This window comes from Homo sapiens, chromosome 13 (assembly GCF_000001405.40).
Source record: "Homo sapiens chromosome 13, GRCh38.p14 Primary Assembly".
NCBI lineage: Eukaryota > Metazoa > Chordata > Mammalia > Primates > Hominidae > Homo > Homo sapiens.
Genome location: NC_000013.11, coordinates 44639006 through 44783184, shown reverse-complemented (window position 1 = coordinate 44783184; position 144179 = coordinate 44639006). Strand labels below are relative to the sequence as shown.

Genomic DNA, 144179 nt, shown 5'->3' with positions numbered 1-144179 from the left:
TGGCCAGGGGAAGATTATCTTCCTGCTCTGGACCCTTTTCAGCTCCCCTTCCCACTGAGAGTCACTTTCATCAGCAATAAAATCTCCCACGTTATCATCTCCAATTTGTTTGTGTGACCTTATTCCTCCTGGATGCCAGACAAGAACTTGGGTGCGAGTGCAAAAGGCTGCTACACTGACCCTCCACTGAGCTATTAACACTTCTGCCATCATGGATAGCAAAGTTAAAAGACCACTGACCGTAACATTCTTTCTGGGGCTTCAGGGGTCTCGGGCATCCTCCTAGATGCTGCCACAGGGCCACATGAAATTTTGCTCCTGCCAGTGCTTAAAAGTGCTTGCTGCAGCTCCTGCACCTGCTTACCTGTGCTCCCTATCCCGTGTCGGGTGGAACACAGTGGAATCTGCCCCTGCTGGCACCAAAGTGGCCGGCTAGTTCTAGTGCCCGTGCACTCCAGTTCCTGCCCACAAAGGGGTCAGGGAAAATTTCCTGCTTCATTACTATGAGAAAAAAATGAGTTAGGGATCTTACGTATTAAAAAAATAATAATAATGTGATGTAATTGCTATCTTCAAGAGGATTGTAGGTTTATTAGGGAGATAAAACAAATAAACACGAGTAAATAGATAATATGTCCATCTATGGTTAAGCATTCAATGAATAGAACAGAGAGGAATTCTCAGCCGGGCACGGTGGCTCACGCCTGTAATCCTAGCACTTTGGGAGGCCGAGGCGGGAGAATAACGTGAGGTCAGGAGTTCAAGACCAGCCTGGCCAACATGGTGAAACCCCATCTCTACAAAAATACAAAAATTGGCTGGGTATGGTGGCTCACGCCTGTAATACCAGCATTTTGGGAGGCCAAGGCAGGTGAATCACCTGAAGTCGGGAGTTTGAGACCACTCTGACCAACATGGAGAAACCCTGTCTCTACTAAAAGTACAAAATTAGCTGGGTGTGGTGGCACATGCCTGTAATCCCAGCTACTCAGAAGGCTGAGACAGGAGAATCGCTTGAACCTGGGAGGTGGAGGTTGTGGTGAGCCGAGATGGCGCCACTGCACTCCAGCCTGGGCAACAAGAGCAAAACTCCGTCTCAAAACAAACAAACAAACAAATAAACAAACAAAACAAAAATTAGCCAGGCATGATGGCAGGTGCCTGTAATCCCAGCTACTCAGAAGGCTGAGGCAGGAGAATCACTTGAACCCAGGAGGCGGAGGTTGCAGTGAGCCGAGATGGCACCATTCCACTCCAGCCTGGGTGACTGAGCAAGACTCTGTCTCAAAAAAAAAAAAAAAGAAAGAAAGAAAGAAAGAAATTCTCAAGTCCTGGGCATGGATTAGTGAAGCAGATTTTTACCACTCTTTCCTCCGTTTCCTTTCTTGATGATAACCATTGAAGGTTGGCCAATCTTTTATTTTGTCGTCTTCCTTCCTCTTCTTTTGAATTTTGAGGATACAAAATTAAAAGTTTAGACTGGTATTCACAAACTCAGGTGTCTTCATGGACCATGCAAGTAATGCAAATGTGTGATGCAGCAAGGGTGTTAGCTAATAAAGGACAAATCCCAGGTCTAAACTCATGAATCTAATATATGCATTTAGAAACACTGTTGGCTAAACACAATTTGACCTACAGGTCATTGTTTCAATCCTTGGTATAGGGGGTTTCTAGTTATAACATACTTTAAAACAGGCTGAAAAATATGACAGTAAATGCTACTAATGATAAATGACTGGCTGGGCGTGGTGGCTCACTCCTGTAATCCCAGCACTTTGGGTGGCCAAGGCCAATGGATCACCCGAGGTCAAGAGTTCCAGACCAGCCTGGCCAACATGGTGAAACCCCATCTCTACTAAAAATAAAAATTAATGTGCACCTGTAATACCAGCTACTCTGGAGGCTGAGGTAGGAGAATCGCTTGAACCTGGGAGACAGAGGTTGCAGTGAGCCGAGATGGTGCCATTGCACTCCAGCCTGGGTGACAGAGCGAGACTCCATGTAAAAAAAATTAATAATAAAATAATAATAAATGACTAATGTTTATTGAATGCTTACCACATGTCAGGTACTGTGTTAAGTACTTTACGTTTAATTCTGGAAGCAAGCCAGAAGCTGTTATTGTTCATTATTACAGATAAGGAAATTGAGGCTCAGAGAGATTTAATAACTTGCTCAAAGTGACAGAACTGTAAACGGTTAGAGTCAGGACTTGACTCAGACAGGTATTTTTGATGGTAAATTTCATATTATTTTTTGTTTTTTTTCTTGAGACAGCGTCTTGCTCTGTTGCCCAGGCTGGAGTTCAGTGGCACCATCTCGGCTCACTGCAGCTGTGACCTCCCAGGGCCGAGTGATCCTCCCACCTCAACCTTCTGAGTTGCTGGGACTACAGGCATGCACCACCACACTCTGCTAATTTTGTTTCTTTTTGTAGCGATGAGGGCTCACTGTTGCCCAGGCTGGTCTCCTGGACTCAAGTGATCCTCCCTGCATGCCTCCCAAAGAGCTGGGATTATAGGGGTGAACCACTGCGCCTAGTCAAATTCCACATTCTTGACTGTCACACAAGTCTTGGATTTTAGTCAGAGAATCTTTCAAGAAGATAGGAGAGTTTGAGGTCCATGTTGAAAGAAGGATAGAATTGGTAAAAAAAAAAAAAAAAAAAAAAAGACTTCACAAACATATTCAGGCTGAGGGCTGGGCTTGGTGGCTCATTCCTGTAATCCCAGCACTTTGGGAGGCTGAGGCGGGTGGATCACCCGAGGTCAGGAGTTTGAAAGCAGCCTGATCAACATGGTGAAACCCTTTTTCTACTAAAAATACAAAAATTAGCCAGGCGTGGTGGCACATGCCTTTAATCCCAGCTACTCAGGAGGCTGAGGCAGGAGAATCGCTTGAACATGGGAGGCAGAGGTTGCAGTGAGCCTAGATCACGCCATTGCACTCCAGCCTGGGCAACAAGAGTGAAACTCCGTCTCATAAACAAACAAACAAACGAACAAAAAAACATATTCAGGCTGAAAAAAATAAAGAAAGACTTAACTTATGCTAGATTGTCCTTATCTATTTAAGGATTTTTTATTGTTGGTAAAAAGTAAGCAATGTTCTTTAAAATTACAATCAATTTAATATCTAATATTCTGGTTTCTTTTTCTGGCTGACCTCAGTGAAATCAAAATATGTAATACAATAATAATGTTGCAAAAAAGAATACAAAGTAAGACAAACGTAGCCTTAGTCGAAGCCTGCCCTAGCATCCCAGGAGGATCCCAGATAGCTAACAAGCAATGGGTATTTTCTGATCCTTTGCTTCTTCACTGTGCACAACACATTTGCCAGAAGTCATGTAGGAAACTGCCACCATCTTGGATGGAATTTGGAACTAAGAGTGTAACTGTCTAGCTAACTATTCTCCAAGCTGTTTGATAAAACTTATCACTGCCCGGGCATGGTGGCTTGCACCTATAATCCCAGCACTTTGTGAGGCTGAGGTGGGCACATCACTTGAGGCAGGCAGGTCACACCAGCCTGGCCAACATGACGAAACTCTGTCTCTACTAAAAATACAAAAATTAGCTGGGTGTGGTGGTGCACATCTGTAATCCCAGCTACTCGGGAGGCTGAGGCATGGGAACTGCTTGAACCCGGTGGTGGAGGTTGCAGTGAGCAGAGATCACGCCACTGTACTCCCGCCTGGGCGACAGACCTTGTCTCAAAAAAACAAATAAAAAAACACAACAGGAGTTTAAGACCAGCCTGGCCAAGATGGTGAAACCCTGTGTTTACTAAAACTACAAAAATTAGCCAGGTGTGGTGGCAGGCGCCTGTAACCCCAACTACTCAGGTGGCTGAGGCAGGAGAATCACTTGAACCAGGGAGGTGGAGGTCGCAGTGAGCCAAGATTGCGTCACTGCACTCCAGCCTGGGCGACAGAGTGAGACTCAGTCTCAAACAAACAAACGACTGTCCCCCTCTCCCCCCCGCCAAAAAAACCCCCTCACCTTATCACTGTACTATCTGCGTGCTTTTATAATGTTCCCAAGAATATTTTGTTAAGGCTTATTAGACTGGGAGCAGTATAAGCAAATTTGTCTGTTTGTTTCAAGTTTTCCAGGAGCAGACTTCTGCATGGAGACATACAGCTTAGCTCACTCAGCTAGCACTGCTGCTCCTCTGAAGATACCATCACCCAGAGGTAGCTCTGGTAGAGTGAGATAACTCTGCTCCCAGACAGTCAACCAGCTTAACCACTAGCAGGCATTTATTGGGCACACACTAAGCATGCAGTAGGCATACATTGACATTGTGAGTTTTACAAACTTCTAAGACTAGAATTCTTTCTCTAAAGGGAGTTTTAATCTAGCGAGGACAGCTAATATTTAGCCATCCAACCATCCTCCTCTTTCTCTTTCTACATACATGCAGTCCTGTGTTACATATGATGTTTTGAGTAATGACAGTGGTCCCACGAGATTATAATGAAGCTGAAAAATTCCTATTTCTTAGCGACGTCGGAGGCAGTATAACTTCGTAGCACAACACATTACTGACACATTTGTGGTGATGCTAGTGTAAGCAAGCCTACTGCATTGTCCATCACATAAAAAGTACAGTACAGTACAGCAATGTCCTAGGTCTTCACATTCACCCACCACTCACTCACTGACTCATCCAGAGCAGCTTCCAGTCCTGCAAGCTCCAAGCTCTATTCGTGGTAGGTGCCCAATACAGGTGCACCATTTTAAAAATCTTTTATACTATATTTTGATTGTACCCTTTCTATACCTAGAGATGTTTAGATACACAAATACTTATCATAGTGTTACAATTGCCTACTGTATGCAGTATAGTAACATACTGTACAGGTTTGCAGCCTAGGCACGGCAGGCTATATTATATAGCTTAGGTGTGGAGTAGGCTATACCAGGGGTCCCCAACCCCCAGGCCATGGACTGGTACCAATCCGTGGACTGTTAGGAACCTGGCTTGCACAGCAGGAGGTGAGTCAAGGGCAAGCTAGCATCACCACCTGAGTTCTGCCTCCTATCAGATCAGTGGAGGCATCAGATTCTCATAGGAACATGAACCCCTATTGTGAACTGCACATTCGAGGGATCTAGGTTGCACGCTCCTTATGAGAATCCAACTCAAGCTTGTCCAACCTGTGGTCTGCGGGCTGCATGTGGCCCAGGGGGACTTTGAATATGGCCCAACACAAATTTGTAAACTTTGTTAAACATTATGAAATTTGTTTGCAACTTCTTTTTTTTTTTTTTAGCTCATTGGCTTCATTAGTGTCAGTGTATTTTATGTGTGGCCCAAGACAATTCTTCTTTTTCTTCCAATGTGGCCCAAAGAAGCCAAAAGATTGGACTCTCTTGACTAATGTCTGATGATCTGAGGCAGAACAGTGTCATCCAGAAATGATCCCCACCTCTTCCTTCCCCCTACCCTCTCCCATCCCTGGAAAAATTATCTTCCACAAAAACTGTCCCTGGTGCCAAAAAGGTTGGGGATATTGCTGGGCTATACCATTTGTGTTTGTGTAGTACATTCTATGATATTCCTACAACAATGAAATTACCTAACAATACATTTCTCAGAATGTCTTAAATCTTAATAATTACCTTAACTAATAGTTTTTTGTAAGAGAAATTTCCAAGGCCATTTTTAAAAAGCCACTTAAAAAATACATTCTTCAGGAATTTTTCCAAAAGATATACTGCCAGGAGTATATTTGAACAATAATACAAAGGTCTTAAAAATAAAGTAAGCCAGCTGGGTGTGGTGGCTCACACGTGTAATCCCAGCATTTTGGAAGGCCAAGGCAGACAGATCATCTGAGGTCAGGAGTTTGAGATCAGCCTGGCCAATGTGGCAAAACCCTATCTCTACTTAAAAAAAAAAAAAAAGAAAATTAGCCAGGCATGGTGATGCACACCTGTAGTTAAGAAAAAAAAAAAAAGAAAAGAAAATTAGCCAGGCGTGGTGATGCACACCTGTAGTCCCAGCTACTTGGTAGGATGGTGATGTACACCTGTAGTCCCACGTACTTGGGAGGCTGAGGCAGGAGAATTGCTTGAACCGAGGAGGTGGAGGTTGCAGTGAGCTGAGATCGCACCACTGCACTCCAGCCTGGGCAACAGAGCAAGACTCTGTCTCAAAAAAAAAAAAAAAAAAAAAAAAAGAAGTAAGATGGCTAGGCACAGAGGCTCATGCCTGTAATCCCAGTACTTTGGGAAGCCAAGGCAGGAGGATTGCTTGAGCTCAGGAGCTCAAGACCAGCCTGGGCAACATGGTGAGGCCCCATCTCTACAAAAAATACAAAAATCAGCTGGGCATGGTGGTGCACACTTACAGTCCCAGCTACTCGGGAGGCTGAAGTGGGAGGATGGCTTGAGCCTGGGAGGCAGAGGTTGAGGTCATGCCACTGCATGCCAGCCTGGACAACAATGTGAGACCTTATCTTCAAAACAAAAAAAAAAGTAAACTTACATAAAGCTATATATGCAATAAGGCATAGAACTATCTACAAACAAGACAAAAACCACAAAGATGGGGAGAAACCAGAGCAGAAAGGCTGAAAATTCCAAAAACCAGAATGTCTCTTCTCCAAAGGAACACAACTCCTCGCCAGCAAGGGAACAAAACTGGACAGAGAATGAGTTTGACGAGCTGACAGAAGTAGGCGTCAGAAGGTCGGTAATAACAAACTTCTCTGAGCTAAAGGAGCACGTTCTAACCCATTGCAAGGAAGCTAAAAACCTTAAAAAAAGGTTAGATGGATGGCTAACTAGAATAAAAAGTGTAGAGAAGACCTTAAATGATATGACAGAGCTGAAAACCACAGTATGAGAACTTTGTGAAGCATACACAAGCTTCAATAGCCGATTTGATCAAGTGGAAGAAAGGATATCACTGATTGAAGATCAAATTAATGAAATAAGGCAAGAAGACAAGATTAGAGAAAAAAGAGTGAAAAGAAATGAACAAAGCCTTCAAGAAATATGGGACTATGTGAAAAGACCAAATCTATGTTAATTGGTGTACCTGAAAGTGATGAGGAGAATGGAACCAAGTTAGAAAACACTCTTCAGGATATTATCCGGGAGAACTTCCCCAACCTAGCAAGGCAGGCCAACATTCAAATTCAGGAAATACAGAGAACACCACAAAGATACTCCTTGAGAAGAGCAACCCCAAGACACCTAATTGTCAGATTCACCAAGGTTGAAATGAAGGAAACAATGTTAAGGGTAGCCAGAGAGAAAGGTCAGGTTACCCACAAAGGGAAGCCAATCAGACTAACAGTGGATCTCTCAGCAGAAACCCTACATGCCAGAAGAGAGTGGGGGCCGATATTCAACGTTCCTAAAGAAAAGAATTTTCAAACCAGAATTTCATATCCAGCCAAACCAAGCTTCATAAGTGAAAGAGAAATAAAATCCTTTACAGACAAGCAAATGCTGAGAGATTTTATCACCACCAGGCCTGCCTTAAAGAGCTCCTGAAGGAAGCACTAAACATGGAAAGGAACAATGGGTACCAGCCACTGCAAAAACATGCCAAATTGTAAAGACCATTGATGCTATGAAGAAACTGCATCAATTAACAGGCGAAATAACCAGCTAGCATCATAATGACAGGATCATATTCACACACAACAATATTAACCTTAAATGTAAATGGGCTAAATACCCCAATTAAAAGACACAGACTGGCAAATTGGATAAAGAGTCAAGACCCATCAGTGTGCTGTATTCAGGAGACCCATCGCATGTGCAAAGACACACACAGGCTCAAAATAAAGGGATGGAGGAAGATCTACCAAGCAAACGGAAAGCAAAAAAAGCAGGGGTTGCAATCATGATCTCTGATAAAACAGACTTTAAACCAACAAAGATCAAAAGAGACAAAGAAGGCCATTACATAATGGTAAAGAGATCAATTCAACAAGAAGAGCTAACTATCCTAAATATATATGCACCCAATACAGGAGAACCCAGATTCATAAAACAAGTTCTTAGAGAACTACAAAGAGGCTTAGGCTCCCACACAGTAATAATGGGAGACTTTAACACCCCACTGTCAATACTAGACAGATCAATGAGACAGAAAATTAACAAAGATATCCAGGACTTGAACTCAGCTCTGCACCAAGTGGAACTAATAGACATCTACAGAGCTCTCCACCCCAAATCAACAGAATATACACTCTTCTCAGCACCACATCACACTTATTCTAAAATTGACCACATAATTGGAAGTCAACACTCCTCAGCAAATGTAAAAGAACAGAAATCATAACAAACTGTCTCTCAGACCACAATGCAATCAAATTAGAACTCAGGATTAAGAAACTCACTCAAAACTGCACAACTACATGGAAACTGAACAACGTGCTCCTGAATGACCACTGGGTAAATAACGAAATGAAGGCAGAAATGAAGATGTTCTTTGAAACCAATGAGAACAAAGATATAACATACCAGAATCTCTGGGACACACTTAAAACAGCATGTAAAGGGAAATTTATAGCACTAAATGCCCACAAGAGAAAGCAGAAAAGATCTAAAATTGACACCCTAACATCACAAAAGAACTAGAGAAGCAAGAGCAAACAAATTCAAAAGCTGGCAGAAGACAAGAAATAATTAAGATCAGAGCAGAACTGAAGGAGATAGAGACACAAAAAACTTCCAAAAAATCAATGAATCCAGGAGCTGGTTTTTTGAAAAGACCAACAAAATAGGTAGGCTGCTAGCAAGACTAATAAAGAAGAAAAGAGAGAAGAATCAAATAGATGCAATAAAAAATGATAAAGGGAATATCACCACCGATCCCACAGAAATACAAACTACCATCAGAGAATACTATAAACACCTCCATGCAAATAAACTAGAAAATCCAGAAGAAAGGGATAAATTCCTGGACACATACACCCTCCCAAGACTAAACCAAGAAGAAGATGAATCTCTGAATAGACCAATAACAGGTTCTGAAATTGAGGCAATAATTAATAGCCTACCAACCAAAAAAAGTCCAGGACCAGGTGGATTCACAGCCGAATTCTACCAGAGGTACAAACAGGAGCTGGTACCATTCCTTCTGAAACTATTCCAATCAATAGAAAAAGACGGAATTCTCCCTAACTCGTTTTATGAGGCCAGCATTATCCTGATACAAAAGCCTGGCAGAGACACAACAAAAAAAGAATTTTAGGCCAATATCCCTGATGAACATTGATGTGAAAATCCTCAATAAAATACTGGCAAACCAAATCCAGCAGCACATCAAAAAGCTTATCCACCATGATCAAGTGGACTTCATCCCTGGGATGCAAGGCTGGTTCAACATATGCAAATCAATAAATGTAATCCATCACATAAACAGAACCAATGATAAAAACCATGATTATCTCAATAGATGCAGAAAAGGCCTTCGACAAAATTCAACAGCCTTTCATGCTAAAAACTCTCAATAAACTCGGTATTGATGGAACGTATCTCAAAATAACAAACCTGCACATTGTGCACATGTACCCTGGAACTTAAAGAAGAAGAATAATAAAAAAGTACTATCTACAAACAAACACACTTTTACAAATAAGCTTATGTAAAACTGGTGAAATGTGAATATGTTCTGTGGATTGTAGCAATGTCAATTTCCTGTTTATGGTAGTGCACTATAGGTCAGATGTGACCGTTACATGGAGGCTGGGTGAAAGGTGCACTGACTGGACCTCTCTTTCCTTTTTTTGTTTTTTCAGGGGGAGGCAGTAATTTCTTGTGAATCTACAATTCTTTCAAAATAAAAAAAAATTAATGCAAAAAATCATGTAAGAGAAAAATTAAGTTAATCTCTACACACTAATAAAAAAATATCCAAGATATTTGATAAGTTAAAAAAATAAATTGTGTCCAGGTGCGGTGGCTCACATCTGTAATCCCAGCACTTTGGGAGGCCGAGGCGGGTGGATCTTGAGGTTAAGAGTTCAAGACCAGTCTGGCCAACTTGGTGAAACCCCATCTCTACTAAAAATACAAAAATTAGCTGGGCATGGTGGCACGTTCCTGTAATCCCAGCTACTCCAGAGGCTGAGGAAGGACAATTGCTTGAACAAAGACATTGAGTGAGCCGAGATCATGCCATTGCACTCCAGCCTGGGCAATAGAGTGAGACTCCATCTCAAATAAATAAATAAATAAATAGTGTTTTGTCACCTGTGATAGATAAAAAAATAAAATTATAGAAAAATATGTATAGTATAATAATATTTATATTAAAAAGCATAGGCCAAAGGCAGTGGTTTATGCCTGCAATCCTAGCACTTTGGGAGGCTGGGGTGGGCAGATCGCTTGAGTCCAGTGGTTTGAGACCAGCCTGGGCAACATGTCGAAACCTCATCTACAAAAATTACACAAATTAGACAGGCGTGGTGGCATGTATCTGTAGTCCCAGCTACTTGGGAGGATGAAATGGGAGGATCACTTGAGCCTGAGGAAGTCGAGGCTGCAGTAAGCCCTGATTGCACCACTGCACCCCAGCCTGGGTGATAGAGAGAGATCATGTCTCAAAGAGGGAAAAAAAGCATAAAGCAAAAATACATATTCATATGCTGTATATGCAAAAGTATATTATGCAAACATAGTAGAAAAAGATCTTGAATGATACACATCAAACTGGTAATAGTAGAAGGGTTTCTGTAATAGCTGGTGGGGGCTTGTTAAATGAGATAACTTCTGATTTATCTGATTATTAGAATTTAAAAAAATGAGAATGTATTCCTTGTGTAGTTAACAAATGCAAAAGGAAATACTTGGAGTTACACTCCACAAATTTTTGGTAATGTGAGATTGCAAAAGAAACAAAAATTGATTAAGAAATAATTTGGGGCCGGGCATGGTGCCTGGCCAATATGGTGAAACTAAAATTTCTGCCTGTATTAAAATTACAGATTAGCCAGGAGTGGTGGTGGGCACCTGTAATCCCAGCAACATGGGAGGCTGACACAGGACAATCGCTGGAACCTGGGAGGCGGAGGTTGCAGTGAGCTGAGATCGTGCCACCGCACTCCACACTCCAGCCTGGGTGACAGAGAGCAAAACTCCATCTAAAAAAAAAAAAAAAGAAAAAAAAGAATTTTGATGACTGATTTTTCATGTTTATAGATAAATAAAACATAGTTTCACCCATTTAACAGCACGTTCAAACTGTGTAATTAGGCAAAAGTCCTGAAAACATAGATTGTATTTGTGGTCAATTTTATGAATTTTCAGGGTTTTTTTTTCCTTTTTCTTTTTTTTTTTTTTGAGACAGAGTCTCACTCTGTTGCCCAGGCTGGAGCACAGTGACATGATCTCAGCTCACTGCAGCCTCCACCTCCCAGGTTCAAGCAATTTTCCTGCCTCAGCCTCCTGAGCAGCTGAGACTACAGGTGTGTGCCACCACACCCAGCTAATTCTTTTATTTTTATTTTTAGCAGGGAAGGGGTTTTGCCATGTTTCTCAGGCTGGTCTTGAACTCCTGGGCTCAAGCGATCCACCTGCCTCAGCCTCCCAAAGTGCTGGGATTACAGGCGTGAGCCACCATGCCCAGCTGAGTTTCAGTTTTAAAAACAATCCATCAGGCCGGATTCAGTGTCTCATACCTGTAATCCCAGCACTTTGAGAGGCTGAGGCAGGTGTATTACCTGAGGTCGGGAGTTCGAGACCAGCCTGACCAACATGGAGAAACCACATCTTTACTAAAAATACAAAATTAGCCAGGCTTGGTGGCATATGCCTGTAATCCCAGCTACTCAGGAAGGCTGAGGCAGGAGAATTGCTTGGACCCGGGAGGCAGAGGTTGCAGTGAGCCGAAATCGCACCATTGCACTCCAGCCTGCGCAACAAGAGTGAAACTCCATCTCAAAAAAAAAAAACCAAAACCAAAACAAGAAACAATCCGTCAGATGTTATTTATTTACCAAGAACCATGCCTGCAATTCAGGTAGCTGCCACCATTGAGTCATTAACTGCTAACCTTGTGTAAAAAGAATGCAACTTACAGCAAGATATAAATAAAAATAAATTCCTTGGCTATTTTTGGCACACTGCCTATGGGTAGCCCTGGTCCAAAAGGAGCAGTAAAAAACAACAACAACAAAAAAAACCTAAGTACAATTTGATACTGCTAGCATTTAACATAGATAGTTCATTACCATTGCTTAATCTAACTTTGGCTCTCCATGAGACCTAAACTGGTTAGCTTACCTAATTTTTCTCTTTTTCTTTTTCTTTTTTTTTTTTTTTTTTTAAGACTGAGTCTTGCTCTGTCACCCAGGCTGGAGTGCAGTGGTGTGATCTTGGCTCATTGCAACCTCCACCTCCCAGGTTCAGGCAATTCCCCTGCCTCAGCCTCCCAAGTAGCTGGGACTACAGGTGCCCGCCACCAAGCCAGGCTAATTTTTGTATTTTTAGTAGAGATGGGGTTTCATCATATTGACCAGGCTGGTCTCAAACTCCTGACCTCGTGATCCACCCACCTCGGCCTCCCAAAGTGCTGGGATTACAGCTGTGAGCCACCACGCCCGCCACTTACCTAAATTTTTAAGTCAAATGTCTCTGGGTATAAAACATTGATCTCTATCTCCAGCACTTTAGAACCCCAGAACAATTAAAGCTTTTGATCCCTCTTTCTGGTTAAAAATTTTGACTCATGATTTGTAACTTGTTGGAGATAACGAGTGTATTGATCTTTTGACCACTGCTAATGATTTTTAGGGTACTGATATTTACTCCCCTTTCTACTTCTTATGGGAAGAAACCTGTTTACTGCTCCATCCAACTTGGCTTAGCTCAGAAGAGACCATCTGGTCATCCACTTCTCCATGACAACTGTCCCAACAGAGGTCATTTCTCATTGGATTTGTCTGATGATCACCCTCATTAATTTGCTTCCCAGTTTCCTTCTCCAGCGTACTGTATATACTTTTGGTTAAGACTACTAATTTAGGATTGTTTAGTAATCCATGCCAGTTTCCAGATATTTTAGGAGAGATCCCAAATGGAATAGGATCTTTAATCATCTGAAAATTTTAAAGCATATTTAAACGAACAGTTTCAAAACAGAACTCTCTCCAAGTGGTTTTCCTGTTACCTTCCTAACATTGCAGTGTGTGTATACGTGTTTACGTGTGAAACTAACCATAGATATACATAACAGATATGTCATAGTCTGAAGTAACCAGACAGAAAACAAACAAAATGAGAAACTGGGAGAGACTTCCTTGATTTGGAAAATTTTGGCCTTTTCAGACTCATTTCTCATGGTTTTTCCATTGGCAGTGGTTAGAATGGAGATGGCATTAATAGTAGCCTGCAATGAATTTCTTAAGTTTTTTTTTTCTGTGCTCTACATTCACAGTATTTATCAGACCACAGTCTGCTTTTTATTGGGGGAAAAGCCCAATTTTTATATCCTGATGACAAAACCACTTCACTAGCCTTCTTGGGACTGCTAACATAGGATATGAACTTCACCTCATTACATCAGGATCACTTTTTTTCAAAAAGGAATAAGAATGAGGCAAAACCCAAAAGCAAAATAAGAGTTTTAAAAAAATCTCTGCACAAGTTCCCCAAATCGAGATGGAGTAATAACTACTTCTGTGATTTCTGCCAATTAATCCACCCCCACAACACAAACCAAAGTTTCCAAAATGAGTTAAAGAGCAGCATTAGTGACTCAGACCGAATGGCTTCACCCACATGGCCCCACTGCAAAGGTTTTTCAGTTGCCACTGCTATTTCCCTTTGCTGATAGTGACATTTACCTGGGGAGAGTGATAGGAGAAGTGACGTCATTGCTTTCCCAGCAACTTCTGCGGTCAGAGTCCCTGCCATTGGAAGTGTCTTGAATTTTTTTTTCTTTTTTTGAGACCAGGTCTCCCTCTGTCACCCAGGCTGGAGTGCAGAGTCACAATCATGGCTCACTGTAGCCTCAGTGTTCCTGGACTCAAGGACTCCTCCCACCTTAGCCTCCCCAATAGCTGGGACTACAGGTGTGTGCCACCATACACAGCTAATTTTGAAATTTTTTGTAGACAGAGTCTCCCTGTGTTGCCCAGGCTGGTCGTTTGGAAGTGAAGGAAGTAAACCATATCTCAGGGAACCCTAACCACATGCTCTTTCCTGTCAGAGCCCTTCACTGGCTTCCCACAGGTATGGAATCAGTTCCACAATAAAGCATAGTGGTCGAGTCATTTCCTGACCTGCCATAGTCTGCCCCTCCAGCCTTACCTATCACTATTGTTTACCCTAAGCCAACAAACTGAATTATTCTAGTTCCCCCTAAATGTCATTTTTTTCTTTTTTTGGCCTTTGTATCTGGCTCATGTTGTCCCTACCTACATTGCCTTCCTCCTTTCCCAGCTCCAAAAAGCCAAATCATACTCATCTTTTAAGACCCACGAACCTCTCAGTTACCCTCTCTTATTTTTTCCAGAGATATGCACCTCCCTTAAAGCATCAACCACCTCTGCCTTATAATCAGATTATTTGTTTATATTTGTTATATGCTGTTTGAAGGATAAATCTGTTGCTTATCTGTTTTTGTGTGCTGGACTCTGTTTAGCATGGTTTTTGCCAGGACTCAGTGACAACTTACTGGCTTCAACCTCAAACTCAACATGTCTGAGCTCATGATCTGTTTCCTCCACTCCCACCGCAACCTCTCCCTCTTGAATTTCCTGTCATGCTGATGGAAACCCCCTCCACTTCACTGCCCATGCCAGAAAATTTCGTGTTACTCTTTCTCCTCTGTACCTCAATCCCCAGCCCCCATGTGATCAATGACAGTCCTGTCAATTTTGCCTCTCTGATAACTCTTAAATTTATACCCCAATTTACACCCCTGTTGCTTCTAGCCACAGACCTATGACTTTAGTTCTGGCCATCATCAGCCCTGGCCTGTGTCACAGCACTTCCTAATTGATCAGTCTATTGCCCTTTTCCCCTCCCCTCCACTCTCACCCAAATCCATTGTCTCCCCAGGTAAATGTCACTATCAGCAAAGGGAAATAGCACTGGCTCCACACTGCAGCCAGTTTGATCTCTAAAATTCAGACCTGACTATGCCACTTTCTTGCTTACGATTCTCAAAATCTACTTCAAACTCTTTAATTTTATGGATAAGCTCCTTTACAACCTGACTCGTTCCTTTACCATTCATATAGCTCTCCTCTCATCTTCCCCCCTCCAGAATCCAAACTCTTCCCACACTGGATGCAGAGATTTCTCAGAAGTTTCTTTAGGATTTCTACCAATGTCTGATTCAAATTTATGGTTTAAATACATTTTAGTTATTTAACAAAATATACAAGAAAAAGCATTCATGTAAATGTATTACATAACACAGTTCTATGTATTAAGGACCATCATTAATTTTGGTATCGAGTTAATTCTTCAGTATGGAACTTCTACCTTCTCTGTGAGTATACGCTGCCATGGCTTAAATGTCCCCTTCAAAATACATGGTGAAACTTAATCACCAATGTGCAATTTTGAGAGGTGGTGCCTTTAAGAGGTGACTGAATCATGAGGGCTCTGCCCTGATTAATTAATTCATTTATTCATAGATTAATAGATGAATGGGTTATCATGGGAGGGGAACTGATAGCTTTATAGAGAGAAGAGAGACCTGAGCTAGCATGCCCAGCCCCCTTGTCATATGATACCCTGTGCAGCCTTGGGATTCTCCAGTGTCCCCAACAGCAGGAAGACTCTCACCAAATGCAGGCCCTTGACCTTGGACATCTTAGCTTCCATAACTGTAAGAAATAAAGTTCTTTTCTTAGAACTTACCCAGTTTCAACTATTCTGCTATAAGCAAGAGGAAAAAAAAGACTAAGACATACTTGAAGTTTTTGTAAATATGTCATTAATTAGAAAAAAAAAAGTGGGTAGTTTTGCATAGTTCAATGGTTCTCACTTTTTTTTTTTTTTGAAACTAGGCCAGTGCTGCTCTGCTCAAGTAAAAATTAAATAGCATTACTATAGAGCTCAATGAAACCTCAAACCAGGTGAAGGCCCATAGCCTTGACACATTTATCACTACATGTCAAAGTGTCGTATTTTATTAGAGATATTTTACCATTTACTCTGAAGTTAGGGTGTTTGATGCTGACTTTTATATTATGATAAGAAATGCAAGCCATTGTTAAATATTGTTGTGACTAAAATTTGAATCTAAAAATCTCTTCAACTTCTTGTCCAAGTTTTTGGATTAATTCATTTGAGGAGTATATTATACTTGATAGGAGATCTAAAACACACACACACACACACACACACACACACACACACACACATTCCGTTTGCATCTACTTATGTGAATAAGGGTTTTCTAGTTGCATAGATGTACATAAACAATTTTTTAAAAACCAAAACATAATCAAGGACAACTGAAATAGATAATTTGGATTGATGTGGAGCAAAGCATGATACCTAATTCCAAATATTTATGTTCTTCAAAGTTGTCTTGCTGTTATTACTTATTGATAAGCAAATATTAAAAACAAAAATGTTCAAAGTAAATGTATACTAGTAAAAAAATGTCATACTTATCTGTTCTATATATCTGAGCCCCAAGAAAAATTTCATTTAAAAAGACAGGTTTCAGTAATTTTTATTTTTTAATGTGAGAACCATTGACACCTCAGTACAGACTCTATCTTCCTCTTGATCCCAGTAAGGTGTTCATACTATGTCCTCCAAGTGCAGAGAAGAGAACCACCAGATGCCCACATCTATGTTTTCTGTTCCAGCCAGGATTACCTCTGATCCAAATGGAGACCTGTCCATTTCCTGTTGGCATTTCCTGTTGGCATTTCCCATATGTTCTCAGGGGAGCTAAGGTATGGCTGATTCTTGGCAGAATGTCCCCACTGTCTCTGCCCTACCCTTTCCCCTCCTCTCACCAGGTCGCACCTGTAAGATGCCTCTGGGTGTTAATAGCATGGCCACATAAATTCTTTCCTTTTGCTGCACTCCCTCTGCCCCATCTCATCTCACAATACACACACATTAGTCTATTAATTCCAAAGACTCCAAAGAACAGAACTTACTCAGCAGAACTAATAAGATTGCAACAATGTCAGACAGTACCTTGCTATGCATGATTTTTAAATAAAGAAGGCACCCTACTTCAACATGGGATTATATAATTTCTAGGATTTAGATCCTTCCTTGATCAGCAAGAAATATGTATGTATTTGCCAAATCTTGCCTCCTACAGAGTGCTAAATTAACAGCACATTTGGTGCCTGTGATCAGCAGAGTTCCATAGTACTTTGGCTGGTTATGTGCTTGATAGGGGTCTAGCTGAATCCATAAAGATATGGGTGATGAACTGGGCGTAGTGGCTCACGCCTGTAATCCCAGCACTTTGGGAGGCCAAGGCAGGTGGATCACCTGAGGTCAGGAGTTCCAGACCAGCCTGGCCAACATGGTGAACCCTGTCTCTACTAAAAATCCAAAAAATTAGCCGGGCATGGTGGCGGTGGGCACCTGTAATCCCAACTAGTCATGAGGCTGAGGCAGGAGAATCGCTTGAACCCAGGAGGCAGAGGTTGCAGTGAGCTGAGGTCGCACCATTGCACTCCATCCTGGGCAATAAGAGCGAAACTCCATCTCAAAAAAAAAAAAAAAAAAGATATGGGTGATAATAATGCTATTTCCACCAGGTTAAATTCCAACACAAGGTGCTCACAGCTGCCCAGAATGGCACTGGGAAATATGAGTTTGTCCTTGTCCTTTTGACCACCTTGCTGTTTAGATTCCTGAGAGCTTTAATTATTGCCCTGTGAACAGAGCTGGTCTTTGGCTTGTTTATCAGCTCCAGAGCTGAGGAAATTGGGCTTTATCTCTTTCAGATTAGATCACTACAAGCCTCATTGGGTAAGGATAGAGGAAGGAGGGGTGGGGAGGATAAAGCCCTGACTCCCTTTACTCAAAATGCTCAGCAAAGCCCAAACCCTTTCTAGAATAAAGCACCAAGACTTTTCCTCCCAACTCGGTGCAGGATAACTAACTGGGGATTTCTTTATTTACTCCTTTCAGGAGGCTTTTAATTGGAAAACCTTTTCCGTAACCAAAACGCCGATCTCTTTGAAGATAAGGCCCTTTTTGCCTCAGGTTTCTGCTTCTCCCATTTTCCATTTCCTTCAAGTTTTATTAACTCTGTAGCCATGCGGGAGGTGGGGGCATCTGGGCCACTCAGGAACTTGGTACCTTTCCTGCCTCCCAACAGATTCCACCCCCTCATAAAAAAGAAAAAAAAAAAAGGAAAGAAGAGAAACACACACACACACACACACACACACACACACACCCCAACACAACGAAACACCCCACTCTGCAGTTGTTCTTCATGGTTCTTATTTTAAAGGATCCCGGTTCTTATTTTAAAGGATCCCGGTTCTTTGGGTGTGGCCTGGCTGGCTGAGTGCCTTTGGTGGCTCTTGGGCGCCTGGGGAGGAGAGTGGGCCCCAGGGATGCGCTGGCAGGGGCAGGCCCTCCGTCCTTCACATCTCTCAGCTTCTTTCTGAAAGGCTCTGCTCCTGGCTCACCATTTATCATTCCTTCACGCTGCCTTCTGTTCTTTGACCTCCAGCCACAAAACAACTTCCTGATTACCAAAGCCGGGTGCCACCTCCCTTGGCCAGAAAGCCAACCTGGAACTGCACGAGGCTTCATTAAAATTCACCACCCCACTGTTGCTCCTTGGATTCCCATGAAGTTACCTCCCTGGTGTATTGATCTTGAGGGCGAGCTGGCTGCATTGGAGCGCCTGGTTAAATGTCTCCTTTGTTGTTGTTTTTTTTTTTTTTTTCTTTTCGTTTTTTTTTTTTAACCCGTGGAAGGGTTTAGAAAGGAAAATTTGATCCTTGACACTTTTGCAGACGCCAGTCAGCCGAGTGAATAATGTATCTGTCCACTGTACATCGGGGGAATTGAGGGCTCCTGAAGGGGAAGTGGCCAGTGGCCGGACAGAGAGGGGAAAACCAGATCACAGGATTTCTGAAACTCAAGTCAGCTGCATTCATGAGCAAATCAGCAGTCTCCTGGTTCTTGACCTCCTTTGGGCATTGTGAGGGCTGATGAGCTCATGCTTGTAAAGACTGCAAGCCTTTAATTGAAGTATAATTAATAACCATCTGATAAGTGAATAACAATAATAATGCTGATGTAATCCCCTTCCCCCATAGCCCCTCTCCTGTTTCCTCGGGTGGGTAACACCCTGGGATAATGTCCCAACACATTCAGCTAGGTGAATGGCTCTAGCTACAGACAAATCATCGCAGCCATGTGCTTGCCGGCACAGCCTAGGGTTGGCCCGCCACCAGGAGACCTCAGGGCACAGAACAATGCAGCAATGTTCTGCAAGTGTTGGGCTGTTCAGGAAATGGGAAAGTTCAAGCTGTTTCAAGACTCAGGTAGCAGGACATCCACTAGCTTCTTGCCAACCTGGTGGCCTCTCAGGCAGGACAGCTGCACCTGGAAGCCTTACTAACACTGACCGTTACTTATTTCTCCTGTGCTCTGCTTCCCATTCTTTCCATAGACCCCTCATCCAATAAGATGAGTTCATGTGTCTCCCTAGGAAGATACGAATGGATCAGGCTGCTGCCTCCACACTATTGATTATCAGAGGGATATGTGGACATCAGTCAACATGCATCAGGAGGCATCTTGAGTACCTGATGAGATTAATGAAGATGCCATAGGCTTTACAAAAAAGAATCCTTTTGGTTCTTAGGCTTCACAGAGTTTAATCCATAAAACAGAGTCCCCAAAGCAGACTCCAGGCTTAAGAAGTGGTTAGAATGGAAACAGGAAAACAATGATGAAAGAAGCAGTTTATCATCCACTTTTGCCCTAAAGACTTCTCGGGCCAAAAAGCTGAGATAGACAGAATGGAATCCACAGCTAGAAAAGATAATAATACTTTTTAGTTGCAAACAATTTACAGGTTACCAAGTGCTTCCATATAGCATGACCTCATTTGAGCCTCACAATATCTCTGTAAGGTTGGCTGAGTTTATGATTCCCAGCTTATAGATGAGGAAACTGAGGTCCAAAGAGGCTAAGTGACTCACTCACACAGAGTGGCAGAGTCAGAGCCAAAGCCAAACCCATGTTCCTAGTAAGACAAGAAGACTTGCTCCATAATGGGCAGATTCTATAATCTCCTCTCTACTGGGAAGATAAGTAGTCAATTTATCCAATAAATAGGTAATGAATGTCCATTCTATGTTCAGCACTGTGCTAGGTGTTAGGGAGAGGGCAGTGAACATAACACAGAAGGTTTTCATAACATTTTCATCTCTATATTAGTGTTGTCCTTGCTTGATGCTCTAGGCCATGGGTTCCTTCTAGAGAGATGTGTAGTTGTTAAAGTTCTTTTGGCCAAAGAGTAAAAGTCAGTTCTGGCTAGCTAATGCATAGAGAGGGAGTTTATCTGAAAGATCATAGAGTAGCTGATATACTTTGGATGGATATTTGCCCCTCCAAGTCTCATGTTGAAATTTGGTCACCAATGTTGGAGGTGAGGCCTGGTGGGAGGTGTTTGGGTCATGGGGGTGGATCCCTCATGAATGGCTTGGTGCTGTCCTTGCTGTAATGAATGAGTTCTAGCACCACTGGTTCCTGTAAGAGTGTGTTTAAGGCCAGGCATGGTAGCTCACACCTATAATCTCAGCACTTTGGGAGGCCGAGGCGGGTGGATCACCTGAGGTCAAGAGTCCAAGACCAGCCTCACTCACATGGCAAAACCCTGTCTCTACTAAAAATAAAAAAATTAGCCGGGCGTGGTGGCACATCCCTGCAGTCCCAGCTACTTGGGAGGCTGAGGCAGGAGAATCACTTGAACTCAGGAGACGGAGGTTGCAGTGAGCTGAGATTGTGCCACTGCACTCCATCCTGGGCAACAGAGTGAGACTCTGTCTCAAAAAAAAAGAGTTGGTTGTTTAAATGAGTATGGCACCCATTCCCTCTTTGTTTCTTTCCCGCCATGTGAAACGTCTGCTCCCTTTTCACCTACCTTCATGACTGTAAGCTTCCTGAGGTCACCAAAAGTGGATGCTGGCACCATGCTTCTTATAAGCCTGTAGAACTGTGAACCAAATAAACTTCCTTTCTTTATAAATTATCCAGGCTAAGGTATTATTTTGTAGCAACCCAAATGAACTAAGACAGTGTGTCATGGAATTTAAGCAAATGTCATTCCACCCCAAGCTTTGGGAAAGCCGATAACTTATATTCCCTGGGTTTGGGTAGAGCAGTTTCCAGGCTCTCAGCAGCAGAAGTAAGGAGACCTTCTCTTTCATCTAGAGTTTTTCCTGACATGTTCTGCTCTCACGTTCAAATCCCAGCAGAGAGAAAGAATGCCATTGGCCCATCTTGACCCAAAGTCTCTACCTTTGGAAGAACTCCCTCAAGGCCACAGGGCAGGATCACAGCGAGGAGACGTTACTACTAATCAGTTTCCAAGGAACAGAAATCACTGGGCTCTGGGGAAGCCACACAAAAAAGTGTTTAGTACAATATGCGTACCCGCGACTTTGGGTGATGCTGCAGCATAGAGCAGGTAGGCAGGAAGGAAAGCCAAAAATTCTCAGTTATTGCTTCCCTGAGACCATTATCCCCTTGTAACATTCCCTTTAAGTTCTCTATCTTCCAGATGGAAATTTCTGTCAAAAATACAAATGAAGCAAACTTTCGTAAATACATTCTGAAATATTTATGAGTGAAATGGTAAAATGTCTGGGATTTTTCTTTGAAATATTCCAGGGAAAAAGAGGGGTAGGACCAGATAAAATAAGAAGGGCAAATGTTGATGTTTGTTGGAGTGGGGTGACGGGTACCTGGGGGCTCATTCTACTCTTCTCTCTACTTTTCTCTATTTTTGAAAATGTTAGCTAGACTCAGTGGCTCATGCCTGTAATCTTAGCACTTTGGGAGGCTGAGGCAGGCAGATCACTTGAGGTCAGGAGTTCAAGACCAGCCTGGCCAACATGGTGAAACCTGGTCTCTACTAAAAATACAGAAATTAGTCGAGTGTGGTGGCACACCCCTGTAGTCCCAACTACTTGGGAGGCCAAGGCAGGAGAATTGCTTGAACCCGGGAGGCGGAGGTTGCAGTGAGCCGAGACTGGGCCACTGCATTCCAGCCTGGGTGACAGAGTGAGACTGTCTCACAAAAAAAAAAAATAAATAAATAAAGAAAAGAAAAGAAAAAAAAAGAAAGAAAGAAAATGTTTATTGAAAAGGAAAATGTTTATTGAAAATTGAAAACTACAAAGGAATTATTCTGTTTAACTAAGCTCCTTCATTAGGTCCTTTTAAAATGAATGTATTTTTCTGTATGGGTTTTTTTGGGCCATTTCCTACTCTCCTTGTCACCTCCATTATTTGATGTTTCCTGAAGGCCAGAATGACTCCATCAGTCTTACAAGTATGCACTGTGGTACTCTTATGGGTTAGGCAATGTCTCTTGCTTCCAGGTGAGCTCATAGCCCTGGTCGTTTTGGGTACTTGCCTGTGTATTACTTTCACCACTGGTTCTTTGCACAGGGTTCCACAAAGTGTTTCAGCAACTCTTGTTTCTGTGGTTGCTCTGTTGACCCTCCAAGGCTGACCCTTCTGTTGGGGGATGACACCACCCCAAGGAACAACTGGAGTGAGAACTCTGGAAGCTCTTGGGGCATTTATACCTGGAAGTGGCACATTTTCCCCAGCATCTGATGCCCAGCATTCCCTCAGACATTGGTTGATTGCCCTGCAATCAGGCCAGGTTCTAAAAAATACTGAGAACAACCTTTATTTTTGACCCAACGGGAAAGAAGAAACAAGAAAGACAGCTTGCTGTGGGCCCCAGATCAGGTGGGGTTGGCCAGGTCAGGCGGCTGGTGGCAGGTGCCCAGTAGTCTTTCTTTCCAGCAGTTCCATTAACACTTGGCAAGTTTCACTCCCCTTCAGCATTTGTAACATGCAACTGTTGACATAACTAATATTACCTCATTCTCTTAGGCCCCTGTGTGTTCCTTCGCCACTGTAGTCAGAACTCAGGATCTACACGGCTTATTTTCTGTATGTGCAGTGTTTGTATTTGGAAGGGAGACAGTTTAGCCTTCCCCCTCTGCCCCCCACCAAATCCTCTCACCAAAACCATGGTGCCCTCATTTTTTCCTTTCTGGATTGATGTTAAGCACTTAATGTAATTGCCTTAGGGAAAAAAAAAACAAAACAGCCAAAGATATATAATCAGCCACACCATGGCCTCATATTTCAAAACCTGCCTGGCTTCTTTTTAAATGCTCCTTTACAGGGTGTGAAATCACTCATGTCATGGCTGGGCCTCCTACAGCATGGGAGAGACAGACATCTCATCTTACTCCAGTAAGACAGCCAATGACTTGATTCCTCCTTCCTCCCTATCCCTCTTCCACTTCCCCGATCCCACTCCCAGCCTTTTACCCCATAGTTTCCCAGTCAGCCCTTCTCCAGTGGGCTTTTACTTTTAATTTGGCAGCTTGCTCTCTGATTCTCCTTTGCCTTCCATAAAGAAACCATGACTAAACCATTAGCACTCCATTCTCCTCCCAGTGTCAACCTGCACCTGGGCCTTGTCTTTCACTTCTGCTAGTGCCAGTGGTATTCACTCCAGTTAATTTCTCAGGGTGACTCCATTCCCGAGCCCTGGCTATTTTACCTACCCTCCCTGTCACCTGTCCACCCTTGAAATTCATTCTTCTGATGTAGCACGAACTGGGCTTAATGCAGATCCCTGCTTGTCTTCCCTAAGCGGCACGCCCCTTCTCCCTTACAGGGCCCTGAACAGCAGCGAGAAACACAGAAAGCTTTGGGCAGTTTGTTCTTGCTGATCTATTGTATTAGAGGGTGGGACCAGGAGTAAAGCAGAAATAGCTGGGAACAGTGAAACCTGTATCTAAATAAATAAGCCAACGGCTAAGCTAACGATATTCCATCTCTCATGCGGAGTCACAGTTGGCCAGTGAATATTAGTTTACTTTTACTTGCTGCGTACTCACTGGTGGAGAATGAGCAAGGCTTGGGTTGAGGAGATGTAGGCAGAGGGGAACATAAAGGCAAAGGGGGTGGAGAATCTATAAACCAGACAGACAGGCCTTAACTATGCTGTGTTGTGCTCATTTCCTGGCCCTGCTGAATCATCCCACCGCCACACAGGGTGAGCCAGAAAATCTGAAATCTGAAAATCGTTCTCTGCCTCTGCCTCTGCTCTGTTCTGTGTTTGGCTTTCTTGTCTGTATCACTTCTGTGATGTATATGTTGTGATATCCTAGGAGGTAATGATATGGCTATTATTGTTCCCTAGCAACCCTGCTTTCTAGAGAAAAATCAAAACACACACGTTTTGCTCCTCAATCTGACCTATTCCAATCAGTGTTAACTTTGCCCTGAGCCCTCTCCTTTGTGTGCACACACCCACTCACACATCCAATGTGCTGACCTCCCATCTCTGTGCTACGTTCTGGTTAATAACTTAAAATCTGAATATTATGATCTCTTTTCTCCATAGGCTATGAGTTAAGAGTTTGTGATAGTGAGTCTCATCAAGATGCTTATGGCTAGTTCAGAATGATTACAAATAAGAATACACTAAGGAGATCTAAACACCAGGCTATGCAAATGAGACATCTATTACCCCTTAGGAGATTTTTTTTTTCTGTTTCTCTAAAATAGAAAGCCTGGTTCTTTACTCTGGCCAGTTAGTTCTTTACTCTGTTCTTTACTCAGTTCTTTACTCTGGCCATACAAAGAATGTATGCCTTATAGATTAACTTTGATCTTTACCTACAGTTAAAATGATGAGAATTTCAAAATATGTTGAAAGGAAATACAAGAAAAGGTATAGAACACAGATGCCTAAGAGCTATGCGCCCTGCCAACTCCATTTGCCTAATCATAGCACAGTTGAGTGGAGACCTCTAACTACTCATTCATCCATTTCCTATGCCAGATATGGGAGAAACAGCAGTGTAGAAAGAAACAAGACAGGGACCCTCCCTACCCTCATGGAAAGTAGGGTCTAGTGAGGAGACAGACTTCAATAAACAAGAATAAATAATATATAAGACTGCAATTCCATGGGCGATAAATGCTTTGTTGCTAGGAAGAAAAACTATAAGGCTCTGTGATGGTGTACGATACATCCACAGGCTGGAGTATCAGGGAAGATGCTATTTATGCAAGAGATGTCAAGGATATGGTGCCGGGGGAAGATGGGGAACAGAGTGGGAAGCAGAGAGAGCACAGCCTACAGGTTTGCCAGAGCAAATAGTGATGGTGGAGGCTGTATTGCATAGTGATTATAAATTATAATCACCCTGGCAGAAATTTAAAACACTTTAATTCCTTTTGGGAGTTTATGATAAACAAATTTGGTAGGTATGGGTCTAATTAATAACAGTTATAATGACAACACTAACACTTATTAAATGCTTACTTATACATCAGAGGTATCAACTGTCACCCTCATGGTTATAGTCCCTGAGTACGCTAGACAGCAGTCCCCAGCTCCTAGCTCCTTTATTTATTTATTTATTTATTTATTTTTGATAGGGTTTCACTCTGTCACCTAGGCTGGAGTGCAGTGGTGCAACCTCAGCTCACTGCAACCTTCACCTCTTGGGTTCAAGCGATTCTTGTGCCTCAGCCTCCTGAGTAGCTGGGATTACAGGCACCTGCCACCACGCCCAGCTAATTTTTGTATTTTTAGTAGAGAGGGGGTTTCACCATGTTGGCCAGGCTGGTCTCCAACTCCTGACCTCAAGTGATCTGCCCTCCTTGGCCTCCCAAAGTGCTGGGATTACAGGCGTGAGCCACTGTGCCCGGCCCCACCTCCTTTACTCTGCTTTTCTTTTCTCTATAGTACTTACCACTATTTGACATTTTATATGTCCTTGTTTGCTTGTTTATTGTCTATCTCTCTGATTAGAATGTAGCCTCCCTGAAGGCAGGTACTTCAGCCTGTTTTGTTTACTACTGTTTTCCCCAGAGCTGAAAACAGTGCCTGGCACAAACTTGGCGCTCAAGAAATAAAGATTTGTTAAATGAATGCACAGCTATTATTCAGTTAGTCTGCACAGCATCCTTATGAAATAGGTACTATTTTCCCTATTTTACAGATGAGCAAATTGGCAACAAGAAGTTAGGTAACTTTCCCAAAGTCACGCTGGCAGTGGAGTGGTAGAATCAGGATCCAAACCCAGGCAGTGTGACTCTGGAGACTTGCATGGCAGGGATATCTGCAAGATGGAAATAGCTGTGAAGAGAGTGCACCAGTTTGATTTACAGCTTTTATTTTATTCAAAAGTATTCTGTTTAAAGACTTCAGAAAAGTAATCCAGTTTGGTATTGCAGTTGGAAATATTACTGATTTTATAAAACAGAGATCACCGAGCAACTGATATGTAAGGACTATCTCGGTGATAAGAAGCATTGTGCCAACCCAGGGAAGTTGCAATCCAAATAAGATAAGGAAATCCTGAGTCATAAAACACTTTCAGATCCTGTAATATAATTTATAGCCAGTGTTCCTGGAATATTCCTTTACAAGTGACATTTTAGAAACTCAGTCTGGTTACTAGGGATATGAAATAAGGAGTATGGAAACATGGTTTACTCTTTTGACTTTTTCAGCGGAATTAAAAACTTAACAAGCCTCCACTGGATGAGTCCATGCATCATGCATTAGACAAATTCAATCTTGATGTGCTGCTTCTTGCCATATCTCCTATGAATCTGTGCAGAAATTATTTCAGCCACTGAGATATGACTCTCTTCTGAGGCCATTCTGACGGTTCTCTCCTTTTTACTGATGACTTTTCAGCAATGTAACTGTCTATAGTTTGCTTTTTCCTTGATAAGAATGGCTTTATCCTTGTGTATGTATGTATGGAGTTGCCAAAGAAAGGAATTTGCTTTTGATCTCAGAAACTTCAGCTTTTCCTTTCTGCCCACATATCCCTGAGTCACTCAGCAATCTTTAACCTCTTTTTCTAATGAGTCTATTTAGGTGGTTTGGCATTTGTTTTGTTCTTTTTTGACCACATACCATGTCAGAATTGGTGAGCAATACCCGGTCCTTTCACACGTCTGTCTTTATGCTGTCTTTCTGGGTCTATCTCGGTGTCTTTCGCCTGTCCCCATCCTTTCTCCGTCTCAGATATACTACACGTTCTCTTGCACACATGCACACATTTAGATTTACAAGAAGTTATGTATTTAGAAAGGGTATGTACAACTGTCAAAACTCATCAAACTGAACTCTGAAAATCTGTACAATTTATTAATATAAATTTTACCTCAAAAAAAAAAAAAAAGAATAGCTGGGCATGGTGATGTGTGACGGTAGTCCCAGCTACTCAGGAGGCTGAGGCAGAAGGATCACTTGATCTTTGGGGTTCCAGACTGCAGTGAACTCTGATCATGCCACAGCATTACAGCCTGGACAACAGAGCAAGATCCAGTCTCCTAAAAATAAATAAATAAATAATAAAAAATAATAAAAAAGAAGTTTTTTTTGTGTACAAATTTGAGTTAAATTTAAGGAGAGGTCAAGCATCTCTTGAGTGGATTTGTGTATTGATTACTGCTTCTGTACTATTGTTGGGCAAAAGAAGCAAAACAAGACAATGCTTGTTGTTTTGAGAAACATCGTAAGCAACCATTTTCATAGATAAGTGTTCGAGTTTTAATTTTCATAATTTCTCCATATATAATTAGAGACATTGGAAGCCTATTACCACCAGGAAATTAAAAACTTCAGCGTGTTTTCATTGCAATGAGGAGTCAAAGACTGCACAAGGATTCTAGCCAACACCTTCTCATGGGATGCCCAAGACAAGTAATTCTGTTGCTCTCATCCTCAGCCTTCTTATCTAAAAAAGAGGGTAACATCTGTCCTGCTTACTTCACAAGGTTGTTATTATGAGGATAATTAAACTGAACTCAAGTAAACAAATATTTAGTGGGCACCTACTACCCTTCATGGAATTTATGGACCAGCATAGGAGGAAAGTAGATACAGTTCACAATAGAAAGTATCACATTGGCCAAGTGCGGTGGCTCACACCTGTAATCCCAACACTTTGGGAGGCTGAGGTGGATGCATCACTTGAAGTCAGGAGTCCAAGACCAGCCTGGCCAACATGGTGAAACCCTGTTTCTACTAAAAATACAAAAATTAGCCAGGCATGGTGGTGTGCACCTGTATTCCCAGCTACTCAGGAGGCTGAGGCAACAGAATCCCTTGAACGTGGGAGGCGGAGTTGCAGTGACCCGAGATCACGCCATTGCACTGCAGCCTGGGTGACAGAGTGAGACTCTGTCTCAAAAAATAGAAAGTTTCACATCATCTAGGTGACAGGGAAGCAGAGTGATCCAGACACAAGTAAAGGGAACGTGAATTCTGGCTGGTGCCATCGGGGAAGGGATCATGGAAGTGGAAGCATCTGAGTAAGACCTTGAAGGAGGATTCTTTAGAAGGGGAGCTTTCCAAACAGAGGGACAACAAGAGCCAAGCGCAGAGACAGGACACCATGAGAACTCAGTGGAAGTCTATGAACTGTAAAGCACTCTTCACTTACAAAATACTGCTTGTTACCTCTACTGGAGCCACCACTCACTCTTCCCAACAGCCATGGCCCTACTAGGTAATAAGATAACAGTGATTCAGAGCTAAGGCCGGCCTACCTGCATACAGAATTTGGGAGTAGGCAAGACTGACTTCATGGCATCTCCTGTCTCAAAGGAGGTGATGGAACATCGCAAGTCCAGCTCGGAGGAATGAACATCAACCAAAGATTAGCAGTTCAATACTCTTTCCATCTCCCAACTTCTTTTCCAACTCCCCCTCAGTTAGCTCCTTTCTGTGCATTACCACCGCAACTCTCTTCCCTTTAAAGAATCAAGGATAGCCCTTGATTTTTATTACAGCCAACCAGGGATCAAAATCCTGGTTATGTAGATTTCTAGCTATTTGATAAGAAGCAGCTTTGTTTAATCTATATAAGACTTAAACTTTACATATGTAACCTGGGAATGAAAATAAGAGCAGTCACTTCATAGAATTGCTGAGAAGATTAAGTAAGATAGTGTACCTGGTATATAGCACTCAAAATGTTATTTATGATTATCATCTAGAGCAGGGGTTGCCAAACTATGGCTCATGGGCCAAATCCAGCCACGTCCATTCATTTCTGTATTGCCTAAGTAGTTTTCTGCTGCAATGGTAGAATCAAAGACTTGTGACATAGGTGGTGTGACCCGCAAAGCTGAAATACTTAATATCAGGCCCTCTTGTAGAAAAAGTTTGCTAACCTCTGATCTAAAGAGAGAAGAAGAGAAACCTGCTTATGTTACATTTACAACCAGTTACAGGGTTTTGTCCTCAGGCTTACCCGTGACTTTATCTCCTTTCTGTTGGTTATTGGTATCTTATGATACATGGTATGTACCCTTCAGTAATGGAGAAGTCCTCACATAGATCTTCACATCTGAGTACCATGGAGAACACTGAAGTCTCCTTCTATATTCCCAGAGTCTAGTATTAATAGATAAGGACACATAGCAAATGACGGATGACAAATTCTGGCTCTGATTAGCGAGACCATAGTCTCAAATGGCAACTGCAGAGTACTCCTAAGATGAAAGGGAATTTAACATGTTATGAGGCGGTGAAACAACTGTGACTCAGTCACTGAGCAGAAGGAAGCAACAATATGGAAAAGTAGGCAAACCATGGTGAACTGTTTGAAATTCCTGCTAACCTCCCACTGTGCCCCTTAAATTAAGGGCCCAGTAGAGCCTACTTCAATTCCATTTAAATATCTTTCTTTTCTGCCAGGTACTGTGGCCCACACCTGTAATCCCAACAATGTGGGAGGCTGAGGTGGGAGGATTGATTGAGGCCAGGAATATTGAGACCCCATCTCCACAAAAAAATAAAAAATAAAATAAAACTTTCACTTCAAGATTTCTAGCATTATTGCTATTATGAGATGTACAGAAACCTAGGTAGATTGGGACTGTGCATCCAGACAGTATTTCTAGAATTTTATTATTTGTACATTGGGGAAAACACTGGGCTTGTGTTTAAGAAATATTGTCATATTCTAGATGGGACTGTAGAGGCATTTCACCTCACCTCTCTGGGCCTCCATTTCCTGGCATACACAATCTCTTTGTTAGCTGTAAAATATTATTAAAGGGAGACATCCACGGACCTGTGTATGCGTGTGTATGTCGTTGTGTGATGGGGGTGTTCTGTAAGGGAAGTGACTGTGAGCTTTCTTTTGAACGTTAAATGCAATGAGAAAATACTCTAAAACAAGCTCTGGTTGCTACTATTTTCACCTACTATCCCCCAGGCCATCTGGATTGGTTCAGCTTGTTCAATCAAGGGAAGCATGTTTGGAACCTAGGCTCTCATGAAGGGAAAGCAAAAAACGTGTTCATTTCTTCACACCTTTGATTCAAATGTCTCTGTTCCTAAAATTATTGGCCCAGAGAATTATATCTTGTCAGTGTAAAGAGGTTTTTCTTAATTGCTAAAAAAAAAACACACACACACACACAACAAATAGTTATTCATTAAAAATGCCAACATTTGCTGAGCTGTCACTATGTTCCAAGTGCTGCAATAAGTGCTGGGGCCAGGAAGAATGGGCAGTCATTGTCCTGCGATGATCTCAGTTCCAACCTTGGAATACTCTTGGACAATTCCGTTCTGGTAACATGTTGTTTTATTTTCATCGCTAGCCACAACAGTGAAGGTCTTTGACCTCCCCTTACCGCATAACTCTTCCTCACAGGGTGCGCGTGTCCTGTTGATTCTCTCTCCTCTCCTGCTTTCCCTCTGCTTTTGGAGTTTCATTCTCAGGAAGGTACAAATGACTGTCAACAGTTCAGATTTTTCTTCCTGGTGTAATTGCATTATAGCAGAGTTCAACGCCTTCCCTATAGCACCTTTTCCTGCATAACCTGAATTTGGTCTTAGAACTCATCTGTCATTACCAGTCAATGGAGGTTTTATGAATTTTTTTTAGAGCCCTGAAAAATTAGATGATATAAGTAAGAGCCTACCCCTATTACATATAAGGTCTGAACTTAGCAAAAAGCATAGCCCAAAGGTGGCAATTTTCATGTGGAAATGTTCTTTATGAGAAAGAAAACCAGAGATGACATTTACTATGCTGAAAAGCTAGCCATTGTGAGGAGTGTGGCATTTATATCATTATAAAGGCACAGCTGCTTAAAATACCCACATGAAATTCAGAACTCAGAGCACAAGAATTTTGGGCATTGAGAGTCCCAGAGATGCTTTAAGGTGATCAGGTGACCAGTTTGCCTCAGGAAGAATCTAATTTAAATGTTGTAGAACAACCCTATGAGGAGCTCTATTCTAGAAAGTTCTACCATCTTAAGCCCATTGTTCAAAAGGCACTAATGTCTTAAGACAAGCTTGTCCAACCTGTGGCCTGTGGGCCACGTGCAGCCCAGGATGGCTTTGAACGCAGCCCAACACAAGTTCATAAACTTTCTTAAAACATTATGAGATTTTTTTTTTTTTAGCTCATCAGCTATAGTTAGTATTTAGTGTATTTTATGTGTGGGTGAAGACAATTCTTCTTCCAATGTGGTCCAGGGAATCCAAAAGATTGGATGCCCCTGGTGTTTTGTTTGTTTGTTTTTTGTTTTTTTGACAGAGTCTCACTCTGAAGCCCAGGCTGGAGTGCATTGTCACTATATCGGCTCCCTGCAACTTCCGCCTCCCGGGTTCAAGTGATTTTCCTGCCTTAGCCTCCCAAGTAGCTGGGATTACAGGCTCCCGCCATCATGCCTGGCTAAGCTTTTGTATTTTTAGTAGAGATAGGGTTTCCCCATGTTGACCAGGCTGGTCTCAAACTCCTGACCTCAGGTGATCCACCTGCCTCGGCCTCCCAAAGTGCTGGGATTGCAGGCATGAGCCACCGCGCCTGGCCTGGACACCCCTGTTTAAGAAGAAAAATGAACACATAAATTAATGAGGCTTTAACTTGCAATTATATTGTCAAAAAGACTCATTTGATAATTTAAGTAATATTTTATACCTTTAACAGTATTTAATGTGAAACTGTCTGTTAAACTTGGGTACCTGCTGGGTTATACTAGATTGTAAAAATTGCAATATAGTTGTGGAATTTCAAAAGCAACATTATGCACTTATGACTATAATAAAGACAGGAGAGCAGAGTCCAAGTAGATGCATTGTTGGAGTTGACAATAGAAGCATGAAGACCTCCCTGATTAATAGGTGTGCACAGTGCTCCTTCCTGGAGTACTAGGAATGTGTCAGGAGATAGAACCATCTGTGATACTATCTTTGCCCTTGGCAGAGGTGCCAACTGGGCCTAGACCGGGCTCCTTTAATAAGCTCTCTTCTCCATGTATTAATTGTGAAACTCTGAAACCCTTCACCAGCTGTGGAAAGTATTTGAGACACCTGTCTATAGGTACATGAGTATAGTAGCATAGCCCATTTAGAAATCCACAGAAACCAGTAGTATGTTCAAAGTTATTTTTTTGCCTGACATCTCATTCCCAATATAAAAGCATCATCTACTGTTTTGATTATAAGCATTAATTATTGACTAGATGACTTTTTAAAATTCCTAATTCCTTCAAAGCTACATTTTTGTAAATACTCAATTTTTTCTCCCTCAATAATTTTGTGATGGAGTTTTTGGTGTTTTTACCAAGTAAGTATTCTTTGTAACTAATAAATGCACATAGATGTAAAAAGTATTAACAGTTAAGAGCTCATAAAATATCCCCATTATTTTTATCTGATTGTAAACACTGGCTTAACATTATACATACACATATCCACGTGGTTGTCTGGATCAGCAAGGTTATCCTTGAACCATTTCTTCAAAGGCATTGTCCCATTAGATGACTGTGCCCATTACTTCACATAGAAGGAGCCAAAATATCTGCAACATTCTGAAACATATTTCCCCCGGAAATATGCTATTGTGCTGGAGTAAAATAGACAATGGGTTTGGAGTCTGGGTCTTCAGAGTCCAGCTTCTCTGTCCACACTGCAGCCTACCTAAACCTCAGCTGCCCTCTTGTCAGGTCAACACCAGCTTTTAACCCTAGTGCAGGGATAAGCTTTTAGAAAATCCTTATAAAATCTTTTCTGATGTCTCAGCTCCTCTCTGACCCATTCGAGTTCTCTTATTGCCTGTGGAAACTTTAGATATTGCCCAGAACCAGCCCCATACCCCAGTGACTCCCTCAGACTCTGGTCATTGCCTGAACTGGATTTGAGCTTGCCCCATGCTCTGAATTTCTCCTGAAGATAACACTGAATATAAAGTCCTGCTAACCATCCTCCTCCACCCTTGACAGGGCCAGCCTTTCCTTCTCAGTTTTCTCTGACTTCTACTTGGGCAATTCTTGCTTCCCCTCTACGATACTTCGGGTGGGTGAAAGCAGTTTCATTAATTGACCCCTACACTTACATTCAGGCATATGGAGTCTATATCAGGACCTTGAATGTACCTTGTGAAACTCAATAATGTTCTCAACTCCCCATACATACCCAGTGTCTATCACCAACCCGCAATTCTGAGATCAGAACTCACCCTGGAGTTCTCTGGTGAGACACTACTTTGGAAACCCACCAAAGGGAATTTCTGCAGTGGATTGGTCCCGAACCATTTATGGCAGGGCAGTTGGGGAACGTGTGACTCCAACAAGACAAGGCCTGCCCAGTCATTTGGCACAGCCTCATCGGGATCCTTCCAAAGCAAGAAAAGTGGAGAATGTCCACTGAAGGCAGGCGTGACTGGAGGCTCCATCCCTGGAATTGCCCTTGAACTTGCCTTCGAAGTCGATGTTGGGTGCTGACCAAGAGGACTTTGGAATTGTTGGTGAAGCTGGGACATATGGGTCCCTTGGTTGGACCATTCCTCTTGTTCTCAAGTTGGTGCCTGAGCCTCCTGTCACCTGAAGGAATGAGGGCTGGGTTCCCTGCTTGGATGTGGGAGCTGAAGACAGAGCTCCCAGACCTAGGCTGCCTTATCCCCAAGGAACCCTGGCAAAACCACCTACCCCAGATCACTGAACCAGCCAAGATTTTCTTGTCTCCTGATGGCCTGAGATCATCTCCTGTTCTGAACATGACCGGCCTGTGGAACTCTTGCACCTCTGTGGGCCAGTGGAGAGGAAGTGGATCCACCAGAAGAATCCAGAATCCTCCCCACGCAACTTTGATCAGGAGAGGCTGATTCTCAAACCAAGAGTCTCATGAGGATCCAGCTCACAGGAGGCCAATGCTCTCCTTAGGAACTGATTGAGTGCCTGAGGAACTGAGGCAAAGTTAGAGGTCATGGAAGAGAGCCAGAGGCCAAGGTGGAGACTTTGCACCTGCCACCTCAGTCCTGCCATTCTTCCTGTGATGGGGAGAGGGAGCAGGTGGTGAGTCCTAGAGAGAGGTATGAAACCTGTATAACACTTTCCATATAAACAATAAATGCTGGCCACGCCCTAGGCTACCCACAAAACTTGATTTAACATATCATATAGGAAACAAAGATTTATGCCTACCAGAAATTTGCTCTGAGAAAAAAAAAAATACAAATGAACTTGGGCCCACACCTTCTGTGTAAAACTGGAGACAGCCTGTTCCATTCTTGGGTAAACTCAGAGTGGTTTTTGTTTTGTTTTGTTTTGTTTTTTTGAGACGGAGTCCCGCCCTGTCGCCCAGGCTGGAGTGCAATGGTGCGATCTCAGCTCACTGCAACCTCTGCCTTCCAGGTTCAATCAATTCTCCTGTCTCAGCCTCCTGAGTAGCTGGAACTACAGGTGCACACTACCACGCCCAGCTAATTTTTTGTATTTTTAGTAGAGACGGGGTTTCACTGTGTTGCCCAGGCTGGTCTCAAACTCCTGACCTCAGGCAATCCGCCCACCTTGGCCTCCCAAAGTGCTGGGATAACAGGCGTGAGCCACCGCGCCCGGCCAGAATGGTTTTGAACATATGGCAAGTGCTTGATGACCACTTTAATCCTGGTAGATTAGTGAATCTATAAAAGTGTACTCATGTTCCTTTCTTTTGTTTTCTTTGTAACTCATCTTCAATTAACTTCAGCATATGACACTCAGGATCCTAACAGCAGAGACGTCTTTAAAGGTACACGATCCGTATGTCCATGTGTCTCAAGTCTTCCTTTTCTTGAGATATATTTGCTGCTCTATCTATCTATCTTCTATCCATCTATCTATCTATCTATCTATCATCTATCTATCTATCTAACTATCTATGTATTCTATCTATCATCTATCTATCGAATCTCTTACAAGGCAAAAAAATTGTTTCTTTTGAGAGTTAAATAAGCACAGTACTTTTACTATTTATATAATAAAGTGCAGATTTTCCTTAATGGTAAATTATCCATTTCAAAAAGGCTGGTGAGGAGGGCAGCATGGGATAAAGAATTTCAACAATGTAAATTTGAGGCCCTGGGAAAAGTCCAGATGGAGAACATTTTCTAGTTTTGGGAACACAGCATTTTTATTTGACTGTTTGTTACAGAGTCAGAAAAGCTCTGTAAAACTCGATAAAGAGTATGTGAAAGTCTGAGGGCAGGCAGGGAGCTGAGAGGCGACAGGCCGTCCTCTGTTTGTTCCTGGTGAAGGGGGACAGGACACTGTCTGAAGGTGGCAGGGCCTCACATGATTGGCCTGGCTCACTGCTTGGAGGTGGCTCAGCTCTGGCGAGTGACACAGTCATTCATGCCCAGTTCTTGAATTTCAGCATATTTTGCTTCTGAAAAGACAAAAACCACTTATTGATAGCTATGCTGTGCTCAGATATGCAATCTGTCTTAATTAAATGATCTTTTCCAGCCATATTATTTAGCTAGCTAAAGGTAACACTGAACTTGTTGACATAATTTCAGCAAAAAAAAGAAAAAGACAAAACAGACCAAAACCAAGAAATAGATATTTTCCCTGAATTTCGTGTTTTTGGTTACCAACATGGTTTTGACCTCCCTTTATCTTTTCTCCAGCCTTGCTCTCTCTTCCCGAGGAGTCCTTCCTATGATCACCCCCGCTCTGCTGGGTATCACTATTGGAGCAAGCATGTTATCACACGATTTATGTTAGCTGTGACCTACCTCTCTGTCTTCCCCAAGAAAATGTGTTTCCTATGGGTCCTGAACCACATGTGTGTGACTCAACTCTCTGTCCTTCACTGGAGCCAGCAAGTGCTTCAAATATAGTAAATGCTCAGTAGATATGGCCTGGAGTTTTGAAGTTGAACTAAACTAGACCTTGCCAGTGTCAATTTATAATTAAAACAAGATTTGGCCCCAGCACGGTGGCTCATGTCTGTAATCCCAGAACTTTGAGAGGCCGAGGTGGGAGGATCACCTTAGGTCAGGAGCTCAAGACCAGCCTGGTCAACATGGTGAAACCCATCTCCACTAAAAATACAAAAATCAGCCAGGCATGGTGGCATGCACCTGTAATCCCAGCTACTCAGGAAGCTGAGGCATGAGAATCCCTTGAACCCGGGAGGCAGAGTTTGCAGTGAGCCAGGATAACACCACTGCACTCCAGCCTGGGCGACAGAGTGAGACTCCGTCTCAAAACAAAACAAAACAAAAAACCCCACAAGATTTGGATTAGGATTTTTTTTCCTTCCCAATCTCAGTCCCCACAACTCAAGTCCCAGCTTCTTATAGAAGTCCCAGGAGCCCTCTGCCTAAAGGAAACCCTGCTCTGTACCTTCTCGAGCTGCCCAGCTCCACTCCCCCATTAACTCTTTCTGGGCAAGCAGCAGCTGCCACCACGTGCCTTCCTTCTCTCCTTCCCTCTACCTGTCTTGTCTGCTCAGCCTCTACTGCCCTGGGCTCTGGATGTTGAATTCAGGGCTTCTGATATTTCAAGACATCTATAAATAATAGCCATTATATATCTACCTTTTATTGAGGATTTGCTATGTACCAGATAATATGCTAGCCATATTTAGAACATGTTATTGATTTACCTAGCCTCAAGCCAGATGAATAATTCCCTTTGCTAATTCATTTGTTTAAAAAATATCTACCGAAGGCTGGGCGCGGTGGCTCGTGCCTTGTAATCCCAGCACTTTGGGAGGCTGAGGCAGGTGGATCACCTGAGGTCAGAAGTTCGAGACAAGCCTGGCCAACATGGTGAAACCTCGTCTCTACTAAAATACAAAAATTAGCCAGGTGTGGTGGCGTGCACATGTAATCCCAGCTACCGGGGAGGCTGAGGCAGGAGAACTGCTTGAACCCGGGAGGTAGAGGTTGCAGTGAGCCAAGATTGCATGACTACACTCCAGCCTGGGTGACAGAGAGAGACTCCATCTCAAAACAAAACAAAATAAAACAACAACAAAAAAATGTCTACTGAATAGTACAATGAGAATCCCTGCCCTCGTGGAGCTTGTCTCTCTCCTCATGGAGGAGAGAGACACTCAACAAGGAAACAGAGCAATTTCAGACAGTGACCGAAACTATGAAACTACAACTGGGTAATGATGTGGTGAGCCCCGCTTTAAATAGCAAGATCCGGGACAAGCTCTCCAAGGGAGTGACGTGAGTGCTGAAACCTGACGGATATAAAGGAGACTGATGGTGTAGGAGCATTCACACACAAAGGACAGCACGGGCAAAGCCCTGAGGTGGGAATGAGCTCATCATCTTCTCATGTACAGACCTGTCTTCTCTGCTAGAATTTGAGCAGCACCGAGGTGCCCCTGCATACTTGGCTCCAGGGAGGTCAGCCTTTTCCTTATCGGTAACTGTGCTTTCCATACCCAGCATCCACCTGGCTCAGCTGGGACACTCTAGTATACCCATTAGTATCTTCTTTATCCTTCAAAATTCAGCAAAAACCCTACCTCTGCTTGTCCCATCTTGGTGACTTCTGTGGATTCCTATTGCATTCGGTTTCTCCTGGTGCTTTGCCACATGAAACATGGGTCATCACACCTGCCCTGGCACATCCTAGCACTTGTGAGACTCAGAAAAGGTAATTCATCCCACAGATTTCCTAAGCATCAATCTTGGGCCAAGCACTGATTGATGCTGGGGAACTCTGTGGAATGAATCTTGTGCTAGGGCTTAGGACCTCAAGATGAACAAGAGTTGGTCACTCCTGTGAGCTTTCATATCATGATAACTAGCTTGCATTTCAGACAGCTCTTTTCAGCAACAACATGGAGAACTATCTGAAGAACAACCAGACAGGCTACGGGGAAGCCATTATTATGCATACATGTGCACGAATGCTATTTCTGCAGGACTAGCATCCATCTGTACTTCTTTTTCCTGGAAAGAACACCCCAGTCTTCATTGCTTACCCCCACCCCCTCCTTTCACTCTTGTCCCATGTGGTTGCATGAGATTAATCCCCATCTTTAGGTCTAAGGGCCATGTGATAGGTCCTGGCCAATCAACATCAAGTAATCCTGAGCTTTTTGTAAGGAAAAAAATAAGGGAAAGTGCTCAGTTTCCTCTGAGGCTCTCAAGAGGATAGAATGCAAAACTGGTGCTCTGGCAACAATATTGCTACCATGATGGAAGAGCCTGTGTGAAAGTGGAGCGTCAGTACAGAGGAAACCAGCCCTAACAGAGAGAGGAAGTGCATGTGCCACGATGGGCTCCTAGAGCTAGCTGGACACCCTGATACCACTAGATGAACAAAAAAATTCCTTTTTGTTGTTGTTGTTGTTGTTGAAGGCAGTTTGGGTTTGGTTTGTAATAAAAAAATTCCTAAATAATATAAATGTGCCTGAGGCACACTTAAATGACTTGCCCAACACACCATAGCTAGTAAGTAGCAGTGTTTAAACCCAGGAAATCTATCTCCAGGGTCTGCTCTAGATCACCGCTTAGGTTAGGGTAGGAATGGAGAGGGGCAAGTGGATTTCAGAGGCTTTTAAGCAGTTGAAGCTATGGAAATTGGGGACAGGCTGAATAGAGTGAATAAGGGAAAAAATGACTTAAGTGATAGAGAGATGCTGGTGCCATTCAAGGAGAAAGAGGAAATACCAAACAGAGATCATGTTCATAGGTAGAGAAGAGTTGGAGGCAATGAGTTGTGGTCTGGAGGTTTTGAGTATGAGGTGCCTGTGGGGCAGGCAAATAGAGAGGGTGAGACTGCAGGTGAGAAGGGAGTTCTGGGCTAGGTTCATTCAGTCTTTCAATAAATATTTATTGAAGTCCTGGGCTAGATAATGGGGATATATGGGAGAACCCAACAGTCATGGAAAGTTGGTGGACTCATGGAGCTTGCATTTAAGCCTGAGTCATCTGTGGATGGTGATCTTTGAGGCCATGTGAATGAATGAGGGTACCCAGGGCTTGTTTATAGGGTAAGAATAAAAGAGGACTTAACTTCTGTATCTTGGTTCCCTCAGCTGTAATTACCCCATAGGGTTGTAGTGAAAAGTAAGAGAATTAATAAACATAAAGCATTCAGAACAATCCCTGGTACATAATGAGCTAAATGTACGTCTTCACTATGATGAGTGTGAGGATGCTGATGATGTTGATAATGAGGACATTGTGAAGAGCAAAGAAACTGGGACAGGTGACAGACATCAGGGTTAATGCATAACCTGGAGGTAAGATTGTGCTTATCCCAGAGATAATGATTCTCAACATATGGGATGAAATAAAAAAGAATACACGATTGAACTTTTAGTGCTTACTATTGCAACACTTGACACTATATAGGCAAGTGTTAACAAAAGCAAACTTGCCAGGCATGGTGGCTCATGCCTGTAATCCCAGCACTTTGGGAGGCTGAAGTGGGAGGCTCACTTGTGCTTAGGAGTTCGAGACCAGCCTGGGCAACATAGTGAGACCCTGTCTTTATTAATTAATAAAAAGAAAAGAAAACTTATTTGGCTTACAAATACTCCAGCCCCTGTTAAATTAAGTGTAAATGGATGCACCACTTAGCTAAATGCCAAGAATACAAATAGAAATGTGACATGGCCTTTTTCCTCACTGAGGTTTATGTCCTGATGATTACCATTAGCTCCAAGTTCCTGCCTCCATGGTGCTCCTTTTCTTTGCACTCGTAGCTCTTCCTTCATTGATAGACCAGCATTAACCCACATGTGAAGCTCAGTCCCTTTTCTTGATTGACAAATACACACTCACACACAATATCAAGTCAAGGCCTTGCATGGTGGCTTGACTGAAAGTTTAGGGAAGCAAATGAAATCTACTTCAGTCATCCCTTCTCTACCCACTCAGAACAGCCTAAAAAATCTACCATTTTTCTTACGCACAGCAATACCACTCTCTTGAAGCTCAAACCCAGAGTTATTTCTAGGCCCCTGTTTACACATCCAAGGATTTAGCAGATGCTTTGAGGTTTCACTTTAAAGAGTTGTTAGGGCTGGGTGCCGTGGCTCACACCTGTAATTCCAACACTTTGGGAGGATGAGACGGGCAGATCATGAGGTCAAGAGTTTGAGACCAGCCTGGCCAACATGGTGAAACCCCATCTCTACTAAAGATACAAAAAATTAGCTGAGCGTGGTGACACGTGCCTGTAATCCCAGATACTCAGGAGGCTGGGGCAAGAGAATCACGGAGCTTGCAGTGAGCCAAGATCGTGCTACTGCACTCCAGCCTGGATGACAGGGTGAGACTCCGTCTCAAAAAAAAGAAAGTTCTTAGACAAGGGCCATCTTCTTCCCCAGCCTCTATGTAGAGTGAGAGGTGGTTTTACGCTAAAATAGAATACGGGTATGAATATAAAAATATTTACACACAAATTCAAACACACATACATTGTTAGTGAAAAATGGCACTGTGGCCTATATTTTGTTGTCTGCTCTTGTTCATTATAACAAATAATTTTAAAGATCTCTAGTGTCAACAAGTGTGGTCCAAGACATGATTTTTAAAAAATGGGTACATATTATTCCATGCTATGACTATATCATAATTCTCTTTTGTTTTGTTTTTTTTTTGAGATGGAGTCTCACTCTGTCACCCAGGCTGGAGGGCAGTGGTGTGATCTCGGCTCACTGCAAGCTCCACCTCCTGGGTTCACACCATTCTCCTGCCTCAGCCTCCCAAGTAGCTGGGACTACAGGTGCCTGCCACCACGCCCAGCTAATTTTTTTTTTATATTTTTAGCACAGACCAGGTTTCACCGTGTTAGCCAGGATGGTCTCGATCTCCTGACCTTGTGATCTGCCCGCCTTGGCCTCCCAAAGTGCTGGGATTACAGGCGTGAGCCACCGCGCCCAGCCCTATCATAATTTTCTTAATGTAGTTTTGACATTTAGGTAGTTTTCAGTGTTTCACTATCATAAATAATTCTCTAGAGGACATCCTTGGGCCTATATACTGGCTCCCTGTGTCCCTGGCACCCATAACAGTGGCTGGCATAGTAAATGGTCAATAAAATATTTGTTGAGTGAATGAGTGAATAGTGAATACATCAATTCAATTTCCATTCCCTTTGCTAGTGTTTATTTTCACATTCTGTATTAAGTCCAAAGATTTAAAAATTTTTTTTTTAATTTTTTCTTTTAACAGACCTAGAGCTCCCAACAAAGATTTTTTAAAAGAAAACATAAGGCAGGGCACGGTGGCTCACACCTGTAATCCCAGCACTTTGGCAGGCAGAGGCAGGCTGGTCACTTGAGCCCAGGAGTTTTGAGACCAGCCTGGGCAACATGGTGAGACCCCGTTTCTACAAAAAATACGAAAATTAGCCTGGCGTGATGGCGTGTGCCTGTAATCCCAGCTAGTGGGGATGCTGAGGCTGGAGAATCGCTTGAGCCCAGGAAGCAGAGATTGCAGGGAGCTAAGATGGCACCACTGCACTCCAGCCTGGTGGATAGAGTGAGACCTTGTCTCAAAAATAAATAAATAAATAATTTAAGAAAATATAAATAACTATACCTATCACAGAACAGTGTAAATTGAGGTCACAGTTTCAATATGCAGAGTTTCAGTTAACACAATATTGTGTAAAGCAAGCACTGCCTGTATTACTTTGCTTCCTTAGTTCAAAAGTAATGCATGTTAAGTGTACAGAATTTGGAAAATGCATTTAAAGAAAAGGAAGAAAGGTAAAATCACCTGTAATTACCGCATTATTCAGAATTAATCACTATGACATACTGATACTTGTTCTTTTAATCTTTTTTGTGCCAATACTTTTAATTTTATTTTTACAAAAAGGAAGGAATAAATATTGTACGTAGTGTTTTGTAATCTGCTGTTTTTCATTGAATAGATATATTGTGAACACTTTCTCATATAATTAAATGTCTTTATTTTATATACTTTTTACCAGGTTCTTAGAGTTAGAGATTAGATTAGAACTGATCTCCGATTCTTGATAAAGGACATTTTTTTCTCATTTTCCCCATTACAAACAGTGCAAAAAATTCTGAAATCTTATTGATGTATACTTTTTAATCATTTTCAAATGTTGTACTATAAAGATGCATTCGTTTATAAATTGTTAAAAACCCTAAGTACACCCTAAATGATAGTTTAGTTTTGGAAAGTAGATTGCAGAAAAAGCAGATGGGTCTTTTTCTTTTTTTTTGAGGCAGAATCTCGCTCTGTCACCCACGCTGGAGTGCAGTGGCTCCATCTCGGCTCACTGCAACCTCTGCCTCCCGGATTCAAGCAATTCTTCTGCCTCAGACTCCTGAGTAGCTGGGACTACAGGAGCGTGCCACCATGCCTGGCTAATTTTTGTTATTTTTAGTAGAGACAGGGTTTCACCATATTGGCCAGGCTGCTCTCAAACTCCTCACCTCATGATCCACCTGCCTCGGCCTCCCAAAGTGCTGGGATTACAGGCGTGAGCCACCACACCCTGCCAGGGACTTTTTCATGTCTAACTTGGTACATTTCTATGTTGTTCAGAAATTTTGACCTGGAGTGGTGGCTCATGCCTACAATCCTAGCACTTTGGGAGGCCAACATGGGAAAACTGCTTGAGACCAGTAGTTTGAGATCAGCCTGGGCAGCAAAGTGAGACCTGTCTCTACAAAAACAAACAAACAAACAGAAAGAAGGAAAATTTTTCCAAGAGTGTATATTAATTTTATAATTAAAAATAAATGCTAAGAAGTGTTTTAAAAATCTAACTGACACAGTTTGGATGTCTGTCTCCACCAAATCATGTTGAAATGTGATCCCTAATGTTGGAGGTGGGGCCTGGTGGGAGGTGTTTGGGTCATGAGGGCGGATTCCTCATGAATGGCTTGGTACTGTCCTCTGGATAGTGAGTTCTTGTGAGATCTGGTTGTTTAAAAGTATATAGCACCTCCTCCTCTCTCTCGCTCACGCTCTCTCCGTGTGACATGCTGGCTGCCCGTCGCCTTCGTCATGATTAAAAGCTTCCTGAAGCCCTCACCAGAAACAGATGCCAGCACCAAGTTTCCTGTACAGGCTGCAGAACTGTGAGCCAAAATAATATCTCTTTTCTTTATAAATTACCCAGTCTCAAGTATTCCTTTTAAGCAACATAAACACAGCCTAATACGCTAATTTATGCCCAGCACCCAGGTCTTCGTTTCTAACACCATTCTCCAATAAAAGGAACCAGGGCTCCTTGGAAAAGTGGCCAACTCTAGGATTGGGGCAGGAAAAATGCAAGATGAGCCTGGAGCGTCTCATGGTGCTAGAAGTAAGGAAGGGCTCAAAGAGCAAAAGTAAGGAAGGGACACCTTCAAAGGGGCACAGGAGATAGCCTGGAAGAGCTCCTGGTGGCCAAAGCTGGAACAATACAAGCAGGAAAATATAGGCACTTCCCTACTTATGATGGTGCCACTTCCGATTTCAACTTTACGATTGATTTATTGGGGGTATTAAATGCATTTTTGACTTAAGATTTTCAATTTACAATGGGTTTGTTGGGACATAACCCTATTGTAATTTGAGGATCATCTGTAAATAGTATTGGATTACAAACCCAAAGTATAAAATAAATATCCAGGGGTCCATCTTAATATAAATAAGCTATTGAAGAAATAAATACATGGGGCAGGGGGAGGAGGGGAAAGAGACAACTCTTCTGTGCAGAAGAATTCCAAATAATTTCCATAGATATTCCCCCTCCAGGGGGCAAAGCTCAGCCCCCCTCCCACACTTGCCACCATACACACATTTTGAGTGTGGGAGCTTGGCTTAGGGACTTGCAAGCACTACCTGGATCAAGGTCAGCATCCACAGTGATGAATCATGTTAACAGTAGTTACCCTTGATATAAGGTGATGAAAATGGCACTTCGCCTCTGTGGTCTTTCTTCTTCCCCAAAACACTGTCATCCAGCCAAGTCATGAGAAAACACCAGACAAATCCCAGTGGAGGGACTTTCAACAAAATGCCTGTCCAGCACTCCTCAAAACTGTCAAGCTCATCAAAAACAAGGAAAATATGAGAAACTGTCACAGCCCTAAGGAGAGACTAGGAGAGAGGACCACCAAATGCAAGGTGGGATCCTGAATTAGATCCTGAACAGAAAAGGGCGTTAGTGGAAGAACTGGTGAAATCTGAGTAAAGGCACTCAGCTGTGGCTGCCTTGCCTTGGCTGGAGTTTAGCTAGCAGTACTTTACCACCATTGGCTTCTTACTTTTGAGAAATGTACTATAGTAATGCAATATGTTAACCTCAGGGAAAACTAGCTGATGGATGGGTAGGAACCCTTGTACTATTATTTGCAACTTTTCTGTAAATATAAAACTGTTTTAAAATAAAAAGTTTATTTTAAAAAAGGAAAAATACTTCCATCAGTAAAAATGCCATCAGCAAGTATCTTTGTATATTAAAAATAAATTAAATGTAGTTTTAGCCTTTTAAATTATATTTAATCATGTTATTATAAACACTACAAATTAGAATAATTTATTTAGGCCCACACAGTCCAAAGTCTAAATTTTTAATATTGTATCTTTCTCCTTCTTCAATAGGGCTGCCCACAGCTGTGCCTGAGAAATCTTGGCTTTACCTATAAACCTGTCCCATTTCCCTGGGGCTTCTGGTGTTGCCAGAGGCTCCATCCAGTGTGCTGTGTCTTGGCTATCTGGGGCTCCCAAAAGCTGTAATAAAGCCTAGGTATATTTTGCCAGGAAGCCAATGATACTCTGAATCCTTTGCATTTCAATTCTACCTTCTCTCATTCAATCAGGTCTAGTCAGAGCTAGTCTTAAGGATTTTAGACTATATCCTAAGGGCAATGAAAAGCATTTGAAGGGCTTAGTAAGGGAGATGTATAAAGAGAGGAGTAGGAAATAGAAGGGAAAGGGAGGGAAAATGACTTTAGGGAGTCATTATAGTAGTCTAGACCAGAGATGATGGTGGCTTAGACCAGGATGCTGACACTATGGGTAGGAACTTCTGATACCAATTGTTATTAATGATGATAATAATAAACATTTATATGATCCTTTAGAGTTTTCAGTGCAAACACTTTCACATTCTTCGCCAATTAATGTTTACAACTCTGGGGAGAATTTCCATGTTGCAAATGAGAAAAACTGGAGCCATAGAAAATTAAGTGAATTGCTCAAGGCTTAAGGTAGCATAATTTTAACCCAAGCGTTTTGATTCCAAATTCAATGCGTTTTCCAGTGACCTGGCTGCCAGATTAACGGTGAGATATATGTTAACAGTTTGATCTTTTGTTCTTCGGGTTAATGGTTTTCAAAAGAACTATACTTACAAGCTTAAAAATACAGATTCCTGAGCACCACTCTCAGAGATTCTGACTGAGTAGTTCTGGGGGTAGGAAGCATCTGGAACTCTGCAGCCAGCTGGGGGATGCAAGGAAGGGGCCCATGGACCACAGTCCCAAAACCAGCACTGCTAAGGTTCTTTGCTTGCTTTCCCAATTTCCATGCATGAGTAAATACTAAACCTGGGGAATCGTTCTCCAGGTGCATATCACAATGATTTAAAAATGAATATAGGTTTTTAAAAACTATTATTTTAGTGGTCATCTTTTCTAATCTGGATAGCATTAGTGCAATGGACATAATGCTTATGTTCTCTCCCGACCAATTCTATATGTTGAAATCCTAACCCATAAGGTGATGGTATAAGGAGCTGGGGGCTTTGGGCAATGATTAGGTCATGAGAGTGGAACTCTCATGAATGAGATTAGTGCCCCAGAGAGCTAGCCTCTCCCTTCCACCATGTGAGGGCACAACAAGAAGGTGCCATCTGTGAACCATGAACCAGGAAGCAAGCCCTCATCAGACATCAAATCTGCTGATGTCTTGATCTTGGACTTCCCAGTCTCCAGAATTGTAAGCAGTAAATTTCTGTTGTTTAGAAGCCACCCAGTCTAAGGCATTTTGTTACAGTAGCCTAAACAGACTAAAACAATTAGCATAATTGCTTTGAAACTATTTTTGCTGTTTAATAACTACCTTGTTCCTTTTACTCCTGTCCTGCCAGAAGCTTCTCCTGTGACCACTGTCCACATGCCTGGGCCCCTCTCCTTGTGGCTCCCCAGCAGCTGGCCTCTGAGCCATGGTGAAGGCAGTGGCCTCCAGTCCTCCACAGCCCTCGACCCAGAATTGCTTGCCACACAGCTGCCTCTTCTCAATAGAAACCTCAGCTGATACACAGAGTCAGTGCTGGAGTTTTTGTAGCTCTAGAGAAAAGGGGCCAGGAGAGTCTGGTTTTTGTATTTCCCCATCTTAAAGCACCCCAGCCAAAAAACTGCAGGTGGGGGCTTCAGTGCATCTGTCATTCTTCCTTTAAGAAAATAACTAAGTTGTCCATAATCACTCCTTGTCTTGTTTGGCCTGAATAATGAATTTTCTTTCTATTTTGGTTATCTTTCTGGCACATTTAAAATGAGATGTATATCTTTATATAACTATTTTTTGTTACTACTCTATTTGAAGGTCATTTAAGACATGTGGTTCACTATTTATTCATTTTATCTACTTTTTAATCACAAACTGAAAATAAATATCCAGGCACTTGCAACTTAAGTTAGAAAAGAGAGGCCCTGGCTAAAGCGGTTTCAGTGCTTTGAAGAGCAAAACCGCAGTGACCCAACAAGGCTTTTTTTCTCACAGTTGGCCTCGGCCTCCACGGGCAAACCCTAAAGTTCCTGTCTCTTCAGTTTCCATAGGAATATTTTACTGGAAGGTAGAGTCAAGAACCTAGAGAAAACTGGTGATGGCTTCTCAAAGTCCCTCCCAGAGACATGGCCTCAGCAGGAGGTATGGGGGAGGGGGCAAATTTCCACTTCACCCAAAGGAGCCCTGGGCTGCCCCCGCGTGGTATCTGCCAACCCCAGGAGGGGCATCCTCCTCTCTTCGTGTCAGCTTCATGGGTCTCCGGAGGGTGGAAGCTGTGGATGTATACTGAGTGCCCACTATAAGCCAGACACTGCAGAACTGCTTCAGACAGCCTGATGTTGCTCAGTCACAGACATCTCTTTCTTTCAAGCAGATGGGGCTACATATGGCAGTCACCAGCTGTGGTTACCTTGGTGGTTGGTACTATCTAGGACCCCTCAGCTTCAGGGATCTTATACCCCACAAGCTGGACTAGGCAGGGTTTCCTGATGACGCCCCAAAGATCACAACTCCTTTTGGCCAGCAGTGCCCATTGCTGGGGGCACCAGGAAACTCTGCTTCCATGGGACATGATTGGCTGTTACAGCCCACCGTTCCCTGCCCCCAACCTTGGGTTTATCTGAGAACTGATCCCAAAGTGTTCTCCTCTTATAGCATGCCCCTGAGAGTCAGGAAATATTTCAGCTCTTTCTCAGGCACTCCCCACCTTAAAGGATAGGACCAGAGGGGGCCTTTACCTGTCCTTCCCAAGGTGGGAGTGATGGTGCAACATTCCATTACTCTACAGCAGCATGGCCAGGCGGGGCAGCAAACCTTGTTCACTCCAATGCAATGTGCTCACTTTTGACCCTTTTGAAAACCCTCCTGATTCAACTTGTGGGAGAGAGGAGCAGGCCCCTCTATAGTCATCATCGTACAAACAACACGCTCCTGATATTAGGGGACCTGGCTGCACCCTCCACATGGACCATCTTCTGGGAAGGTGAGACATCCATCTGCTTTCATGACCTTTTTAGACAGTGGGTCAGTGGGAAGAGGGGAGGACCCAGGATTGGCCTGAGCTGCTTCTAAGGACAGCCTGGAATCAACATCATGACTCCTCAGGGGTTTGGTGTACTTGGGTCTAACCTTCTAGGGGGTTTAATCAGAGAGATGGAACATGCAGGAGGCATGGGATAGTTAGGATTTCCGAACAGAGGAACATTCACCACAGGCAGGTGGCTTCATGGGGGTGGGGCCTGTCTAGGCCATCAGGGTGGAAGCAGGACCCCTCTCAGCAGCCGAGGGAAGGGTATGGTGACCAGTTCCTGCCCTCCAGAGAGAGAGAGAGAGAGAGAGAGAGAGAGAGGTTATTCCAGCAAGGAGGAGGCAGATTGTCAGGCCCCAAGCCAGGCAGCTGTGGTTTGGGGCAGGGTTCCAGGGCCAGCAGGGAGCTGGAGTGCCAAATGGGAGCTGAGCAGGCACCCAGTCATATGCCAGGCTTGGCCCACAGGTAAGTTTAGACAGCAACACTCTGGGGCAGGACATCTGGGTGCCAAAGAGCTTTCCACAAGCACCTGGATCCTGGCCTTGGAGCAGCAAGACTGAGTCCCCATTCACCCCACTAGCAGACAAGGGCCCTAGATTTTGAAACAGCCAGGCTTGTGTAGCATCAGCTCAGCTACCTAGCAAGACAGAGTGAGTGTGCAGATGCCCTGGGGGATATGAGATTACCATACCCCAACCTCCTGCCAGATTCTTTCCTGTTATAGGCAGCCATTCCCATAACCTGAAACAGATGAGGTCTTGCAAAGGTTCCTAGCGGTTTTGTTTTGTTTTAAATCTCTGAAATATATATACAAAAAGAGACTATAGACAATAGATATGTACTTCTATGCATACACAGAGATACACTCACATATACAGATAGGTCTCCTATACATAGTAGATTAATCCCTAAAAAGTTATATTTAAATTTAAATTCTTTTTTTTTTTTTTTGAGACAGAGTCTCACTCTGTTGCCAGACTGAAGTGCAGTGGCACGATCTTGGCTCACTGCAACCTCCGCCTTCCGGGTTCAGGCAATTCTCCTGCCTCAGCCTCCCGAGTAGCTGGGACTAAAGGCACATGCCACCACGCCCAGCTAATTTTTGTATTTTTAGTAGAAGCAGGCTTTCATCATATTGGCCAGGTTGGTCTCAATCTCTTGACCTCTGATCCGCCCACCTCGGCTTCCCAAAGTGTTGGGATTACAGGCGTGAGCCACCGCACCCAGCCCTCTAAATTCTATTTTTATAAACAATCCTTACTTGAAATGTATCAAGGCAACTTCTCCAGATGAATTTGTATGCTCTCTTGCATTAAATAATGGCACATATGTCGCTTTTATTCCCTTTTATATTTTATTTATTTATTTATTATTATTATTTTGAGACAGAGTCTCACTCTGTTGCCCAGGCTGGAGTGCAGTGGCAAGATCTCCGCTCACTGCAACCTCTGCCTCCTGGGTTCAAGGGATTCTCACGTCTCAGCCTCCCAACTAGCTGGGATTACAAGCATGCAACAGTACGTCCTGCTAATTTTTGTGTTTTTAGTAGAAACAGAGTTTCACCATGTTGCCCAGGCTGGTCTCGAACTCCTGACCTCAAGTGATCCGCCTGCCTCTTTTCTATTTTACTGCAGAAGCTCAGAGCTAAATTTCATACTTCCTTAGGTTAAGTCTTCTAATATAATTGTTTTCTTCTTTCCACCTATTTTGTGACTTAACTTTTGTCCATAAGTGCTTGATGTAATAATTTTATGGTTATAACATATCACATGCAGTTTTCACTGATTTGGGAAGTGAATAATGTATAATAATGAGTTGAATTTTTCTAGAATCTTAAAAGTATGTATCAGGGAAGTTTGTCAATTGATGGATTACTAAATTCTGGAAAAGCAGATTAATTCTATTGTAATAAACAACATCCTGTTGTAGAAGCCACCGGGAGAGAGTTGGGAGTGCAGGATTCACCATCTATGGTCGTGTGTGGCAGCGTGTGTGCTAGTGGGTTGGAAGGGATTTATTCCGAAGTCCCCTGTGACAGCAGGGAACCACTGGTCTCCAAATGTAGGCTTACTTTGCCAGCGTCTCTCACTTGGCACCTACTGTCTCAGCCATATTTCCAAACACACCTAGGAATGTTGGCCACATCCTCCCTGGGCAATTCGGACAATGGCTTTGTAGTCCTTTATCTGACCCACTTGGTCAACACGGCGCCTTGACTCAAAGATATCAGAGGAGAGAAAGCCCTGCAGTGTCCATGAGTCCATTCCTCAGGGTGGGGCCGGAGTGAGAGGCAACTTGATCTGCCCCTGCCAGCCCTGGGGAGAAGCAGTGATGAAATCTCACCTTTCCACCCAGCGCAAGCCGTCGGCACTGGCTGTCTCAGGAAGACCGAGTTTAGTTTCTCATTTAGACATCTCTCCTTTAACTTATCTTCTTCCTCACTGTGTTCTTGGAGTTAATTTGCTAAGATGGGAATGTGTGTTTGGGAAATCTCTCAGCAACATGTCAAGTGGCCAGTGGCTGATGTTATTAGCCCTGGTCCAGGGGTGCAGGCTGAAGCTTTGCCTGGGAGGGGTGGCATCTAGGAGGCTCTGCCAGTCCCTCCTGCTACGGGGTGAGACTACGAAGATGAACGACCCTCTCACCCAGTTCTCCAGGCAGGCGCCATTGTGTGGAGTGAGTGGCATTAAGGCTTCAGTCAGCATGAGATGAAGAATGAATGGACAAAAGGTATCTCCCGTCTCAAGCAGCCCGTAGGCACTCGGCACGTGTCCTCAGGCCTCATTTCATAGCACAGAAAGGGAAAGTCCTAGAGACAACCTGGAAATTGTCCTAAAATAAGTGGAGCACTGACATGGGCGAAGGGATTCAATTTTCTTTGTGTATCTTTTGAAGGGCAAAACTAGGACCTGTGAACACAAGTTAGAAGGAAACAAAACTGAGTTCAAAATAAGGAAGGCTTTTCTGTCCCTTAGAGTTCAAAAGTAGATTGGTCCCACAGATACCTAACTAGATAAACAAAATGTGACATACACACACAGTGGAATATTATTCTGCCTTAAAAAGAAAGGAAATTCTGACACATGCCACAACATGGATGAATGTTGAAGACATTATGCTAAGTGAAGTAAACCAGTCACAAAAAGACAAATATTGTGCAATTCCATTAACATACAGATAATATATGAAGTGTCTGGAGTAGTCAAATTCATAGACACAGAAAGCAGAATGGTAGTTGCCAAGGGCTGGAGGAAGATGGAATGGAGTGCTAGTGTTTAATGGGCAGAGAGTTTCTGGGAAGATGAGAAATTTGGGGAGACCAACAGTCATGACGGTTGCACAACAATGTGAATGTACTAATGCCACTGAACTGTACATTTTTAAATGGTCTGGGGCCAGGCACGGTGGCTCCAGTCTGTAATCCCAGCATTTTGGGAGATGTAGGAGGGAGGATTGTTAAGCTCGGGAGTTTGAAACCAGCCTGGGCAACATAGTGAGACCTCCATCTCTACAAAAAAATTTAAAAACTTAAAAACAAGCCAGGTGTGGTGGTGCACACCTGTAGTCCCAACTACTTGGGAGGCTAAGACAGGAGGATTGCTTGAGCCAGAAGTTTGAGGTTGCAGTAAGCTATGATTACACCACTGTACTCTAGCTAAATAAATGGTTAAACGGTTTGGCTGCTGCTGAGCTGTAAGCTAAAATAATATAGAAAAAAAATTTTTAATGAAAAAAGGAAAACGAAAAAAATGGTTGCAAGGGTAAATTTATGTGTGTGTGTGTGTGTGTGTGTGTGTGTGTGTATCCACAATTAAAAAAACAAAAAACCATGTGATTGAACATTCAAGGTCCATGGGGCAGTGAAAGAGAAGTGGCAATTAGCCAGCTGATCACCTTAGCATGAATGTGACTCTCTGGTAGTTGCTGTTGGTTTCATTTTGGAGAAACAGTGCCAGCTACCACAATCCAATGTGGAGAGGAAGAGGCTCCTTACTCAGAGTTTTAAGGACAGTTAGAAAATAGAGGCAGAAGGGCAAGCTCCCATAGGAAGGGAGAGTCACCACATGCTGAGAGATGCAATCTCATTTGCTTTCTGCTTGGAGTCTCATTTTCCACATTGGTAAAATGGGAATAATATCTACTTTGCAGAAAGGAGGAGTCATCAATGAAAGCACCAGCCACATAGTGGTCACCCATGAAAAAGCTCACTGTCATTGTTCTCTCATAATATTAATTTTTTTTGTTTTACTATTTTTTTTTTTTTGAGACGGAGTTTTGCTCTGTTGCCCAGGCTGGAGTGCAATGGTGCAATCTTGGCTCACTGCAACCTCTGCCTCCCAGGTTCAAGCGATTCTCCTGTCTCAGCCTTCCGAGTAGCTGGGATTACAGGCATGCACCACCATACCCGGCTAATTTTTGTATTTTTAGTAGAGACAGGGGTTTCACCGTGTTGGTCAGGCTGGTCTCGAACTCCTGACCTCGGATGATGCGCCCACCTCGGTCTCCCAAAGTGCTGGAATTACAGGCGTGAGCCACCGCTCCCAGCCTGTTTTACTTTAAAAACATATTTTACCATGATTTGTTTGTCCATGATGTGGTTCCTGCCAAACCCGTCGTAGGAACCAGGAAATGGAGTGGATGCTGCAAAGTACATTTTCCTCATTGTGCGCTGACACATCACTAAAACACCGCACTCTTTTAGACATCCTGGAGTGTATTACAAAAGGAAGGGTGATTTCTTGTTTTAGTTTCGTTGAGACCACCCCCTCAGAAGCACATCAGTAGCAGAGCTGAGACTTGCCTCTTGATCCGGGAGACCCTTGGCATCGCTGCGTGCTCGCTAAATTGTCGTCAGCTCTCACCTAATTGCCTCAATGGGAGACTCTTCTGGAAGGAGTCCAAGGGGTATCTCATCAGCGTTCTGCACCTCTGCCAAAGGACAATTGGGAGAAAGAGGCCAAAGCCCACAAGGGGAGATGAAGGCAGCAACTCTTTTTCCTGACTAATCTATCAGCACTTCGATGCTGGCGGGGGGCTCCCCTCCCAACCACCCCCTGCACACCTGCCTGCTGCTGCTCAAGGCAGAATCGATAAGCTGGAAGAACACAGTGAAAGTTCCCCAAGAACTTGAGGAACAGAAACACCTTGGGGACACCTCGAGTCCCCAAGGATTTGAGGAACAGAACAGAAATGTCGACCTGCCACTCTGCCTCTGCAACTGCAGTTTGGGGCCGTGGAGGTTCATGCCCCCCAGGCACAGAAAGGGCGATTTGGGTCTGTTTTCGGGTCAGCATGAAGTGCCTCCGCCCACTTCCTCACCCCCACTGAGGTGCATTTGGCAGTACCTGGAAGTGACAAGAGTCCATAGGTGAGGGCTGTCCAGCCTTGGCCCACAGTGCTCCTGGCTTGGATTTAGCCAGGTCCTCACCGCCAGAGGCTCAGCTCGGCTTGTTCTCACTGCCTGCCTCTTCTCAGACGGAGGTAGTAGCAATGTTTGGGGAGATGGTGCTCCACTGTAAATCTCCGATAGTCCGGACATGCGCCTCACCAGATTCCTCATACCTTGCCCACAGCTTGGTGTTTCATGTTAAAGGTCTACCTAAATCCACTGACAACGGAAACCCAATTCAAACGTATTTAAGCAAAAACGGGTAATTATAGGCTCTTGGGAAATCTAAGGATGAATTTTGGGAGCTGGATCCAGGAGCCCAAATCATGTTATTATAATAGTTGTGGTGTTATGATATATATTTGTTTTCCTCCACAGTTCCTGGTTCATTGCTTCCATAGTCCCCTTTACAGTCTTTTGTTATAATCTTGAATGTATTAGGCCTCAGGGGCAGGCCCCAGGAAATCTCAACTTTCTCCTGTCCTCATTTCACCTACCCCAAAGCAAGACTAATCTTTCCCCACCTTTCTGATGGTGGGGCTTAGGACCCTTCCCAGACAAAACATTGCAGGAAGAATGTTGACATCACTCAGCTTCCACAAAAACTCAAGACGGGCTGGGCACAGTGGTTCATGCCTATAATCCCAGCACTTTTGGAGAGTGAGGAGGGAGGATCTCTTGAATCCAGGAGATAAGCCTGCAGCAAGCCGTGATTGCACCTCTGCACTCTAGCCTGGGTGACCACAGAGCAAGACCCTGTCTCAAAACAACAAAACACCAACCAAACAAGAGGACTGGGTTCAGGGAGCTTCTGGATAGCTGAACATGTGAGGTTCCTGGAGGGTGGTGCACCCAGGAAGGGCATGGAATCTCCATGCCCCTTTCCGCATACCTCACCCTATCTGTATCCTTTGTAATATCCTTTATAAGAAACCAGTAACCAGCCGGGCATGGTGGCTCACACCTGTAATCCTAGCACTTTGGGAGGCCGAGGCAGGTGAATCACCTGAGGTTGGGAGTTTGAGACCAGCTTGACAAACATGGAGAAACTCTGTCTCTACTAAAAATACAAAATTAGCTGGGCATGGTGGCACATGCCTGTAATCCCAACTACTCGGGAGGCTGAGGCGGAGGCTGAGGTGAGCCGAGATCATGCCATTGCACTCCAGCCTGGGCAACAAGAGCGAAACTCCGTCTCAAAAAAAAAAAGAAACTAGTAACCAAAAGTGTTTCCCTGAGTTCTGTGAGCCAGTCCAGCAAATTATTAGAAGGCAAAGAGGGAGTCGTGGGAACCCCAATTTGAAACTAGTTGTCAGGAGTTCCTGAGGCCCAGACTTGCAACTGGTGCCTGGGGGTATAGGGAGCAGTCTTGGGGACTAGGCCCCCAATTTGTGGGATGTGATATTATCTCCAGGTCGATAGTGTTGGAATTCAGTTGGAGAACACCTAGCTGGTGTCTGCTACTTGGTGTGTGGAGACAAAAAAAAACAATATTTAGTCACAGAAATCCTTTTCTGTGTTGATGTGTAATCGCCCAAGGGGTTCACCTATCCCACTGCCCAGATCAGTATAGGGGAGTTGCAATAGAGAAAGAGAAATTCACGCAAAGCCGGCTGTGCGGGAGACCGGGGTTTTATTATTACTTAAATCAGTGTCCCTGAGCACTGGGGGAGCAGAATTTTTAAGGATAACTTGGTGGGTGGGGGAAGCCAGTGAGCCAGGAGTGCCGATTGGTCAGAGATAAAATCATAGGGAGTCGAAGCTGTCTTCTTGCGCTGAGTCAGTTCCTGAGTGGGAGCCAAAAGATCAGATGAGCCAGTTTATTGATCTGGGTGGGGCCAGCTGATCCATCAAGTGCAGGGTCTGCAAAATACCTCAAGCACTGATCTTAGGAGGAGTTTAGGGAGGGTCAGAATCTTGTGGCCTCCAGCTGCATGACTCCTAAGCCATAATTTCTAATCTTATGGCTAATGTTAGTCCTACAAAGGCAATCTAGTCCCCAGGCAAGAAGGAGGTCTGCTTTGGGAAAGGGCTGTTACCATCTTTGTTTAAACTGTAAACTAAGATTCTCCCAAAGTTAGTTCAGCCTATGCCCAGGAATGAACAAGGACAGCTTGGAGGTTAGCAGAAAGATGGAGTCAGTTAAGTTAGATCTCTTTCACTGTCTCAGTCATAATTTTGCAAAGGCGGTTTCAGATGGTTGTTGTGGTGTGAGAACATATCAAAAACACAGTATTTTCCTACATAATAGTTTACCTTAAATTTGTAACCATCCAATGGGTCCTCCTTGCCCACTGCCTAGACAACTGATTTATCAAGACAGAACTGCAACAGAGAAAGTTTTTAATTCATGCAGAGCTGGCTGTACAGGAGATGGAAGTTTTATTATTACTCAAATCAGTCTCCCCGAGCATTAGGGGATCAGAGTTTTTAAGGGTAATTTGGTGGGTAGGGGGCCAGTGAGTTGGGAGTGCTGATTGGGCAGGTCAGAGATGAAACCATAGGGAGTAAAAGCTGCCTTCTTGTGCTGAGTCAGTTCCCGGGTGGGGGCCACAAGACTAGATGAGCCAGTTTATCAATCTGGGTGGTGCCAGCTGGTGCAGCGAGTGCAGGGCTTTACAATGGTGACGTTATCCCCAGGAGCAATTTGGGGAGGGTCAGAATTTTGTAGCCTCCAGCTCCATGACTCCCAAACCGTAATTTCTAATCTTGTAGCTAATTTGTTAGTCCTACAAGGGTAGTCTTGTCCCCATACAGGAGGGGGATTCGTTTCAGGAAAGGGCTGTTATCATTTCTGTTTCAAAGTTAAACTATAAACTAAGTTCCTCCCAAAGTTAGATCGGCCTGTGCCCAGGAATGAAGGAGGACAGCTTGGAGGTCAGAAGCAAGATGGGGTTGGTTAGGTCAGATCTCTTTCACTGTAATAATTTTCTCAGTTATAATTTTGCAATGGCGGTTTCATTGTGTTTCCACATTTCCTGTGTTGCCTTCATTCTTTCCCTTCTAACTCAGTAGCAAATATGGCCACCAAGATTCCAGTGTTACATTATCTTTACAGCTGGCAAACAAAACATAGAGGCTGTTTTTTAATCATTCCAGAAAAATCCTGGGGAGAGCTCTGCCCATCCTTGAAACAATCTCTCTGATTGCCCAACCTAAACTGTGTGTCCAGTTTTTAAGTCAAAGCACGTGTTGAATCATGCCTGAACCATATGGTGTAGGAAAGGGAGAAGTGTTTGTTATTCCCTAAGGAGATTGTGAGCAGACAAAAACCATCTACTGACAATCTGGTAGAGATGTCCATGTTTATTCTTTTTTTTTTTCTTTGAAACGGAGTCTCACCCTGTCGCCCAGGCTGGAGTGCGATGGCACAATCTCAGCTCACTGTAACCTCCACCTCCCAGGTTCCAGGGATTCTCCTGCCTCAGCCTCTCGAGTAGCTGTAATTACAGGCATGTGCCACCACACCCAGCTAATTTTTTTGTATTTTAGTAGAAATGGGGTTTCACCATGTTGGCCAGGCTGGTCTCGAACTCCTGACCTTGTGATCTACTCGCCTCGGCCTCCCAAAGTGCTGGGATTACAGGCGTGAGCCACCACACCTGGCTATTCTTACTATGACTTGTACAATATGTAAACTTAGCTTTTGGCTGGGCGCGGTGGCTCACCCTGTAATCCCAACACTGCGGGAGGTCGAGGTGGGAGGATCACTTGAGTTCAGAAGTTCAGGACCAGCTTGGCCAACACAGGAAAACCTCATCTCTACTAAAAATACAAAAATTAGCTTGCAATGGTGTGCACCTGTAATCCCAGCTGCTCGGGAGGCTGAGGCAGGAAAATCGCTTGAACCTGGGAGGCAGAAGTTGCAGTGAGCCGAGATCCTGCCACTGCACTCCAGCCTGGGCGACAGAGGGAGACTCTGTCTTTAAAAAAAAAAAAAAAAAAAGCCGGGCCCGGTGGCTCACGCCTGTAATCCCAGCACTTTGGGAGGCCGAGGCGGGCGGATCACGAGGTCAGGAGATTGAGACCATCCTGGCTAACACGGTGAAACCCCGACTCACTAAAAATACAAAAAATTAGCCGGGCACGGTGGCGGGTGCCTGTAGTCCCAGCTACTCGGGAGGTTGAGGCAGGAGAATGGCGTGAACCCGGGAGGCGGAGCTTACAGTCAGCCGAGATCGCGCCACTGCACGCCAGCCTGGGCGACAGAGCAAGACTCCGTCTCAAAAAAAAAAAAAAAAAAAAAAGAGAGAGAGGGGTACAAGGAGGAAAACAAAGAGGAACCTAAAGTGTCCAGAGGTGAATGGAATAGCCACATTTCATTGGTGGTGAAAAGCAGGGTGATGAACAAGTGAAAATGGTTTTGAAGGTATTGAAATGCTATTCAAATCTGAAAACAAGCCTGCTCATGCCCATCCACCTGAGTTTTCCTTAGCTTGGCCTGGTCATCAACCCCACATTCTGTCTACCACAGGGCAACATGAGAGAAAAGACTCATTTGATTCTAGTGTTCTGGTTCAAGGGCCTTTCACCTATCTCACGGTCTCAAGTTGTGACTGTCTCAACCTGTGTGAGGTCCAGACTCACCAAGCCAAAGTGCCTTCATTTTGCAAATCCATTTTTCCAGAAAATATTTCTTCCTTTTACAGATGCAAGTCCTCAATAGTGCAAGTGAATTTCTAATTACTTCAAGCTGATAGAGCCAAGTCACAAATTGCTTGTGGGATATATTGAAAAATGATGAAACTTGAAATGATTACCCGAAAGCATAAAGTCTGTAAAAAATTGAGGAATACAGACTTGGGATAAAGATCCTACAAATGTAGTTCATTAACTTGATATTAAATATAAACTAATGGTAGGGAAGTGAAAACCCTATTAAAATGTCTATGAAAAAATTAGAGATACAACTTCAGAAGGTGGGAGAGTGTTCATGGATTTGGGTTATTGGGCAGAAGCCAAAATCAACCTTCCCAAGAGGTTAGTCTTTTCTTCTCTTTTAAAGACCAGATAAGAGGTAGAGCCTCCACTAGAAAAATGCAACTATGAGAAAACAGGGTCCCTTCTTATTTTATCTTGGACACCCTAAAAGCCAGAGGAGGTGGTAGAAAGCACTGTGACAGTAGCTCCAAATTTCCTGCCCTCAATCACTCAAGGTATACTCAGAAAGTGAACAATTATGAAGTCCAGTGTCAGATGACATTCTAGAATCTGATGAAACACCAAAAAGAAGATTTAGTTCCTACCTTCAAGCTTCTTATGGTGAACGGGTTAAGCCTTTCAGGTCATTGGAGTTTGACTATCTTGTAAAAAGAAAAAGAGCATAATTTTGAAATAGGATGTGTCTATGTGCGAAGCTTCCAGAAGGGATTTTGGAGAGTCGGGGAACTGCCTGAATGTTACTGAAGGCCTGAAGTCAAGGAGAGGGCTCCAGTATGTGAAGTAGAAATAAAAAAGGTGAGCACTCAAGAGAATGCTTGCCTTCTTACGACTTTTATTAGGGCTCTTTTTTATATATAATTTTCAACAACTATAGTCAGTATCAGATAATCACGAGTTATGGGAATCTAAACATGAAAACACTGATCATCACATAAAGTATATGTGAATGAATCAGGTAGACCCAAACTTGGGAAACCAAGGGTTTGACTCTCTCTTGCTTTAGAGATCCAGCAGGTGCCAGGAAACAAAATAGGAAAAGAAGCCTGCTGCTAATGTGACCAAAGTGAAGTTCCAGCATGATTAATTTTTTTTTTTTTTTTGAGATGGAGTCTTGCTCTTGTTGCCCAGGCTGGAGTGCAATGGTGCAATCTCAGCTCACCTCAACCTCCACCCTTGGGTTCAAGCCATTCTCCTGCCTCAGCCTCCCAATTAGCTGGGAATACAGGCATGTACCACCACACCTGGCTAGTTTTGTATTTTTAGTAGAGATGGGTTTCTCCATGTTGGCCAGGCTGGTCTTGAACTCCCGACCTCAGGTGATCTGCCCACCTTGGACTTCCAAAGTGCTGGGATTACAGGTGTGAGCCACCATGCTCGGCCTCTAGCATGATTAATTTTTATTTTACCATCAAACTTGGTAAGGAACTGTAGAATCACTAGGGAAAGTTATAGAAAATAAACAAACATTTTTCCAGCCACAAACATTCATTATAGGGGATCGGAAGACTTCTGCTTCTGGCCATGATAGAGTAATGGGGGATGGATTTACCCTCCTGTCTTAAAATACTAAAAAACTAGACAAAATATATGAAACAGTAGTTTTCAGATGTTAGACAACAGGCAGCACAGAAATATGATCCAAGAGGAAGGGAAAATAAAGAGGTGAACCCTATGATTGCCCCAGCTTGCTACCTGGAGGCAATTTCCAGATTGCAGTATAGGGAGGAAGAAATAGCACAGCAGTCTCATTGAGATGAGGAGCAAGAGATCCAGGCCAAGGGAGGTCAAAGTCACTAGAACGTATGGGTCTATGCACTAGAAAGGAGGGAGATGCAGGGGAAGACAGGGAGAAAAAGAGAGCACTCCAGAGATCTATAAAGGAGCCACTTTGAAGCTTTGGCTGATGGCTGATTCATGTATACACAAGAGGAAACTATCTAAGGGGAAACCATCACCCAAAAGCAGCAAGCTGAACAATTCCTGGGGCTTACACAGGGCTAGGAATAGTTTGTGTTCCCACCAGTCAGAGTAGAAAGACCTCCTAGAGTCCTCAGAGGGGGACTCTTCTTATGTAGTCCCACCTTACTAGTGGGACTAAATAAGCCCTAGACTAAAAGCCACTCTGAACTCACCATTAAAATGCTTGAAAAGGAAAGGATCCAATAGATTCCAAGTAACTTAATTTTGTACCAGCATAAAGCTCAACACTATTTAAAAGAAAATAACAAAATCCAGCAACCAACAATGTAGAATCACAATGCCAGGTATCCTGTCAAAAATTACCAGGCATACAAAAAAACAGGAAAACATTGCTTATAACCAAAAGAAAAAGTAATCAATAGAAACAGTCCCAGAAATTATGGAAATAATGAATTAGCAGACAAGAACATGAAAATATCTATTTTAAATACACTCCTATCTATAAGAAAGTAAATAAAAACATGAACATGGTGAAAAGATAAATTAATGATACTTTTTTTTTTTGAGACGGAGTTTCGCTCTTGTTGCCCAGGCTGGAGTGCAATGGCATGATCTTGGCTCACCGCAACCTCCGCCTCCCAGGTTCAAGCGATTCTTCTGCCTCAGCCTCCCTAGTAGCTGGGATTACAGGCATGTGCCACCCCAGGCCCAGCTAATTTTGTATTTTTAGTAGAGACAGGGTTTCTCCCTGTTTGTCAGGCTGGTCTTGAACTCCCGACCTCAGGTGATCCGCCTGCCTTGGCCTCCCAAAGTGCTGGGATTACAGGTGTGAGCCACCATGCCCAGCCAAATTGATGATACTTTTAAAAGACTCAGATAAAACACATAAAGATGAAAAATGCAGTATCTTAATTGAAAAATACTGCATGGGATTAATAGTTAATCAGATATTGCAGAAGAAAAGGTAAGTGAAGTTGAAGAAATAATGAAGCACAGAAAAAAGACTAAAAAAAATGAATAGAGCATTAGTGACTTGTGGACTTTACATATATAACCTAGATGAACACATGTGTATAATTAAAGTGCCAAGAAAATGATGTGAGGGGGGAGATAAAATATTTGAAAAAATAATAAATAAAAGTGTTCCAATTTTGAAGAAAACTATAAATTGAAGATTCAAGGGGCTCAACAAATGCCAAGCAGAATAAACATTAAGAAAATCATGCCAAGGCACACCATAGCCCAATTGTTGAAAACCAGTGTCAAAAAAATTTTTTAAAACAGCCAGTGAAAAGGGGACATCTTATTTACATAAGAACAACAGCCAAAACCAATGGCAGCAGATTTCTTGACAGCAACTACATAACCCAGAAGACAATGAGACAATATCTTTAAAGTAATGAAACAGAAGCTGTAAATCTAGGATTTTATACCCAGCAAAAAATGTTTCAAAAATAAAAGTGAACTGCTAGGCGCAGTGGCTCATGCCTGTAATCCCAGCACTTTGGGAGGTTGAGGTGAGTGAATCATAAGGTCAGAAGTTCAAGACAAACCTGGCCAAGATGGTGAAACCCTGTCTCTACTAAAAATACAAAAATTAGCTGGACGCAGTGGTGGGTGCCTGTAATCCCAGTTACTTGGGATGCTGAGGCAGGAGAATCCCTTGAACCTGGGAGGCAGAGATTGCAGTGAACCGAGATCATGCCACCGCACTCTAGCCTGGGCCACAGAGCAAGAGTCCATCTGAAAATAATAATAATAATAATAATAATAATAATAATAAAAGTTAAATTAAAACTTTTCAAACAAAAGCTGAAAGAACTCATCACTAGCCATCTGCACAACAAGAAAGAAAACAGAAGTTTTCAGGCAGGATACAGCACAAGAAAAGGATCTATACAAATGACTGAAGAGTGCCAGAAATGATAAATATATAAATGACTTCTTTAAGACATCATCAACTAATTAAAGTGAAAATAATCACAGTATATTGCAGGATTCATAACATATATTGAAGCAAAATGTATCACAATAGCATAAAGACAAGAAGGAAGAAATAGAAGTATACTTCTATTTAAATACTGCACTGTACTTAAAGTAGAAAAATATTTGAAGTTAAACTGTTATAAATTAAAGTGCAATTATGTACAAATACAAATAGACATTACAAAATATGTTACACAGATCAAATCCTGTTAAAACAAACTCCAAAGTCTTATTTCAATAATTTTATCTTTCTCAAATTTGTGTCTTTTATTCTGGCTTTAATTAGTTATAATGGCACTGTAATTTCAAAATTTAACCTGTCCCTATAGTTCAACATCTGCTCTTCTTTTATTAAATGTTGCCAAATAACAGCAGAGGATGTATTTTCAGCATCATGCTTGTCTCACCAAGCTAAATTTGGTACTGTGGAATTTGTTGGTGAGGACAAATGATATGAGAATTCCTATGCTTGAAGCAATGCTGGCTTTGGGCCATTTCTATTTAAATGATGGGTTTGGAACAAATTGTGTTTACAGACTGATTCTGCCACTTACAAACTGTACTATTTTCTATTTGGGGAAATATCTAAGGTCTGTGACGTGGAGGTCCTATATGTTGATATAGCAAAGAAAAGAATGGAGCACCTCCTTATTCATTTTGGAATGAGTAAGATTTTTGGAAACCACATTGGAAAATTTGCTTCCTTAATAAAGTGCCATTCTTGTCAGATGAGTAGAAAAGAATACTGACCTCATTTATTTTTCCATCAATGCATCTCTCTATTCAGGGCTAAAAGTGGGGCATATTTGGAATTGTTAGCTTCAAACAAGCTCTGTAACTTAGGGGGTAAATAATTTCATGGTGGTATAACATGCCAAGTGGTAGTGAATAGCTTAGAGAAGTAAGGCATATAGTTAATGAGTACCTCTACATAGAGGCCCAGGCCTGGCTTGCGGTAAAAACTGGCTGCTTTGCAGTAAGAAAAGCCAGCTTTGCGCAAAGCTGGCTGACTTTGTGGTAAAAACAAGTAGGGAATTCAGGAGATCCAAGGAATGTCCCAGTTCTGCCATTTGCCAGACCTCAAGCAAGACCATTTAACCTCCCTGGACCTTAATGTCTGCAGTGGGCCAAGGCAGTGTTTCCCTAAGTAGAGTGCATGCCACTGGTGGTACATCAATATTTTTTTCTTTTTAATATATATTAATGTATTTTAGAAAATATAACTATATAAGAAAATCTAACTATATTCCACCCATAATTTTATTAATGTTATTGATTAGGATGAGTTTAAAATATAAAAATCAAGTCAATATAAAGACTACTACAGTTTGAATATCCCTAGTCCCAAATCCAGAATCTGAAATGCTGGAAAATCCAAAACCTTTTTTTTTAGATGGAGTCTTGCTATGTTGCCCAGGCTGATCTGGAACTCCTGGCCTCAAGCAATCCTCCCACCTCTGCCTCCAAAGTAGCTGGATGCATCACCGTGTCCAGCTCAAAATCCAAAACTTTTTAGGACTGACATGATATTCAAAGGAAAGGCTCACTGGAGCATTTCACATTTCAGATTTTTAAATTAGGGATACTTAATTGGTGAGTATATAAGTAAATATTCCAAAATTCGAAAAACTCCAAAATCTAAAACACTTTTGATCCCAAGCATTTTATTTTTTAATAAAAAAAAATTTTTTGGGGACTGAGTTTTGCTCTTGTTGCCCAGGCTGGAGCGCAATGGCGTGATCTCAGCTCACTGCAACCTCTGCCTCCCGGGTTCAAGCAATTCTTCTGCCTCAGCCTCCCTAGTAGCTGGGACTACAGGCATGCGCCACTACATCTGGTTAATTTTGTGTTTTTAGTAGAGATGGGGTTTCACCATGTTAGTCAGGCTGGTCTCGAACTCCTGACCTCAGGTGATCCACCTGCCTCAGCCTCCCAAAGTGCTGGGATTACAGGTGTGAGCCACCATGCCTGGCCCCAAGCATTTTATATAAGGGATATTCAACCTGTATTAGGTAAAGGCCAGAAAATAATAGGATAGGAGGAAAAAAACTGAAAGGATTTTCAGTTTAAAACCACTAAAATGTGGGTTCAGAAGGATGTTTTTAAAAGCATACACAACAGTACATAATTTTCACATAATAGTACAAATAAAATGAGAAATACCATGGCAACAATTTTAGAAACATTGAACGGACATGGGATAACTTACCTGGAAGATGCAGGAAATCTCAACCATCAGCCAGCAGTGGGGGAAGCTGAGAAGCAACTTAATTTGCATCCAGAACCTCTGGAAGGCCCAGGAATTTGTTGCACCCATTGTCTGTGGAATCAGATGCGGAGGAGGTAAAGTCGAAAACAATTCCAGTTGAAAGTCATCGTAAGAAGCAGTGGGACATCCTCTGTCATTCCACACAGCCAGAAACCTGCCTCTCCTCAGAAGATCCCAGAAGAGAATTCTTCTAAAAGATCAAACTATAAGGCTACCAATGGCATGAAGATTGAGAGATTTATGCAACTAGGGGAAAGTTTGTACATACATTAGTGATAAGTGTACTTAAAAATCTTAAACGAAGGCTGAGAGTGGTGGCTCAAGCCTGTAATCCCAGCATTTTGGGAGACCGAGGCGAGAGGATCACCTGAGGTTGAGAGTTCGAGACCAGCCTGACTAACATGGAGAAACCACATCTCTACTAAAAATACAAAATTAGCCGGGCATGGTGGCGCATGCCTGTAATCCCAACTACTTGGGAGACTGAGGCAGGAGAATCACTTGAACTCAAGAGGTGGAAGTTGCGGTGAGCCAAGATTGCGCCATTGCACTCCAGCCTGGGCAACAAGAGCGAAACTCCGTCTCAAAAAAATAAAAAATAAAAATAAATAAATAAATAAATAAATAAGCTTAAACAAACTATTATTTATATTATTATTTATTCTATAAAGGGTTTTCCAAGAAAAATAAATAGCTGTGTAGAAAAAGAAATCAGTTCACTATGCTGTTCAGCTGTCAATAGTATCTTTAAAGTACAGAATACTAACAAAAGACTGATTTTACCAAAATATCTATATTGGAAGAATGGGGAAGGATAGGAAATAATAGAGGGGGAAAAGGGATTTAGGTCAGAAATATTGAAATAAAGCTTAATCTGAATCTTCCACAGCAGGAAGTCAATAGATAATGCTAAAACTTGAAAAATCAAGTACAAATATCAAGACTTCTGTTTAAAGGGAAGAATTGGAGGTAAATATGAAGATAATAATTTAGTGGCCAGGCATGGTGGCTCACGCCTGTAATCCCAGTACTTTCGGAAGCAGGGCAGACGGATGACCTGAGGTCAGGAGTTCGAGACCAGCCTGCCAATATGGTAAAACTGGTATCTACTAAAAATACAAAAATTAACTGGGCATGGTGGTGCACATCTATAATTCCAGCTACTCGGGAGGCTGAGGTAGGAAAATCGCTTGAACCTGGGAGGCAGCGGTTGCAGTGAGCCGGGATCCTGCCACTGCACTCCAGCCTGGGCAATAGGGCAAGACTCTGTCTCAGGAAAAAAAAAAAAAAAAAAACAAGGAGCAAGAAAAGAAAATAATAATGTAGCAGCATTGAAAGCCGTAACTTCAAGGAATGGAGGACAGGCTTTCTTTTTTTGTAACAAATATTGTAAAACTATTTCATCATTAATTATATGAAATTGATACTTTAAAAAAATTCCATTAAAAAAGTTATGAAGATGGTATGCAAATAAGTGAACTTGGGAAAATACTAACCAGGAAGTCTTTTAAGTTCTGACAGCCAGTGAATTGATTTAAAGAAACACTGAGTTACCACTCTCCATTGCCATTTGTTTGTTGTCATGATACCCAGACAGCTTAAGTCACATGCATGTTACACGCATTTATTATTTATTTTATTTTTTCTTATTTTTATTTTTAATCTAGTTAGTTTTTGTTGCTGTTGTTGTTGTTTTGAGACAGGGTCTCAGTTTGTCCTGCAAGCTGGAGTGCAGTGGCATGATCTCAACTCACCGCAGCCTCCACCTCCCAGGTTCAAGCGATTCTCCTGCCTCAGCCTCCGGGGTAGCTGGAACTACAGGCATGTGCCACGGCACCTGGCCAATTTTTGTATTTTTAGTAGAGACGGGGCAGGGTGTGTTACCATGTTGGCCAGACTGGCCTTGAACTCCTAGTCTCAAGTGATCAATTCACCTGGGCCTCCCAAAGTGCTGGGATTACAGGCATGAGCCACAGAGCATGGCACATTTATTATTTAAATCACAGTGGATTATTTGGGGGAAGGTGGTGTAGAGAATTATAAAATGGAGACATTACAGGGTTTCATAAACCAAGGCTAGAAGCTACCTGGGACACTTAAAAAATTTTAAACTCAGGCTGGGCACAGTGGTTAATGCCTGTAATCCCAGCACTTTGGGAGGCCGAGGCAGGCAGAACAAGAGGTCAGGAGTTCGAGACCAGTCTGGCCAACGTAGTGAAACACCGTGTCTACTAAAAATACAAAAATTAGCCGAGTGTGGTGGCACACACCTGTAGTCCCACCTACTCAGGAGGCTGAGGCAGGAGAATCGTTTGAACCCAGCAGACGGAGATTGCAGTGAGCTGAGACCGCACCATTGCACTCCAGCCTGGATGAGAGAGCAAGACTCCGTCTCAAAAAAATTTAAGAACTCATTTATAAAGGTATATTTATACATTTTTGCCTAGTAAAATATTACCTCCCTCCTCCTTTTTTAAAGTTAAAGATAATCTCTGGAATGGCTGGGACTAGGATATAAGATTTTAATAGTTTCATTTCCTGCTATTTGTTAAGTTAATTGAAAATATAACAGGCATAGATATGATCTACTATTCAATGGAATAAAGAGTGTAAAATACCAGGTACTAAACGAACAACTGCTATCTTGTCCCTTGCCCAACCCTGTGGGAAAGGAGATTAGCTGGCAGTCGCCCAAATTATAACTGATCGTTTCTTGGGTTCCAGGAACATGGTTGGGATGTGAAGAGCTCCTTTAACATGGCACAGAGTCTGGTGACTGGAAGGTCTAGAAGTATATCAGAGGAAAGGAAAAATTAATGGATAATGACCAGATTTTACATCCACCTAATGGCTTGGAATGTTCCAGTGCCAAGAGAAGGCCTTCTTGTCGCATGTGATTTCATAATAATTAGGGCCAGCTGTGTCTGTGCGAATCAGGTCAAGCCAGATGCCAAACCCTAACTCAAACACTTACAGGAAGATCCTCATTGCCAGGAGCCTCAAACGTCCTGCAGAAAATCAAAAAAAGGTAAGTTATTCGATCTGTTCCCAGTCTGCCAAAATATTTTTTCTCCTGGGTACTGCTAACCTCTATGGTCTTCGCTTGTGCTTCATATCCGAAGATAATTCTACCGATATTACATTGTGTGTACATGGAAGAATGTTTTTTAAAAGCTTCATTAACAACTTTTCCATTCTGCTGGGATTTGTTCTTGGATCACTGCCCTTACCATGGGCCAAACCAACTCACCCATAATTCAGATATTTGTTGGCTAATAAAGATGAACTGTGCCAGCCTGTCTCTGAATTGGAGAGGAAACGGGGAACTGGGTGATGGGGAAGGAGGGAGATTTTTACTATATGCTCTGTTATAACTTTTAAATTTCAGTGAAACCATGTGCAAGAGTTTCCTATTGCAAAAAGTAAGTACTGTTTACTTTTTTTTTGTTTGTTTGTTTTTGCCTTTGCTGCAGAAATTGTAGTTGACGTGAATTACACTCCAGAGAATTGGAGGCTTCTTTTTCTCCAGGTCATTTCAATCATGTTTTTTGTTGTTGTTGAATTGTAAACTTCATGGAGCATTTTAAATGGCAGGTCCTGTCCAGGCACGGTGGCTCATGCTTGTAATCCCAGCACTTTGGGAGGCCGAGGCGGGTGGATCACCTGAGGTCATAAGTTCTAGAGCAGCCTGGCCAACTTGGTGAAATCCTGTCTACTAAAAATACAAAACTTAGCTGGGCGTGGTGGCACATGCCTATAGTTCCAGCCACTCGGGAGGATGAGGCAGGAGAATAGCTTGAACAAGGGAGGCAGAGGCTGCAGTGAGCAAGATCACTCTACTACACTCCAGCCTGGGTGACAGAGGGAGACTATCTCAAAAATAAATAAATAAATAAATAAATAAATAAATAAATAAATGGCAGCTCCTTTCATCTCTTGTTGCTTTGAATTCTACTTCAGGACTGCTTTTTTTTTCTTTTTTTTCTTTTTTTTCTTTTTTTTTTTTTGAGATGTAGTCTCGCACTCTCCCCCAGGCTGGAGTGCAGTGGCGCGATCTCGGCTCACTGCAACCTCTGCCTCCCAAGTTCACGCCATTCTCCTGCCTCAGCCTCCCGAGTAGCTGGGACTACAGGCACCCACCACCATGCCCGGCTAATTCAGAACTGCTTTTTTAAAGCTACAGCTTGAAGAGACTCCCATTAAAGCCATACAGCCTTCAGCTTCAGTAGCATTAAAGTAACCCAGATCTAGAGTGGTGCTGGCGGTGTACATGGGCCCAGGGCTCCCTGTTTCACTTAGGCTGGCCTGCTCTTTCCCCTGGCCTCTGTTTCCAGTAGTCACTTTGTTGCAGCTGAAAAGGAGATGGAACAAGAGCCACAGCCCTCACTGCTATTTGCGATGGTGACTAACTTGGGGCTAAATGTTGAATTCACTGCATTCCAGAAGTTGACTCACTTCCATCCAAAACCCTCGGGCTGGGGTTGGAATTCAGCTCAGGCTCTCCAAGGGGCTGCTCTGTGAGCTGTGGTCTAGGATAACCTTGTCTGGGTCAGCCCAGGCTTGTTCTTCATCTTGGGGTCCAGGTTCCAGCTTGCTCTGGAGCAAATTGATAGAAATGGTTTAGATGTCCTGAGATATGAAAGAGAATCCAGAGAGGAAGGTTCTGAGTGGATCTGAGACTCATCTGGGTTACTTGATCAGTAATAGCTCCAACAAAGTTGCCTCCTCCATCTGTCCTGGGACTGACCTTGTCAAAGCTACAGCAGAAAACAGGCTGTCTTCAGAAGTTCAGGGAGCTCACATTTAATTTGAATCCCTGCTTTGGTTATCATCAACCACACTTCTGGATTCTCTCAATTCTTGTAGCAAAAATATTTTTCTTAAAGGCATTTTAGCCCTTTTACTGAATAATTCAACAAAGTGCAATGGAACTCATACCGTCAACTCCTACGTTTCTCCTGTTTGGGGGAAACTTACATAGTTGACCTTTGAACAACACAGGGGTTAGGGGCCCCAACCCCATGTGAAGTTGAAAATAACTTTTGAGTCCCCCAAAACCTTACTAACAGCCTACTGTTGCCTGGAAGCCTTATGTGTAACAAAAAGTCAATTAACACATATTTTATATGTTATATGTATTATATACTGTTTTTTTTTTTTTTTTTTGAGACAGAGTTTTGCTCTGTTGCCCAGGCTGGAGTGCAATGGTGTGATCTTGGGTCACCGCAACCTCTGCTTCCCAGATTCAAGCGATTCTCCTACCTCAGCCTCCCAAGTAGCTGGGATTACAGGCATGTGCCACCAAGCCCGGCTAATCTTGTATTTTTAGTAGAGATGGGCTTTCTCCATGTTGGTCAGGCTGGTCTCGAACTCCCGACCTCAGGTGATCCGCCTGCCTTGGCCTCCCAAAGTGCTGGGATTATAGGTGTGAGCCACCGTGCCCAGCCTGTGTACCGTATTCTTACAACAAAGCAAGCTAGGGAAAAGAAAATGCTTTTAAGAAAATTATAAGGAAAAGAAAATATATTTACTCTTCTTCTTCTTTTTTTTTTTGAGACAGGGCCTTTTTCTGTCACCCAGGCTGGAGTGCAGTGGCGCAATCTCAGCTCACTGCAACCTTTCCCTCCCAGATTCAAGCTATTCTCGTGCCTCAGCCTCCTATGTAGCTGGGATTACAGGCGACAGCCACCAACGCCTAATTTTTGTATTTTTTAGTAGAGACAGGGTTTCTCCATGTTGCCCAGGCTGGTCTCGAACTCCTGGGTTCAAAGCAATCCACTTGCCTTGGCCTCCCAAAGTGCTGGGATTACAGGCGTGAGCCACTATACCCAGCCTATTTACTCTTCATTAAGTGGTAGTGGATCATCATAAAGGTCTTCATCCTCATCGTCTTCACATTAAGGAGGTAGAGGAGGAGGAAGAAGAGGGATTAGTCTTGCTGTCTCAGGGATGGCAGAGGTGAAAGAAAATCTGGGTATAAGTAGACTCACAAAGTTCACACCCATGTTGTTCAAGGGTCAACTGTCTCTAAAATAAAGTGTCTGTACCTAGTGGATACGCAAGACAATCTTTTGGAGCACAGTAAGAAAACATTTAAACTTAGATTTATTTTGATTTAAAATATGACAGAAGTTGGCCAGGCACAGTGGCTCATGCCTGTGTGCATGAGCACTTTGGGAAGCCAAGGTGGGTGATCACCTGAGGTTGGGAGTTCGAGACCAGCCTGGGCAACATGGTGAAACCCATGTCTACTAAAAATACAAAAAATTAGCTGGGCGTGGTGGCAGGCACCTGTAATCTCAGCTACTTGGGAGGCTGAGGCAGGAGAATTGCTTGAACCCGGGAAGCAGGGGTTGCAGTGAGCCGAGATCATGCCATTGCACTCCAGCCTGGGCCAAAAAGCAAAACTCTGTCTCAAAAAAATAAATAAATAAATGAAATAAATACGACAGAAGTTAAGCTTTACTAATAGTTAATCAATGGATTGGCACTGGTCTCCTCTCTCAGCCCACATGTCAGAAGGTTGAGTGTTCTGGATGATGGAGAAAGAAGCCTGAGGGCATCCCATGATTTGGCTGGAATAATAGCATCACTCTAATTTGATTGTTTTTAGTGTATTGGGACACAGTGCATTTGTGTATGGCAGGTTACATAGATTTATAGCTTTCATAATTTAGTTTTAATAAAGCTAAACTTGAAAAAATAGGTCAGTGACATGAAAATATTTTTTTCTAATGGAATCAGAGAGTAAAGCTAAGAACAAAGTTCTTACTTAGCCAGCATAAGTAAAACCACAAGAATATGGCACAGCAGACACCGCCTTTATTTGTCACATGAGGTAAAAATAAGGACAATCTAGTTCAGTCACATGGTCTCAACTAAAAATATTAGTGAGGGCAGAGTTATGGCTATTTTATTTTTATCTTATCCTTTTGAAAGTTCTATTTTTGTAAATATTTTTAACATACATAATATGTTAAAATGGCTTTATATGTACATAACTTTATAAAGAGATAAACATTTCATGAACTAGTGTTCTCAAACTTTTTTATTACTGGTGGCATGTGCAATCAAAACAGTACAGAGACCACTGCGAAAGAGAAGCAAACTAAAGCAAAAGAATATTCAACTGGCTGGGTGCAGTGGCTCACATCTGTGATCCCAGCACTTTGGGAGACCAAGGTGGGAGGATTGCTTGAGCCCAGGAGTTCAAGACCAGCCTGGGCAACATAGGGAGACCCCGTCTCTACAAAAAACTTAAAAATTAGCTGGGCATGATGGTATGTGCCTGTAGTCCAAGCTAGTTGGGAGGTGGAGGTAGGAGGATCACTTGAGCCTGGGAGGTCAGAGGCTGCAGTGAGCTGTGATCATGCCACTGCACTCTAGCCTAGGCAACCGAGCAAGACCCTATCTCAAAAAAAAAAAAAATTATTATTATTTCTCCAAATTCACAAAGCAAAAGAGTGAGAGCCAGATATAAGTTCTGGCTTGCTAGAGTCCCAACCACAGCCAGCTCCCACCTCTCAGGGGCTCTTTGATCTCCAAACTCCCACCTTCTTAAAATTTTTTTTCTAATATTACACAGTATGTGAATTAAACCCAAGATGTAGTAAAATAATGCTGTGGAAAGAATGAGAGTTCTGGGGTCAGCTGTAGGAATGTTGTCCAGGCCCTGCAATTTATCAGCCCTCTAACTCCCAGGGGTTTCGTTTACTCCTCTATCAAATGCAGGTGAATGACCTCATAGAGTTGCTGTGAGGATTACATGAATTAATAAATACGAAGTTTCCATCCTTCCCAGCCCTTGTGGCTATTATATTTTAATTCTAATTCATGAAATTTAACTCTAGAAAGTGAGTTTGGCCCAAATACTTCCATGAGTCAGGAGTCCTGTGGAAATGAATCATTTCCTCCATCCCCAACATACTCACATAGACAGCACCACCTCCACATCAACCTGAAACCTGAGACACTTTCACTTCAATTCTCCCCAGCCTATGACATCTGCACTGCAGTGCTCCCAGGACTCAACACTGAGCCCCTCTAGGATGCCTCACTCTGCCAAAGAGAATGTTCAGTTTCTTTTTTTTTTCTGGATGTAGTCTCACTCTGTCGCCTAGGCTGGAGCACAGTGGTGGGATCTACAGTGGTGGGATCTCGGCTCACTGCAACCTCTGCCTCCCAGGTTCAAGTGATTCTCCTGCCTCAGCCTCCCGAGTAACTGGGATTACAGACGCCCGCCACCACACCTAGCTAATTTTTGTATTTTTAGTAGAGAAGGAGTTTCACCATGTTGGCCAGGCTGGTCTTGAACTCCTGACCTCGTGATCTGCCTGCCTCGCTCCCCCAAAGTGCTGGGATTACAGGCGTGGGCCACCATGCCCCGCCTCAAGAATGTCCAGTTTCTATAACTCTCTTGGCAATACTAATGTACCATGTCACTAGGAGGCTAGATATGGAAGCCATGTTCCCTAGGGAGTCATATCAGAGTCTTGGAGTGGTGGTTTGGCAAAGTAGATCAATATAAAGGTGTAATTTTATTTTTATTTTTATTTATTTTTTTCATTTGTTTCTTTTTCTCTCTTTCTTTTTTTTGAGACAGAGTCTTGCTCTGTTGCCAGGCTGGAGTGCAGTGGCGTGATCTGGGCTCACTGCAACCTCTGACTCCCTGGTTCAAGCGAGTCTTCTGCCGAGTAGCTAGGATTACAGGCACGCACCACCACGCCCAGTTAATTTTTATATTTTTAGTAGAGATGGGGTTTCACCATGTTGGCCAGAATGGTCTCGATCTCTTGACCTCGTGATCTGCCCACCTTGGCCTCCCAAGTGTGCTGGGATTACAGGCATGAGCCACCGTGCCCAGCCTCATTTGTTGTATTTTTTTTAACTCAGCATCTAAAAGGGTATAATTTTATACTTAGAAAAAAGCTTGCATAATACAAACTACAAAAGGTAAAACTCAACAGGCCATGTTAACTGGTGAGGATATCCAGAAGAACCTGTGACTGTAATGGTGGGAGGTGGGAGGGAGTAGAGTTAGGGGAGCTCCTAAAGGAGGGAATTTCAGAAAAGGGTGAGTGTGAGAGTTTTATGTCTATAAAATGGGGACAAGGCTTAAAAACTAATGAGCAAGAGGACAGACAAAAGATTTGAAGAGACACTTCACCAAAGAAGACATTCAGGTGGAAAAAAAAGCATATAAATGGATGCTCAGCATCATTGGTCATTAGGGACATACACATTAAAATCATGAGGAGGTATCATGACACACCTTTTACAATGGCTTAAGAAAGAAGAACAAACTGAAAATACCAAGGATGATACCTCATACCTCGTTGGTGGGGATTCAAAATGGTCCAGTCATTTTGGAAAACAGTATGCCTACCATACAACACAGCAACCCCACTCCAAGGTATATACCATGTGAACTGGAAACTTATGTTTTCACAAAACCTATACATGGATGTTTATATTAGCTTAACTCATAATCAACCTAAACTGGAAACAGCCTAGATGTCCTTCAACTGGTGAATGGATAAACCATATCTATGCAATGAAATACTGCTCAGCAACAAAAAAGAATAAACGATTGATCTATACAACAACATAGATGAATCCAGAACCAAAGGGCTACATATTGTATGATTCCATTTATATTACATTATCAAAAATGCAAAAACTATAAGGACAGTTGCTGGGGGGTGAGGAGAGAAATTGACTACAAAGGACATAAAGGAATTTTGGGGGTGATGGAACTCTCCTGTATGTTACTATGATGGTGGATATACAACTTAATGCATTTGTCAAAAATCCATAGAACGATACAGGCCAAATAATGAATTTTACTCTATGGAAATTAAAAAAATATATAAACCAGGTTGTCGGAGGCCTAAGATGGAATGCATGCTGTGGCAAATGAATCCAGTGGTATCACAGACGAATGACACACCATGCTGAAGGGAGTGGGAGAAGAAAGGAGCCAACCTGAGGAACTCTGGAAAACAGCAGGTTTTTTTGGTTTTGTTTTGTTTTTTTGAGACAGAGCCTCACTCTGTCTCCCAAGCTGGAGTGCAGTGGTGTGATCTTGGCTCACTGCAACCACTGCATCCCAGGTTCAAGCGATTCTCCTGCCTCACCCTCCCAAATAGCTGGGATTACAGGTGCTCAACACCATGCCTGGCTAATTTTTTGTATTTTTAGTAGAGACAGGGTTTCACCATGTTGGCCAGGCTAGTCTTGAACTCCTGACCTCAGGTAATCTGCCTGCCTTGGCCTCCCAAAGTGCTGGGATTACAGGCGTGAGCCACTGTGCCTGGCCTCAAAACAGTGTTTTGAGTGGATACTGTAAGGCTAAAGACAAAAAAGAACTGGACACAAACACTATATTCTAGTAAGTAAATTTGTCTCTCACAGAGTATGAAGCAGCAATTTTGAAACGATCTGTATACTAGAGTTGAACAAATAAGGAACTGTATTGTAGATATTGTTAGCCAGGTTTCTTACTGGAGAAAGAAGTTACAAAAAAGCAAAGGAAGAATGCTAGAATAAAGCACCCTGTTCAGCTGGGTTGAGTGCGAGTTATCAGTATGAATTCATATGTGTTTTGTGTGTTTTTAATAAATATACAGATAGATCAGGGCTTTTCAACTTTGGCACTATGGACATTTGGGCTGGATTCTTCTTTGCTGGTGGGACCCCTCCTCTGCATTGTAGGATGGTTAACAGCATCCCTGGCCTCTACACAGTAGATACTAGTAATATCTTCCCTTTGAGTTGTGATGCCCCAAAATGTCTCCATAGATTGCCAAATATCCCCTGGGGGTGGGCAAAATTGCTCCAGGTTAGGATCTACTGAGGTAGAGATATACAGAAGTAAATACAGATGTGCATGTCTGCCTGGGTTAGTATACAAACAATATTTCCTAGCTCTGTTCCCTGAAAGGACCTAGAAATGGTGACACTCCAGTACTAATGAGTCACCTCCCACCCAGATCTTGGTTTCTAAATACCATTCTCCAATAAAAGGAAATAGGGCTCCTTAAAAAAGTGGTTGATTCCAGGACAGGAAAAATACAAAATAAGCCTGAAGCATCTTGTGGTACAATAAAAATAAGGAAGCTCAAAAAAAACAGGATGAGGGCTTGTTGAAACCTAAAAGAACTTGGACTAACCAAAGCTGGAACAATTTGAGCAACAATATCCATGAGTCTATAGTGATGTAAATGAATAAATGGAAGAGAAGGACAATTGTTCCTTCCAGAATTCAAATTACTCAATGTAGAAGAAACAAAGGAGGCTGGGCGCAGTAGCTCACGCCTGTAATCCCAGCACTTTGGGAGGTCGAGGCAGGCGGATCACGAGGTCAGGAGATGGAGACTATCCTCGCTAACACGGTGAAACCCGTCTCTACTAAAAATACAAAAAATTAGCCGGACGTGGTGTGGGCGCCTGTAGTCCCAGCTACTCAGGAGGCTGAGGCGGGAGAATGGCGTGAACCCGGGAGGCGGAGCTTGCAGTGAGCCGAGATTGCGCCACTGCACTCCATCCAGCCTGGGCGACAGAGCGAGACTCTGCCTCAAAAAAAAAAAAAAAAAAAAAAAGGAAATCATTAAAACTATTAGAACACCACGGTAATCATTGCAACAGACAAGAACCACTTATGAATGTTAAACAGGTGGGTGAGAGTTTAAGAAGAAACAGGATGTTAGGGAAACCCGGCAGATGTCACCTTAATCAAATAATCACTGTTAACATCACTGGTAATAAGACATACTGATATTATGTATCCCCTGGTACAATCCCCTGACAAGAGACCCCACCTGTGGTATTCTTCCCCCAAGTCTATAGCCCCAAACTAATCAGGAGAATATATCAAACAAACCCAAATTGAGGGACATTCTCCAACATCCCTGATTTGTAGTCTTCAAAACTGTCAAGGTCACAAAATACAAGGAAAGACCAAGAAACTGTAACAGACTAAAAGAGACTAAGGAGACATGCCAGCTAGTTACAATGTGGGTGCTGGAACAGAAAAAGGAGATTAGCAGGCGGGACGTGGTGACTCAGCCTATAATCCCAGCACTTTGGGAGGCCAAGGCGGGTGGATCACCTGAGGTCAGGAGTTCAAGACCAGCCTGGCCAACATGGTGAAACTCCATTTCTACTAAAAATAAAAAAATTAGCTGGGTATGGTGGCGTGTGCCTGTAGTTCCAGCTACTTGGGAGGCTGAGGCAGGAGAATCACTTGAATGGGAGGCAGAGGTTGCAGTGAGCTGAGATTGTGCCATTGCACTCCAGCCTGGACAACAGAGTGAGATACTGCCTCAAAAAAAAAAAAAAAAAAAGAAAAGAAAAAGGAAATTAGCAAAAAAAATTGGGAAAACCTAATTAGAATCCATAGTTTAGTTAACAATATTGAAGCAATGTTAATTTTTAAATTTTGCTAATTGCATCATGGTTATACAGGACAGTAACATTTGGGGAAACTGGGTGAAGACTATATGGGAACTCTCTGGACTATTTTTGCAACTTTTTGTAAGTCTAAAATTATACAAAAGTAAATAGTTTTAAAAAAGATAAGAAACATGGAAGTGTTTCTCTGCATAACAGCCTCAGTCCAATCACAACATAAAGTACATTCCAAATGCTAGACACTAACCCAAAAAATTCGTAAATTTTCTAGAAATTGCCACCAAAGGTCCATGGAGGTAATTAAGCAACACAAAGAATTCCTGTCTACCGTATATTCTTTAGTGTATTTTTAGTAGTGATGGGGTTTCATCATGTTGGCCAGGCTGGTCTTGAACTCCTGACCTCAGGTGATCCACCTGCCTCGGCCCCCCAAAGTGCTGGGATTACAGGCCTGAGCCACCGTGCCTGGCTTGTCATTTTCAAAATCATTGCATCTCCAGTGCCTGCCTGTTAGTAGGGACTCAAATATTTGATGACTGAATGAATGAATGGTACCTTCCTTGTAACTGTCGTGGAGATTAAAATTAGACAATGCATATGAAATGCTGGTTAGCACTCAATATTGAAGGGTAAGAGAACTGAGACTGCAGATATAGTTTGATTCTGGCTGAATTTGGGATAAGACAACTAGAAATTATAGGGAGATTCTTACCTATTGGCATGTAACTGTAAAAAACAGATAACAATTTCAAAGATCATTATTATGAAATTCTAGAAAAATAACTATGGCACATAAAGAGGAATGGTGACACTGCAAAGACTAGGCATTTAACAATATGAAAACAGATCAAAAATGTCTTTTTTTCCCCAGTTCACACACCTTCTATAAGCACTCTCCAAATTATGCCATGTTTTCATTTTCTTGGTGGCAGCGCCAGACATTCCTTATGTCTTGTGTGTTTGGAAGGTGCTGCACGAGACCAATTTTGTTTTTAAGAGGTGAGGACTAAACTCTGATTTTTTTTTTCTTGCCCAAATTCCTATCTAAGCGGTCTGGGGAGTCATGCCCTACAAATCATAAGTTCTCATCAGATGGGTTTTATTTAACTCACCCTGACTCTGGCAAAACATTACGAGACGATGAAGAAAATAAAAATATTTTACCCCAAAACATGTTTCTTTGCCATATTTTGAAATGGTCCTGCAAAGCCGTCCATTGTGGAGGAATACTTGCATCTGTAAAGAATCTCTATTAACATAGCCAGATCTTTTACTTCCAGGCCCTCCCAATCCTTAAGAGATTAAGATCTGAATAGGAAACATTTGTCATCTATTGTCTCTAAAGGCAGCCACTATAAGACTTCAAAAGAACTTTGGTCTCCACAATCTGCTATCTTAACCTGAACATTCCCTTTCTATCAATCCCAGGTCTTTAGACAAACTCAACCAATTGTCAACCAGAAAATGTTTAAATGTACCTGTAGCCTGGAAGCTCCCCAACCACCTCCCTTTTGAGTTGTCCCGTCTCTCTGGACCAAACCAATGTATTTCTTTCTTTTTTTTTTTTTTGAGACAGTCTCACTCTGTCGCCCAGGCTGGAGTGCAATGGCACCATCTCGGCTCACTGCAAGCTCCGCTTCCCAGGTTCAAGCAATTCTCCTGCCTCAGCCTCCCAAGTAGCTGATGCCCGCTATTATGCCCACCTAACTTTTGTATTTTTAGTAGAGATGGGGTTTCACCATGTTGGTCAGGCTGGTCTCGAACTCCCGAACTCAGGTGTTCGGGACATCAACCCTGACATCAACAGAGGACCAAAGCTAGCACATCATTGCTCTCCTACCCCCAGTCTTTTGATTAAAAAAATCTTCAATCTTTTATGTTCCTTAATAATCCATCCTCACGTATGTAATCACAACACTTTGGGAGGCCAAGGCAGGCGGATCACTTGAGCTCAGCAGTTTAAGACCAGCCTGGGCAACGTGGTGAAACCCCCGTCTCTATAAAAAATACAAAAATTAGCCAGGCATAGTGCCTGTAATCTCAGCTACTCAGGAGGCTGAGGCGGGAGGATTGCTTGAGCCTGGGAGGCAGAGGTTGCTGAGAGCCAAGATTGTGCCACTGCTCTCCAGCTCAGGTGACAGAGTGAGACTCTGTCTCTAATAATAATGATAATAATAATAATAATAATCCATCTTAGATTATCTTCCCAAACCATGGAACAGACCACATTCCTAAACCTGCAAGGAACACCACTGCCTATCTAGTGACCCAGAAACTCCTTGGACTTCCATTCCAGGCCACAATCTGGCTCCAAGTGTCTTTCTGATCTCAAACAAGGTCCCTCTGGTTTCTAGATATAGTGTATCATTCACAGTTTGCCACTCCCTAAACATTTATCCATATTCGGCAACCGTGTACTTATTCCTTAACCTGAAATTCCTCTCTCCACCATTCACACCACCATCAAAATTCTGCTCAATGCTTGGTTCAAACACATATTCTTGTGACTTCCCTTTTCAATGCAAAGCTTTCCTGTCCCCTACCCCTGCCCTTCGCTGTTTCTTCCATTGCACCCACTTCATCTTGCCATATTTTAGGTGGTGTTTTGTGTTTATCTCTTCTCCTACAACCACGGTTCTAGAGGGCAGAGACTGTCTGATTCCTTTTGGGAAATCTTCAGGGCTTTGCACAAAGCAGGTGACTCATGGAGGTCTGACAGACACATGTTCTCTTTGCAGCTCAGCTCAGCCTCTGTGGTTTAATATTTATGGAGAGTCCACTGTGAGGCAGGCCCTGGACAGAGCTCAGCAGCATCTTCTCTGCCACTCACATCTTCACTGAGATGTGTAACCAGGCAAATCCTGTGGACTTGGTTTTTCTTTCTTATCATCAAAAATCTTAATTTTTAAATGAAAATATAATGCTGGGTTCGGTGGTTTACACCTGTAATCCTAGCACTTTGGGAGGCCAAGGTGGGAGGATGGCTTGAACCCAGGAGTTCAAGACCAGCCTGGGCAGCATAGTGAAACCCTGTCTCCACCAAACACACACACACACACACACACACACACACACACACACACACACACACACACACACACACAATTTAGCCAAGTACAGTAGCATGTTCCTGTAGTCTCAGCTACTTGGGAGGCTGAGGTGGGAGGATTACCTGACCTTGGGGAGGCTGAGGCTGCAGCAAGCCATGATTGTGCCACTGCATTCTAGCCTAGCCTGGATGACAGAGTGGGGACCCCCATCTCAAAGAGAGAAAGAGAGAAAGAAAGAGAGAGGGAGAGAGAGAGAGAGGAAGGAAGGAAGGGAGGAAGGAAGGAAGGGAAAGGGAAGGGAAGGAAGGAAGGAAAGAAGGAAGGAAGCAAGCAAGCAAGAAAGAAAGAGAAAGAAAGAAAGAAAGAAAGAAAGAAGGAAAGAAAGAAAGAAAAAGAAAGAAAGAGAAAGAGAGAGAGAGAGAAAGAGAGAAAAGGGAGGGAAGGAAGGAAAGAAAGCAAGAAAAGGGCGGGAAGGAAGGAAGGAAGTTAGGAAGTTAGGAAGTTAGGAAGGAAGGAAGGAAGGCAGGCAGGCAATATAGGTAAAGTGTAGCAGCTAGGCTGGGAAAGAAAATAGACCAAAACATTAGACAAACCCACAGGTAACAAATGGTGTGTAAACCTTTAATATCTTTTGATTTTGTGACATTTTAAACCTCATATTCATCCCCTCATTTGGTACAGTAGTTACTTAACTGGTACAGAATCAAGTGTTATGTTCATAATAGGATTGAGATATGGTGGCACATTTATATAACTGAGCTTAAAGCGGGGGATGGAGAGAATGTTAAGCAAGTTACCTAATAGTAATAGAAGGTTATTTACAAAAATAAAGAAAACAACCTAAATGCTCATGAGTTGGGCACTCATTAAATAAATTGGTGCATATCCATACCTGTAACACATTGTACCATCATGGGAAAATAAGCATAATATGTAGTTTATTTGGTAAGAAAAGCAAGTTATGAAACAACGCATTTGGTATATAATTTGTGTTGATAAAAACTTTCTGTATAAGTGCACATACATGTAAATTAAAAATATAAATTGTCTATATATACATATATAGTATATATGTGTAAAAAATATAATATATATTAATATAGCTATATAATTATATATATTATGATATAAAATATATAATATACATAAATATTTGCTATATAAATATTTATATAAAAATACACTACATATTTTCTTTTGGAAGAATTCGTACATTATATTTATTTTATTATTATTATTTTTTTGAGACAGAGTTTCACTCTTGTTGCCCAGGCTGGAGTGCAATGGTGCTGTCTCGGCTCACTGCAACCTCCACCTCCTGGGTTCAAGTGATTCTCCTGCCTCAGCCTCCTTAGTAGCTGGGATTACAGGTGCCTGCCACCGCACCCAGCTAATTTTTTTGTATTTTTAGTAGAGACAGGGTTTCACTATATTGGCAAGGCTGGTCTCGAGCTCCTAACCTGAAGCAATCCACCTGCCTCAATCTCCCAAAGTGCTGGGATTACAGGTTTGAACCACTGCGCCTGGCTTGAATTTGTACATTATAGTTACCCACAAAGAAAGGAATTGGAGGGGAAGCACAAAGTGTGGGAAAGGGAGAAATAATGTTCAGTTTTTACTTATATTTCTGTGTTATTTGAATTTGTTTTAATAACTGCATATTATTTTTGCAATTAAAAACAACAATAACAGCAAAATCACTAAAAGAAAGAGGAAGTTCCCTGGGCAGAAGTCTGTCAGGATTGCAGTAAACATACAGGGGGCCTCCAAAACCCAAAGAGGAGCTGTCAGTGGGCCACAGAGAGCTGGAGCCACTGTCCTCTTTGGGGACCTGCCCTCTATTGATGTGAATATGAGTTTGTCAAAACGGACCCCACATTAACAGAGCCTCAGGAAGGACCAGCCACCTGCCTGGTCATCATTGCTCTTTGATAGGGGACAAATGGATTTCCCTCCTGTTAGAAACATCTTCAGGGAAGGATTCAAGAGTCACCTGGCAGTGTAGGCTGGAATTGGTGGCCACCTATAATCCAGGCCTCCCTGGCCGTGCATGTGTCCTACTCACATTTGAACCTCTATAAGGACACCTAGTCGGGACTTTTTCTAAATAAGTATTGATAATAAGTTTTGCAGGATATCCTTAAGTTGTTCCTTGGCATTCTGTCTTTTAGGTAGAGTCATCTCAGTTCATCTTTCCTCCCAGTACATATGTATTGACTCGCAAATCGTTTCTGCTCAAAGCAAGATTTCCTTGGTTGTTTTTCATGCAAGGTTGGTACAGGAGACAGAGCTGGCTTTGTCCTGAATCTTCTGTTTCCTTCTCGGTGCTTCAGTGTCCTCATCTGTAAAACCAAAGGGTTGCACCAGATGATCTCCAGGGTCTTTATACACACTTAACATTCATGTTCCTGTTCATGAATCTTTGAATGGATACAGGCTCTCTACCAAGAGCTGTGTGGGGCATTGTGAGGCCCCCAAATTTATAGTTTAAGTGAATATGAAATCCTTTCTCTTTTTATTGGTCCTTTGTCCTTTTTCCAAGGCAAAAAACTAACCCTTGTTCATGTTATAACCTGATACAGAATCTGACAAAGGGGCAAGCACAGAAAACAGCAGAAACTACATTAAGGGTGCCCATTCTGCCACGTTCAAAGATGGAGGCCCATTGGCAGGCACTGCATCCGACACTAAAAGGTGCTCAATATAAGTTCTTTGAAGAGGTAAATGATTGAATAAACAATGCTACCAGCTGAGAGGAAGGCTAACTTGTTCAGAGAAAAGCTTGAGTTGCCTGAAATGGACCTTGAGGGCCAGTTTGAAGGTTCCCGAAGGCCCACAGCAACTTCTGTTGGCCATGAATTGCCTTCTCTTCTGTGGAGATCTCCTTGATGGCTAAGAGTTTCTCAAGGTGCAGTGAATGAGGAGAACAACATGGCAGCATGAGACTGGCCATCCCCACCCACAGAATGTTCTTAAACAGAAGTAGTTTTAATCTGTCAACAAATAGAGCCCTTTATTTTTCAATTAAGTTGGAAGGTAAACTAACCATTAGTGAAAAGATACAAATAAAGGTTTTTTTCTGGGTCTGTTTTAGCAAGTAGATGCTACCCATTTAAAGGAAGCATTTTTTTAAAAAGCCTGAATAATGCTTGAAAGTTATTTTGTTGTCTTAAGTAGGTTAATTTGTCTATATTTTTGTTTATTTTATTTTATTTTATTTTTGAGACAGTCTCACTCTGTTGCCCAGGCTGGAGTGCAGAGGCATGATTTCGGCTCACTGCAACCTCTGCCTCCCAGGTTAAAGCGATTCTCCTGCCTCAGCCTCCTGAGTAGCTGGGATTACAGGCGTGTGCCACCACTACCAGCTAATTTTTGTATTTTTAGTAGATATGGGGTTTCACCATGTTGGCCAGGCTGGTCTGGAACTCCTGACCTCAGGAGATCTGCCTGCCTTGGCCTCCCAAAGTGCTGGGATTACAGGGGTGAGTCACCGCACCCAGCCTTGTTTATTCTTTTTTTTTTTTTTTTTGAGATGGAGTCTTGCTCTGTTGTCCAGGCTGGAGTGCAGTGGTGCGATCTCGGCTCACTGGAGCCTCTGCTTCCTGGGTTTATGCAATTCTTTTGCCTCAGCCTCCCGAGTAGCTGGGACTACAGGCGCACACCACCGTGCCTGGCTATTTTTAGTAGAGACGAGGTTTCAACATGTTAGCCAGGATGGTCTCGATCTCCTGACCTCGTGATCCGTCTGCCTCGGCCTCCCAAAGTGCTGGGATTACAGGCGTGAGCCACCACACCCGGACTGCCTTGTTTATTCTTTAATGGTTTAACAAGTTCTTCGAAGATAACACAAAGAGAAACGTTAGCCAACTTTAATTATTCGCAGATGCCCAAATTCAATTATTCATATTAATTTATAATAGGAAAATTATATGTTAAAGTACACATTAGACACTTCCAAAGGCTTCTACCTACTTATTGTGGTGCCAGTCTTCTTTGTCAACTTATATTTTGCTGTATCTTTCTGATCTCTATTAATAATTCTTTTATTTTTCTGCTGGTCCTTTGTTCCTGCTAGATTTTCTAGTTTTAACTTCTCATGACATCATACAACCAAATGGCACCAAGCTGCACTGTTTCCAGTATCTTTAAAAGGTTGGATTTAAAATGCTTAAAATGTTGTGTGTGCTATCAGCAAATCAACATACATGAAGAAGATCCAAATGTGGTGTGGTCTCTTTTTAGTGTCTCTTTTTTTTTCTCAGCAAAGTAGTATGGAATTGGTCATTGTCAAAGTAAGAAAGAAGCAGTCAATGCAACAGTGTGGCCTAGGATGGGAGAAGGCTTAACAATGGTCAGCAGACCAGGTCTATGATTTAGGGACCATAAGTTCGCCTTTCGGGGCCTCAGTTTCCCATTGGCAAAAAGAAGCCATTGAAGCCGACTGAGCTCGGTGTTTGCAGTCCTGATTTTCAACTGTATTGTGAGAGGCAGTATTTGGGAGTAGCTGGTATGATTTCTAACCCATTTTAGATCAACCAGAAAGGAATAATGTAGATCTTGAGAAATATGACTATTGGGATGCCCCTGAGAAACAGGTAGTCACCTCTCTTCCTGGCGAGATGAGGAAATTGTGGTTTAAAAATAAAAAGCCCTGAGTTGCATCCTTCACTCACTGATTAGGAAAAAAAAGCTAAATCAGTATTTTTCTTAACAAAACAAAACTATAAACAGAAGGTTTTGAGGTAAAAGGAAAGTAAGTGAGAATAAAAATAAGTTTATTAAGTATTTTAAATTGTAAGCCACCCAATTGTTCCAAAACACAAAAGCCTTCCCTGTTTTTGTTACTCAGTGGCCCTGTGATTTAAAGCTGCTGACAACACCAGTCGCTCACAATGACACTGTCCCCCTTTCTTCCGCGCACAGTGCACAGTCCTAGCAGACACTCATTTGTATGTATGGTTTCAGCCTGTCTGCCGTGTCTGGCCAAAGGGACAGATACTAATGGCATATGTTAATTACTATCCAACAACTTCCTTTCATTAGAGTGTTTATTAACATTCTCACTTCTGCCCATTGAACCAGCTGGCACGAGGGTCTGCTGGCAGCCCTGAGTTCACGTGCTGTTTTCACTCTGGGCTCACAAGATGTAATAGATTTTTCCTTTTGAATAATGAAACTCTGTTTCTAGCTCAGCCGAGAGCTTTCTGAGATGTCCAAAAGATGACACCAAAATAATAACTTTGAAACAAATGCTTTGCCATCGCAGCCATCATCAGAATTGGTCTAGATATATTTTGCTACTATAACAGGATAGGCATCCATCTATCTGTTTAGACATCTCTTTATCACTAGCTGGTACCAAATAACCCTTATTCTAACTGTACATACTCAGAAGCTATGAGATAATATATGTATTAGTGAGAATATAAACGATTTTAGAAGGAACAACAGCCTTCTCTAAATACATCTCCAGGCCAGGTGCGGTGGCTCATGCCTGTAATCCCAGCACTTTGGAAGGCTGAGGCAGGTGGATTACTTGAGATCAGGAGTTCAAGGCCAGCCTGACCAATATGGTGAAACCCCCATCTCTACTAAAAATACAAAATCAGCCGGGTATGGTGGTAGGAGCCTGTAATCCCAGCTACTCAGGAGACTGAGGCAGGAGAATTGCTTGAACCTGGGAGGCAGAGGTTGCAGTGAGCTGAGATCGGGCCACTGCACTCCAGCCTGGATGACAGCGAAACTCCAGCTAAAAAAATCCCAAACGATTTCCAGACTAGATTTCTCAATAGCATGACAATATACAGTTTACTAAAATTTAAGAGGGTGGGGATTGGGAAACAGGGGGAAAGTAAAATATTGGGGGAAAGGTCTAAAATGCCAAAACTGTGGACAGCATGATAAACTATCAACTGACATCTACAGCATTCATATTTCACAATAACAGCACCATTAACCATAAAAGACTCTTTAGATCTGTCTATTTCACTGACTGCACATGTGCCTTTAAAGTGCTGTGAGGAGGGTGATGGACAAGCCACCACCAGAATGACAAAGCAGGAATGACATGGTAAACAAGTGTTCTTCAGCAACCTCCCCCAGTGACGATGTCCCTCAGCCATCACTTGTGGCAGAATATCAAATGCAGTAAAGAGTTAGTGCAGAATGCTAAAGAAGGCAATTCTTAGACAGTTGCTTTGTTGGCATCATAGTAGATGCCACTTTAAAGGGGACCAGAAGTTTTGTTCTCATCTAATCAAGCTCCCTTGCCACAAATATTATTAGACGAATGGCTTTGTTTTGTTTTGTTTTGTTTTTGCTTTCAAATTAGAACACAACAAAGAAAACTAATTTTGTCAAAGGATTCCATAGCTGCAAAAGACATGGGGCTTTAGTACCTTCTTTTTAAATTAAAGCGAAAGCAGGTCTATGCATTATATTCTTAGTCCTGTGAGGAGGCCACACTCCTTTTCTTTTTCTTTCTTTCTTTCTTTCTTTCTTTCTTTCTTTCTTTCTTTCTTTCTTTCTTTCTTTCTTTCTTTCTTTTTTTTTTTGAGATGCAGTTTCGCCTTGTTGTCCATGCTGGAGTGCCGTGGCATGATCTCAGCTCACTGCAACCTCCACCTCCGGGGTTCAAGCGATTCTCCTGCCTCAGCCTCCTAAGTAGCTGGGATTATAGGTGTCCAGCACCACGCCTGGCTAATTTTTTGTATTTTTAGTAGAGACTGGGTTTCACCATGTTGGCCAGGCTGATCTTGAACTCCTGGCCTCAGATGATCCACCTGCCTCAGCCTCACAAAGTGCTGGGATTACAGGTGTGAGCCACCGCCCCCGGCCCAGCCCACACTCCTTTTCTTCTCGCTCCTCAGGTCCCAGCCACCAGAACCACCAGCTCCCCAGGATATGTGATGTGAAGCTAAGACCATACTTAGTCACATTCTCTCATGGGTCAAGGAGCCCTGGGCAGGAAAGTCTTTGGCATTTTGTGGGAAGGCAGATGGAGGAGTGCCACCAGCCATAAGAAGGATGCTTTAGTGGGGGGTACTCATCGAATCAACAAATACGTGTTACCTACAAACAGCTGATATTCAGCTGTCATGCACCAGTATGGCTGTATCTACTAATTTCTAAAATATCAAAATACTTCTGTGCTGATTGGCAAAACGTCTCTACCTTGAACCTCGCCAGTGCCTTCCTCTGCTGCAGACATAGCAATCTCTTCCCCAGGACCCCCTGAATTCCGTAAGACCAGCATTAGCACCTGGCTCTATGGTGGCCTCCAGGACTCTGCTCCAGCACTGGGGCTGGCATTGTACAGAAACAGCCGTGCTGCTGACATGGATGTATATATTCAGACTATCATCCTTGCCTATGGTGTCTTGGAATTAAGGTGGTATTGGTGATACACAGAAGAATCAAACACTGACCAGCGTCTTCCAGGAGCTCCCAATTTGGTGGATCATGAAAAACACTCTGTGCTAAGCCCCAGGAATTTTGAAATGGTGCCACTTTGGTGAAACTAATCTGCAGGTTTGGAAACTAGACTGTTTCAACCTGCTAGAGTGAGTCAGGTTCTCAGGGACAGATCCACATCACTCAAGCTCTCAGGAAGCGGCTATCTAAACCAAAATGACAATTTATTAATTTGCAACAAGAAATAAGAACTTCTAAGCTGAGTGGACATTTGTGTCACCTTGACTAACATGTTCTTTCCCAGTAGAAAACTAAAAGGAAGACAAATGGTAATGAGAATGCCGCTTGAGCACAGGCTGAGCAGGGGATATTAGAAGGAAGGTTTAATGTCAAAGGGTGTCTTTTTTTTCTTTTTCTTTTTAGACAGAGTCTCACTCTGGCACTCAGGCTGGATCTGGAGTGCAATGGCACGGTCTTGGCTTACTGCAACCTCCACCTCTTGGGTTCATGCAATTCTTCTGCCTCAGTCTCCTGAGTAGCTGGGATTACAGGTGCCTGTAGCCACACCTGGCTTATTTTTTGTATCTTTAGTACTAATAGGGTTTCATCATGTTGGCCAGGCTGGTCTTGAACTCCTGACCTCAAAAATGATCCACCCGCCTCAGCCTCCCTAAGTGCTGGGATTACAGGCGTGAGCCACCGTACCCAGCCAGGTGCCAAATTTTCTTAAGCTTGTCCCTTCATCTCTTCTTTGGGGACAGACCTGCCAAACAGATAGGACTGGATGTTCCCATGAGGTCACCCATGCACTGCCCCCTTGGCTAGACCTTCCTCTCTGACTCCCACTTTCCCTGTTCCATGCAGACATCCCGCTTTGGTTGACATGTTCTATCTTTAGATTTGCTAATACAACCAACCAGCCTCCTGCCAAACTCTGTTGATTTCTTATTCCTAGCTTGGAAGGTAGGTCCCCTTTCCCAACCTCCTCAACCGCCACACACCGAGATCCTACTGTTTGAACTAGACTGTTATCATTTAACTCATTGGTTCCCAATTTGGCTGAACTTTTGAAGTATCTGAGAAATTTTTTAAAATACTGATGCCTGGTTCCCATCTCCAGAAATTCTGATTTAATCGATATGGGGTACAATCTGAACACTGGGCTTTTTTAAAGCTCCCCCAAAATATGTGACCAGAATGTTGGGGTCCTAAAGAGTTAAAATTCAAAGGAAAGAGTTTTTTATATTTGAGCAAAGTTTAAGAATCACTGATTTAGCTCTCAGAGTTGGCAGATGCTTCCACCTGCACCAGCTCTTAGCAAATGCCAGTATTCCAGCCTGACATGCTGAATTATTTGGTCTGGGGTAGGAGCCAGGCATTAGGCATTTTTGCAGAGCTCCCCAGATGAGTTCAATGTGTAGCCAAGGCTGAAGTGCACTGGTCTAAATATCAGTTTATCTGACTGTTCTGTGTCAGTTCCTTCTTGGACATGCATTGCACAGAGCAGAACACAGAAGAGCCACCTGGAGAAAGGTCTGTAAAGGTGAGCAGCAGGGGCCTGTGTGTGTGACCCCATGGCAAACACAGGAAGAGCATGTGGGCACAATGTGGCAGATGAGCTCAAAGCATGTTTGATTCTCTGCTTCCATACCAAATTTATGATATTTCCCTGGCATGGACATGGGCTGGGCCATAGAATCCTGGGGCCATTTTCTACCATAGCTTTGGGCAACTTTTTTTTTTTTTTTTTTTTTTTTTTTTTTGAGACTGAGTCTTGCTCTATCGCCCAGGCTGGAGCACAGTGGCACCATCTTGGCTCACTGCAACCTCCACCTCCCGAGTTCAAGCGATTCTCCTGCCTCAGCCTCCTGAGTAGCTGGGATTACAGGCACTTGCCATCATGTCCGGCTAATTTTTGTATTTTAGTAGAGACAGGGTTTCACCATGTTGGCCAGGCTAGTCTCGAACTCCTAACCTAAGGTGATCCACCCACCTCAGCCTCCCAAAGTGCTGAGATTACAGGCATAAGCCACCGCACAGCTTTGGGCAACTTTAATAGAAGTCGATGAGTCTGGGTGTGCTTGAGAAAGTGTGCTCTGCTGCATGCTTTTCCACGAGGACTCTGACTTCCTTGTCTTCTGTGGGTGCTCTTTGGCTGCTCCCTTGCCTCTCCAGCAGCGACTCTGGCTTTCTGGAGGCCGCCATCTTGAAAGAGGCCATCCTGCATTTTTGTGCTACTCTCTTTAGCAGTAGCTATGCTTGGCAGAGAAGCAAGAGACTGGAGAATTCCAATCTGTCATCTTCATAAATTGCCTAAGGATTTTCCATTTTCCTCACAATTCTCTAACTTCCTGTTGTCATTTTGAACCTTTCCAGCGTGCATGAGAATTCATTTGTGTTTTCCCAGTGTGCGCAGTCTTGTCTGGTGGCAGGGCATCTGGGAAAGCCATCAGCTCTGCTCTGTAAGTAACTTTTTAAAATAAAATGCATTCCTAGGAGAGGAAAAGGCAGTGGGCAGGGCAGAGGACTGCTCCAGCACCTCCACCCTTCCTTTTCCTGGGACTTCCAGTCATGGGACTTGGAACTAAATTTTGAGAGTAGGGACAAGGGGGACAGAGGAGGGCCACCATATACGGTTGGGCAGGTGACACACAGCACAGTTCTAGGGACATCATTGACAGCATTCTATGGTCACAGAGCCCTACAGCCACTGCCCCCACTGCCATATCCCGCAGTCCTGGCAGAAGCACTGTTTTTTTGAATTCCAGCTCTTCAGCGGCCTCAGATTCTGGTTACATTGTGCTTCTGAGAATAGTAGCACCAGAGAAGTCGCTTGTTTGCTCTGAGATTCACTTTGTTCATCTAGAAATTAGTAGGTGCATAATTTCTAAAAGTCACTTACTGCAGGCCTGCGGGAGCCCAGCTGTTGGCATGACTGAAACCATTTGCATCTAATCTCTGATAAAATAGAGAGAACATTAATTTGAATCTGCTAGCAGATATCTTAGAGATCATTTGTCTGACACCTGCACCAAATTTCTCCACATGAGGAAAGCAGAGGTATAAAGTCACACAGTAAGCTTGTGGCAGATAACACCCAGGTCCTCTTGATTATGTTATCCCTGAGCATCCCCACTCCCTGCCCTGTCATTACTAGAGCAATAAACCAAATTTCACTAGTTTGTGCCCACACCAGCTCAGCCAGGACCTCTTCAGTCCTCTGCAATATGTCTTCCCGTGTTATTTCTACAAGTCTCTGTATACTCATGGACAAATTAACTCCTGCTACGCACTCATCATTCCACTGATCACCAACAGGGATCACTGTGCTCACTAGGCCTCTTTTTCCCCCCAGATACCTTCTGGTGCTGCTGTCTCATACCACAGCAGTGGAAAGCAGCAGGGCCCTCAGGATACTAAAGTTACCCTGTCTCCCCCCTCTCTTTGTTTTAGTGTATAAACCCTAAGTTAAGCTATATTTTTGCAAGCTCTGATGTTCTCTTTGTAGAACTTGCAAAGATGACAGGGGCAAGCTGTTCATGTGAAGCTCCTGCTTCCCTTAGGGTGAGTTCTTTCCCAGAAGGCTTCTCTGTTCTTCATGCAAATAATGTCTTATAGGCCAACCCCAGCAGTTTATGATTTATGTCCAGAGTGGAATCCCAGCTTAGATGCAAGGTGGGGTTCCCTTTATACTCAACATTTCCTTCTTTTATGTCCATGATGATAATTGGATATTGAAGGATCTAGTTGGCTTGAGGGGAGGAGGTGCGATTTGACGTTTGTTATGAATGTGGTCTAAAATAAGACTGACTTTGTGTCTCTCGATTTTTTCATCTATGAAAGCCCCCATTCCATCCCCATCAGTCTGCACATTCAATTACTGCAAACTCTAGCAGAATAGGACAGTGCCCAAGAAGCAATTGTCGTCTGCCCACTGCACCTCCAAGGTAAACAGATGCAGATCCAGGCTTTGCAAGGCCTGAGGCTTGTATAATTTTTGGCACCATCTTTGTTTGTTTGTTTGTTTATTTTGAGATGCAGTCTATCCCTATTGCCCAGGCTGGAGTGCAGTGACATGATCTTGGCTCACTGCAAACTTCACCTCCTGGGTTTGAGCAATTCTCCTGCCTCAGCCTCCCAAGTAGCTGGGACTGCAGGTGCCCGTCACCACACTCGGCTAATGTTTGTATATTTAGCAGAGACAGGGTTTTACCATGTTGGCCAGGAGGTCTCGAACTCCTGACCTCAAGTGATCTGCCTGCCTTGGCCTCCCAAAGTGCTGGGATTACAGGCATGAGCCACTGTACCTGGCTTTTGGCACCATCTTAAATAAAAAAGACTACACGAAGAAGAAAAAAAAAGAGTACAAAATGCCTAATACAAAGTCAGGTACAAAAGTGATTTCTTTAGAATTAGAAAAGAAATCACAACAGATTTAAAAATATAAAAAGCTGATCAATAACAGAAACACTACAAAACCTAGAAAAATATTATCATAATTTTTTTTTTTTTTTTTTTTTTGAGACAGAGTCTTGCCCTGTTGCCCAGGCTGGAGTGCAGTGGTGCAATCTCGGTTCACTGCAACCTCCGACTCCTGAGTTCAAGCAATTCTCCTGCCTCAGCCTCCTGAGTAGCTGGGATTACAGGCATGCGCCACCATGCCCAGCTAATTTTTGTATTTTTAGTAGAAACGGGGTTTCACCATGTTGGTCAGGCTGGTCTCGAAGTCCTAACCTCAGGTGATCCGCCTGTCTCAACCTCCCAAAGTGCTGAGATTACAGGCATGAGCCACCATGCCCAGCTATTGTCATAATTTTTATTGCTAAACTGCCAGGCACATCTTCCTAAATGCCTTTTCATTACATTTTTGGGGGCTGCACACTTATTTACATTACCATGATTTTGTACTATCAATGCCTATAGCGATCATAAATAATTCAGTCTTCCCTCTAGCATGATTGAGGGGAAATTGTCTTTTATTACTATTGATAATTAGAAAAGTTTTCTTGGCTTCACAACATGTTATTGGTCATATGTAAACTTTTAGGATCGGGAGAACCTCTACCAAATTTCTTTCATATATAAGCCATAAGATTCCAGGGCATTCAAGTGTTTGCACAGTAGCTAATCTTCAATGCTTTTTGGATTGGTGATACGCATTAACTGAGTTTGTGGGAGGGATTCTAAAACTTAAGCTGCAGTAACCTCCTGGAAACCTGCCTCCTTGACTTCCCACCCATCTTCTCTGGAAAATGAGTAGGAAACGCCCAACAAACCTCTTTCTCATCCCCACTGCTACCTGCCAGTGTGCTGGGGTGGCTACAACCATTGCCATTGCTCAGATCTAGCTTAGAATGAACGTGTGCATAGATGGCAGCTGCGGCCGAGATACTGAAACTAGAATCAGGGTCCCAAGCTGACTTCCTTCTGGTGCTTAAAGCACTTCCACTTAGTAAGTGGATACATTTAAGTTGGATCAAGTCACTAAGAAAACGTTGGGCATGAATTCTTGTTCTTGTGTATTACACGCACTGTGTCTTCTTTCTTTGATTGAGTGGTTTTCAAATGTGCTGCACAGACCCCTGGGTTTCCTTGGAGGTTTCTCAGGGACCACTTAGATGAGTGTGAGAGAAGGTGGTGCCTTGATCAGGGGATGGGGAGCACAGTGGTCGGGGCTCTTGGTCCACTGTCAATCATACTTCATCAGATTCAACGGAATTAAATGCAAGTGTTTTGCTTGAAAATGTTTGAAAAATTTTCCAATCAGCTCATTTTGATCAGGAACAAGCATTATGCTTCCTAGATCTGTCCTCTCTGCCATTTAAAAATCTTATCAATTTATTTGCCAACAATGAAGAGTCAAAGCACTTGCATAAATGCAATTAAATGATTATCCTGCTTCTGTGTTTTGCTACTACACATTCATAGAATATGTATGTCGGTTTGTTTCAGGATTACAATCTTTTTGCTTTACTTTGTTTTCAGTCTTCTGTTCAAAATGCAGTTGTTTGAATGAAAAACATTTTGTTTCAGTTACTTAACACAGATGCCCTGGGAACACCAACATTTCTTGGTACAGCAGGGACACATCTACCGTTTGGCATTTAATAAGTTGTTTTTTTAAAAAAAAAAAAACTTTCCTTTTTAGCTCTCAGTGCTATTCCTGTATTCACTTGAGGTTTGCCCTAGTATTTCTTCTCTGGCTTTCTTTACCAAGCTCTACATTTTGCCAACTCTTCCATTTAGGTGTCTGCTTTTGTAAGATAATTTGCGAATGAGGCATGATTCGCATTTTTTCATATGTTGTTTGTCAGTTTTATGTTCTATCCAATTCTCTCTCTCTCTTTTAAAGGTCATGGTACATGTATTACTTTTCTCTCTTCTTTCTTATCTTCAGGAGCTGGTCAGGAATTACATACCTTAGGCGACTAGTAAGTCAACTTATACTTGGTTAGGTAGCTACTTGAATGACTTGGTACTTCTGATTCCAAGTCTTCCTTCCTGTTTTTTTTCCTCTTCTGTGGGCTGTTTAGGAGATGACTTTGGCTCCGTCTCTGATTCCACATGTTCCACCTGAGAAATCCTACCTACCACTATTGCTCCAGTACCACATGTGCAACAATGACACCCATTTGTCTCTGAAGCTGAGTCTGCTTTCCTGAGTTCCAGACCCACATTTTTAATGACTAGCAAGCTCTCACTAGGAAGTCCCCCAGTGCCTCAAACACAATGTGTCCAATATTAAATTATACCTTGCAATAAAGGATTAATTTGCCTCTACGTCATGTGATAAACCACTGTGTTTGCTCTTTAATGCTATTTACTTTTGAGAGAAGTATAATGTGAATTCAATAAATCCCTTTTCAGGATTGGCCATATTCAAAATGGAAAGAACAAGTTCAAAATAAAATAGCTATTTTTAGAAGTAATCTGTTATGCTTTCATGTGAGGTAGTCAAAACAAGACACTGCTCATTGTGATAAAGGTTCACCAACCTTCTGGGACTCTAACACTCAGTCCTCTGGTGGGGGAGGCACATGCCCAAGCTGGTTCATGACCCATAGCTATAAGACTATAAAATATGGAACATTTTCCATTAAAAATATTAATTTTGAAAAATTTTAACAACCTGTGAAAACATACCTTTTTTGACTGAAATTTGGAACAAAACATCTTTTCCCAGGAGAGATACTTACAAGTATCTAAAAGTCTAAATCATTTAATCCTTTTACAGCCATTCATCATCCCACCAAATATTTGCTAAGTGCTTTCTTGTACCAGGCACAGTTCTAGATGCTGGGGGGCTGTGGAGAACAAGGCAGACAGTGCAGTTCACCTTCAGGAATCCAGTAAACAAGTAAACAAACACAAAACACCAAAACAGCCTGACTTGAAAGAGTGGTAAGTAAGGTGGGGAGAGGAAGCAGATGGAGGGAAGGAGCGTGACAGATGAATGGGGGTGCTTCTTTGGACAGGTAGTGAGGGAAGGCACCCTTTGGATAGAAGCTTGAGCAAGATAAGAATAAGCTATGCAGAGATCTAGACGGAGAGCATTCCAAGTGAGGGAATAGCAAGTCTAAACGTCCAGAGGTGGGAATGAGCTTGGTATGTTAAGCAGAGGGTCTTAACTTGGGGTCCATGGATAAAATCAGGAGGTCCCTGAACTTAAATGGGGAAGAAAATTACTTCTCTATTCTCACTAACTGCTAACTGAAGTTTAGTTTTTACTTCAGTAAATTACTGCAGTCAAACATGCTGCAGTAATATTAGCAGCATCTGTGACTCTGACACCAATGAAAATCACAGATACTCTCCCATCACATTACAGTTGTTACAGGTATCTGGAAGTATCTTTCGTGCTTATCACAACTTCCAAATTATGATAGTTATTAGAGCTGCTGCTAGATCTTGTTCTTTCACACGATGATAAAGAAGGACATTCATTACTGTAACACAAATGTGTTTTTAATATTTAAATATTTACAATTTCATTGTAACTTTTTCATTGTATACATCATATGTATACATATTTCATTGTAAATTTAATATACTGTAACTATATTTCATCCTTTGTCATCTTATGAATTTTATTTTATGCATTTAAAAACCTTCTGATGGCAGGTGCAGTGGCTCATGCCTGTAATCCCAGAACTTTGGGAGGCCAAGGCAAATGGATCACTTGAGGCCAGGAGTTCAAGACCAGCCTGGCCAACATGGTGAAACCCCATCTCTACTAAAAATACAAAAATTAGCCAGGTGTAATGGTGTGTGCCTGTAATCCCAGCTACTCAGGAGGATGAGGCAGGAGAAGTCCTTGAGCCTGGGAGGCAGGGGCTGCAGTGAGCCAAGGTTGTGCCACTGCACTCCAACATGGGTGACAGAGGGAGATTCCGTCTCAAAAAACAAACAAACAAACAAACAAACAAACAAACAAACCTTCTGAGAGGGGCCTGGGTGTGGTGGCCTACGCCTGTAATCCCAGCACTTTGGGTGGCCGAGACGGGTGGATCTCTTGAGGTCAGGAGTTTGAGACCAGCCTGGCCAACACTGCGAAACCCCATCTCTACTAAAAATGCAAAAATGAGCCGGGCGTGGTGGCACACGACTGCAGCCCCAACTACTGGAGAGGCTGAGGCAGGAGAATCACTAGAACCCAGGAGGCAGAGGTTGCAGTGAGTCAAGATCGTGCCACTGCACTCCATCCTGGGTGACAGAGTGAGACTCTGGCTCAAAAAATAATAAAATAATAAAATAAAAAATAAAAACTTTCTGAGAGATCTATAGGGCTTACCAGACTGCTGAAGGGGTCCATGGCACAGAAGAGGCTAAGAACCCCCACGGGAGAGGCAAGCAAGAAGGCAAGTGTGACTGGAGGGAAGTGGAGATGTCACAGTTGAGCTACCCACTAGGGGAAAGGAGATCACTAGGGCTGGAGACACCATAATACTGAGGTTTTATGCTGAGGGCTATGGGAAGTTATTGGAGGCTTTTGAGTAGGGAAGTAACATGATCTAAGTATTTGGCCACCCTGGATATGGTATGGGGTAATGATTGCTAAGGTCATGAGTGCTCTCCTGGAGACCATAAAAAGGTCAGCCCAGTTGGAAGATGACAGGAACTTGGGCTAGGGTGGTAGAGGTGGAGGCGGTGAAAGAGGTCACGATGATGAATGTATTTTGAAGGTAGAACTGACAGAATTTCATGACAGACTGAATGTGGGTGTGTGAGGAAAAAGAACACTCAGGCAAGACTTTTAGGTTTGTAGCAAGTGGGTGAGTCGTGGTGCCGCTTATCAAGAGGGAGAAGATTGGGGAGGAGTAGGTTTGAGAGTGGGGAATGAAGTAGCTATGGAACCAAGAGTTCTTTTTGGAACATGTTAACTTTGAAGGGCCTATGAGCCATGCACATGGAGCTATGGAGTAGAAAGTTGGGTGTAAGTCTGGAGTTTGGAAAGGAAATAAGGACTGGAGAGCTAAATTTGGGGATCCTGGATATACAATAGGCATAAGCTATGGTTTGGATGTTTGTCCCCTCTGAACCTCATGTTGAAGTTTGATCACCAAGGTTGAAGGCGGGGCCTAGTGAGAGGTGTTTGGGTCATGGGAGCAGATCCCTCATGAATAGATTAACGCCCTCTCCCAGAGGTCAGTGAGTTTTCACTCCATTAGTTCCCACAAGAGTTGTTAAGAAGAGCCTGGCACTGCCCTACTCTCTCTTTCCTCCTCTCTCCCCAAGTGATTGCTACACACACCAGCTCCCCTTCACCTTCCTCCATGAGTAGACAAAGCCTGAGGTTCTCACCAGATGCAGATGCCAATTCTCGAACTCTCCAGCCCCCAGAATCATAGGCCAAATGAACCTTTTTCTATATACACATTACCCAGCCTTAGGTGTTCCTTCCTAGCAACACAAAATGGACCAAGAGAATTTATAAAGTCATGAGACAGGATGAGATCACCTAGGGAGAGAATATAGCTAGTGCTCTGAATGGCCAACACTTAGAGGCTTGAAGAGAAGGAGGAGTTGGCAAAGCTGACTGAAAGTGGCAGCCAGTGAGACAGGAAGATAGGTTGGACGTTTAACCCATTTCCTGTTTAGAAAAACAAAGTGCAGCTTGCTGCCAGTATTGTATTCTCAGGGCAATCGGGACATAGGTTAAAGAAAGAAAAAAAGAATCTGAATTATAAGACATGCCTTAGCTCAGATGCTACAAAATACTTTAAAATCCTAATTTTGTAACACAAACAATAACAGTGGAACAGAGTATGTTACAATTTTTGGATTACACTGGAAACCATGGCTTATTCATGGATAGGATCCTAGATTGAAGAACTTGATATCTGTGAATCCTAGACCATGATTGGCTTTTAGCATTTTCTGTTCTTGGGCAAGTTGTTTTGCCACTTTGATCTTTTTATTTTTTTCCTTTTTTTCTGTCTATAAATTGAGATCCATACAGCTAAACTATTTTGTAGGAAGATAGTGAAAATTTTCACATATCCACAAGAGAAGATGGACCACAATGTGTGTTACAATATCAAGGTGTTAAACATCCAGGAAGAATTCTGTGTTCAGCATGGCTCTTATTTGGACCCTGAGATCACCAGTCTGAGTCTCCATTATATGATTCTAATAGGGCCTGCACTAGACCAAAATGTGAGAGGAAAATTTGTCATTGGCTGCTCCGAGTCTTATTCAGGCACTTCCAGCCTTACTTTGTCAGGCCTCAAATGGAGCCCCTGAGTCTGGCTTCTTCAAGGGTCTTCCATGCTGACAATCTTTCCCTGGTCTCTCCCCCACCATGCAGCATGGATTCCATTTCCCAGCCCCTCGGGGCTGTACCTTAGGGATGCATGCTGCTGACTCCCTTCCCCACCTTCCTCAGTAGTAGGTGCAGAGACTTGCTGGAGGTGTGGGAAAAATCTGGTCCTCAATAGGTGAAAGTGCGGGTTCTAACTTTGTTTCCCATTCTTCCAATTGTCTGTAACTCAGCATCTGCCTCCTGTGTCCCCTCTTTCCCTGTTGTACGGCTAACACCAGATCCCAGTCTCTTCAGTGGCACTCAACTTTTTCAAGTCACAAGATGGAAGCGCTTTGGAAGAGGAGTAAAGGACCTGGACTCTGATTCCATGCCACCGCAAACTCGGGCAGGCACTTCAAAGCAGAGAGTCTCATTTTCCACTTCTGAAAAACACATGGTCTAGATGAGCTCTAAGTCCTTTGCACTCAATAATTTCACAGTCTTTTTTATTATTAATATTATTTTCAATTGAAAAATCATAATTGTATATTTATGGGGTACAATGTGATGTTTTGATATATGTATTCAATAAGGAATTATTAAATCAAGATAATTAACATATCCATCATCTCACTTGCCTATCATTTAAAAAAATTTGCCTATCATTTTTTATGGTGAGACATTTGAAATTTATTCTTAGTTATTTTGAAATATACATACGTTAATATTGACTATAGTCACCCTGCTAGGCAATAGATCTCAAAACCTATTTTTCCTGTCTACAAAGAAACTTTGTACTCTTAAATCAACAACTCTCCATTCACGGCCTCCCCACACACCATCCCCAGCCTCTGGTAACCACCATTCTACTCTCTACTTCTGTGAGTTCAACCTTGTTATATTCTGCATATAAGTGAGATTATGTGGTATTTGTCTTTCTGTGCTTGGCTTATTTCACTAAGCACAATGTCCTTCAGATTCCTCCGTGTTGTTCCAAACGACAGGATTTCCCCCATTTGGGGGCTGAATAATATTCCATTGTGTTTATGTATCACAATTTCTTTATCCATTCATCCACTGATAGACATTTAGGTTGACTCCATATTTTGACTAACAATGCCACAATCTTTTTCTTTTTTTTGAGATGGAGTCTCACTCTGTCACCCAGGCTGGAGTGCAATGACATCATCTTGGCTCACTGCAACCTCCGCATGCTGGGTTCAAGTGATTCTCCCGCCTCATCCTCCTGAGTAGCTGGGATTACAGGTGCCCACCACCATGCACAGCTAATTTTTGTATTTTTAGTAGAGACAGGGTTTCACCATGTTGGCTGGTCTTGAACTCCTGACCTTAAGTGATCCACCCACCTTGGTTTCCCAAAGTGCTGGGATTAGAGGCATGAGTCACCATGCCCAGCCACCACAATCTTATATAAGGGACTAAGATAATAGGAAGTCATCACCAGATAGCATAACGGTCCTCCTGGAGAGCAGGAAGAATTCTCAGGGTGCTGCTAAATTCAGAAGGACAGACTAACTTTTTGGATTCAGCCTGCCTCAGTGTCATGATGGTAAGGGTGGAAACATCAAAAGCAAGGATTTGAAAATGCCCCCCTCCCCCTCTCCCTCCCCCTCCCTCTCCCTCTCCCTCTCCCTCTCCCTCCCCCTCCCTCTCCCTCTCCCTCTCCGTCTCCCTCACCCCACGGTCTCCCTCTCTTTCCACGGTCTCCCTCTGATGCCGAGCCGAAGCTGGACTGTACTGCCGCCATCTCGGCTCACTGCAATCTCCCTGCCTGATTCTCCTGCCTCAGCCTGCCGAGTGCCTGCGATTGCAGGCGCGCGCCACCACGCCTGACTGGTTTTCGTATTTTTTTGGTGGAGACGGGGTTTTGCTGTGTTGGCCGGGCTGGTCTCCAGCTCCTAACCGCGAGTGATCCGCCAGCCTCGGCCTCCCGAGGTGCCGGGATTGCAGACGGAGTCTCGTTCACTCGGTGGCCAATGGTGCCCAGGCTGGAGTGCAGTGGCGTGATCTCGGCTCGCTACAACCTCTACCTCCCAGCCGCCTGCCTTGGCCTCCCAAAGTGCTGAGATTGCAGCCTCTGCCCGGCCGCCACCCCGTCTGGGAAGTGAGGAGCGTCTCTGCCTGGCCGCCCATCGTCTGGGATGTGAGGAGCCCCTCTGCCTGGCTGCCCAGTCTGGAAATTGAGGAGCGTCTCTGCCCGGCCGCCATCCCATCTAGGAAGTGAGGAGCGCCTCTTCCCGGCCGCCATCCCATCTAGGAAGTGAGGAGCGTCTCTGCCCGGCCGCCCATCGTCTGAGATGTGGGGAGCGCCTCTGCCCCGCCACCCGGTCTGGGATGTGAGGAGCGCCTCTGCCTGGCCGCGACCCCGTCTGGGAGGTGAGGAGCGTCTCTGCCCGGCCGCCCCATCTGAGAAGTGAGGAGCCCCTCCACCCCGAAGCCGCCCCATCTGAGAAGTGAGAAGCCCCTCCGCCCGGCAGCCACCCCGTCTGGGAAGTGAGGAGCGTCTCCGCCCGACAGCCGCCCTGTCCGGGAGGGAGGTGGGGGGGTCAGCCCCCCGCCCGGCCAGCCGCCCCGTCCGGGAGGTGAGGGGCGCCTCTGCCCGGCCGCCCCTACTGGGAAGTGAGGAGCTCCTCTGCCCGGCCAGCCGCCCCGTCCGGGAGGGAGGTGAGGGGGTGGTCAGCCCCCCGCCCGGCCAGCTGCCCCGTCCGGGAGGTGAGGGGCGCCTCTGCCCGGGCGCCTCTGCCCGGCCGCCCCTACTGGGAAGTGAGGAGCCCCTCTGCCCGGCCACCACCCCGTCTGGGAGGTGTGCCCAGCGGCTCATTGAGAACGGGCCATGATGACAGTGGCAGTTTTGTGGAATAGAAAGGGGGGAAAGGTGGGGAAAAGACTGAGAAATCGGATGGTTGCCGTGTCTGTGTAGAAAGAAGTAGACATGGAAGACTTTTCATTTTGTTCTGTACTAAGAAAAATTCTTCTGCCTTGGGATCCTGTTGATCTGTGACCTTACCCCCAACCCTGTGCTCTCTGAAACATGTGCTGTGTCCACTCAGGGTTAAATGGATTAAGGGCGGTGCAAGATGTGCTTTGTTAAACAGATGCTTGAAGGCAGCATGCTCGTTAAGAGTCATCACCACTCCCTAATCTCAAGTACCCAGGGACACAAACACTGCAGAAGGCCTCAGGGTCCTCTGCCTAGGAAAACCAGAGACCTTTGTTCACTTGTTTATCTGCTGACCTTCCCTCCACTATTGTCCTATGACCCTGCCAAATCCCCCTCTTCGAGAAACACCCAAGAATGATCAATAAATAAATAAATAAATAAATAAAAATTAAAAATAAAATAAAATAAAATAATAAAGTAAAAAAAAAAAAGAAAGAAAATGCCACCGTTGTCTTTCTTTCCACATCTGCAAAATGACCCTGGCTCCACGTGGGCACAGACTGACTCCACGTGGGCACAGATTTACTTTTTTTTTTTTTTGAGACAGAGTCTCGCTCTGTTGCCAAGCTGGAGTACAGTGGTGTGATCTCAGCTCACTGCAACCTCCAACTCCCTGGTTCAAGTGATTCTCCTTCCTCAGCCTCCCGAGTAGCTGGGATTACAGGCACGCACCACCACGCCCAGCTAATTTTTGTATTTTTAGTAGAGACGGGGTTTCACCACGTTGGCCAGGATGGTCCTGATCTCTTGACCCCGTGATCTACCCTCCTTGGCCTCCCAAAGTGTTGGGATTACAGGCCTGAGCCACCATGCCCAGCCCAGATCTGCCTTTTTAAGGCTAGATTTTGATGTCATTCCCAAATGTGCCAAAGATCTAGAAGAAGCCACATAAAAGAGAATGGAGAGGAAAATACTACCCAATCCTTGTTTCTCAAGGCCTGGAAAAGGAGTAGTAAATGGAATTGTGGAACACTGAGTAGTCTCCTTGGGGAGAAAAAAGACATCCACTATCTGGCTAGCTTTGGATTGTGTTGGGGAGAGTCCAAAATCAGACAAAGGATGCCTGAGAAATAAGATATAGCCCTTAAGTATTCTGTTTTCCAAAATGTCTGCAATTTAATTAAACAACAGGGTTGATCTACCTCTTGAGGAGCTATTTTTAATTAAACTTTACATTTGCATTTCTCCTCTCTGCTCTGTGGGGGCATTCCAGGGTAGCAGAGGGAGCAGTCATCTGGTCACACAGGATAGTCTGGGAAAGTCCCATTTCTGAGTTAACAGAATTCTTAAATGTGACTCCTATTGAATCTTCATTTTCACCAATATTCTCAGTAGTGTTGGTAAAACTTGTGTTATGTTATTTATTCTTTTGTGGCCTGTCTGCAAAATACCTCTTCTATATGGAACTCGAACATTGACTAAATTTCTGGTCAAGTTTCAGTTCGTCCATCTATAAAATAGTGCCACAAATCTCACTCTTAATACAGAATTGTTTTTATGCTTTGGGTTAGGACCAAAAACTCATGACAATGTGTGTGGCATGATATCTCAGGCATGGTAGCAAAATTTGCGAAAAGTCAAGATACCAGTCACGCTGTGTATTAGTCTGTTTTCACTCTGCTGTTAAAGACATACCCGAGACTGGGCAGTTTACAAAAGGAAGAGGTTTATTTGACTTACTGTTCCACATGGCTGGGGAGGCCTCACAATCATGGTGGAAGGCAAGGAAGAGTAAGTCACATCTTACATGGATGGCAGCAGGCAAAGAGAGAGCTTGTGCAGAGAAACTCCCATTTTTGAAACCATCAGATCTCGTAAGACCCATTCACTATCATGAGAACAGCACGGGAAAGACGCACCACCTGATTCAATTATCTCCCACAAGGTCCCTCCCACAACACGTGGGAATTATGGGAGTTACAAGATGAGATTTGAGTGGGGACACAGAGCCAGACCATATCACCCCGCAATGAAAGGAAGAAACGACCACTGGGGACATTGCTTGAGTATGACATATTTTTAATCCTTAGTGTGAAGAGAACCCCATCTAGGATAATGAGGACATCAAACTACTATGTAGACATTATTCTCACAAACTACTCATGTTCTAACTTAAAGAGACTTCTAGGCAATGAAAAAATAAATGGGCAAACTGATTGACCAGGAAGGTCAAGGTGGATGAGGAAAGACGGGTGTGTATTAATGAAGTAGTAATTGTCTTTCTATAACACTGGCTGTAATAATTTGAAACTGTGTGGCCATTTTGTGTTTTGGAGAAACATACAGCACAAAAACCATGTTCCTGCTGAATCCTCTATGCAGATATACACAATCCAAATGCCTCCATGTAAACTCTTGGAAATGGTGAGTCAGAACAGCATAATTTCAGATTGAAAACAAAATATGCCAAAGGAACTCAGCTTTTTTTTTTTTTTTTAAGACAGGGTCATATATTTGTTTTCCTTTTTGTGACTTCAGTAGTACTAATGTGACTTCAATAATACTAATACGGCTGGGCGCGGTGGCTCATGCCTGTAATCCCAGCACTTTGGGAGGCCAGGGCGGGTGGATCACCTGAGGTCAGGAGTTCAAGACCAGCCTTATCAACAAGGTGAAACCCTGACTCTATTAAAAATACAAAAATTAGTTGGGCGTGGTGGCAGGCACCTGTAGTCCCAGCTACTCAGGAGGCTGAGACAGGAGAATTGTTTGAACCTGGGAGGCAGAAGTTGCAGTGAGCTGAGATCTTGCCACTGTACTCCAGCCTGGGTGACAGTGTGAGACTCTGTCTCAAAACAAACAAACAAATAATAATAATAATAATAATAATAATAATAATATCTATTCACCTAAGAATACTTTTTCAAGACAATATTAACATTTTCAGACTGGTTTTCTAGTTCAATAAAATTTCACTTCATACATAAGCAAAACAGTCAGTAAGAAATCCATGAATGTCAAATTTTAGAAGTAGTTTAGTAAAACAGTCTTGTATTCTTGAAGATAAAGTTAACATCACGATGCAATTGAAATGTGCATTACATGGATAGCAAATCTAATCACTGCTTGAATAAGAAACAGAAAAATGCTTTATTGTAGATTTACCATTATGCTTGCTGCTAATGAATTTTTGCAAGTCGCTACAGATAATGACGGGCTCTGCTTACAGGAGGAATATGCACCAACTGCAGTGGAGCAGATTCTTTTGAATGTAAAACTTTGACCATGGGATTAGTGAATGAACTCTCAGCACTTTCCTCTTTTCAAACTCCTGCAAAATGTTGGCCCATATAGCATCCTCTTTGAAGTACAAGTATTGTGTGGATGTACTCAGGGTTCCATGTGATTCTAATAATATTAATTCTTTTTTAAGATTATCACTGAAATTAAAATATAATATTACCTGCCCCCCACAAAAAAAAGAAGACTCCAGGCCCCTGAGAAAACATGCAGCCCACAGCTTGAGAAATATCACCGTATAGAATGCTGCTCTATCAGGCCACCTCCCAGTGGATAGAACAGCAGCAACACAGGGTTGGGATGGAGAGGCCATCTCCAAGCCCCAAGAACAGGCTTCTTTCCATTCTTTTCTGCCTCACCGCTTGTCATCACATGTTCTCATCAGTGGATGGACCAAGCCATTGCCAATCGGCTCCTGCCTGGCTGCAGAGGGGCCATCGTCCACCTTTACCAGATGGTGGTGATGAAGACAAGGCTAAGGAACTCTGGGCATTGCGTCTCTCACTTTGCCGTGCACACTGTTCCCTGCAGCTGGTGCCCAAATGCACATTCTGACTCTGTAGGCCTGGAGTGGGGCCCGAGACTCTGTTTTTTAAACAAGCTCCCAGGTAATCTATCCAATGCCACTGACTCAGGACTCACATTTCAAGAAGCAAGCATCTAAGACCTGCTGGGTTTCCTTCTAGAAATAGCCTTAGAGGAGGCCAATTTTCCATCTTTTGCCTCAAGTTATTAGAAAATTGCCTTAACCTTGTGTTTTACTTGGGCCTGAGGCATTTTGGCTTCTATGAAATAGAGCAGGGAATTATTAAGTAGATTAAACAGATTCCAAGATTACTTCAATCTGAGAGAAAGCAAAGTTTCACTAGACTCAGAGGGTATTTATATTACAGGAATTTTTCATACCACTAGTTGGCATGAAGTTTCAATAAGAGTAACAGCACAAGAATCAATATATCAAACTCTAGAAACCCTAAATTAATTATAAATATACTTGGGGAAAAAATCAATAAATCAAACAATTTAGAAGCAAATGAAATGATTTTGTTTTCCTTTTGTGGTTGGATTTCAGTGACTGCCAAAAGCTTTAAGGTGCCTTTATATCAGCCTATTTCTATACTGATATTAATGGCTAGGAAATATTTTGATTTTTAATTAAATGCTACATATTGTTGGCAAAAACTAATGACAAAGCTATTTCCTTCATGTGAAGCCTATGAAAATCCTGAATTGTTGTAAATGGAAATCCAAGTCACCGTAGTTTTAGCAGATGGTGGGTTATTTTCCTTACATAGCAAAATTTCTGGAGATAGACAACCTAGAACCAGCAGGTTGGTGATGTCCTGGTCACTGTCTTGGCAATTCTCCAGGCCTTCTTCTCATCATCACACAATGGCTACCTCTGTTTTAGATGTCAAGTTTGCATTTAAGGCAGGAAGAAGGGGGTTGAGGACAGCATCAGCCTTATCCATCCATTTAACCAGGAGAGCCAGACGTTTCCCAGAAGTCCCTAGCAGACTCCCGCCGATGTATCATTGGCCAAAACTATCAAAGGACCACCCTGCAACCTTCCATTAAGGAAGGCAAGGGAAAAGTTTGGAAATAGATCATGGATTAACCCTCTAATTATTTTTATGTCTCAAACTTCTGTTTAACTGAAAAGCAGAATATTGTTTATTTCTTTTTTATACTACCTCTTCTTGACAGAAATTGTGGTAGTTTTAAAAAGTATGGGATGCTGGGTGCAGTGATTCATGCCTGGAATCCCAGCACTTTGGGAGGCTGAGGTGGGAGGACCGCTTGAGCCCAGGAGTTTGAGACCAGCCTGGGTGATATAGTGAGACCTCATCTCTATTAATTAAAAAAAAAAGTAGGGGAGATACATGACATTCTTGAAAGGAACCTTGGGGGTCTAGAAATTTCTGGTTATGGAAAGTGAAAAATATTATCCAAAGCTTCCTCCTAAGAACATGTGAAGTTGTCCTAAAGTGAAAAGATCACATGGTCGTCAACAAAGGTCATCAAGGCATTCTTGATGGTTTCATCTCCCTAAATCCTCTTCTGAGACTCCAGAATTTAGCAGGGAAGCTTATCTTTCTCGTGTTTAGAGCCAATTCAGAGCTTTTACAAGGAGAGCTTCCAAAAATACAGTGTTATGCAATACCACAGAGTTCCCTCTCCTAGGCCCCTGGTCCTTCCCTGGTCTCATCTCAGCAGGCCACTATTCCCAGTGGGCTCACATGCTGTGGGGGCCTCAATGCAGCAGAATTTCACCTTTCTGCAAGCACCAGTTAAGACCACCTCATTAAGGAACTCAGAGAGAATGTTGCAAAGATTCCAGCACTTGTTCAGTCTTTGATTCCTCGACTTCCTCCTTATTTTGATGTTCTGATATCATACAGTAGTTCTTAGCATTAAACTTTGCATATTTGATATATTTTGAACTTGACATGGATTCTTGGCTTTAACTACCTTAGATTTTAATTCTTTCTTTCTTTCTTTCTTTTTTTTGAGATGGAGTCTCACTCTGTCACCCAGGCTGGAGTGCAGTGGCACGATCTCAGCTCGCTGCAACCTCTGCCTTCCAGGTTCAAGCGATTCTCCTGCCTCAGCCTCCCGAGTAGCTGGGATTACAGGCACGTGCCACTGCGCCTGGCTAATTTTTTGTATTTTTAGTAGAGACGGGGTTTCACTATTTTAACCAGGATGGTCTTGATTTCCTGACCTCGTGACCCACCCACCTCAGCCTCCCAAAGTGCTAGGATTGCAGGCGTGAGCCACCGCGCCCAGCCAATTTTAATTCTTTTAATAAACATTAGTGTTCTGAGTGACTAGTTCTAAAGAAGGGTTCATTTGACTCCTATACAATTGTCTGTGTGAAGAGTATTCTGTTTTCTAGATTTACTAGGAGTTCTGCATTTCTTATCTTCTTACAGAACTGTGAAGTGGGATGGTTGCTTTTATGATGTTAGGCTAACCTATTAATATATTTCTTAGTGTACTTGATCTTTAGGCAGTGCTAGAAAGGATGCCGGGGTTCTAGGTCACAATTCATGCCTGGTGCCTGCCACTCACAGACATCACCCTCAAACATGATAGAAAATATTTAACCACATGTCAAGCCTTCTTTTCATTGTGTCTAGGACCTACATCACAGAGGAAGTACTGGATTATAATCACATGAAATTGTAATTTCAATAGGAGAAAGTCTGTTAATACATATTTAAATCTATAACAGCATCTTTTTTTTTTTTTTTTTTTTTGAGACAGGTTCTTCCTCTGTAACCATGGTGGCAGTGCAGTGGCACAACCACAGCTCACTGTGCCTCGACCTCCTGGGCTCAAGGGATACTTCCACCTCAGCCTGCTGAGTAGCTGAGACTACAGGCATGTGCCACCATACCTGGCTAAATTTTTTTAATGTGTATTTTTGTAGAGATGGGGTCTCCCTATATTGCCCAGGCTTGTCTCGAACTTCTGTGCTCAGGTGGTCCTCCCACCTTGGCCTCCCAAAGTTCTGGGATTACAGGCATGAGCCACTGCACCTGACCTATAACAGCATCTTTTGGAGACCTATTTTAATGAGTTATTCTTCCAGAAGTATGTATATTTTAAAGAAGATGGGGAAAGAATTCAGAGATATAACTCTGAATGGAAAGAGTTCAGGTCTTGGGACACCTGCATGAAAAAAAGAATTTTAAGCAGGGAGTCCTGTCTGAGCCCTTTAAATCATGTTGCGTTGAAGGGTCAAGTGTGCCTACTTTACCAATCGTTATAAGAATTGGGCCCACCCACACAGTATGATCATAAAGGTCTTACCATGAGGGAAGCTACCCCAGAATAGCTTGAGGTAAACGTCTGGGGTAGGGGCGGTGGCTGAATTGCAAGGAAATAGCATGGAAGGAGGAAGGGAGAAGCTCTGAAGAGAAATTGAACCTGCTCCACAGTTCTTGGAGGAGCCCCCATGGTTCCTTCTATTAGAGACTTTTAGGCTGGGCACAGTGGCTCACACCTGTAATCCCAGCACTTTGGGAGGCCGAGGTGGGCGGGTCACCTGAGGTTGGGAGTTCGAGACCAGCCTGACCAATATGGAGAAACCCCATCTCTACTAAAAATACAAAATTAGCCAGGTGTGGTGGCACATGCCTGTAATCCCAGCTACTCTGGAGGCTGAGGCAGGAGAATCGCTTGAACCCAGGAGGCAGAGCCTGCAGCGAGCCAAGATTGCACCATTACAGACCAGCCTGGGAAACAAGAGTGAAACTCCGTCTCAAAAAAAAAAAAGAAAAAAACTTTTAGAGAGTAGAGAACTATAATTTCTGTGGAAAGAAATTGTGAATGAAAAATCAGATTTCAGAGCCAGGCATCGTGACTCACACCTGTAATCCCAGCACTTTGCAAAGCTGAGGTGGGAGGATCACTTGAGCCTAGGAGTTTGAGACCAGCCTGGACAATATAGGGAGACCCCATTTCTACAAAAAGCATAAAAATTAACCAAGCATGATGGCACACGCCTGTAGTCTCAGCTACTTGGGTGACTGAAGCAGAAGGATCACCTGAGCTCAAGAGGTGGAGGTTGCAGTGAACTGTGATCGCACCACTACACTCCAGCCTAGGCGACAGAGTGAGAGCCTGTCTCAAAAAAAGATTTCATCTTAACTGTCTCACACAGTGAACCAAAAAAGAGTAGATTTTGGGAGGGGACTCAACTTTCCTGATTTACTTTGACAAAACAAAATGTCTCCATTTCATACATGCTTATGATAGTGAAAATCCAAGCACTTCTTTCTAAACAAAAAGTATTTCATTAGCAAAGAATATGAATTGCAAAGAATGTGACCCACATATTTAAAGATGAAAAAAACTTAGAAAGGGTAGTATCAAGATATTTGGAGCTGGGCTCAGTGGTTCACGCCTGTAATCCCCTCACATTGGGAGGCTGAGGTGGGCGGATCACTGGAGGCCAGGAGTTCAAGACCAGCCTGGCCAACATGGCAGAAACCCCGGTCTTTACTAAAAATAAAAAATTAGCTGGGCATGGCGGTGCACACTTGTAGTCCCGGCTACTTGGGAGGTTGAGGCAGGAGAATCACTTGAACCCGGGAGCCAGAGGTTGCAGTGAGCCGAGATCACACCACTGCACTCCAGCCTGGGTGACAGAGAGAGACTCCATCTCAAAAACAAAACAAAACAAACGATATTTGGAAACGACAAAAGTTAGATGACTACTTAAATACATACAGTGGCAAAAATATACCCTTGCTGTTTGGAGCAACAAAGTTGTGTCAGCTTATGGAACAAGGAAATGATGGATCTCTAAACATACTCCTTTGATGAGCTACAGCTGGTGGCTCTGTTCTGGTTGTGGCATTTCAGAGTGTTTTTATGGGTGCTCTTCTGCTAGCATGCCAAGAGTTGCATGTGCACCAACTGCTGGGGCTTGGGTGGGTTTTTTTCCCCCAAACCAACTGTGGCCCTCTGATCTCCTAGGAGTCACGAAATCACAATCTTTGCATTGAAAAGGACTTGAAAAGTTCTCTAGTGAGATGGTTTCTAACCTTTTTGATCATGAAGATCCCTTTTAACCTTAAAAGAACAAAGGCTGCAAGTCTTCCCCATGATAGTAGTTGCATTTTTAATATCTGAGCTTCGAGAAAATGCAAAATGGGAAAAGACTTTTATAAATTCAGTGACATCCATAATTAATTTGTACTTTATTAATCATAATGGCATTACATAATTTCAAAAGGAACAGTATACACACTTGCCAGACACATATTTCATTCCCTCTAAAGCAACACCACTTGTGCACATGAATTCACAAACCCCTTCTAATAGCTCTACTGCTCACCACCCCATCCCTGAAGATCTTTTATTCACAAATTGGGAGAACCTGCCCCAGATAAATGACCCTTTATATATGCTACAACAATCCTGCCAAGCTGTTGTCCAGCTTGTACTTGAAATCTTTCAGTGACAGGGAACTCACTACTCAAAAACGTATCTCATTTTTGAATCATTTTATTCATATTAAATTATTGAGTTCAATATTTGAACTCAATCTTGAACTCAAGTTACTATTACTTACCTAACTTGCTCCTATCTCCTTAGGTTATATAGACAAATACAAACCTTCTTCAAATCTATGGACAACATGGATGCCCTCTCTGAGCCATCTCTTATGCAAGCAAAACTTTCCAGGTTCCATGGAGTATTTCCGAGTTGGCGCTTTCTCCAAATTTTTAAATTTTAATATTTGAAGATCCTGTGATGATATTGCTTCTGAATCCAATCCTCCCCCTTTTTTTCACTGTCTTCTTTGATCCTTTTAATTTCACCCAATTGTAATAGAGCACTTGTTGTCCAGACTGTTGGGCACTACACCAGAAAGGGAACATTTCAAGTATTGCCACATAAGGGTAGAAAATAGATAAGATTTTGGCCGGATGCGGTGGCTCACACCTGTAATCGCAGCACTTTGGGAGGGTGAGGCGGGTGGATCACTTGAGGACAGGAGTTCCAGACTAACCTGGCCAACATGGTGACTGTCTGTCTCTCCTAAAAATACAAAAATTACCCAGGTGTGGTGGCGGGCACCTGTAATGCCAGCTACTCAGGAGGTTGAGGCAGGAGAATTGCTTGAACCCAGGAGGCGGAGGTTGCAGTGAGCCAACATGGCACCACTGCACTCCAGCCTGGATGATAGATTGTGACCCTGTCTCAAAAAAAAAAAAAAGAAAAGAAAAAGAAAACGGAAACAGATTTTGTTTCTCTGTGTCTCAGAACAAGAATTTTTTATTTATTTATTTTTATTTTATTTTTTGTTTTTTGAGATGGAGCCTAGCTCTGTCGCCAGGCTGGAGTGCAGTGGCGTGATCTCAGCTCACTGCAACCTCTGCTTTACAGGTTCAAGCGATTCTCCTGCCTCAGCCTCTCGAGTAGCTGGGATTACAGGCAAGCACCACCATGCCTGGCTATTTTTTTGTATTTTAGTAGAGATGGGGTTTCACCATGTTGGCCAGGATGGTCTTGATCTCCTGACCTTGTGATCTGCCTGCCTCAGCCTCGCAAAGTCCTGGGATTACAGGTGTGAGCCACCGCACCCAGCCCAGAACAAGAATTTAAAGGCAGAAGGTTTTGTTTTCCTCCTTACCACTTCCATTTCCAATCTCATTTACTCAGTGCTGCGCTGTGCAGAAGCGGGCCGCAGGAGCAGCAGGGCTGGGGCTAGAGGATGTGAGTTCAAGTCCAGGTGGTGCCTCAGTGACCTTAACTGCTCCGAATCTGTTTCATCATCCTTAACACCGAAAAAGTAATTCAGATGCAACTGATTTGCATAATACTTTAGTATTTACAACATATTTCCCCACACGTTATCTCTCTTTTACATGCTCTACCTCCCTGCGTTCCTCCTAAGTCATTGTGAAAAGCAGGGAGATACTGGAATTAATCTACCTGATCCTCTTTGACCCAGTGGCTGCATTCCCACCTTGCTGGGTACTGGATGTGGTGTTCTCTTACCACTGAATTTGCTTTTGCATTCCTTGATGCTCTGGTTTGCATTTTAAATTATTTTCTCATCACCAACCCTACAGAAATAATATAGCCTCTTTCAATTAAAAAAAAAAAAGAGGCTGTTTGGTCTAAACTTTTTCAACTTCCTTCCCAACCTTTGTCAAAATGAATGCTCTTTTTACCATCCTGACCCCCTTTCTGTCTCAGAGGAAGCTTCACCCTTCATTCTTTCCAGAGCTAATCCCCCTCCCTGGGATCTTGATCCTTGATTTATGACTCTTCTCCCCTCTTTCCTCTCTCTTCTCACTGGCATGTCTCTGACTTATATACATGCTTAACGATATGATTTGGCTGTGTTCTCACCCAAATCTCATCTTGAATTGTAGCTCACATAATTCCCACATGTCATGGGAGGGACCTGGCAGGAGGTAATTGAATCATGGGGCAGGCCATTCCCATGCTGTTCTTGTGACAGTGATTAAGTTTCACAAGGCCTGATGGTTTTATAAAGGGGAGCTTCCCTACATACGCTCTTTCTTGCCTGCTGCCATGTAAGATGTGACTTTGCTCCTCCTTGCCTTCCACCATGATTGTGAGGTCTCCCTGGCCAGGTGGAACTGTGAGTCTATTAAACCTCTTTCCTTTTTAAATTACCCAGTTTGGGTATGTCTTTATTAGCAGCACGAGAACAGACTAATACACTTAATTCCTATATTCCCTAAATAAAACACACGACCTTTTCATGGCCACACCCAACTTGCTCCCCTGCCCATCATTGCTCTTGGTCAGACCTGGGGCCCCAAGTTGCTGGGAGACAGCTGCTGCCCTTGCCTCAACATTTCTCAATTTGTTAAAGTCCTGGAGGCCGGGCTCTTGCTCCTTGGTTCTGACCAGTCCCCTTCTTCACATCACAATCTCCCTCAGAACTCCAACCCTTTCCTGCTCCTGGGCTGGTGGCTGGGAGCTCAGGAGCCCTGTGCTTGTTTGTCTCAGGCTTGACTTTCTTCCTAGACCAGATGAACCTGCTACCTGAGGACAGACGTCTCTGACCCAAGGCAGAATGTTACAGAGGAAAGAATCAGGGCTTTGAGGTTCCACAAATGTGGGTTCAAATTCTGCCCTCTCAGTTGGATTTGGGCAGTTCCTTGGCTCTCTGAGCCTCACTTTCCTCATTTTTAAATTATACCTTGCAAAGATGTTCTGAAGCTCAAACAAGATAATGAAGGTGAAGCATCCCCCCCACCAAAAAAAAGCCTCTAAGAAATGGCAGCTCTTGTTAGAGCTAAGTTCTCTGGACTACAGAAAACTGACTCCCGCACTCCCCACCAGCATAGCCTCTATCCCACCTCTCCACCAGTCAACTGTTTCCAGAGCTGAAGCTGCACCGTGGCGTGAACATCTCCCCCCGGCAATATGGCTGGTGTGTGTGACCATGCTTAAGTCAGCAATCTCTTCACTTTGTACCTCTCCATTTCACGCACCTCGACTCAATCAGCTGGGTCTATTTGCACAGTTTCTGTTTTGTCTAAGTAAGTGGACCACCCCACCCTCAGCTTCACGACACATAATGTCTCAAATCTTGGCCATAGATCATGACTTGTTCCTTAGAACCTAACTTGCTCTCTCAAAGGCCAGAGTTCATTCTCTGAATTGCTCAGCCTGGTTTGTACCTCTCTGTATCATGTCAGTCTGCAGACTGGCTTTTAAAATCTCTCCCATTGCTGTGACTGATTTCGGTCTAACTCCCTTCTTGCTCTGCCTGTCCTCATGCCCACTCCCTCTGTCTTTTTATACTTTCTTGCATGAGCAATTTCATGCACTTCAACAAACTCCAGCCATGTCTATATGCTGGTAACTTCCAAATCACTGGTCTAGGCCCTTCCTAACTCCATGCTCATGTTTCTAGTGGTCTGTCACACGTGTCCAGAGAGCCTTCAAACCGTACCTCCAACAGCATCTCATTCCTTCCTTTCTCTTGAGTTCTCTGACTCAGTGAATGGCTCTGACTTAGTGAATGGAACCACCACCCACCCACCCACGCTCAAAGCAGAAACTTCACTTACCCCTGACCTGCTCTTTACCTATTGCCCCAATCCCATTCCATCTGTCTCTATTTTTACTTGTTTCCCATCATTTCACAATGCTTGGTTCAAACTCAGTCAAACTGGTCTCCCTTCTGTCTGCTGGGGCCAGAGATATCCTTTTAAAATGGAGAACTCACATTGTCACCTTGCCTGAATGTCTGTGGGAAGTGTTTTTTTGCCAAAATCATCAGTAAGGCATTCCATGCCCCTCACAATTGGGCTCCAATTTGTCCTTTCATGCTCACCCCTTGCTGAAAGTCCCTTGGACCCAGGCTGAGTGGTATGTGGCCTCTGTTTAGCTTGCAATTTCAGTTCATTAACCGATCATTTTCATTCACAGGCTCTCTCCTCTGCCAAATAACCCAGTTCTGCTTGAATTGTTTAGCATATGTAGGTGATTCAATCACAGAAAATTTCTTCTCGTGGATATTTTTAGTCATCAAATGACATAAACACTCTATACAATAATCATAGAGTTTATAAAAATCTTGAGGGAAACCTATAATTATCTGATGGCATCTCAGAAATATTTGAAAGAATTATGGCATAATGACATTACCAGAGTGAGTCTCAAAACTTTTTCCAGTTAGCATTGAACTTTTATTTATCCAAGCTAAGAGGAGGAAATGGCATAGATAACTCACAGCATTAAAGGCAGAAATACACACATTTTGTTGTATAGTACACTATATGACTTTTTTCCTTCTTGCAGAGTGACTTTTCTAATGAAGCTTTCATTAGGTTGATAAAAAATTAATTACTAATCCCAGACATCAGCAGTTAATGCTAAATTGGGGAGGGACCCAAAAGCATGGGCATTTTAGGCACCAGGCTGCCTGGGAGACCACATTTGCTACAGATAATATGAATTTACAATTATGATTTGGACTGAGAGTATGTTTTTCTGTCTTCACTTGGCTGTTGATTTGCTTATGTTTTATGCAACCATGTCTTCTGTCTTAGCTAAAAACTGTCATTAATGCTACAACCTGCTGCCTGATAGACACTCTGCACTGCTAGGCATACAGAAGGCTGATTATTTTTAGTTTCTTCGTCATTATGTGTGGGTCAGATATAAGGCAAATTCATACCCCAGAGTCTACAAAATACAGTCATTGTGGAAATGAGAGGTCATTCTATTTTTACTCACTTTCACTTTAATTGCAAATTGTTAGTGCAGGAATTTCCACAAAAGGGTTATGCAAGCATGCCCAAATTGCTTGAAATATTTTCCACTTCTCTGACTTCCCATGGGAAAAGCCACTAGGTTGCATTTGTGGCATCTCAGTTGGTTCGAGCAGCCTAATTGGGATTTAGAAGCTTTAAACTGCTCGGGTTTACAGATGGACACCCATGGACATCCAGGAACTCTTGTGTCCTCTCCCTCAGAATCTGGAAATGTGTGAATTACTCATGTAAAATACAGTCTGGATGATGGCAGCTAACATCCAACTTTTATTTATTTGTTCAATATCCCATTTTTATATTTATTTATTAAAATAATTTTTTTAAAAAAATTTGAACTGTTAGCCAGGAATTTCATCAGGAAGGAAGGTATACTGTGCTCTTTAAAAATAAGAAAAAAAAAGAGGAGCTCTTGTATGTGAGAAATATACTCTTGGGCACAGGTAACTATCCCGCCTCTTGGGCAGAAGCGCCTCATCACCCTGCCCCATCTGTGAGAGCCATCTAATTGCAAACACAGGTCCTTCACAATGCAGTGTACTAATGCAAAACAATTAATTAAAGCTCAGAGGAAAAGAGCTGTTTAAGATATATACTCGACTCAAGAAGTAAAACTCTTGCTGTGATCCTGCTTTAATTCCCTCTAGTGGTCTTTCTTACACACCCCCCTCCATGCACCCACGCAAATTTCATTTGTCCTAGTTTTCCATTTCTGTTATCTAACTTTCAAAGTAATTTAAACTAGACAGGGAAAAAAAGCCAGTGTAGGCAATTCTTTGTCTCTTAAACTTTAGAGTGCATCTAAGTCACTGGAGGATCTTGTTGGAGTACAGATTCTCATTCAGTAGGTCTGTGACCGACTGGGAAGCTCCGTTTCTACTGAGTTCCCGAGTATTCTGATGCTCGTGGTCATGGGCCACAATTTGAGTAGCAGGGGTCTAAACTATAGATACCCTCCCTGATGTGAATTTGGACTTCATTTTTTCGGGATCCCTATGTAGATGTGTCACCGTCTTACTTGCCTAGTGACTGATATAATTGGCATTCTACAGATATATCTTGCCTGCTTCACCTCTTCTCAAATCCATTTTTCTTCTTGGCCTTGCTATTCCCTCTGGAATCCTTGAGGAAATATATCAGTGTCTAGGCCTTTGATATATCACATAGGAATATGTTCAAGGCTGAGCACGGTGGCTCATGCCTGTAATCCTAGAACTTTGGGAGGCTGGGGCAGGAGGATCACTTGACACCAGGGGTTCAAGAACAGTCTGGGCAACACAGTGAGACCTTGTCTCTACAAAAATATAAAAGTTAGCCAGGCATGGTGCAATGCCTGTAGTTGCAGCTACTGGAGAGACTAAGGCAGGAGGAATGCTATAGCCCAGAAATTGAAAGTTGCAGTGAGCTATGATTGCATCACTGCACTGCAGCCTGGGCAAGACCTTTTTTTTTAGAGATAGGGTCTGGCTCTGTCTCCCAGGCTGGAGTGCAGTGGCGCGATCTCTGCTCACTGCAGCCTTGACCTCCCAGGCTCAAGCAATCTGCCCACCTCAGCCTCCCAAAGTGCTGGTATTATAGGCATGAGCCACCCCGACTTTCATATATATATATGAAATATATATATATATTTATTTTTTATTTTTTTGAGATGGAGTCTCGCTCTGTTGCCCAGGCTGGAGTGCAGTGGCATGATCCTGGCTCACTGCAACCTCTACCTCCCAGGTTAAAGCAATTCCTATGCCTCAGCCTCCCAAGTATCTGGGATTACAGGCATGCGCCACCACGCCTGGCAAATTTTTTGTATTTTAGTAGACACAGGGTTTTACCATGTTGCCCAGGATGGTCTCAAACTCCTGAGCTCAGTTAATTCAACTGCCTTGGCCTCCCAAAGTGCTAGGATTACAAGTGTGAGCCACTGCACCCAGCAAATTTTTTTTAAGGGCCATGTTTGAGACATAGACCCTTCTGACAATTTTTAAAACGAAATGACACATTTATTCTTTCCATTTTAACTGAACTATTGTGTGGCAGGGCAGTGTTTGGAAAAATGCACTGGGCAGGGAGGAACTTATGAGTCTGAAGCCGATATGCCTCAGTTTCCTTCCCAGTAAACAAAAAGGCAGAAGTTATTTAAGTGTGGATATGAATCCTCCAGTGATTTATATGCACATTAAAGTTTGAGAGGCAAACAAAGAATTGCTCACTTTGATAAGGCAGAATGTGGTTATATCTAAAGCCCCTTCTGGCAGGGTGCGGTGGCTCATGTCTGTAATCCCAACACTTTGGGAGGCCAAGGCAGGAGAATCACTTGGGCCCTGGAGTTCAAGACCAGCCAGGACAACACAGTGAGACCCTGTCTCAAAAAATTTAAAAAAAAATTGTTAAGCACCTTCCTACTCTAATCTTTTGAAATTAAATTCTGAATTGTTCATTTATTCATCTGGATGGATTCCTATGGGCTTGAGCCAATATATGCTCCTTTAGAAAGATAGTTCTGTTCATGTTGAACCCTGCTGAACTCATCAGGTTCCACTCCCACGACTATGCTCCCAAGAGCAGATTGCTTAGCCCATAAGAATAGTGAGATGGCATTACATCTTCATTAGTTCAAACCCATCTGTCTTACAGCTGGACTCTGAATGTCTGGACCTGGACTGTTTGGGGAAAAGAAGGCAGCCAGTAACGCTTATGTCTGGTTGCCAAGATTATAGGGCTTGGCTGGACTAGGCAAGACTTTACCTAAAGCACCTGAAATCAGCCCAACCCAAGACAGGAAGTAGAAATTAAATCTAAGAAGTGAAGCCAGAGATGAGAGCTGGAGGACTGAACTATCGAGGAAGTGAGGTGGAACCATAGTCAAGAAAACAAGATGTGTGGGCCAGGTGCAGTGGGTCATGCCTGTAATCCCATCACTTTGGGAGGTCGAGGCAGGCCAATCGTTTGAAGCCAGGAGTTCATGACCAGCCTGGCCAATATGGTGAAACCACGTCTCTACTGAAAATATAAAAATTAGCTGGGCATGGTGGTGGACACCTGTAATCCCAGCTACTGAGGGGGCTGAAGCAAACGAATCACTTGAACCCAGGAGGCGGAGCCTGCAGTGGACTGAGATGGTGCCACTGCTCTCAGCCTGAGCGACAGAGCGAGACTCTGTCTCAAAAAAACAAAAACAAAACAAAAAACAATAAAAAACAAAAACAAAAACAAAAAAACAAGATATGAACAGAAACCATGTTCTTAGGAGCACCTATACATATTTGCACAGTTTTGAATATGATGTCAAGAGGTTCAGGAATCCCCTAAGCCCCATGCAGACCCCTAAAGTTGATGGAAGTCAAGCCTGGAACTTCTGCTGGAGAAGAATGAAGGTTTTACGCAGCTAAAAGACCCTCCCTTTTTTCCCCTCTGGGACCCCTGCCCCCATCCCTGACACCTAATATTGGGACACAGAGGATCAGTCCATCAATACCCATTTTGAGATGGAAAACAGAAAACACCCAGGAGGCAAGGCACAGTATGTTTTTTGCCTTTGTCAACAATGGTCTTTGTCATGGGATTATGGAAAACAAGAAAGGATTGGCTGATGTGACCACTATTGAAGCCTGGAAAAATAGGCAGGTGCTTTAGAAATTGCCAGCTGATGAAAGAGCGCACAGAATTACCTTCCACCCAGTCCCATTGGCCCTTGGGAGCCTCTAATGATCCTTGAAGGAGATGTTAATAGCAAGGGCTGATTCTGAGCTTGAGAAGTCTTTTTTTCTTTTCTTTTCTTCTTTCTTTCTTTCAAGATTCCTTTCTTGTTTTTTCTGCTTCAAAATAGTGTATAGATCTGATATATAAGCAAAGCTTGGTGGGAAAGAGAGATTAGGGTCTCAAGGATAAAAATAAACATTCACCTGTCAAATGTTGATTCTAGTTTAATTTCCTGACAGCTTTATCCCATAAATAAGGGCTCCCAAGTTTCAATATCCTTTCAATATTTCAATATCCTTTGCAGTTTCTAAAAAAGAAATTTCACTGATGCAAGTTGTCGTAGCATGACAGAAGAGAACGGGAAAATCTGATGAGATCTCCCAATCCACTCACCTTTTAACGCTCTTTTTCTTTCCACTGCTTTCACTGGGCAGTCTCCCTTCTTAAAGTGACAGATTCACAGGGATCCATCCAGCATTTGAAACAGGATTCTCAACCTCTTTGTAGGGTAGAAGTCATCTTGCTGGGATCCACCTGTTCAGATCATGATTGACTTCTCAATATGTTGAGAGACAGAACGTTTGATAAGTAGCATGGTGATGCATTAAAAAATATGATCATTGATTACCAACTATATAGAAAAATTGTGGTGTAGTAGCATCAATTTTGACCTAACATCACCAGAATAGGTGTAATTATGGGGCAGGAATGGCAGGTTCATATTTCATCTGATTAACTTGTGAAAAAAACAATCATTTTGCAGCAGCCTTCACCTTCAGTTAGTTCAAAATGAGAGAGAAATAAGTTGAGGCCAGAATACAGGTTATTAGGAAATGTACAGAGGTGAAGACCCTGCAGTTGAGAGGAATATGGATGTTAAATTAATCCAAGCATCATCTGATAACAGTTATACAGAGGGTGTCTGTGCATACAAAGCAGTGGAGTTCTATAAGCCTATTCCTACAAATTTTGTTCGATAATTACTGCTCTTATTTGTAATCCCTTATACAAATAAGTTATATGAATCACACCATTCTTTTTTTTTTTTTTTTTTTTTTTGAGACAGAGTCTCCCTCTGTCACCAGGCTGGAGTGCAGTGACACGATCTCGGCTCACTGCAATCACCACCTCCCGGGTTCAAGTGAATCCCATGCCTCAGCCTCCCACGTAGCTGGGACTACAGGCGCACGCCACCGTGCCTGGCAAATATTTTGTATTTTTTAGTAGAGACGGGGTTTCACCATGTTGGCCAGGATGGTCTCGATCTCCTGACCTCGTGATCCACCTGCCTTGGCCTCCCAAAGTGCTGGGATTACAGGCGTGAGCCACCGCGCCCAGACGATTCACACCATTCTTAAGCAAATAAATGTAATTTTGTACAAAAAAGAAGGGATGGTTTGCTTTAAGATATGACTTATCTCAGTTACCTGTGGATAAGGAAGAAACCACAAAAGTCCAACATCTCAAACTCAGGGTCCAGCATCTCATCTCCCACAGCAGTAAGCAAACATCACACACAAAATGCCATCAAATTAATGTCACCACACTAATTGTTCTCTTTAGCAATAAAAGATAAGACATAATATAGATAGGAATTGAAATGAATCTATTTGGAGGGTTTTTTTTGACAAGCTTGTTGCTACTTAACTGTGTGGGCTTAGACAGGCACTTTGCATGTCTAGATCCTATTTCCTCATTTGTGAAATAAGAGGATTATATTTACAAGACTTAGCATTTATTGCACATTTTAACGGTGTCAAGCACTGTGCCTGGCATTTTAATGCATTGCCTTTAATCCTTAAAACAACTTTCTGAAGTAGATATTATTATCTCCACATTACAGAAAGGAAAGTTGAGGCCGAAAGAAGTGAATTAACTTGCCAGAAGAGACGTTAAGAAACCAATGATGCATCTGCAATTGGAATCCTACTCTTTGGGGATCCAAGATATGGTCCTTGTCCTTAAGGTGCTTGTATGCATTTGGGAGGACTGCTGTAATAATGTACCTCAAACGGAATGGCTTTTACAACAGCAAGTGATTATCTCTCAGTCCTGGAAGCCAAGATTAAGGTGTTGGCAGGGTTGGGTCATTCTGAGGCCATGAAGGAGAATCTGTTGAATGCTCCTCTCCTTTCTTCTGGTGGTTTTCTGGTAATCTTTGATGTTTCTCGGCTTGTGGCAGCATAACTCCAATCTTTACATGGGGTTCCTTCTGTGTGCATGTCTGTGCCCAGGTTCTCATTTTTATGATACTAGTCATATTGGATTAGGGACCTACCCTGCTCCAGTATGATGTCATCTTAACTAATTTCATCTGCAATGATGTTATTTCCAAATAAGATCACATTCTGAGGTACTGGGCATTAGGACTTCAACATATGAAGGTTTTGGGGGAGAGGAGAGTGAGGGGGTACACAATTCAATCCATAATAATGCGTATAAACTTGTTAAGGCTTCGAGATCAAAGTGCACAAAGTTAACTAACAGACTAAGCAACAGTTCCAGATGACACTATATGTCAGAGGGCATGAATGTTTGCTTCACGGGGTAATCAGTGCTAGTTCTTTAGAAGCCTGAGATAATACATTCAGCTGAGATGATCGGAGAATGGCCCACACTGTGATGGGGTTTGAACCAAGTATCATACAGAGACAAAGAAGGGGTGTTCTGCGTGTGCAAGACAGCTACATTTGTTAGAAGTTATGAGATACGTAAAGAAGTGGGGATGTTGTCCCTGCCATCAAGGAGCTCACAGTCTAGCTCTATAGACAGAAATCAAACTTGAGAAAAGTGAACTATCAAGGCAAAGGCTTGAAACATGACTAAGCCACATGGATGTGGGTGACCATGCATTAAGGTGAACCACAGCGGCCACATGAGTGACAGAGGCCAAGGTGAGCCCCAGTGCTTTGTGCGATGTTCGAGGTGAATAGTGACGTGGCCTGGACTTTTCAAAGGGTGGGCTTTGGATAGGAGAAGAGCAGGGAGAGGGGTTTCCAGGGAAAGAATGTGCTGTACACAAAGGGAGTAAAACTCCAGGCCTAACTGAAAGCCATTGGATGTGGTCATTGGGTGGAAGCACCAGGTCCTCATGGGGAAATGCTCCAGGTTTAAGAGTGGAAAAGCTGCCTGGCTGCCTCCATCTTTCCAGAATCCTGTTCCTAAGCTGCTGTCCTAGGAAGGCATTCACCAAAGTAGGTAGTCAAAACTTTTGGTCTGTAGGACATTGTAGGGTGTTCCTCAATTAAAAAGAAAAAGGTTACAGGCTTAATAAGTGCAGGAAATAATAGATTAATCAATGATACAATTTAATTCAAGTCCTGGTGCGACTCAGATGGCGTACTCAAAGTGAGTAATTTTAGGACAGTTTAGTAAATGACTGTGCAGGGTTTGAAGAAACCACAAAGGAGAGTACAGTGGCATTGGACTGGTACCAGCCAGGAGCTTTTAACCACCCAAATGGCTGAGGGATGCGGGAGAGAAAGATTACCTCAGAGAGATGCCCAACAGGACCTGTGTGCTTGACTTGAGGGGCACAGGCAGCCCACGATGACTGGACAGGGCAGGGCTGGAAAATAACATGCCCGCCTCATTCTCCTCCCTCCCTCTGACCTCCCATTGCCACTCGATGGCGAAACGCCCCTGCCTTTGGGCCACTTGAGACCCAAAGGAAGGAGGACCCATGGATAGAGAGCATCATGGCAGCCTCCAGGGCACAGAACAGGGTGGGGACGATGCACAGTGGTTGTGGAGGGATGAGATGGAGGGATGAGATGAACGGATGGCTCAGCACAAAGTTCCTTCATGGGAGGACTTCTTAGTACAAACCATCCAAAAAGGGGCAATGGAAGGCAGTATTCCTAAACTAGTTTTAGCATAAAACTCCTTTTTTGAAGGAGGACCAGCGATCAAAGGAAACCACTTTGGGAAGCTTCAATCTATGGGATGAAATCCAAGCCTCTCATATCAGGCAAGCTGCTTTCAGATGAAAGTGTCAGAACCCAATCTCTAACTGAAACAGAGAGAATGTGTTGGTTTACCCGTAACTGACAAGCCCAGGAGAGGAGCATTGATTCTGGCATGAGTGGAAGTGGGAGCTCCGACAATGATCAGAACTGTCTGTCCCTCCAGCTTTGCACACTGCCTGCCTCAGCAACGTGTCATCCTGCATGCCAGCTCTCACCACAAGCTGGGCAATACCATCATGACTGCCCCACACCCACATCCTCCGGCTCAGGAACCCCAATGAGGAAGGCACCTCCCTCTCCCATGTCTACACACAGATCCCTTGACGATTCTGAGTGCTCCTGCTTGGCTGAAGGCTTCATGTCGGAACAGTAACTGCCATTAGTTATGCCCAACCCTCTGGAAGTGGGGAGGGTGACTGACCCGGTTTTCACAGACCCACCAGGACCATGTGAGGTGAGAAAGGACTACTCCAAAGAAACAGAAAAAAGGGGTCATGAGAAAACACACAGACTTTAGTGGAAACTAAAACTATAGCTACCATGATCTACCATATTTCTTTGCAGGACATTCATGATTTCCCCCCCAGTTTGGCCACAAATTGTAAATTCCAGTACTCGCTGCTCTCTTGTAAGACCTCTCTGCTCCCCTGTAAGACCTCCCTGCTCCATCCAGCTGGGCTGATCTGCTTACTATTCCTTGAACACACCATACATTTCCATATTTGTTCCTTAGGCCCTTTTTTGATTTGAATTCTGCCTCATCCAAATCAAGTCTCGAGGCTGCAACAGGCTAGGCACTATGGCTCACGCCTTTAATCCCAGCACTTTGGGAGGCCAAGACAGGAGGATCACTAGAGGCCGGGAGTTCGCCATTAGCCTGGGCAACATAGTGAGACTATGTATCTATGAAAAATTTTAAAAATTAGCCAGACATGGTGGTATGCACCTGTAGTCCCAGCTACTTGGGAGGCTGAGGTGGGAAGATCACTTGAGCACAAGAGGTTGAGGTTACAATGAGCTATTATATGATCGTGCCGCTGCACTCCAGCCTAGGTGACAGAGTGAGACTGTCTCTAAAAAATAAAATTAAATAAAATAAAATAAGACTGCAACAGAATCTGTCCACTGAGTGTACATTCCTTTACTCCAAACTGCAGTTCTTGTTTTCCCTCCTTGTAACTCCTATTGTATAAAAACTTCTGCACCATCCATTTGATATTTATTACAATCACCTTTTTTTGTTGCTCTGTGTGTGTGTGTGTGTGTGTGTGTGTGTGTGTGTGTGTGTCCTGTACCTCTACAGACATAACAAGATTGTAGCCTCCTTGAGTTCCACAGCATCATCTTTATACTCTTTGTATCTTTCTTGCTTGGCACATTCTAAGTGCTAATATAATGTGCTTGGTTGTACTTCAAAATTTCAAGGCTAGCCTCCCACCTTTTCCTGCTTGCCTGCATATTTATCTGTTTTTTATGTCCTCTGCTGACTGATAGAGTGGCTTTGAAAAACGTTCTTACCTTAGTTGGGTCCCAGTTTCCCATCAAGTGAGTGAGCAATGCTGATATTGTGGAAAAGAATAGCCCATTCATTCATTGATTCATTCATTTATTCACACATTCAGCACCTACTGAGCACCTTCTATGAACAATAGACTATGTTAGTGCTGTGAAGCAAAAAAAATGAAAAACAGATGTGTCCTAAGGATATTCAAAACCCTGTATGAAATATAAAATAAAAATAAAATTTTTAAAAGACAAGGTAGAAATGTCAAGACATTTTACCAACCTCCAGTAGACTGGAATTTGGGAACATCCAACAAAGCTACATATAAGTTGACCTCTTGACCCAGCACTGCCACTTCTAAGAATTTACCATGAAAAGAGGCCTCCAAATATATGAAACAACATACTTACAAGAGCTTTCATTGTAACAATTTTGTAATAGAAAAATTAGGAAACAACCTAAATGTCTATCCTTAGAAGACTGGTCGAATAAATCATGAAACATGATTCATTATTATGTAATAATTATAAATTATTTTAAATGTTATTTAATTAATTATATTAATCATAAATTATTATGATTTATTCTACATTATGGAATACTATGCAACCCTAAAAAATACTGAGGAAAACTGTTATGGGTTAAGTGGATTAATTTCCAATATATATAGTTGGGAGAAAAAAGAAGCAAGGTACAAAAGTGCATATAATGTGCTACCTAGGAAGTATTTGTGTTAAAAATGTGAATCTAATCCTGAGTAAATGATCAGATGAATCAGAATATGGTACATTCTACAAGACAACTGTTGTGGGTCCTAAAATATAAAAGACAAAAATAAAAATAAAAGAGAATGTCATTTAAAAAATTAAAATTAAGGGTATATTCTAAATAAAAGAGACAGAACAACTAAATTCGAAGCATGAAACTTGATTGGCTCTTATGTTTAAAAAAATAAAATTAAAAGGCAGATTGAATACAATTAAGAAAAATTAAATATGGACCACTATTAGATATTATTAAATTGATCCTAATTTTCTTGTGTAATAACATTGTTGAGGTTGTGTCATAGCAAAACGAAACATGAAGATAGATGATAGGTAGAGATACAAATAGGTAGATAAGTAGAGATAAGGTTAGTGTGTCAAATTATCAATAATTGGTGAATTTAGGTGAGGAGTATACAGATGTTCATTTTCTTTCTTTCCTTTCTTTCTCTCTCTCTCTTCTCTCTTTCTTTCTTTCTTTCTCTTTCTCTTTTTTTTTTTTTTTCAAGATCTCGCTCTGTCACCCAGGCTGGAGTGCAGTGGTGTGGTCATAGCTCTCTGTAGCCTCAACCTACCAGGCTCAAGTAATCCTCCCATCTCAGCCTCTTGAGTAGCTGGGACTACAGGTATGTACCAACACACCCAGCTAATTTTTGTATTTTTAGTAGACAGCATTTTGTCATGTTGTCCAGGCTGCTTACTTTTTGTGGGGTTTGAAAGCATTAAAAATAAATAATTGGGGAAGAAAAACATATCAAAAATTGTATTCATTAGTCAGAACACTTTCAATTCCAAGTAGAAACCAAACTCAAACAGGCTTAAGCAAAAATGAGAATGTATTAGGTGCTCAGATGATGTCATATTTCTCTTTCTGTCAGGTGGCTTTCTTCTAACTTAGGCTCATTGCTGCCCGGTGTCAAGATAATAAGCAGCTTACATCCCACCAGTTAGAAACCTCCATAGAAAGAGGACTTCTTGACCAATCATTCCAGCAAATGTCCCAGGCTGTCCCTTTTTGACAAACTTCAGGCTTGTTCTTGAACCAATTCTGGTTCCAGGAAGATACTGAGTTCTGATTGGCCAGGACTAAATGTCTTGCCAGTGTCTGGATATAGCCACCCAAAAGCATGTACCTCCACCCCTAAGGTGAGGGAAGGATGGCTCTGCAAAAGAAAATCCAGATGCTATTGCCAAAAGAAAGGCAAGTGGGTGCATGCCAGACAAAAGGAATGGTTCTCCACTGCAAAGAACATCGAAAAATTGAACATAAACATTAAAGCAAATCAAGCACTTATTATTTTTTTATTTTTAATTTTTTTTGAGACAGCTTCTCACTCTGTTGTCCCGGCTAGAGTACAGTGGTGCGATCTCAGCTCACTGCAACCTCCGCCTCCCGGGTTCAAGCGATACTCCTGCCTCAGCCTCCTGAGTATCTGGGACTGCAGGCACGTGCCACCACACCCGGCTTTTTTGTATTTATAGTAGAGATGGGGTTTCACCATATTGGCCAGGCTGGTCTCGAACTCCTGACCTCGTGATCCGCCCACCTCAACCTCCCAAAGTGCTGGGATTACAGGCATGAGCCACCGCGCCCAGCTAAATTAAGCACTTATAAGCATTCAATCATATTAACCCACAAGAGAAAACATATTAGCCATTCAAAAACCCTGGTCATTTATTTCATGACTTTAGTATGGCAGAAAAAAATTGTCACTCTTCATTTACATCTCTTAAACAAATTCAATATGAGGGGCAAGCTGAAAAGGAAATAACTACCTTGGATCTGACCTTATTTCTCTCAAATAATAGTTTAAAGAAGCTGTTCACTGCATGTGTACCTGAAGCCAGAAAGACCTCTTTTGATATAGACTTTGACAAATGAATGGAATACAAATCTCAATCTGATTGCTAGTTATGGGATCTGTACTATGGTCAGGGGACCACTGAGGGCAGCCTCAGTTCAACTGAAATATTTTGTTACTGGTTGGGTGGATTGTTATTTTAAATAGCATATTGTTGTTTTCAGATAAATTTCTTAATGGTTATATTTTTCCCTCTCAACATTGAGAAATAGCCCTTTTTATTCTATCCATGTGCAAATCATTACTTTCATGTTTAGTGTTTTATCATATTGAATATTTATTGAGTCTACTATGAATCATGGAGTTTGTAAATACTGTCACAAGAAAATAAATTCATAAACTACCGTTATCATAAAGATTCCTGGAGCCTTCTGCCGTGTCGAGAACCTATCTCATTAGTCACTTAGGAAAGTTATATATGAGATTTACAGTCCCTGCAAGTGGAGCTTTAGAGGTTTTCATATGTGATTGAAGTGCCCATCCATTATTACTGTTACCCAGTAAGTGCACAGATGGTGCTGCGAGCTGAGCAGCAAGGTGGGTGGGGACTCAAAGGCACTCCCCTGGTGCTTACAGAGGCCAGTGTGTGGGCTGGCAACAGAGTAGAAGGCGATGCAGCCAAATTCCATGTCTGACACCCTCAATCAGCAGGTACTGCTGTTCGAGGGACAAGTTAGGCAATGCAGTTTCTACAGGGTTTCCAAAAGGCCTGTGTCCCAAGGAGCACTGTGACCACAGCCCCCACAATTGATCACACCCTTTGGGTGAAGTGTTCTAAGGTCGGCTGTAGTCAAGGCGAGTCATCTACACAGGGCCCTTCTTTTATTTATTTATTTATTTACTTATTTATTTACTTTTTTAGAGACAGAGTCTCGCTCTGTGCCCCAGGCTGGAGTGCAGTGGCACAATCTCGGCTCACTGCAAGCACCGCCTCCCGGGTTCACACCATTCTCCTGCCTCAGCCTCCTGAGTAGCTGGGACTACAGGCACCCGCCACGACGCCTCGCTAATTTTTTTGTATTTTTAGTAGAGACAGGGTTTCTCCGTGTTAGCCATGATGGTCTCGATCTCCTGACCTCGTGATCCACCCGCCTCGGCCTCCCAAAGTGCTGGGATTAAAGGCGTGAGCCACAGCACCCGGCCAGGCCCTTCTATTAATAGATCTTTCCCACAGTGCCTTGGGCTTCACGTCTGTGGAGCTGTTTCCTTCCTGAGAAATGTAGGCTTGGGTGGAGCCTGCATTTGCGCCTACATCCTGGCTAAGGAAGTCCCAGCCTCTACTTCCTATGCATTTCATCCTTCATAACCCATAGCTCTCTGAGACAAGCTGTGCATTCCTCTTTTTTTTTTTTTTTTTTGAGACGGAGTCTTGCTCTGTTGCCCAGGCTGGAGTGCAGTGGCGCAATCTCAGCTCACTGCAAGCTCCGCCTCCAGGGTTCACGCCATTCTCCTGCCTCTGCCTCCCGAGTAGCTGGGACTACAGGTGCCCACCACCACTCCCGGCTAATTTTTTGTATTTTTAGTAGAGACTGGGTTTCACCATATTAGCCAGGATGGTCTTGATCTCCTGACCTTGTGATCCACCTGCCTCGGCCTCCCAAAGTGCTGGGATTACAGGCGTGAGCCACCGCGCCTGGCCTGCATTCCTCTTACTTTCAGATTGCTACTGATGTTCAGTATGTCAATCTAATCTTTAAAGTATGTCTTATTTAAAGGCTCTGGAGATGTTTTCTATTTAAAGAAAGCAAGAGGCAAATCTTAGAAAAGTGTGAGTAGGCTGCGCTGGGTGGCTCATGCCTCTAATCCTAGCACTTTGGGAGGCTGAGGCGGGTGGACCACGAGGTTAGGAGTTTGAGAACAGCCTGATCAACATGGTGAAACCCTGTCTCTACCAAAAATATAAAAATTAGCCAGGCGTGGTGACGTGTGTCTGTAATCCCAGCTACTAAGGAGGCTAAGGCAGGAGAATCACTTGAACCCTGGAGGCAGAGATTGCTGTGAGCCGAGATCATGCTATTGCACTCTAGCCTGGGCAACATGAGCGAAACTCTGTCTCAAAAAAAAAGAAAGAAAGAAATGAAAAGTGTGAGTAATTACTCCATATTGATTTATTCTATAAACTTGCATTTTATTTCACTGAAATTTAAATATCGGAGGCTTGGGCGAGTTGGTCCACAACTGTAATCCCAGTGCTTTGGGAAGCTGAGGTAGGAGGATTGCTTGAGCCCAGGAGTTCAAGACAAGCCTGGGAAACATAGAAAGACCCTGTGTCTACAAAAAATACAAAAAAAAAAAAAAAAAAAAAAAAAAAAAGCCAGTTGTGGTGGCACACACCTGTAGTCCCAGCTACTTGGGAGGCTGAGGTGGAAGGGTAGCTGGAGCCCAGGAGGTAAGGCTGAAGTGAGCTGTGATCATGCCACTGCACTCTAGTCTGTGTAATTGAGTGAGATCTTGTCTCCAATACATATATATAAGATATACTTTAAAGATTAGATTGACATACATACATACATATATATACATATATATATATATATATATATATATGGTGGTTAGTTTACTCTTTCCAAGGGCCCAAGTTGGTGATCATATCACAGTGACTCTGGCCAGAGAGCTGAGCTTTCTCCTTGCTGCCCTCTGTTACCAGGGTATCTTCTCCTTTGGGCTTGGGGCAACCATCCTCAGCTTCTTTATCTTTTCCCCCTTACTGTACAACACAGTGACTGAGCAACCCCAAGGACTCATTTTGGAGGAGTTGAGGGAATTCGCCTGGGGCACTGTATTTGTGATTCATTTCCATTAGCCTTACAGAGATGATGGATGGCACTGAATAGCACATCTAGCATTTGAGGCTTGATATTAGCTAATGATAGAGCCAGGTCCCTTTGGCTCTCACTGAACGGGAAACTTAGCTATTAACTAAAATTAAGTGACTCATTTTGAGGTCAAACAGTAAGTCAGGGATAGAATGAGAATTGAAATCACAGCACCAAAGAGCTGCAAACACAAAGACTTGAAGATGGGAAAGAAAGGATACAATTCAGGAAGATTAGTTACCCTTTCTCCTGCTTCACTGACAGCCAACCCTGGCTATGGACTATTTTCAGAGATTAATAATTCATTTTGAACCTCAATAATGAATTAGAGTGTTTATGTACACAGCAGCTTTGTGTGACAGTTCTGTGCTCTGCTCTTGAAGAAAAATGAAGCAGGTTTAAATGGTTTACAGATCTCTGACCACTCCACTGTCTACAACGTTGATGCAGTTCAACTTAATTCAGCAAGAATTCACTTAGCACACATTGTGTGCCAAGCATTGGGCCAATCCTCTAAAATGAATACTGGGGTGCAGTGACTCATGCCTGTAATCCCAGCACTTTGGGAGGCCAAGGTGGGTGGATTACCCGAGGTCAGGAGTTCGAGACCAACCTGGCCAACATGGCGAAACCCCATCTCTACTAAAAATACAAAAATTAGCCAGGCATGGTGGCAGGCGCCTATAATCCCAGCTACTCGGGAGGCTGAAGCAAGAGAATTGCTTGAAACTGGGAGGCGGAGGTTGCAGTGAACCGAGATCATGCCATTGCACTCCAGCCTGGGTTACTGAGCAAGACTCCATCTCAATAATAATAATAATAATAATAATGTTTAAAAATTAAAAAAATAAAATGAATAATAAAAATTTAAATAAGACCCAATCCCTGCCCACAATGAACTTGGAATCTAGTCCTCTATTCATTTATTACCTTAAATTTTATTATTTGTACCATTCTCTTTCTGACTGGTATAATTACAAGAAGAACCACAATTACATTTTGACTTAAAACTATCAAGAACACACAGTGTTCTTGAGGACACGATGGTGATTTGTCATTTGGCCAGATGAACTGGCGAATGCCAACAGGCACACATTAACATCGGCTGCTGCCCTTCAGTTGTAGACTTGGAAAGCATATTCTAAATCCCCCAGTGAAATGTTTTGGCAGGCATTTTCATCCAGATATTATTAACAGTCAAACTAAAACAATCCACACATCAATTCTGACTCTCAGGGAGGTCCTGGATGGAATTGTTAGGGACTAGAGCTTCAAGTGCTTTTGTCCAACCAAATCACATTTCCCAGTCAGTCATAATCTTTTAAGTAGCTTTTCTGTTTGGGGTAAATAAGGTAGCACAGGCATTTCCTTGTCCAGCCACTTTTTGTGTTTTTCAGTACTGTCACATTTTTGGAGGTTATGACTGATCCAAGACTTAACTATATAAGAATCCTTTCAACAGTAAAAAGACCTTTGGGGAAAAGCATCACACAAGTATACAACCCGTTGGAGAGCATGATCTGTGCAGTCCATTCATTCAACAATTACTTATCGAGCGCTCTGCTAGACCTTGTACATCTTAGACCAATGACTCAATCTTTGAGCCTCAGCTTTCCTCATCTGTGAAATGGGAATAATATACCTACCTCACAGGGTGGTGATGGACATGAACACAGCAGCTATGTGAAAGTTCTCATCCCAGGTCCCACACATCCCAGGGGAGGTGTTCAGTCAACATGAGTTTCCTTCACTGCTAGGTGAAAAGGGTCACACATATCAGTGAAATGTTTTGTTTTGTTTTTTCCCTCGCTTTTTTCAGATTGCCTTCCCCACTTCAGCCCTCTTCAGATTTACAGATGCACTCTTGGAAATGCCTTCATGCTTCTGTCCTCTGACCTTGTAGTCTATCCTCATTCTTACCTACTGGGTCTCAGAACATTAGCCATCCTTCCTGCTGGCCAGATCCATTCCTCCTGTGCTTGGGAGCCCACCTTCCTGATTCCTAAGAACACCCTGCCATCCAAAACATCATTCTATTCCTGTCTTCAGGTACCATATTACTTTCTGCCTATAAAGAAGCTTGACTTTCCTCCTGGGCTCTTGAGCGCCCCCATCTGACCGACCACAACCCTCTCACTCTGTTTTACTTCCAAGCCAGGCTCTGGAAGGAGTGGAGACTGTCTACTCTCCCTACACAAGCCACTGTCCTCTGGCTTTCAGCTTCCTCATGCCACTGAGGCAGCCCTTGCCAAGGTCATCATTCATTTCCAGGCCTACTGGATGTTATTTCACCTTCTTCTTCTCCTCAGTTCTTCATAACTTTGGAGACTGTGTTCTTTTTGAAACTTCCACTTCCTTGGCTCTGTGTTGCTGCCATTTGAGTCCTCCCCTTCCTGGCTACTCTGGAGCTCCTCATCCATTCCACCTGATGATAGTGACCAACCTGCACTCTGGCCTTAATTTGTGCAGGTGGTTTTCTAAGCACTTTACATATATTAGCTCATTTTAATCTACACAACAAACTTTTTTTTTTTTTTTTAAGAGGCAGGGTCTCGCTCTGTCACCCAGGCTGGCATGATCATAACTCACTGTAACCTCAAACTCCTGGGCTAAAGCAATCCTCCTGCCTTAGCCTCCCAAGTAGCTAGGACTACAGGCACGCACCACCATACCTGAATACATTTTTATCTTTTGTAGAGATAGGGTTCTCCCTATGCTGCCCAGGCTGGTCTCAAACTCTTGGTCCCAAGCCATCCTCCCGCCTCAGCCTCCCAAATTGCTGAGATTACAAGCATGAGCCACCATGCCCACCCAAATCTTTAATGAGTACTATTATTTCCCCCCTTTCCTATACAAAGAAAGCAATGCTGGGAAAGGCTAAGCAATCTGCTAAGAGTGACAAAGCTCAGAAGAGGTGGGACCTGCCTCAAACCCACGTGGTCTAGCCCCAGGAAACCCTTATCACTACCTACGTGTGAGTTCTTCTCCTCAATCTTTTTATTAATTTTAACATTTCAACATTTTTGTTTTCATTCTATATGTTCTCCCAGGGATGTCCGATTTGCTCCCATTCTTTTAATTATTAGCTACCTGCATATCAATGACTTCTGTGTCAGTTCAGTCTCTCCAAGAAGCAGACACCAAAAGGGAATGAGAGGTACCAGGCATTATTGGGAGAAATGCCTGCAAGAGATAAAGAAGAGAGGGAGCAAAAGAAGGCAGGGCCAGCCTTCAGACCATTGTACCAATCAGATATCTGTGAAAGGAAAAGGGGCAGGAAAGAGGATTGGGTAGGAAGGAAGAGCCCCAGACTGGAGTAAAGGAGAAGAAAGTCTGCCAACTACACTCCTAGTAGCAGGTTCTCCCATCAGGATATCCCAACAGCCCACCTCCATGGTCACCAGAAAGCCCAAATCTACATTTCCAGTCCTAACCTCTGTTTCAGCTCCAGTCTTATACCCAACCACTTCCCATATGCATACAAGACCCACAGAACCTCAACATCAGCATGGCCAACAATGACTCATTATCTTCTTCTGGCCTCACTGCTTGAAGCTCCACATTCTCTATATTCCTTAGCTCCCTATGTGATAATACCATCCACCCATCACTTAAGCTTATCCCTCCCTATCCCTCAGGTCTGCCCATACAATCAATAGCCAAGGTCTATGGACTTCATGTCTAAAATTTCTGTTGAATTTGTTGGTCATCTCCTCTCCATGCATACTACTGCTGCCTTTGTACCCTTGTCATTTTACTATCAATGACACATTTTACAAACACTATCAATGGTGATTCCTCTCCCCGCTGCGCCCCCCTTCCATAATGACCCCATGAACAGAAAATCTCGATACAGTGAAGGCTTAGAGGCAAGCCGGAGTGCTACAAGACTTCAGATAGGGGACCCTCAGCCCCCGACAGAAGTGCAAGGAGGGCTTTCTAGAGGAAGACACCCAGAAAAAGCACAAAGCAGATGACCAGGCCCTATTTAAATAAATAATTATTCACTCGGCCATGGTTTTTCATGGCCAAGAAAGGTTTGGTCATAAGAAAATTTCATGCTGCTATTAAAAGAGTTGATTGCTAAAGGCGAGTAGGAAGGTGCTTCAGTTTTTCCACAACTTTGAGGACCTTTAGTGGGGCTTCTCTTTTAACCACAGTCAACATTGACACCTAACTGTCGGATGGGTTTCAAGTTCAGCCGCTGACTTTGCCACAGTGCTCCCTGACCTCACCTCACACTTCCCACCTCCTTTTAACTTGAGAGGCAAACTCATTCTCACCACTCTGCAGGGAGGTATTGTTTATTGTCTCTTGGAAGAGAAACTTGAGAAGGCAAACTGTGTGGGCCTCTCCTGCAGGTACAATGAATTCTTGATGGGTCTGAGAAACAACTGCTGATCACAGTCTATTTCAGTTTACAAAAATATATCAAAGATCTGTAGAAAATCACAGGTTTTGAGTCTTTTGAGTTTAATTTCAGAACATGTCAGTAGAGTTATGACTGTAAGATATTCTGGAGGATACAGGATACTTTGCTCAGTGAACTGACTTGTGAAAGTTTAATCAGCTCACTTACCCTCCCCTATCTCCACCCATCCAGGATACAGAAATGAACACTTCCCTCCTTTCAGAAGTAATTTATCCCACATTCTGTATGAGATAGTGGGTGGAAACTATAATAGATCAGATAAACTGATACACGTGAAGATGTTATAACTATAAATATTACCAAAAATATGCCTTATAATTACAGTGTCTAAACATGATTTCCTTAGAGAATTTCATTTTAGTAACACATAATTTATAAACTTGCTTTATATTCATGTTTCTTTTCTAAAGTAAATAATTGCAATATCTTCCCTTTGACTGTAGGGGGAGAGACAGCAGGAGAAACAACTGAAAGGAAAGGTCATGGGTATTGATTTGATTGTTCAGGCGGATGATTAACTGCCTCTGCAGAGGCAGCCCCAAGGGCCATGAAAGCCATTGCTCAATTTAAGACTTTCCAAGTTTCCCTCTTTATTATTGAAATCTGATCTTTGTTTCTTAGCTTGAAAACTTCATTTTGTTGACTGTAGTTTTTCCTCCATGCTCAAGACTAGCAAAGTAGGTACCAGCTCTATGCAGAATGGTGCCTCTCCGTGCTGGTGTTTGTCTTTGCATGCCAAGGTGCAAAGCAACCAGGGCTATGAGAAGATGCCCAGAGAGGTCAAGCCTGGCATCTGGGAGAGGAGGCAGTGACTACCACCTTTTGTGGCCATTCATTCTCTTTGGAATCAGATGGACCACAGTACAAAGGGGCACTTTCCTGGTGGACCAAACGACTGGTTTTCCATAGTCCAGGTAGATGCTGCACACACCTTGCTAATAACCAAGCTGCAGAGTGTTTATTAGTAGCTACCATTATTATTATTATTAAATAAATGTGAGCAGATTAGTGGCGCTTAAAAGAACATGTTGCTTGGCCGGGCGCAGTGGCTCACACCTGTAATCCCAGCACTTTGGGAAGCCGAGGTGGGTGGATCACCTGAGTTCAGGAGTTTGAGGCCAGCCTGGACAACATGGTGAAACCCTGTATCTACTAAAAATATAAAAATTAGCCAGACATGGTGGTGGGCACCTGTAATCCCAGCTACTTGGGAGGCTGAGGCAGAAGAATCACTTGAACTGGGGAGGTGGAGGTTGCAGTGAGCCGAGATTGTACCACTATACTCCAGCCTGGGTGGCAGAGTGAGACTTGGTCTCTAAATAAATAAATAAATAAATAAATAAATAAATAAATAAATCTCACTCAGGTCTATTCCATGAGCTTCCTGGGCATGAGATTGAGGAGGGGTTTGTGCCTAAAATCCTCACCTCTGTTGGGTGTCATGACAAGACTAAGGTTGTGAACCTCTGGTCCAAGAACAATCTCTCAGGGGGGATCTCTGGGCCCCTAAGCTGGTGTAGGACCATACTTATGTACATGACCATATTTTTTTCCCTCTTCCTTCTCAGTTTGCTGCCTGACCACAGGTACTAACATAACACAATGTTCAGTTGGCTCTTAACTTCAGATACTCTCCCTCTGAAATCTCCTTTTGTTGAGTTGTCTGGAACCAAGCTGCTGCCTCCAACCTGTTCTGCAGCTCTGCCCTCATACCTTTAAATATCAAAGGAACAAGGAAATAGAATCAATCAGTCTGGGCAACATGGCAAAACCCTGTTTTTACAAAAAAAATACAAAAAATTAGTCGGGCATGGTGGTGTGCACCTGTGGTCCCAGCTACTCAGGAGGCTGAGGTGGGAGGATTGCTTGAGCAAGGGAAGCAGAGGTTGCAGTGAGCTGAGGTCGCACTACTGCACTCCAGCCTGTGTGACAGAGTAAGACCCTGTCTCAAAAAAAAAAAAAAAAAAGGAAAATAGGATCAATAACCCAGCTGTTCCAGGACATTGTGCATTTAGTGTATCAGAACAATCAGCTGTGTTTTCCCTATTTCAAGCAATAAGTATTCAAACCCCAACTCTGCCATTTAATGACTGTGTGGTCTTGAATAAGTTTCCTAACCTCTCAAAGACTTGGTTTCCTTATCTGAAAAATGGGAGTACAATAGGGCTGCTGTGAGTGTTAAGTGAGATAATATTGTTGGGATAAAAGCTTTTCCTCTTCCAGCTTGGGTTCAGCGGCTAGGGGCTTACAAATTTAACTGACTGTAGACAGATTAACAGAGAGAAGACAAAGTTTATTATGTGGGTAGGAGCCTCTAGATTAAATAGTTCCTCAAGGCTGGACACAGTGGCTCACACCTGTAATCCCAAGCACTTTGGGATTGGGTGGGAGGATTATTTGAGCCCGGGCAACATAGCAAGACCACATCTCTACAAAAAAATAAAAATAAAAATTAGTTGGGTGTGGTGGTGCACGCCTGTGGTCCTACCTATTTGGGAGGCTGAGGTGGGAGGATGGCTACAGTCCAGTAGTTCAAGGCTGCCGTGAGCTATGAAGGTGCCACTGCATTCCAGCCTGGGTGACAGAATGAGAACCTATCTCTAAAAAAAAAAAAAAAGAAAAAGAAAAAGAAAAAGAAATGGCTCCTCAAGCAGCTAGAGATAGGAGTTTATACCAACTACATAGAGAAAAAGGAGGCAGGAGAAAGGGCTTCCATGGAAGACCAAATGAAAGGTATGACAGTTTCAGATAATTTGTTTAAGCAATTGCTCATCCCAGTACTAATGGTTAGTCTCCTTGCTGGCTGTAAACCCCCTGGAGAGGGAATTTATGGCAGCTATAATTTTTGGAAGATCCTGCTTAAGTCAGCAAAATGAAGTTTAGAAAAGGTTTCCTTTTTCACGGCTGCTACTTCTTCAGATGCTTTTAGCTTGAAATATTTTTTTTTGAAACAGACTTCCGTTCTTGTCATCCAGGCTGGAGTGCAATGGCACAATCTCAGCTCACTGCAACCTCCGCCTCCCAGGTTCAAACGATTATCATGCCTCAGCCTCCCAAGTAGCTGGGATTATAGGCGCCCAGCATCATGCCCAGCTAATTTTTGTATTTTTAGTAGAGACAGGGTTTCACCATGTTGGCCAGGCTGGTCTCGAACTCCCGACCACAGGTGATCCAACCAACTCAGCCTCCTAAAGTGCTGGGATTACAGGCGGGAGCCACTGCGCCCGGCCGCTTGGAATAATTTTTATGCTACTGAGGTGCATTTCAGATCCCTTCATTTTAAAATGCATAGTGCTATCTATGTATTAGTTTGTTGTTTTGTTCCTATAGTGTTGTTGTCGTTGTTGTTACAAGATAGGTAAATCTTTCATAGAGGCATTAACAAAAAAGTGGTACCTTACCCTTAGGACCAATGGCTCCCCTTCGGGAGCTGAAGAGTGGGATGTTTCATAGAAGTTATGGCAGCAAAGGCAGCCATGAGGGGAAATACTCTGCTTGTCCCAAGAGGAGAAAAGAAATTTCCATTCCCCCGTCCTTTACCATAAGCACAAATGAAGAGTTTCTGTAACAAAAGGCCTCTTCTTTGAGCCCCAGCACAGAAAAAAACATAAAGCCAAATAAAAATCATTTTATTTATGAAGTTTTTGTTCCAGGTGTCTGCAGAGATACCCAGAATGAGGTAAGATACATGGCAGAGGGATTCTAGCATTGAGGAAGAATTAATCACCTAACAAGGTCTAGATGAAAACTCACACCCAAGGTTGTATATTTTTAAATCCTGGGTCACAAAAAGACTTGCTTAAAGTGAATAGTTTTATGTAAAGGTGTTTTCTGGTTTCAAGATATTTTAAACACTTATTAGAAAAAAAGTCATTAAAATAAGAGAGAAATCTCTGTTTTGCTCATTAGAGAAAAAAATGGCAGAATGATCCATATTGCATAGATTTTCATGTTTTAATTTATTTTTCAGGAAATCACACTCATTCTATTTGTGGTACAGAGTGTGTAGTTTGGGGTGAGGTCACATTAGAAAAAAGTCCTTGTATTATGTAATAATGTCTAACAGAGTCATTATACCAAAACAGACTGACTCTCAAAGGAAAATTTACTTTAATTTTATCATTTATCATTTTAAGGATTTATTAACTGCATGCAGTGTAAAGGACATTGCTTCAAATCTATTAATATTTTTCTATACTCGTGCAAATGATTTTAAAAATGGATAAATCTAAAGTTTATTTATTTATTTATTGAGACAGAGTCTTGCTCTGTCGCCCAGGCTGGAGTGCAGTGGCACAATCTCAGCTCACTGCAACTTCTGCCTCCCAGGTTCGAGCAATTCTCGTGCCTCAGCTTCCTGAGTAACTGGGACTACAGGTGTGCGTCACCATGCTTGGCTAATTTTTGTATTTTAGCAGAGAGGGGTTTCACTATGTTGGCCAGGCTGGTCTCGAACTCCTGACCTCAGGTGATCCACCCACCTCGGCCTCCCAAAGTGCTGGGATTACTTACAGGCATGAGCCACTATGCCCAGCCAACCTGAAATTTCAATAGGGCAAGGAAGATGATTTATCAAATCTTTTATTCAGGAAGGTGGACTCCCCACCTCTTCCTGGCTAAATGGTAACTAAATAAGAAGAGAGGAGAGTAAGGTACACTATTGATTGGAAAATGAAGTTTGCTTGCTTGTTTGTTTTAACATAAACACACTGCCTAGCATTTTTTGGAGTAACCTGGTGATGCCAATGATAATTAGTTGAGTTGTAGAGTTGTGCGCGTTAAGAACATGGAGCATATATTAACAAATAGGCATTTTTTGAATCATTTAAAAAGTGGCATTTTTCTTACTCCAAGAGGTCCCCCATGTTTCCCCACTTTTCCTTCCTCACAGGCACTTCCTTATGACAAGTAAATAACAGAACTGCTTAATTGATCTATTCACATTTTTAAAAAGTCTTATTCTCTGCATGTTGCCAGCATTTTTATCTGCATAATTAATTCTTTTGGATTATAAATCCTTCAAGCAGTAGCCTTCAGCTCTGATGTCATGAGCTATTGGTATGTCATTATCTGTACAAGAGAAAGGAAAGGAGCCATAATTTGTGGGGTGGGATGTGGGTGGGATTGAGTATAACTCATGGCCTAGGCCCATAAAGCATTTATGAAGCCCTGGGAGCTGGTGCCCCAGGCAAATGTCCTCCAGCAGGTGTGTCCCTGCAGAACAAAGGTTGAGACCCAGAGCCTGTATGGCTTGGGGTCATGTTGACCCAGATGATTCTGCCCAGCATAGAATACAGTGTCACTGCAAGTGGGCATCTCAAGAAGGTTGCCGGCTGGTGATGGTGGCAATCACGATGACAATGAAGGTGGTAGCGGTCATGATAACGTACCTTTGCTCTCAAGCAATTCTTAACTTCCTCTATTTCACCATCTCTTAGCCTAGACCTAGAAAAATTGGACGATGAGTACTTAAAGCCAAAGACTCCTTCCTCAGAGGAAGGCCAATGAAAGAAAGGTACGAGGTAGGTTGCGTCAACTCTTCTCCTCTGCTTGTCACACTTGTAGTCACGGATAAAGATCAGAGCTCCTTTCCCATGTCTGGGGCCCTTCCAGAGCCCCATCCATATGAGGTCCAAGTTCAGCTCCACTAGAAAAGATTAACAGGTCTTGCTTTTTGTAGCAGACACTGTTCATTGCGTACTCAACAGCCGGTTTCAACTCACCCATTCTGGCTTTCACTCTGCAGCCATGAGCTCATGGAAGGCATTCATTGTCAAAGGCAATCATAGCAGTGTCCTTCTCTTTGCCAGCGACTGGTGTAGGCTTTGGCACCGTGACCCAATCCTTATTTGAGGGTAAGATACTGGAGCTACTTCTGAGGAAGCTTTTCCTCATCAATTAAAAACAAAAAGATGAGGCCAGGTGTGGTGGCTCATGCCTGTAATCCCAGCACTTTGGAAGGCCGACGTGGGTGGATTGTTTGAGGTCAGAAGTTCAAGACCAACCTGACCAACATGCTGAAACCCTGTCTCTACTAAAAAAAAAAAAAAATAGAAAAATTAGCCGGGCATGGTGGCAGGTGCCTGTAATCCCAGCTACTTGGGAGGCTGAGGCAGGAGAATCACTTGAAGCCAGGAGCCGGAGGTTGCAGTGAGCTGAGGTGGCACCACTGCACTCCAGCCTGGGTGACAGAGCAAGACTCCGTGTCAAAAACAAAACAAAACAAAACAACAAAAACAAAAAGATCTCAGGCGCGGTGGCCCACACCTGTAATCCCAGCACTTTGGGAGGCCGAGGAGGGTGTATTGCCTGAGGCCAGGAGTTCGAGAGCAGCCTGGCCAACATGGTGAAACCCTGTCTCTACTAAAAATACAAAAATTAGCTGGGCGTGGTGGCGCGCGCTTCGGGAGGCTGAGCAAGAGAATCACTTGAGCCCAGGAGGCGGAGGTTGCAGTGAGCCAAGATGGTGCCATTGCACTCCAGCCTGGGCGATAGAGTAAGACTCCATCTAAATAAATAAATAAATAAATAAATAGAAAAAGATGCACAGGAGAACACACTTCTCTCCTTTGCTGGATACCTTCATACCCGCATATGATGCCTGGAAGTGCTGCAGCCCCTGGAGCCCATGAGAGGAGACATGGGCAAGACACTGGGGATGTTGAGCTGCTGAACCAGAAAGAGGAAAGCACCCAGGTACTTCACGGCATCAGGGTCCCGCGGTAGTAAGCAAACCTAGAACTACCCTCCCCGTGGACTTCTAGTTATGTGAGTGAGATAAGAAGCCCATTATGGGCTAGCGCCATGGCTCACGCCTGTAATCCTAGCACTTTGGGAGGCCGAGGTGGGTGGATCACTTGAGGCCAGGAGTTGGAGACTAACCTGGCCAACATGTTGAAACTCCATCTCTACTAAAAATACAAAAATTAGCAGGGCGTTGTGTGTGCCTGTGATCTCAGCTACTCAGGAGGCTGAGGCAGGAGAATCACTTGAAGCTGGGAGGCAGAGGTTGCAGTGAGCCAAGATGGCACCACTGCACTCCAGCCTGGGTGACAGAGCAAGACCCTGCCTGAAAAAAAAAAAGAAAAAAAAAAAAGAAGAAGAAAAAGCCTGTTACTAGGCCGGGCATGGTGGCTTACACCTGTAATCCCAGCACTTTGGGAGGCCGAGGCGGGTGGATCACCTGAGCCCAGGAAGTGGAGGCTGCAGTGAGCCCTGATTGTACTACTGCACTTCAGCCTGGGCCATAGAATGAGACCCTGTCTCCAAACACACACACACAAAGAAGCCTGTTATGTTTAAAGCACTTCAGGATTGGCAAGTCTTCTGTGGCTCACAGGCAAAAGCTTTCCAACAGACACATCTTTTATAATAACCCAGGCTTATGATAAGACAATCAGGGATGAGAGCCCTGAAGGTGGTAAAGGGACCATAGACCCAGGCAAATATGTTGTCCCAGCCACCTGGATTCAGTTGCTCATTTAAATCACTAAAAAAATCACTAAAAACTATAGTTCCTTAGTCCTCTATATCCATTCATTCACTCATTAAGTGATTATTCAGTGAGCTCTTCCTATGGTTTTGCTATAAAGGACACCAAGAAACAGAGTATCTAGCAGTGACTTAGTACTTGAGCATCCCCCGAGAACTTCACATACACCTCATTTGATGCCCTGAAGAACCCAGTGAAACCAATATTATTATTATTCTCATTTTATCTATTAGAAATGTGAGGCTCAAAAAGATTGTTGAAATTTCCATAACCTGACTTTAAGTCCAGGGATTTTTTTCCACCAAACCCAAATTGCATGTTGCCCTCAGGAAGCTTAAGGTATAAAAGTAGGGATCTAGGTTATGCATATATTTAAAATTAAATAACAAACAAGATTTAGATAGCAATACAAATAGTTATTCAGAATTTTTACAGGGTAGTAAGTAGTTAAGGACCAAACTGGTAAGGGAGAGAATAAGCATTGTTCAAAAGGAACTTAGTACTCTTGATGGAGAAGCAGATTTTATGCTCACTGCAAATGGAAAAAATCTTTCCCATACAAGCACTAACAGCTCATATTTGGAATCTGACATAATCATATAAAAACTATTGCTAACTTCAAACAAGTAAAAAAATGCATAAACTAGACTCATATTTCTTATCAGATCTTTGTCACCTACTTTTGTCACCTCTAAATAGTTAATTCTATTTATAGAAAAGAATAGTTAAGCTTGAAAGAACTTGATAAAATAACTTCATTTGAAAAGCACTAATGTGTAGATATTAAGAATATTGGAAAAAAGGATTTAAGGTAATCTTGATTTGCCCCAATAATAACTGAAGTGAATGAAACACATTAACATTAGGTTCTTATTTTTACTAACTTCATGGAATTACTAATACTCAAGCACTCTACAACAGCGTTGCCTGATTCATTAGCCAGTAGTCACTAGGTACATTTGGCTATTTAAATTTTAATAAAAGCTGGGCACTGTTGTTCATGCCTGTAATCCCAGCATTTTGGGAGCCCAAGGCAGGTGGATCACTTGAGCTCAGGAGTTCAAGACCAGCCTGGGCAACATGGTGAAATCCCATCTCTACTAAAAATAAAAATTAAAAAAAATTAGCCAAGCATGGTGGTACTCACCTATAGTACCAGCTACTTGAGAGGCTGAGGCAGGAGGATCATTTGAATCATATGATTCTGGTGACAGAGGTTGAAGTGAGCTGAGATCGCACCATTGCACTCCAGCCTGGATGAGGAAAGTGAAACCCTGTCTCAAAAAAAAAAAAAAAAGTAAAGGGAGGCTGAGGCAGTAGGATAACTTGAGGCCAAGAGTTCAAGACCAACCTGGGTAGCACAACAAGACTCCATCTGTACAAAAAATAAAATAAAATTTGCCACATGGATGGTGCATGCCTGTAGTCCCAGCTACTCAGAAGGTTGAGATGGGAGGATTACTTGAGCCCAGGATATACAGGATACATGAGCTGTGATTGAGCCACTGCACCCCAGCCTGGGTGACAGAGTGAGATCCTGTCTTTAAAAATAAATAAATAAAATGTAAACTTTTGTTCCTCAGTTGCACTAGCCACATTTCATGTCCTCAATAGCCACATGTGGTTAGTGGTTATCATATTGGACCATGCAAATATACAACATTATCATCTTTGCAGAAGTTCTACTAGACAATGCTGCTCTAGATCCTGGCAAATGAGAGGCTATCATGAGGAATAGAAAATGATTTTTTAAAAGAAAATGGGTGGCTGGGCACGTTGGCTCACATCTGTAATCCCAGCACTTTGGGAGGTCGAGGTGGGTGGATCATCTGAGATTGGGAGTTCAAGACCAGCCTGACCAACATGGAGAAACCCCATCTCTACTAAAAATACAAAATTAGCCGGGCATGGTGGCACATGCCTGTATCCCAGCTACTCAGGAAGGCTGAGGCAGGAGAATCGCTTGAACCCAGGAGGTGGAGGTTGTGGTGAGCTGAGATCGTGCCACTGCACTCTAGCCTGGGCAACAAGAGCGAAACTCAGTCTCAAAAAAAAAAAAAAAAAAACGAAAATGGAGAAAATATGGAGTCCTCCTTATAGCACTTCTCATTGCTTTGTATAATTATTGCATCAGAGTTGCCTTATTCATTCATTATTTTAATACTCACTAGGCACCGTATTATATTAAAAGCTGTATAAATGTACTACTTAAGTTCTGCTAGGAACTGGCAGTTGTTTCTCCCAGAATCTAGCACCTAACACTGTTCAGGAAAATAGTTCTATTGAATAATTACTGATTGACTGAATGGCTCTGAGGAACACTGCAGACATTAAGACTTCTGCTGCTGTTAAACAGGTCAAGAGTGAGAATAGAAGCTCCATTGCAGAAGACAAATTCTTTTACTTTTTTTTTGAGATGGAGTCTTGCTCTGTTGCCCAGGCTGGAGTGTAGTGGTGTGATCTTGGCTCACTGCAACTTCTGCCTCCTGGGTTCAAGCAATTCTCCTGCCTCAGCCTCCCAAGTAGCTGGGAGTACAGGTTTGCACCACCACACTTGGCTAATTTTTTGTATTTTTGTAGAGACA

The 144179-nt window shown here is 43.0% G+C and overlaps 2 long non-coding RNA genes across 2 annotated transcripts, besides 5 other annotated features; one reads left to right on the top strand and one right to left on the bottom strand.

Moving 5' to 3' along the window:
- Nucleotides 1-59007: 59007 nt before the first annotated feature.
- Nucleotides 59008-98698, top strand: LOC105370185 (uncharacterized). Its single transcript, XR_941929.4, has 3 exons — nt 59008-59082; nt 67187-67490; nt 98329-98698. It is a non-coding gene; the product is annotated as an uncharacterized LOC105370185 (long non-coding RNA).
- Nucleotides 68187-68712: an enhancer, noted in NCBI's record as "H3K27ac-H3K4me1 hESC enhancer chr13:45288609-45289134 (GRCh37/hg19 assembly coordinates)". NCBI's record gives its function as "activates a minimal SCP1, AML or CMV promoter by ChIP-STARR-seq in primed H9 embryonic stem cells {active_cell/tissue: H9 hESC(primed)}" and the evidence as "EXISTENCE:reporter gene assay evidence [ECO:0000049][PMID:30033119]".
- Nucleotides 68713-69238: an enhancer, noted in NCBI's record as "H3K27ac-H3K4me1 hESC enhancer chr13:45288083-45288608 (GRCh37/hg19 assembly coordinates)". NCBI's record gives its function as "activates a minimal SCP1, AML or CMV promoter by ChIP-STARR-seq in naive and primed H9 embryonic stem cells {active_cell/tissue: H9 hESC(naive and primed)}" and the evidence as "EXISTENCE:reporter gene assay evidence [ECO:0000049][PMID:30033119]".
- Nucleotides 77781-78565: an enhancer, noted in NCBI's record as "OCT4-NANOG hESC enhancer chr13:45278756-45279540 (GRCh37/hg19 assembly coordinates)". NCBI's record gives its function as "activates a minimal SCP1, AML or CMV promoter by ChIP-STARR-seq in naive H9 embryonic stem cells {active_cell/tissue: H9 hESC(naive)}" and the evidence as "EXISTENCE:reporter gene assay evidence [ECO:0000049][PMID:30033119]".
- LINC00407 (long intergenic non-protein coding RNA 407) lies at nt 82169-142816 on the bottom strand. Its single transcript, NR_149082.1, has 4 exons — nt 142742-142816; nt 131317-131420; nt 119150-119290; nt 82169-82265 (listed from the first exon to the last, which is right to left on the bottom strand). It is a non-coding gene; the product is annotated as a long intergenic non-protein coding RNA 407 (long non-coding RNA).
- Nucleotides 118359-118927: an enhancer, noted in NCBI's record as "NANOG hESC enhancer chr13:45238394-45238962 (GRCh37/hg19 assembly coordinates)". NCBI's record gives its function as "activates a minimal SCP1, AML or CMV promoter by ChIP-STARR-seq in naive H9 embryonic stem cells {active_cell/tissue: H9 hESC(naive)}" and the evidence as "EXISTENCE:reporter gene assay evidence [ECO:0000049][PMID:30033119]".
- Nucleotides 133689-134355: an enhancer, noted in NCBI's record as "OCT4-NANOG hESC enhancer chr13:45222966-45223632 (GRCh37/hg19 assembly coordinates)". NCBI's record gives its function as "activates a minimal SCP1, AML or CMV promoter by ChIP-STARR-seq in primed H9 embryonic stem cells {active_cell/tissue: H9 hESC(primed)}" and the evidence as "EXISTENCE:reporter gene assay evidence [ECO:0000049][PMID:30033119]".
- Nucleotides 142817-144179: the final 1363 nt, after the last annotated feature.